The 144179-nt window shown below is 34.0% G+C and overlaps 5 protein-coding genes and 1 non-coding gene across 9 annotated transcripts; 2 read left to right on the forward strand and 4 right to left on the reverse strand.

Annotated features, from left to right (window-relative positions):
• Positions 1 to 59569: 59569 nt before the first annotated feature.
• Positions 59570 to 60247, reverse strand: LOC120073579 (uncharacterized). The gene has a single exon (XM_039026402.1). It carries the CDS (start codon positions 60245 to 60247, stop codon positions 59570 to 59572), a length of 678 nt encoding a protein of 225 aa, XP_038882330.1.
• A 20235-nt stretch (positions 60248 to 80482) lies between these two features.
• Positions 80483 to 81761, reverse strand: LOC120074144 (protein VACUOLELESS GAMETOPHYTES-like). Its single transcript, XM_039027160.2, has one exon. The coding sequence runs from the start codon at positions 81562 to 81564 to the stop codon at positions 80674 to 80676; it is 891 nt and encodes a 296-aa protein (XP_038883088.1). The 5' UTR covers positions 81565 to 81761; the 3' UTR covers positions 80483 to 80673.
• A 504-nt stretch (positions 81762 to 82265) lies between these two features.
• LOC120074131 (protein VACUOLELESS GAMETOPHYTES-like) lies at positions 82266 to 83290 on the reverse strand. The gene has a single exon (XM_039027148.2). The coding sequence runs from the start codon at positions 83151 to 83153 to the stop codon at positions 82338 to 82340; it is 816 nt and encodes a 271-aa protein (XP_038883076.1). The 5' UTR covers positions 83154 to 83290; the 3' UTR covers positions 82266 to 82337.
• A 12365-nt stretch (positions 83291 to 95655) lies between these two features.
• Positions 95656 to 99909, forward strand: LOC150037322 (uracil phosphoribosyltransferase). Of its 4 annotated transcripts, none has more exons than XM_090311563.1 (12): positions 95656 to 95960; positions 96049 to 96141; positions 96349 to 96427; positions 96878 to 96936; positions 97173 to 97250; positions 97431 to 97512; positions 97693 to 97741; positions 97984 to 98045; positions 99018 to 99085; positions 99319 to 99374; positions 99464 to 99511; positions 99613 to 99909. In XM_090311563.1, exons 1-12 carry the CDS (start codon positions 95820 to 95822, stop codon positions 99662 to 99664), a joined length of 867 nt encoding a protein of 288 aa, XP_090167689.1. In that variant the 5' UTR covers positions 95656 to 95819; the 3' UTR covers positions 99665 to 99909. The 4 variants fall into 4 exon arrangements, with proteins under 4 accessions (XP_090167689.1, XP_090167688.1, XP_090167691.1 ...); XM_090311562.1 differs by having other exon boundaries at positions 95666 to 95960; positions 96334 to 96427; XM_090311565.1 differs by having other exon boundaries at positions 95730 to 95960; positions 96063 to 96141.
• Positions 99910 to 121850: 21941 nt separating this feature from the next.
• Positions 121851 to 122513, reverse strand: LOC150037323 (uncharacterized). The gene is made up of 2 exons (XM_090311963.1): positions 122384 to 122513; positions 121851 to 122245 (listed from the first exon to the last, which is right to left on the reverse strand). The coding sequence occupies exons 1-2, from the start codon at positions 122511 to 122513 to the stop codon at positions 121851 to 121853; spliced, it is 525 nt and encodes a 174-aa protein (XP_090168089.1).
• Positions 122514 to 132671: 10158 nt separating this feature from the next.
• On the forward strand, positions 132672 to 132774 carry LOC150037324 (small nucleolar RNA R71). The gene has a single exon (XR_016528850.1). It is a non-coding gene; the product is annotated as a small nucleolar RNA R71 (small nucleolar RNA).
• Positions 132775 to 144179: the final 11405 nt, after the last annotated feature.

Here is a 144179-nt window from a genome sequence, read left to right on the forward strand (position 1 = left end):
TTGATAAGTCACAACACTTGTGACCATTCCACAAAGCAGACCGCATCCGTAGCGTTACCAGGATAGGGTTTGCATCCTTTATCTATTTATTACAGACCATTCTTTGTTATCACTCAAGACATGATCCACTTGTATGTCACCACATACATGCTTGAGTCACATCCAGATAATCAAAGATTTTATATTTATTGGTTTGTGGTAAAGCAAATAAAACAAATAATCGAGAAAAATAAAAGATGTAAAGTAAATATCATATATTAACAACACAAGAGTTCGTACATACTGTTTGCAAATTACAGGACATAAGAATTTAGGGCATCAACCCCAACATAACTACCCCCGAGGTGACATTCCGACCCTTTTGTATGTCCTTCTACGTGCCCACTTTATCCTTGACTCGGTCAAGACTTCACTTAATTGAGCCACGTAGCCCATTTTGCTGTCAATCTGACCTTGTTCCCCAAGTTTACCCAATTCAACACATGGTAACTTATGTTGGATGTTTGGTTGCTTCACCAACCACCTTCTATGCATCCAACATCACTCTCTATGGGCCCACATAGTGTTCCAACACATGGTTCCCTTGGTTTGGACCTATGGTTCCCTAACTATGCTACAATCTGTTTCACATCTCATAACATAGCTCCTACTTTGGTTCATAGCAAGAGTATGCGCCTAACCTATCTTTCGCTCCTAGGTATGCGTCCAACTAGGGAAATTGTGCTTCCTTGGTTAATTCTTTCTCAAGGGGTTTTCTTATGCTTCCATCTTACTCTACAGAGACCCAAAATGGAATCCACAAAGTCTTCTATACATCTAACTCTAGCCCTATCCGTCCAACCTTACCTTACTTCTTTCTCCTTTGAGCTCAAGGCATAGCCATGTGTTCTCTTTGTCTCACTTCACCTTCAAGCATATGTTCACATTGCCATCTATGCACCCATTTCTCCATCTATGCATCCACTCTAACGTCTTTTCTTGGTGGTGCATAGTTCAACATAAAATTCACTCAACATTTAACCAAATATTCCTCTATGCTTTCACCTTTTCCCTAACCTCAAAGCATGGCTCTTCAAGCTCACATCATAGCTTCTAATACCCACAGTATAGCTCCTCATAGCATAGCCCCTCATGTTCATAATATAGTCTCCTTTGTTCATAGCATAGCTCCTTATACGTATAGCATAGTCTCTTCTTACTCATAACATAGTTTCCAACATCCCCATGCATCTAAAATGATCCAAAATATCCTCTTGGATGCACCTACTATGCGTCCAACTTGCAATGCTATGACTTGGTCAACTATGCTATAACCTACTTTCCAAACTACACTATGAGTTGAACTTAACCAAGATTCTCCATTGTCTCCTATACTATGAATCTGACCCTTATTTTCATAGCATAGTTTGGACACTTATCCAAAAATGAGCCCTTACAACTTTAACAAATTAAAGCAAAATAGTTGAAAACATCCAATTTGCAAACCAACATTCACAAAGTGCAGTGTAATACCCTCCATTTCTCTGATTTTCGTTTCTAAAAAGAAATTCAGAGACACGATTTGGCTCTGGTACCAATTGAAGGGATGGAATCCCAGTTCGGAAGCGTATTATCACCTTTGTGTCAGTATATTATTTTTGGAAAGCAACTTAAAAAAAAGAAATAAATATAGAATGAGGACAAATATAATTCTAAGCATGCTGTCTAAAATGATTACAGAGAGGAAAGGGAAGACATAAAACTTACCCTTATAGAAAAAAAATCTTCACGTTTACCTCTCCAAATGATCACAAACTTGTCCTCACAAACACAACAAGAAAAGAACTTTTCTTAGACACCACATCAAAGTCTTCCTTGGCTATTCTTAAGGTAAGAATCAAGACGGAGTTTTGGGCTCGTCTATTTAATTTGGGTGGGGGAATTGGGAGGAATTCTTGAGAGAGTTCTTTGAGAGGAAGAAGAATTGCATAGAGAAAACCTTCACTGTGTTTCACCCATAGTCTCAAAACATCCTTTGGTTCCCGTATATGAGAGAATGAAGGGAGTTATTTTCTTAATTCCTTCATCACATATGCATTTAATTATATTAAAATAATATAATAAATTAAAATTTATATTATATATATTATATAATAACCTATAGTTTATATTGTATGATATATAATATAGCCTAACTTTATATTTTCCACATAACCTATAGTTTTAATATGAATACAATTCATATTAATTTTAACCTATAGTTTCATATGAATCTCATTCATATAATTAATATTTAACATTCAAATACTTATCTCTCTCATCGTATCTATATACATTATATTAACTGCATCTCATACAATTAATTTTTTTTAATTAATTTGAACAATTCAGCCTTGTAAGGATCAAATCCTTATCTCCATAAAGAAGAATGTAGTCACTCATTCTTCGAAGGTACTTGAGGATGGTTTTAACTGTTGTCCAGTGATCTAATCCTGGATTGGACTAATATCTACTAATAATTCCCACCGCATAGCAAATGTCAGGTCTAGTATATAACATTGTATACATGAGGTTGCCAACAACAGATGCATAGGGAATCTGTCTCATTTCCTCAATCTCTTGAGGAGTCTTAAAACACTGTTCCTTAGAGAATAAAATTCCATGCTTGAAAGGTAATAAACCACTATTGGAATTGTGCATCGAAGAGGCAAGACTAGCATTTTGTTCTTTCAATCCCTGATGATCTAGATTCCTAGAACAAACTACATCTCTCCCAAATCTTTCATTTGGAATTAGTTGGCTAACCACTATTTTACATCTGTCAGTAGACCTACATCATTCTCAATGAGTAGGATATCGTATACATACAACATTGAAAAAGCTATTGAACTGTTGATGATTTTCTTATAGACACAAAGCTCATCAACATTTTGGTCAAAGCCATAAGATTTGACCGTAGTATGAATTTTTATATTCCAAGATTGAGGTGCCTGTTTCAATCCATAAATGGACCAATTAAGCGTACAAATCATTTACTCTTGACCTTATTTAATGAACCCCTCTTGTTACTGTATATAGATGGTCTTCTCAAGATTACCGTTCAGAAAGGTAGTCTTGACGTCCATTTGTCACATCTTATAATAATAATATGTAGCAATGGACAGGAGAATCAGAAGTGACTTAAGCATGGCAACAGATGAGAAAATTTCCCCATAGTCTACTCTCTCAACCTAGGATAACCCTTTACCACTAGTCTAGCCTTAAAGATTTGTATCTTTCCATCTATATCTTTTTTTCTCTTGTAAATCCATTTGTAACCTATAGGTTTTGCTCCATCAAGTTGATTTACAAGATCTTAAACTAGATTGAAGTACATAGACTCCATTTCGAGATCCATAGCCTTAACCCATTCATCTTCGTCCACATCATCCACTGCCTGTTTATAGGACAATGGATCCTCAACTTCACCATCTGATATGATGGTCAGGGTTTTTATTAAACCCATATAATGAACAGGTGGGTTCAAAACCCTCATACTACGTTGAGGCTTCTTCAATTTTTAAGGTGGATGTGCGTGACTAGATGAATCAACTTCAACAACTCTTGTTGATGTAATGGCCTCTTCAACTCTTGTTGAAGTATCAATAGTTTCATTGGAAAATTCATTTAACACAATTTTACTGTCACTTTTATGCTCTTAGTGTGGTCAACGCCTAAAAATGTAGCATTTTTCGACACAAATACTTTATTTTCTTCAGGATAATAGAAGTAACCACCCCTCATTCCCCTAGGAAAGCCTACAAATAAACACAATTTAGAACGTGGTTCTAATTTCTTAGGATTTGCCTCAAGCACATGTGTTGGGTAACCCTAAATTCTGAAGTGGAGTAAACTACCTTTATGATCATTCTATAATTCTAAATGTGTTCTAGCACGTTTGGACGGAGCACAATTCAAAATATAAACTGCAATCATTACTCAATAACCCCAAAATGAATCAGAAGCATAACTCATCATAGATCGTACCATGTCCAACAAGGTTTTATTTTTTTCTTTTTGATACACTATTCTGTTGAGGTATACCAGGTGCCGAGAGTTGAGATGTGATTCCATGTTCTAGTCCTAGAATCTTAAATCCATATACTCTCTCGATCTTGTTTTATCTAATGAATTCTCAACTTCAGCCTTATATTCTTTAAATTTTTCAAGAGCTTTAGACTTATGTTGTATCATGTAAACATACCAATATCTAGAATAATCATCAATGAAAGAGATGAAATATTCAAACCTTTCGCTTTCCTTAACATTTGTAGGACCACAAAGTGTTGGGGTTGATGCCCTAAAGTCTTGTGTCCTGTAGTTTGTAAACACATTTTGTACAAACACTTGTGATATATAATATATAATATTTACTTCACTTCTTGACTTTGCACATTTGAATGTTTTATTTGCTTTACCACAAACCAATGAATTTAAAATCCTTGGTCATCTTTATGTAATTTTAGCATGTATGTGGTGACATACAAGTGGATCATGTCTTAAGTGATAACCAAAATGGTCTGTAGTATATGGATATAGGAGGGAAACTTTATCCTAGTAACGCTACGGATGCAGCCCCCTTTGTGGAATAGTTACAAGTGTTGTGACTTGTCACAAATGGTCTAATCCTGATCATTCATGTAAGGGACATGAAAGTGGGGGCATTCTATACATAGATTTTGTATAAGACCTAACCATAAAGTGTTAACGTCTTATGATATAACCTCATTCATGACAGAGACTTCACTTCACTAGGATGACCATAGATAACATGACCTCAATCCTGAGTGAGTTGGGAACTCTTGCCATTAAGGTCGGTTCTTTGATTTGCATGGGTGCGAGTGGCTAGAGTGTCGACTCAAACCTACCACTTTGTGGACTCATCATATTTGGGAGCTAGGAACTCAGCTACACAAGATGGAGTTCACTTCTTCACCGAAGTAGTGGTAAATAGATAGATTGCTCCCTTAAGGGCTGATCCCGGGGCTTGAACAATGTTTCACCACACACCTTCTCATGGCCCAAGAGGTATTCACACATAGTAGGACTATGTTGTATTATTCATTAGAGGGATCAGTGGTACTTAAGGAGTAAGATGTAACTACAAGGGCAAAACGGTAAATTGATTCAGTTGTACTTACGAGCATTTGTGAAGGGTCATCGTACTGATGATTGGTTATATCCGATGGACATAGAAATATATCTATGGTAAGAAGAGTTCAGCTGTCGGTCTTTAGTGGAATGCCTGACAGTTAATGGATGATGGATATCATGGCTAAAGGGTTTAATCAGTTATTCACGTACCATTAGAGCTTCAAGCCATAAGTCCATAAGGTCCCCTTGGTAGCTTGGATACAAGTTGAGAATAAGTTTTTGGGTCAGTTTGAAATGTTCAAATTAACAAGAGGGAGTTCGATTAAATATGATACAATTGAACTAGTTAATTATATATGATATAATTGACTTTATGTATGAAATACATTAATTTGGAGGAAATTGGATATAAATATTATTTATATCTAGTGGAAGAAAAATACTATGGTTAATATATGATATTAAACCACAAGTTATGAATATAATGTGATTATATTTATTATTAATTGGACAGTTATGGGATAATTGGTTGGTGCCTCTTCTGTTTTCGTAACTAATGTGTAAGATGAAGAATCATTTTGAGATGCTTAAAAAGTTCACGGTGCGTTAAGTTGATCGCACAGTGTTAGAGAAGGTCATTCCTTAATAAATCAGAGACTATACGATAGTGCTACTTACTAAATGATCGCTTACACCCGCACGCCATTTACTAAACGATCGCTTATTTTTTATTAAATGATCGTTTAGTGCCCTAGCTTACTAAATGATCGTATAGACGATCGCTTAGATTTTCCTACACGATCGTGTAGACGATCGCTTACCTTTCCCTACACGATCGAATACTTCACCTAAACGATCACTATACGATAGATGAGTCTTTCTCCCACTTGTTTGATCATTGTATCTGGTCTCTTTTCCTCTTCCCCTCTACCAAATTCAAAAAAAGCCCACCCTTTGGATTCTCACTCCGAGAATACTGAGTGCTCCGAATGGTGATGTACGTGCGAAGCTGTTCGTGTAGACGACCGGGGTGTTGCTGGATGATTACTTGCTGGTCTAGCAAAAGCGAGAGGTCGTTCATGGAGAGGGCAAGATTTCAAGTGAAGAAAAGTCTTCAACTGGTATGTTCTCTCGGTCTCTTATTTATTGATCCTTTAAGCATGCTAGTAATTTAGTGATTGTTAATGCATATCTGTATGTTTGAATGTATTTGTGAAAATTCTGTCACAATTAATTGGAATCATCCACTTCCGCTCATAGGTACTCTAATATAAGAGTTCCTTCCCTAAGGTCTTAATGTACAAGTTCCAAGAGTTTTTTGGTTCTATGACTTTTTCCAGTAAAAGGACTTTTAATCATTTTGCCTTCAAGACATGACTCACATACTTAAAGAGTATTCTTCTAACTCACTTAGAAGTCCCCTTTTAACCAACCTCTCAATCTTATTGAGATTTATGTGACCTAATCTTAGGTGCCAACGATGAGAATTTTCTTTAAGATAAATCTTTTGTCTTTTATGTTGATTTATTGCAGTTCTGAACATTTCAGTATTTAACAACGCTTGATGCTAACAATCTTAACACAAATAAATCACTCTCTAAGCCTGCAAAACAAGTATTTATACCATTCTTAAAAATAAACGCTTTATTAACAAGAAAAGAAACAGTATAATTTTGTTCAAGCAAAGTTTTTACAGAAATTAGGTTCCATTTCAAACTCGGAACACATAAACATAGTTTAATAAAATGAAGGATTTCGGAAAGAGTAGTTTCACACCTCCTACTACAACTGTTCTAGACGATATGCTTTGTTCAAACTCGCATTATCATCTCGCAAGTCCTGAGTTGTTGTCAGGAACTAGTTCCCTGAAAAGAAAAACAAACATGATTAGTGGCCCCTAAAATTATCTAGGTTGAATCATCTTTCTCCACTAATTAGGTTTCTAAAACTAACCATATTTACCTTGATTGGCCTTACTGTTTTTGGTTAAATATTAGGACAATTCTTTCCAGTATCCATTCTAGTTGCAGTGAAAACATTTTCTTTTGGCAAACTTGGCCTTTCTGCCCTTCTGGGCCACAACAGGGTTTGCTTTATTCCGCTGACCTCCCTTTTTCTTTTTATTGTTAGATGAAGAAAGAAATGACTTTGTTCCAAAGGTCGAACCTTTGAAGAACTTCTTGGAGGAAGTGACAATGTTTTCCTCTCCCTTCATTCATTTACTTTCATCAAGAATTGGTAAATCTGCATTTCATTTAGGAAGGTCGTCAGGTTGTAATCTAGTTTGTTCATCACAGCATTACTATGGAATTGAAGGAAACTCTCTCACAGGGTCTTCAAAATAAAGCTAACTTTACTGGCCACATTGATGACAGTATCGTTCATTTCAACCACATTAAAACGGACCATCACATTGAGAACGTGTTCTTGCATAGATGTCCCCTCTTGCATAGGGCATTGAAGATGAACTTTAGAGCGTCATGTTTGAGCTGTGAGGATGGTTGCCTAAACATCTCTCATAGTGAATCCATAATCTCACGTGCAATGACCATGGATTAATGCTTCTTTGCCAAAACATCAGACAAGCTGGCAAGAATGTATGCTCGCCCTTTTTATTTGTCTTTGCCCATCTCTCGTATGCATTCTAAACATTTCGAGTTGTATTTTGAGCTAAGGCCTAAGCACACTTCTCAAGCAGAACAAACCTTAGGTCACCAATGACTAACATAATATTGATTGTGTTTTTCCAACTCGTGTAGTTATCACCATTAACTTATCAGTACTTAAAAAGTTGATTGTAGCACTAGTCATAATGAAGTTTGCTAAAACCACAAATTATTTATATTAATTATATGCATTACCAATTAAAATCAATCAATATTTAACAAGTTTTTAATGTACCCTATGTGACATCTAATTTTGTAATAATGCTTCAGTGAGTTAAGATAAAAGCCACCATAGGGTGGACAATTACCCATTCACTGAATTAAGACATTCTCAACCAATCATTACACCAGAATAACTCTTATTTCTATAATTGTTAGTCACCATTGTTCGGTCAATAAATAATTAACTTGCTTAAAAATTTCTTATAAGTGTAACCCTTCATTTTATACTCTAGAGTTTCACCCCAATGAGCTAGTCGTAGATAAAAATTGATTGGGGCAAGACCTAAAGCAATCCTATCCATTGTTGAAGTTTGAGTAAAATTTCATGCAAATACCTTCCTTAAGGGGATACAAGCAAATGATGCCACGAGGCCGAGAATAAAACCTTATTGCAAACTTATGAACAAGACCGTGCGATGTATTAACACAAATCCTTTTCCCACTTACTATAAACATTTTCTCCATTCACCTTGATATTGATCTATACAAACACCTTCCTTAAGGGGACACAAGCAAACGGTGCCACGAGACTGAGGCTGAGCATAGATCTCACAGTGTGAACTTTTAGGGAGAACAGGAAAAGAAATTGACATATCATATACATCATTTTCTTCTTACTAAGTGTTTTAGACCTAGGGTTCGTTACTTAAGTAAATCCGGCCAACAATATATCTAAGTGTATTGTTAAATTGGCCTAATATAACTCTTATATTGGATAGTTTAATGATATATGATTTTGTTCGTTATACACTTTAATAAACTAAAGGGGAATTGGAGTGTGGCGGTTTTTGAGATTTCATTCGGAAAAATAGAAAAACCGCCCAGGAATAAGAATTATGGCAATTCATGTCACATGCACATGGCCACAAATTTCGAAATTCCTGATTTGCCCTTGACTTGTTTGGAGATGTTGTTGTTGACGTAAATACAAATACAGGGTAATTCCAAAAGAGAAAGCATGGTCGAGATATATATACAGGGTAATTGTTGATAGACAACTACCTTCCTAATTTTGCTCATATAGTTATATAATCTCTATATTTTATTATTATTTTAGATTCTATTTAACCACTTTCCAAATTTATCTCATATTAATAAAATATCCAGATTTTCTAACAAATTTATATTTGAAATATCCATATATTATTAAAACTTCTTTTATCCATATATTTTATTCAAATCTCTATATTGTTTTTCATAATTGTATACATACATTTTTTGAATTAGTTATATATTTCTCGCATTTTTAATAAATTAGTTGTATATGCTATTTTTATATTATTTTAACGTTTTGGGAAAAGAAATATCACTTCCTAAAAAAAATATAAGAATCAGTTAGATTGTTGCTCCATACATTGCCATAACTTTTGTTATTTACACAAAGGTTTCATCGATTTAGGTTTTCTTGTAGTTTCTTTAACAAGCTAGTATTTTTGTTATAACTTTACAATTAGGATTTGATTTTAAATAAACCAATCTTTTCCTCATTTTTCCCTCTTTGAAAATTTAAATTTATTATTAATATAAAAATTAGATTTTGATAACTACTTCACGAATTGATTTAAATAAACCAATCTCTTTCTAATTTTTCTCCCCTAATTTATTAAAAATTAGCTATTATTTTGGTTTGATTTAACCACTTTTCGGATAAATTCAGAATTAATCAATATTTATTTGTTTATCACCGCTTGGATTTTAATTTATAATACACCTTTAGATTTTATATTATTTTATTCATTTTTTGTTATTCTAAATTCAGATTATTTTTTATTTTAATTAGGATTTTCTAGAATATTTTATACATATTATCATCTAATAAACTGTATATTTCATTTAAATTTGATCATTTTTTTATTTTTAATTACCTTTTATTCATTATCATCTTATTATATTATCAAATCATTAATTTGTCTTTTTGACAAACAAATACATTATAATTGTTGAAGCTTATGAAAATGGAATTATGAATACAATGTAATTTTAAATAAACGAACTCCCTTTCTGATTTTTCTCCCCGAATTATATTTGAATTTATATTATATTATTAAATTAGATTTTATTTAACTACTTATCGATTTTTTTAATCAGAACAAACAAAAACTTATTGTTTTTCTCTCCAATTTATATTTGAATTTATTTTTTATTATCAAATTTGATTTTATCCAACTAACTTTTGATTTGCTATATGTTTGTTAAAAATTCAATTTTATCTAAATATTTTTTATTATTTTATATATATTGTTATTAAATTAATTTGATTTTTTTCTTTATATTTTCGATGTTTTCAATTTTTCATATACAAACACGTGGATGTGTACATATATATTTTTCAGTTTAATATTAATATTAATTTACATATTAATAATAATAGTATTATTTAGATTCTTATTCTTATTCTTATTTTATTATTATTATCATCATTATTATTATTTATTAAAAGAAGATAACAAAAAACCCTAAATCTCAATTCTTCATCTTCTTCACTTAGCCGCCCCCAAAATATCATTTTCTCCTTTGCAATCACATGTCTTCGATCGTTAGTCTTTTTCTTAATTCCATCATCCTGGCTAGCTTTTAACAACCACCCTCACCAGGTTGCCGACCTTTTTTCGCTTGCACGCATGTTTTCTACTTTTGTTTCTATTTTGAACATTATTTTCAATATGAAGTTGTGGGATTGATAGTGTTTAATGTTGGCTTTTAAGTTCCAATGAGCAAAATAGTCACATGGAATGGAGATGATGAGACTCCCTACAACTAGTTTGGTGTCAAATGCAATCATGCTTCCAATGGTCACATCGTCATGAAGTTGCAATTCTTTCACATATTCATTTGCCAACAACAACTTTCTGATAAAATCAACTTTACTCTTTCTCACGTTGGGGGAAGTCCATTGTTATATACATCTATAAGTTTCTAATGACAATGACCCTCATCGACTGCTCGTCATCTTCTCTTGCATAAAGGACCATATTGGGTGATTTTTAATTTTGCTTCTGAAATGTTTAGATACTATGTATTTGTGGTTCAAAAATGTCTAGGTAGAGTGTATTTGTGGTATTCAGGTTGTTTAATTTTGTCATTTACTTATTAGTATTTTCTATTATATAAATTTATTTTGCTATTTTTATAATTTTGAAACTTTTTTGCCATTTTTCCAAATAAAACTTTAAAATTTGTTGTTTCTCTTGTCAGCCCTAAACTAAATCATTTATTGCGTGCTTATAAAATACTTGTCCAATTCACCTTCGAGGTCAGTTCCTAAGTAGGAGTGTTTCGTTTTCATTGGCCTAAATACCCCAATCTTAAACAGAATCTTCTTTAGACAAAGGTCCTAGATAATTATTTTAAAAATTTAATATATTACTATTTTCAATTTAATCCTATTAAAAAGAAAATAAAAGGTTAAGCTATTTCTAATTATATTAGAAATATTTTAACATAGGTCTAGGTGAATTAATTTTAAACCATTTAAAATTAATTGAAACCTATATTTGCATGCAATTCTTGATTATAGATTTTAATTCTAATCATCAAACTTATAAAACTTACATATTACTAAAATAATTAAAACCTATAATCATGTATCTAATGACAGTAATTAAATATAAAAATTATATTTACTAACTAATGTCATGCTCAATGCAAATTCATTTTGATTATATAATATAATACTTACATTATAAACTAATGAAAATAAAACACATCCATCTTCCATATAATATAACTTTTATACTATAGTGTGATGCATGGTATTGTTAATGATACATGCAATCATATAATATAAAATTTATATTCAATATGATGCATGGACATGTTAATAACACCATGCAACTACATAATATAACAATTATATTAAATATGATGCATGATAAATGTTTATCCTATGACGGGGTTTTAAAGACAATGTAGCATACATTATGCAACATATAAAAATTAATTATACATAATATGTAAGATTAAATAAACAGCAAAATTGGACAAAAAATTGGCACTCCTAAAAATTAATTAAATTAATATAACATTTATATTAATTTAATCAATAATAAACAATGTACGTAAAATTTGAAAAAAAAAAAAAACAGGTAAAAAAGTCTGTTGCACCACTTCTGCTCGAACCCACGACCTCCAAACCGCTGAGCCCGCGCACGTGACCGTCTCGAAGCATTGCAATATTCGACTAGAGCATAGCAATGCTAGTCTAGAAATTGCTTCAATGTTGTTTTGCTTGGCTAGCGCATTACTATGCTAGTTTGGAAATTGCTCCAGCATAGCAACACTTGGCTGAAGGATTGCAACGTTGGCCCTTCTATGCTATAGCATAAAGGGTAGCATTGCAACACTCTCCTCTTATGCTCTAGCATATAATGCAATTTCTGCTTCAAATCTGAGTACATTCTTGCTCCAAATTGCACCAATTTTCTCAACAACACTTGCATCACGATCGACACATACTTATAGATTCGATAGCATGAGTTAAATGCCCTAAACAACAAGCCCTTATAACTTTAAACAATTTAAAGCAGTAAATCTAAAGATCAAAATGTTGAAAACGTCCAATTTGCAAACCAACATTCAAACAATGCAGTGCAATACCCACAATTTCTCTAATTTTCGTTTTCAAAAAGAAATTCAAAGACACGACCTGACTCTGATACTAATTGAAGGGATGGAATCCCAGTTCGGAAGTGAATTATCACCTTTGTGTCAGTGAATTCTTTTTGTAAAGCAACTTAAAATAGAGAAATAAATACAGAACAAGGATAAACATAATTATTATAGAAAGGAAAGGGAAGACAGAAAACTTATCCTTGTAGAAAAACAATATTCACGTTCTCCTCTCCAAATGATCACAAACTCATCCTCATGAAAACAAGAAGAAAAGAACTTTTTTTAGACACCACCACCAAGTCTTCCTTGGCTATTCTCAAGGTAAGGATCGCGATGGAGTTATGGGCTTGTCTATTTAATTTTGGTGAGGGAATTGAGAGGAATTCTTGAGAGAGTTCTTTGAGAGGAAGAAGAATTGTAGAGAGAAAACCTTCATTGTGTATCACCCATTATCTCAAAATAACCTTTGTTTCCTGTAAATGAGAGAATGAAAGGAGTTATTTTCATAACTCCCTTCATCACGTAGCGAGTTATTCTACATTTACTTATATTAAAATAATATAATTAATTAAATTTTATATTATATCTCATACAATATAATTTATAGTTTATATTGTATCGTATATAATATAATCTAACTTTATATTCTCTCATATAACCTATAGTTTTAGTATGAATCATATAAATATTAATTTTAACCTATAGTTTTATATGAATCTCATTCATATAATTAATATTTGAATCATATTCAAATATTTATCTCTCTCATCAAACTTTATATTATAATGTATCCATATACATTATATTAGTTGCTTCTCATACAATTAATTTCCTTTAATTAATTTCAACAACTCAAATTAATCCAAAATGAATTGAATCTTATTCAACCCTTACTGAGCTAGCAAGTGGACCTTATAGACCTATAAATTAGAAGCTCCAATAATATGATTTTAATTAATTAAACTCTTTAATTAAATTAATCAACATTCATTAACTGTCGGTCACTTTACTAAAGACCGACAATTGCACTCTTTTCACTGTAGATATATTTCTCTGTCCATGGATATAACCAATCAACAGTAAGTTGACTCTTCACAAATTGCTCATAACTACAGCTGGGTAAAATTATTATTTTACACCTATACTTACATATAACTTCGCTTAAGTACCATCAATCCTTCTAATGAAAAATTAGTTATAGTCCAACTATAAACTTGACTCCTCCCTTGCCAATGAGAGGGTGAGGCACCTCATTGTTCAAGATCCAAAATCAGCCCTTAAGAGAGCAATTCATTTACTTACCCTAACAACGGAATGAGTGAACTCTGTCTTGTATAGGTCTGTTCCTAGCTCCTTGTTAGGTTGTATGTCCTAAAACTCGTGATTTGTAAACTTTAAATATATTCTTGACAATAAGTTGTTATTGAGGTTATTCAGTAAAAAAGTTACTAAATATGTGAATTGCATCTTTTTAACCCTAAATCTAATAAAGTAAGAACACCTGACTATAGCATGAACACTTGAACTTTATTTGGAGACATAAAAGTGGATCAAGTTCGAGTAACAGACAAAACGGTCTATAGTATAGGGATAAGGTTGGGTACCTTAACCTAGGGACATTATGGATGCGACTCACTTTGTATTTTGATACAAGCGACGCGATTTTGAATCATTCATGTAGAGACATGCAAGTGAGGGCATCCTATGCAATGAGTTTGCATAAAAATGGACCATGAAATAGTCACTTTTACTTTATAACATCGTTTACTGATAAGATTGACTATTTCAATTCAATGACCTAGCTAATTTGATCTTAATCCTTAGCTAATTATAAAGTCCTGTTTATTTAAGATTATTCTTTAATCTGCATGGGTGAGAGTGGCTCAACATCGTCGACTCAATAAACTTCCCATTTTAGGGGTAAGACCGGGTAGATAGCTGGAGACGTAGTTCTGTAAGATGGAATTCACTCCTACCCGATCTAGGGATAGTAGATAGGTTTTTCTCTTAAGTGCTGACTTTAGATCTTGAAAAAGGGGCCCCACCCTTTCATTGGTCCAAGAGGGACTCGATTTGGTGGTTGGACAACAAAACCAATTGTTCATTAAAGGACAAGTGGAACTTAAGGAGCAAGATGTAATTACAGGGGTAAAATGGTAATCTAGACCCAACTGTAATTACGAACAACCTGTGACTCATCGACTTACTAATCAAGGTTAAATCAAGTGGACATAAAGATATTACAGTAAGAAGAGTGTAGCTATTGGGCTTTAGTGTAGTGCCCTGGTAGTTAACGATTATTGGTGAATTAGGTTAAAGAGTTTAGCCGGTTAATCTCGGATCGTTGGAGCTTATGATCTGTAGGTCCATTAGGTCCTTCTACTAGCTCATATTAGACTATATCTTAAGACAGTGTGATGAGAGAATTTGAAACGTTCAATAGTTTAGGGAATTATTATTAATTATATGTGATATAATTGAGGTTTAATTATCGAATTAAACAAATTGGAGAGTTGAAAATATTTAAATATGATTTAAATATTACACATTAATAGGAATTCATGTTTGGGATTGATGTTTTATAAATTTAATATTAGATATTAAATTAATTCTATTAATTAAATTGTTTAATTAATTATTAGAATTAATTTTATTTAAAATTTATTTTAAGAAATTTTATTTAAAAGTGATTAATTGAATTAATTTTATTTAAAATTAAAACTCATTTTAATTTGATTTTTTGGAAAATTCAAAAATAAAATGAAATTTTGAGTTTGTGGGAATTTCCCAAAATTTTCACTAATTAAATACCTATAATTCCACTAAATTAAAATTGATTTGGTGTCATCTTGAGATACAATTCAATTGTATGAATTCTTCTATAAGTAAAATAATAATTTTATGAGAAATCTTTTCATGCAATTTTGGTTTTTGAGGAGAGAATTGGTTCTTCCAAAAATCCTATATCAAATCATTCTCAATCTCAAAATTCTCTTCAATCTTACCACAATTCGGATCCCACAATCTGTTCTAAGACTGGAGAATAGCGAGAAAGACTCTGGGAGTGGTACACGAACCATTCATGGTCAAAATTGGAAAGAGATTGGATTAATTTTGCAAGTTCTTCAAAGATTGTTTTTTTCTAAAACCCTAATTTCAAGTTATGAACATGCATGCTTAATCCTCAAAATTAATGTAGTTAGAGTGCTTAATATCCAAATCGCTTCTCCATGCTTGTAGTTAACTCTTATAATTAGTATTAGGGCATGATTTAAGCACTCAATTTACATTAATTTTGGCTTGGTGGGTGTCAATTCATGTGATGAATGTGTGGTGGTTGAAGTGGATATATTACAGTTTTGGCATCAAAATTTACCTTCAATTTAGTTGTAATTAGCCCCTTGTTTATGGGCTATAATAGGTGAAGAAGAGTCTATAAATTTGCTAAAGTCATTAGAGTTACAATTAGGTTGTAATTGGAAGATTTTGGAACAAGGCGTAGCAGAAAAGGCAGCAGGTTGCTGCTTCTATCAAAAAACGTCGCGACACTCCTTCAACAGTGTCATGTTGTTGTTCTTCAATGTTTCGAAAAACACACGTGCGCGAGGATAGCTGGTTTAGCTAGTTTCGAGCCAATTCCTGTCAATTTAGCCTTTTTTGTCTGATTCAGCCTAGTTTCAAGCCTTGGAAGTTTGGTTCAAGGGTTTTTCAGCTTGTTCAGGCTAGTTCAAAGTGTTCCGAGCAGTTCGAAGCTGAAGTTGAGTTATTATGTAATAATTTAGTTTTTTACTTGCTTAGGATGCCAAAACTGGTCCACTTCAGTGTGTGTTTAATTAATTATGCATTATGAATGCATGTTTAATTAAATTAAATCTTGTTTGTGCATAAAGTATTTCATGTAGATTTTAAATTCCACTATAGGAAAGTATTTTACATGCATTGAAAGTATGTTATCAGTGTTATAATATATAGTATGCATGTGTAGGATTTCATGAGTTTTAATATAAGTTGTTATATTAAATGAAATGTATGATGTACGTTATGGAGAATGCCTAAGTTATAAGTGTTATAAAATGAATTAGACATTTAAAATCTATAACAAAGATAAATCCATGTTCACCTATGGTTAACAAATAACAACTTGTTTTAATAGTTAAAATAGGTTGTTATCTTGTAAAACTATGGTTACAAACTCACCTGGCAAGATCATGTCTAAGGTTGAAGATACTTAAGTTTATGGTTTACGGAACACCTGTTGAGAATTTCTTAGAACTCGCAGTTCGTGTTAAACATTCTATTTTATCAATAATAATGACTTGTTGTTTTTGCATCTTATTATGAAAATCTAATAAACTCATCCTTGGTTATAGTTTGAATGCTGTAACTTTATGTAGTGACATAAATAGGATCAAGTTGATAGTATATAGCCTAATTGGTCTAATAAGTATATGGATGAAATTGGGTATCTCATCCTAGTAACACTATTGGATGCAACCCACTCTGTAGTTGTTACAAGAAGTTGTAAGGTACTACAAACAATGTGATCCACAAATTGTTCATGTTGAGACATGAGAGTAGAGGTATCCTATGTAATGAGTTTGCATATAGACTGGACCACGAAAATAGTTATTTTTCTTTATAACAATCGTTTACTGTTAAAACTGACTATTTCATTTATTATATAACCTAGGTCAACTCAATCTTAATCCTGAGCTAGTTATGAACTTCTGTTTATTCGGGATTATCCTTTGATCTGCAAATGGTGAGAGTAATTCAACAGCACTGCTCAATAAGCTTACCATTTTGGGGATATGACTAGATGAATAGCTAGGGACAAAGCCTTGCAAGATGGAATTCACTCCTGCTCTATTTAGAGTTAGCAGATAGGTTATTCTCTTAAGTATTGACTCTAGGTCTTGAACAAATAGGGCCCTGCCTTCTCATGATAGAGAATGGATTTGATTCATAGAGATTATGAATCAGAATTGTTCATTACAGGATCAATAGGAACTTATGGAATGAAGATGTAGTCACAAGGGTAAAACAATATTTTTGACCTAGTTGTGATTAAGAACAACCTGTGAAGGATCGACTTACTGATTATGGTTATTAAGTGGACATAATATATCTACAGTGAGGAGCTCAACTATGGGTTATAGTGGAGTGTCTTATTAGTTAATGAATGGGGGTTAGATCAGACTAATGAGTTTAGCCAATTAATCTTGAATTGTTGGAGCACATGATCTGTAGGTCCGTGAGGTCTCCTACTAGCTTATAAATGGATAAGTTTTAGGGAAATCTTTGGACCGTTGGGAATGGAGTTACTTTTCTGGTTTGTACAAGTCTTTTTGAACTTTGGTTCTTTCCAAAATTTTTGATACTTTCTAATGCATATATCGTATCCATACGATTTTGCACTTCTCGACAAATATAATCTGTTTCGTTATTCTTCAGAAATTAATTTGAAATATTCAAATTAGACGGAACAAGAGAAAATATATTTAAATATGATTTAAATATATGAAGATGATTATTGTGCAAAAATTAATTTAATAATTGATATTAAATTATTTAATATTTTAAGTTAATTTATGAAATTAATTTAAGAAAATAATTTTTGTATTAAAATGGTTTTTAAATTATTTTTTGTTTTAAAAGAAAATAGAAAAACGATTTTGCATGGTTGCACAAAATGGGGATTCAATTTTCTCCATTACCTACATCTTTATGATCACACAAAGGCCATTATTCTCTCTACATTGATTCTCCAAACATGAGCTACAAGCCATGCACTCCATTTCTTTACATGTTCATCTACTATATAAAGAAGATTGGAGTCGTTGGAAAAAAGGTGAATGCAAAATTTTTTAGAGAAAAATTTCTGTGAGAAGAAACTGTCTTCTTCAATCGGGTGTTGTGGGTTCTTCTTGGTTTTTCACTTCTTCAAGTTGTTCTTAAGTCCCACAACTCTACCTAAAGCTCCAAGAGCATAGTATGGAAGGCTTTGAAGTGGTTCACGATGATATCAAGTCAAGACAGCTACTGTAAACACGGTTTCTTGGAGTGTTCATCAAAGGTATGATCTGAAAATCCACCTTTTAAAAGAGCATGCTTTAGTTTTTGCCAAAATTAGTGATTTTGAATGCTTATGGATCCTGAATACTTTTGTTGCATGTTATTTAACTCTTTCAACACCTATTATCAAGGGATCAAACCAATTCTTGAGTTTTGTTAACCTAGTTTTATGCAGCATGCATGAGCGATGCGAGGTAATAAATGATTTATCACTTAGACGTCGTAGGTTAAATCCAATATAAAAGTTATATTTGGATAAACACCTAGATTTTGGTTGCTTTAAATTAGATGGAATATGCCTAAGTGAAACTTTACCCAAACTGTCTAGAACACTTCAATGAGAGATTAATGATATATATGATATACTAATTTTAGCTATCATATCCCTAAGAGTTCACACTGTGAGATTCATGCTCGACTTTGTATGATTTTTAGGCGACTGCTCCAATGAGAAAATGTATGCATGGGTCAATAGCAAGGTGAATAGAAGAAGTTGTTCATAGTAAGTGAAGAAGGAAATGTGTCAACACATCCTACGGTCTCCTTCATTAAGTTGCACCGTGAGATTCCCATGTTCCACCTACGTGTCGTTTTTAGGTGACCACCCATTCGAAGGGTTGTGACTTGGGGATCGAAACAACACAAACTCCAGAAGTGGATAAGGTCTTTTAGGTCTATCTTCAACATTGTCTGTCCCTCAGTCGCTTGTTGATACCAATCTCTGGATCTAAAAATAGCGGGTTACACATACAATAACTACTAAATGTTAGTAAGTTCTTGACCAAATAACAATAACTAAATGTTATAGGAATAGGAGTTATCCTAGTATTAATATTTAGTCAAGAATGTCTTGATTCAGTAAAGGAGTAATTGACTGCCTCTTGGTAGCAGTTATTTTGACTCATTGAAGTATCGTTGCAAATTAATGAGATATGGGTACCTTATTACTTTTGCTAAAACTCGACTGGATTTAATAAGCATTTCACTAATAGAATTTTTTTATATCTTCACCGGGTCAAACTCAACCATTCAATTACTCGCTTCGGATAAGTTTAATAGTGAAAATTACTCAACATGGAAATTAAATATAAACACGATGCTAGTAAATGGTGATCTGAGGTTCATTTTAACAAAGGAATATCCTCCAGTTCTCGGCTCGTCAGCAAATCCAAATGTTTGGGATGCTTACTACAAATGGGTAAGCGCAAATAAAAAGGCCTGAGACTATATTTTAGCAAGCATATTCGATGTATTGACTAAAAAACACGAGAGCATGTTCACTACTAAGGCGATCATTGTAGGCGATGTTCAGACAACTGTCCAAATCTGTCAGGCACGATGTTTTCAAGTAAGTTTACAACTGCCGCATGAAGGAAGGAATCTCTGAGAGGACATGTCCTGGATATGATGGTCCACTTCAATGTGGCAGAGGCAAATGGGGTTGTCATAGATTAATAGAGTAAAGTCAGTTTCATCATGGAATCTCTTCTGAAAAGTTTCCTACAATTTCGTACAAATGCAATAATAAATATAATCTGACAACTCTTTTAAACAAGCTCCAGACATACCAGTCTCTTATGGAGAGAAAGGAATATGAAGGAGAAGCAAATGTTGTTATCTTCAAAATGTTCCAAAACGGATCGTCCTTGGGAACAAGTCTAGACCTTCCACTTCACAGAATAAGAGTATTTCAATAAAGAAGAAGAAAAAAGGGAAAAGAAAGACTCCTACAAAATGCTAAGGCAAGGGAAAGGTTGCAGACAAAGGAAAATGTTTCCACTACAACAAAGATGGATACTAGAAGAGAAACTGCTCAAAATACCTTGTCAAAAAGAAGGTTGAGAAAGCAAAACAAGGTAAATATGATTTACTCATTGTTAAAACATGTTTGGTGGAGAATAATCACTTAACCTGGATACAAGATTCAGGTACCACTAACCATATTTGTACTTCTATTAGGAAACTAGTTCCTGGAGACAACTTGCAAAGGGCGAGACGGCTTTCAAGGTTAGACCAGGAGATGTCATCTCAGCTAAAGCAATGGGAGACTTGAAGTTGTTTTTTTTTAGATAGATTCACTTTACTTGAAAATGTATTTTATGTTCCTAATAAGGGAATAAATTTGATATCTATCTTTTGTTTGTTAGAACAATTGTATAAAGTATCTTTTGATATTAATGAAATATTCATTAGCTCAAGAGATGTTCAAATTTGTTATGCAAAACTAGAAAACAACTTATATGTGTTAAAACAAACCGAGTCAAAAGTTATTTTGAATACTAAAATATTTAAAACAAATGAAACTCAGAATAAAAGGTGAAATTTTTCTTCTTATGTCTATCTCGGGCACTTGAGACTTGGATACATTAATCCCAATAGGATTGAGAGATTGGTTAAGGGTGGACTTTTAAGTCAGTTAGAAGACAAATTTTTACCTCCATGTGAGTCCTGTTTTTAGAGTAAGATGACCAAAAAAATTTCTACAGGAAAAGGTCTTAGAGTCAAAGAACCCATAGAACTCGTGCATTCAAACTTCTATGGTCTGATGAATGTCAAAGCACAAGGAGGGTATGAATATTTCATCTGCTTTATTGATGATTATTCAAGGTATGACTATGTTTACTTAATGCATCATAAGTTCGAAACCCTTGAAAAGTTCAAGGAGTATAAGGCTGAGGTTGAGAATCTATGATGTAAAACAATTAAAACACTTCAATCAAAGCGAGGTGGTGAGTATATGGACTTTAATTTTAAAGACTATTTGATAGATCATGGAATCCAGTCCCAGCTCACAACACCCAGTACACCTCAGTAGAACGGTGTATTGGAGAGGAGAAATATAACCCTATTAGATATGGTTCGTTCAATGATGAGCTATGCTCAGTTGCCTAATTTGTTTTAGGGATATGTAATACATACTGTTGTGTACATTTTGAATATGGTTCCTTCAAAAAGTGTTTCTGAAATATCTTATGAATTATAGAGAGGGCGTAAAGATAGTTTACATCACTTTAGAATTTGGGGATGTCCAGCGAATGTGTTGGTGCAAAAACCAAAGAAGTTGGAACGTCATTCAAAATTGTGCCTATTCGTAGGATACCCCAAAGAAATGAAAGGTGGTCTGTTTTATGATCCTCAATATGATAAAGTATTTATATTGACAAATGCTACATTCTTAGAGGAAGACCACATTAGATATCATCAACCTTGTAGTAAGCTAGTATTGAATGAAATTTCAAAAGAAGCTACTCTTAAACCAATAAGAGTTGTTGATCAAGTCGATCCTTTAACAAGAGTTGTTGATGGAGTAGCTAGTCAGTCACATCCTTCTTAAGAATTAAGAGTGCCTCGACATAGTGAGTGAGTTTTTCAATAGCCTGACTGGTATATGGGTTTAACAGAAACTCAGATCGCTATACCTGATGATGGCATAGAGAGTCCACTAACCTATAAATAAGCAATGAATGATGTAGACTGAGACCAATGAATCAAAGATATGGACCTTAAAATGGAGTCTATATAACTCAATTTAGTCTAGAAACTTGTAAATCAGCCGGATGGGGTAAAACCTATTGGTTGTAAATGGATTATAAGAGGAAGCGAGACCAAGCCGATAAGGTACATACCTTTAAAGCTTGACTAGTGGCAAAAGGTTATACCCAAAGAGATGGGTGGACTATGAAGAAACCTTCTCTTATGTTGCCATGATAAAGTCAATTAGAATACTCTTGTCTATAGCTGCCTTTTATAATTATAAAATTTGAAAATTGGATGTCAAGAGAACCTTTCTGAATGACAATCTTGAAGAGAGTAACTATATGACTCAACCAAAGGGGTTCATTGAACAGGGTCAAGAACAAAAGGTTTACAAGTTAAAACGATCCATTTATGGGTTGAAACAAGCATCTAGATCCTGGAATATTAGATTTGACACTACAATCAAATCTTATGGCTTTGAATAGAATGTTGACAAACCTTGTCTCTACAAGAAGGTTGTCAACAAAATCGTAGCTTTCCTAGTATTATATGTTAATGATATCCTACTCATTGGGAATGATGTAGGATACTTGATTGGCGTTAAGCAGTGGCTAGCAACGCCATTTCAAATGAACAACTTGGGAGAAGCTCAGTTTGTTTTTAGAATCTAAATCATTCAGAATCGCAAGAACAAAACATTAGTTTGTCTCAAGCATCTTATATAGATAAAATATTTTCTAGATATAAGATGTAGAATTCCAAGAGGAATTTTTACCTTCCAGGCATGGAATTCATCTGTCAAAGGAATAATGTCCTAAGACACTTCAAGAAGTTGAGGATACGAAATGTGTTTCCTATGCATCAACAGTTAGTAGTCTAATATATGTCATGTTGTGTACACGACCTAACATATGTTATGCAATAGGAATTGTCAGCAAGTTTCAGAAATTATAAAGAATCTAGAAGCCATAAGTGCATAAAGCACATTGAGCGCAAATACCATCTCATCTGAACCTCAGAAGGCGACATTATTGATCCGTTTACTAAGACCCTCACGACTAAAGTGTTTGAGGGTCACCTAGTAAATCTAAGACTATGGGTTATGTAAATCTAGGGCAAGTGGGAGAAGTCATGGGTATATGATGCCCTAGTTTATTGTATTTATGTGTTTTCTCTTTCACACTCAACATTGTACGTAACCCACTGGAATTTTAGTCCAAGTGGGAGTTTGTTAGGTTGTAGTCCTAAAACTCGTGATTTGTAAACTTCAAACATATTTTATTTGACAATAAAGTTGTTATTGAGGTTTTCAATAAAAATGCTATTGATATATGAATTGCACTATTTTAACACTAAATCCAATAAATTAATAACTCCTGACTAACGCATGAATACTTGAACTTTATATGGAAACGTAAAAGTGGATCAGTGTTTTAGGACACTGATCTACTTTAGGATACACTAACTCTAATTTTTCAGACCGATATAGATTCAAGGAAATCAACTTTGGGATCAGTGTTCACTCTAAATAGAGGAGTTATAGTTTGAATGAGTATAAAGAAAATTTGTATTGTTGACTCCACCATGAAAGTAGAGTCTGTGGCTGCATACGAAGCTACAAAGGAGGTAGTGTCGCTCAGAAAGTTCTTAACCGACTTAGAAGTCATTCCAAATATGCATCTGCTTATCATCCTCTTTTGTGAAAACAGTAGAGCAATTAAAAATTCTAAAGAACCTAAAAGCCATAAGTGTGGAAAGCACATTGAGCGCAAATATCATCTCATCCGAGCCTCAGAAGGCGACATTGCTGATGTGTTTACTAAGGTCGTCATGACTAAAGTATTTGTGGGTCACCTAGTAAATCTAGGACTATAGGTTATGTAAATCTAGGGCAAGTGGGAGAAGTCATGGGTATATGATTCCCTAGTTTGTTGTATTTATGTTTTTTTCCTCTCACACTCAACATTGTACGTAACCCACTAGAATTTTAGTCCATGTGGAAGTTTGTTAGGTTTTATGTCCTAAAACTCATGATTTGTAAACTTTAAACATATTCTATTTGACAATAAAGTTGTTATTGAGATTATTCAGTAAAAATGCTATTGATATGAGAATTGCACTATTTTAACACTAAATCCAATAAACTAAGAACCCCTGACTATAGCATGAATACTTGAACTTTATGTGGAAACGTAAAAGTAGATAAAGTTTGATACCGAAAACGGCCTATACTATAGGGATAAGGATGGGTACCTTAATATGAGGACACTATGGATGTGGCCCACATTGTATTTTGATAAAAACAATGTGATCCTAGATCGTTCATGTGGAGACATGCAAGTTGGGACATCCTATGAAATGAGTTGCATAAGACCAAACCATGAAATAGTTACTTTTACTTTATAACATCGTTTACTGATAAGACTGACTATTTCAATTCGATTACCTAGGCAACTCGATCTTAATCCTGAGTTAACTATGAATTCCTATTTATTTGGGATTATCCTTTAATAAGCATGGTAAGAGTGGTTCAACATGTTGACTCTATAAGCCTCCCATTTTAGAGGTAAGACCAGGTAGATAGCTGGGGACATAGTTATGTAAGATGGAATTCGCTCCTACCCGATTTTAGGGATAATAGTTAGGTTGTTCTTTTAAGTGCTGACTTTAGGTCTTGAACAAGGGGCCCCACCCTCTCATTTCCCCAAGAGGGACTCGGTTTGGTAGTTAGACCACAAAACCAATTGTTCATTTGAGGATCAATGAGACGTAAGAAGCAAGATGTAATTACAGGGCAAGATGTAATTGCAGGGGTAAAATGGTAATCTTAACCCAGCTATAATTATGAACAACTTGTGAATGATCGACTTACTAATCAAGGTTAAATCAAGTGGACATAAATATATTACAGTGAAGAGAGTGTAACTACTGAGTTTTAGTGGAGTGTCCTGATAGTTAACAAATGTTGGTTAATTAGGTTAAAGAGTTTAGTCGATTAATCTCGGATTGTTAGAGCTCATGATCTTTAGGTTCATTACGTCCTCCTGCTAGCTCATATCGGACTATATCTTAAGACCAATGAGAGAATTTGAAATGTTCAATAGTTTAGGGAATTATTATTAATTATATGTGATATGATTGATGTTTAATTGTAGAATTAAACAATTTAGGAGTTGAAAATATTTCAATATTATTTATATATTACACATGAATAGGAATTCATGATCCAGATTGGTGTTTTATTAATTTAATATTAGATATTAAATTAATTTTATTAATTAAATTGTTTAATTAATTTTATTAATGAAATTGTTTAATTAATTATTAGAATTAATTTAATTTAAAATTGATTTAAGAAATTTTATTTAAAATTGATTACTTGAACTAATTTTATTTGAATTTAAAAATTCATTTTAATTTGAATTTTTGGAAAATTCAAAAATTAAATTAAATTTGAATTAGTGGAAATATCCCAAAAATTCCACTAATTAAACACCTATAATTCCATTAAATTAAATTTTATTTGGTGTCATCTCGAGATGCAATTCAATTGCATGGATTCTTCTATAAGAAGAAGACTAATTTTATGGGAAAAAATTTCATGCAATTTTGGTTTTTGAAGAGAGAATTGGTTCTTCCAAAATCCTACACCAAATCACTCTCAATCTCAAAATTCCCTTCAATCTCACCACAATTCAGATCCCACAATCCATTCTAAGGTGAAAAATAGCGAGGGAGATTCTAATGGTGATCGACAAACCGTTCTTAATCAGAATTGGAGAGGGATTTTAACAATTTTAGAAGTTCTTCAAATGTTGTTTTTTCTGAAACTCTAATTTCAAGTTATGAACATGCATGCTTAATTTTCAAAATTAATGTAGTTAGAGTGCTTAAGATCTAAAGCGCTTCTGCATGCTTGTAATTAACTCTTACACTCTCCACTTAGACGAATCCCTAAAATGGTAGATATATTGAGTCGACAAATCTAGTCACTCTCATCCATACAGATCAAATGATCGCTTCATAGGTAAGAGTTCAAAACTCACTCAAGACTAATGTCAAATTACTTATGATTATCCTAGTGAAATGTAAGCCTCTTCAAGTAACAGTGTTATAAAGAGAGACTAATCATTTTGAGGTCTGGTCTTATATAAATTCTTTGTATAGGATACACCACTGACATGTCTTCACATGAATTATCAGAATTAGATCATTTGTAACACTTTATAACAATTGTAACAATTATAAAGTGGGTCATATCCATAGTGTTACTAGGATAAGGTACCTAACTTATCCATCTACTACAGACCAATCAGGTTATTATTACTTAAACATGATCTACTTGTATGTCACCATATACATGTTTAAACTACATTAAATAACCTAAGATCTTAGTTTATTGGATTTGGGTTAATGCAAACTAAATGTCAAATAAAATAACACTTTATTTAAATAAATAATTCATGTATAAATAATTTAAAGCTACGAAATGACGAGATCTAGAGCATCAATCATAACACTATAGACCTTTTAAGTTATTTCTTGTACACGATCCACTTGTATGTCCAACACATATTGTTCAAGTTACGTTAAATAATCTTGGATCTTAGTTTATTGGATTTAAGTCATGTAAAAATAAATAACACTTTATTTATTTGAAAATAAATAATACTTTATTTGTTCAATAGTTTGTTTATAATTTATAGACTACGAGATTTAGGATATAAATCCCAACAGATGGTATATACTAAATGCATTAATTTGTCAAATGATATATCAAATATAAATTATATTAGTTCATTTGTTTTATTTTAAAATTTGTATATGATTTTAATTGTCTATAAATTATATTTAATTTCGTATATCAATTATATAATAAATATTTCATATTTCATATATTAATTGATTGATATACCTAATTTAAAGAGGAAAAAAATATGTCAATAATATTGTTGATCTATCAAATATGAAGTATATCATTTAGAATGATACCTAAGTATCGCATTGAATTAAAAAGAATTGCAAGTAGATAATTAGTGTATCAATAATATAGAAATTATATTTAAGTTGGTATATCGATTGTGTAACAAATATTTCATATTTCATATATTAATTGATTGTTATATCTAATTTAGAGAGAAAAAAAAACCTATTAAATGATATTGTTGGTATTTCAAATATGAAATATATCATTTAGAATGATACTCAAAGTATAATATTGACATTTCGATATAATTGTATATTAGTAATAATTCAAAATGAATTGCAATATGTCAATAGTATATCATAATGAGCCCAAAATGTAATACTAAGCATTTGATGTATTATCAATTCAATAGTCATTTAAATTGTATTTAAACAGTAACACATTAATGTACTAATGGTATATCAATTGTCACTAAAAAATCAATTTAGGTAAATTTTTAGCGTACCAATAATATATCACCCATGAATTAAATCTATTTTAAGAATTGTATTGGCTAGTATATCAATACTCATAAAAAAACTGATGCAAAGTATAAAAGGTATAAATGCTCATGAAAGCAAACCTAATTTGAAGTATAAAACGAAAAACTAATTTGAAGTATATCATTAGTGTATCTATAGTATATCAACATTTCTTCTAAATAATATTTTAAGTACAATATTGATATACTTATATCATATCAATATTAATTAAAAATTCATTTCAAGTATAAAATGTTTGTGTATCATTAGAATATCAGTACTTCTTAAAAATAAATTTGTTCAAGTATGTCAATAACATATCAACATATATGTTCAAAATCATATTCTATTTCAAATGTAAGATTGGTGTATTAATAGTTTGTCAATATTCATTCAAAATAGTTACTAACCTATTGGATTAAACCATTATAAGTTGTTTATAATATACTAGAAAAATAATATTCTATAATAGATGAATAAGGATTGAAATTAAGCCATGAGTAATAATAATGAACAAGCACTTTTTGATCGATAAACATGGTTTATATAATCATACATTTAGTATATCTACTGTATAACTTATGTACTTTCAATTTGTTATATCAGTCAAAGTCATAAATAATAACTAATCTACAAACATTTATTGACTGATAAATGCAATATACGAATGGTAATTTTGATATATCAATTGTATAACATATTAATCTTATGTTTCATATTAATCAACTGATATACTAAATATAAAAGTACATTAGATGACTTATATACCAATTATAAAGTATATCAGTTATAATATTGATATACATATTGATACACCAAATAGAAGTAAATTTGGAATAATAAAATAGAAATATGCTTCAATATTTGTTTGTTATATTGCAAATTTCGAAAAACATAAATTTAACACTTTTTTTTTTGTTATTCTTCCAAGTGCCCTTTTCTTTTATCATTAATCTTTTAGTAGTTATTTGGTTTGAAGGTTTTCTGCATGAGAATTGACACATACATATAAAACTCATGTTTATTTCATAGTTTTCAACATTTTGTCCAGAAATAAGCTATTTTCATGTATTCTCATTCCTCATAAACATGGGTTTTCTATTATCTTCCAAATCGGTGGGTTTTCTCTTTTATCCTATCCATTTGTTTTTAATTTTATATATAATTTCGTTTTGAATATTGTTAATTAAATAATTATATTAATTTAACAAAATTAATATAAATATTTACTTAATATTTATATAATATTAATAATATTAATAAATCAATAATAATCTATTAAAATATTTACTTAACTTTTTTTAAAAAAATTAAATGAATGCAATAATTTTTTTAGATAAGTAAATAATTAATTAACTAAAAATATCTTAAATATATTTAATTGGTAAAGTGGGATTAGTTATACTTGATTAGTACAAAATTTTAATTTTCCATAATAATAATTGATTATTTATTTTTTTTATAATCAATCAATTGTTTATTGAAATTAATTTAAATTTGATCTTTCATCATAAACATAAAATTATTACTGATTATTTATAATCACTTAATTATTTATTAGGATTAATTTTTATCACTTCATTCATTATTAACATATCATATTTATAAAAAATTTAAATATTTTGTATTAATATACATTATTAACATATCATATTTTTATCTCATTTTCACTTTTAATATAATATATTGTTTATTAAAATAAATTTTCTTATATTATTTAATTAAAATGATAATTACCGTTGAACTTAAAATTATAAAAATGATTATGTATTAGATTATAATTAATATGACGCTCATTAAAGATATTAATTGATTAATTTTAATTAGGAATTACTCCATTTTCAAATATTTATAATTAAAATGATTGTTGGTCTTAATTAATTAACTTTTATCAATATATTGAATGATATTTAATTAATCTATTACAATTATATAAGATTTTCATGCTTAATTTCATAAATTAAATATAAACATAATTTTTGTTCATAGTCCATGCACAACCAATCACAATCGTCTTTTATTCCTAGATATCCTATTCTTAAACATCCTATTTCAAGATATCCTTTATTTTCAAACATATATAAAACCTTAAAACAAATGGTCCTTATGAATTTAGCTAAATCAAAATGTAAACTGTATTTTCTTTTAGAAGCAAGATAAAGTTTACATTATACTCTTGTACATGATTTACATTTTATTTCTCTTAAGACTTTATATTTAAACAAGCATGGTAAAAATGAATTAATTTTTATACTCAAAAGTTTAAAAGGTTAAGCAGATAATTTTTACATTTTGAAGAGTATGAAGGTTTGATTTTTACAGTTGAAAGTTTAACGTCGTCATTATTATCACCATCATATGTTAAGAGTGCTTCTTGTAATTGGTTAAAAAAATTACTAATTAAAGATCTCATACTCATTTATATCGATAGGTTTGTACATGTTAGAACCAAATGATGATAGTTGTGTTGTGGTTGAAGCAACTGCCTTGAAAACAAAATTGGCACAACTTCGATGCTAAATCGTCAAAGTCGATAGCTCCCAAAGTTTATACAATTCTTGATCTCTGACGTGTACTAGTGGGAGAATGGGCTCAATTTTATGAATTAATCCACTAATTAATTCTTGAAATTATTTTAATTAAAAAGGGATTAAAAATTAAAGAGAAAGATACTAAAATTTAATTTTATTTTTGCACAGGCACGATTATAGTTACATGCGTGTGGAAAAAGTTTCTACTTTCACCTTGAAAACAACAATTTGAAAGCTTTCATTTCATGTCTTGATATTTAGACCTTTTATTCCAATTTAAAATTTTCAAATGTGGGACAATAGTAACACCTTTCTTTATTTTTATTTCCTATTGATGTTGGCCCAAAGTTATTCTCAACTGCATATACTAAGTCAAAAGAATATAAAATCATTAGTACGTTATGTGGTTTTAATCAATAAATAATAAAATGCATAAAAAAAAGGTATATGTTTAAATTTGATAAATATATATTACAACTTGTTCGAAGCTATCTTTCAAAAATAGAAAAACAATAGTAAGTTGTTCCAAAGTGTAGATAACGACTGATTCGAACTCATTATAAAATTGTTATTTTTCTTAATCCTTTTTTAAAATTAATTTTAAATATCTCAATTGGGTATTGTATTAATATTTATATCATTATGTCTACAAAGTCAATAACGGTGGTGTTTGGATCAATTAAGACAGAAATACATACAAATATACAATGCGACAAAAACAACTTTCTAGCAGATTATAAGAAATAAAAATTCTAGCTCCGATTTATTTTTTCTCCTCTTTACCCTTTTAATTTTATTATTGATGTTATCCAAATAAATTATTGTCGACCATGAAAGATTAATGGACAATGACATAGCGAAAATGGGTATAAATAATATACTCAGTACCGGATTGAGAAATTTTATTGATAAAAGATTTTATATAATTTAGTAAATATAAATGTAATGAATAGAATTATAATCTAGATTTAAAGGAGGCTAAAAAAGAAATTTACTATTGAGCTAACTAATGATTTTGATATTATGCTAGTTTTTTATATATATTATATAAAGAGTATAAAGTTGAGGAGGGCTTGAACTCTCAAGCCTATACTAAATCCATTTCGGAATGTAATATCGGATTATATAATCCCCACTCTACATAGTTAAAAGTAAGAAAAAATGACAATGACAAAGGAAAACTTATGGCCCATTTCGAAATCATTTGAATTTTATGTTTCTGGAATTCTGTTTTTTTATATAATTTCTTTATAATGGTTTTCATCGATTTTTCTTAAGAAACACTCAAATTCTTAACCAAATTTAAAAAATAAAAATACATATATATTTTAATTTTAAAAAATTAGCTTGGATTTTAAAAATATTTGAAAAATTAAATATAACAAAATAAATAAATTTATTGGTGGAAGTCGTGTTTAAAAGCATATGTCCCTTTTGATAACGTTATGCTTTTAGTTTTTATTTTAATAAAATTGAGTTTATAAATACTCGTTCCACCTGAGAATTTATTTGTTGTTTTGTAACTTTGTTGTCTGTTTTTATAAACCTTTGGTAAAATTCAAGCTAAATTTTAAAAATGAAAAATAATTTGTTATATTAATTTTTGAAATTTAGATAAAAATTCAAATGTTTCTCAAGACAATGTAAAGAAATTGAGAGAAAAACACCCATTTTAAAACTAAAGAAAAAACAAAATAATTATTGAGTCTTAAAAATTAAAAAAAAAAACTAAATAGATCAAATATTTAATGAACATCTTTTACCACCCAATGATTGGATGAAATTAAAATAAAGGATATCTAACACATAATAAAATTTATTACATACAATGTTACAACAATCTGAAGGACAATTACTAAAACACAAAAATAAATATTAAAAAGACAGACAAAAATATTAAAAATATTAAAACAATTGCTAAAGGACAATTACTAAAACACAGACAACAGTCAGAAGGACAATTAATAAAACACAAACAAAAATATTAAAAAGACAAAACACAAGGTTTGGTAAATTCGCCTAAGTCTAGAGGGCAGTGTGCATAGGAAAAATAAATTCACTAATATAAAGTCAATTGATTACAACGTTGTACTTATCTGTAAATAAACGACAATTACAATGACCACATATAGCTTAACTTAGTCAAAGATTATTTAGGCTCCCCCTAAGTGTGAGACTCCTCTCAACAATAATTTTATCTTTCTACTTTCAAATGAAGACCACTTCACTTGAAATACTTAGATTCTCCCTAAGTATGAGAATTTCTTATCAATATGCAGTAGATGAATCACTAAAATTGAGAGTAACACTCAAGATCAACAACAACAATAAACTCTCACAATCTCAAAGATTGACACCGTACCATTGTGTTTTAGGCACAAACACAAAACAAAATGGTGTGACGATTCATCAAGAGTGCCAACCCTAAAACCAACATCATTGACCCATATATACACACAACATAAAAGGAAGAACAAATCAAAATTTGCATTCTCAACATTAGAAAAGAAATAATCCAGGAATAATAAAGCACGTAGAATTTTCAGATAAGGAAAAAAATATTATGGTGGAATTAGTAATTCGAGAGACATCTTAGGGAATAATTCAAAGGATAGAACAAATAGCATTTTGAAGGACAACTATCGCAATGATCAAATAGAATTTGTCACCAATTTTGGATCAAATAAATTTCGTTTCTACCTAAAAACGCAGTGTACTGATAGCACGAGTCAAACACAAAGAACCATTGAGTTCTCTATCAAATTGCTTATAGCCCAAAGTAATTGAATGGAGGTTTTGAAAAGAGTAGTTTTGGTAGCAAGAAAAATAAATTACATAAAAAGTAAATAGAGAGTGAATTCAAATGATTAAACTATCTAGCTTAGGCTTTTGAGTTACTCCCCAATTTGTATCTTGATCATAGATGTTACCCCCTTCCCTAGATTACCCCTCTTAATCCAAAAAGGGAGGTGAGACAATAATTGTCAACCCTTTTATGACAACTACTGCCCACAACTCCTGAACACCTGTATTACTAGCACCTGTTCAACTCGACTAATAGTTCATAATATTCTTGGACTCAACACATGGTTTACTATTACTAAATGATATCGATATATATAACAATTCAGAGACTAAATTTATATACACCACAAACTTTCCTCATATTCTTTTCCCTTGACATGAACATAAACTAAAAGACAAAAACATAATGAGCCACCTAAACTTCCACTCGCTGTGTGATTCTGGGATGTGACTCACTGGCAGAGCAACTAAACCTTGGGATGTTGACCGCTACCTAGAGAGGAAAACATTTTAAATGTGTGAGCTAGGAAGCCTAGTAGGGACAAACTTAAATAAAAAATCATACTTCAAATCATAAATAATATAGGCTAGAAATATTCTTAAAACTATAATCAGAGTTTTGAAAATGAAACGAAAATCATAAGATACATTTTGTTAATCCCTGAAATAAACTCATTAATATCATTAAGAAAACCCCACTACTCCACTGTTTAATCATGCGAGAGAGTTCTTTTGCTCAATTCCTAATAACCTTAGTTGAGAGAGAGCTCTTTTGCTCGATCTCATCAACGTCGATAACATAGTCATACATGCATGAAGAGTTGAAGTAGACCTTGACCACCTTGCCATACCTTCGACGTCAAGGATTCCTAACATCACTGGAATCTAGGTACCTTACTATACTTTCGGTACAAACATTGGAGTAGGATTTGTACAAGACATAGATATATAAACACATAACATATATACAAAGTATGCATTTAAAATGATTAAACTTCATGATTTCATAGTAATGCATGGTGCCTTGTAAAACATGGAGTATGCTTATAAAAATTTCTTAGAAAACTTCCATCATTCGGTACAACATAGTATAGGCTCACTGTAAATCGCATACTAAATTCATAAATAACTTTAACATTTGAAATCATTGACTATACGTTCAACATTCATTTTTCAAGCATGCGTTGGAGAAATTATGATATAAAACATATGAAATGCCTATGCGTTAAGATTTTTTTAATGAAAATCACGTTAGAACTTGCCACTCACAGTATTGGGCTACTTCCCCCCATCAGTTGATAGACTTTTCCTATAGGCGTTTGTCCTATAACATTAGGGAATACTTGGGTTAACGCCACTAGCTCCCTTTTGAGCTTAACTTAAACAATAAAGCTTAACATTAAACTTAGGGTAACCATTGCATTTTTCATCTCATTGCACCTTCTAATACATCCCATACATAGCAAAATTTACCTCGCATTTGGCTTATGGGTGCCATGCGGCCATAAGTGTTTGCTTATGCCTTAAGACGTGCTTACCATGCTAATGTGTCGTGCTTTTGCTCACGCATCTCTTTTTGACTTCAGCCAAAACTCCCCTTTACAGCCATGCATTCAACCCTTGCACACACCACAGACATGTACGCTCGTGCGCTCACCAACGCCCCAACCAGAGCTTCCAGCTGCCTGTTTATTCTTCATAAGCAACTGCGTGCTTATTCAACCACCAATTTTCATACTTCAATTTTCTCACATGAATAACTTAAATTCCAAAAGTTAATTCAAAAAAATTCCTTCTAAAAACTTATTCATAATTATCTTAACATCCTCACCTCAAATTTTAAGCTCCTGATTCCTCCTATCGAGCTCAGATTTCATCAGTCTTCTCATCTTACTCGATCAAGTCTACAAGCTCTTAAATACTTAGAAAATTCTTCGAGTTCCAACCCAAAATCAGAGAATTTCCTCTTGACACCTTCAGCCCTCTTCAACCTCAAGGACATTTCTAAGTTAGTTGAACTCTTTTCCCTTAGCATAATTGGATCAACCAAATCGAGCTCTTCTTTCAACCTCCCTTATATACTTGGGAGTGCATGGTTATCACGTATGCTTAACATGACAGCTAGCCCACTAATCATGTTTAGAGCATCTAAACATGACAGCTGTCCCACTAAGCTTGGTGATTAAGCTGAAATCTTCCGCCTCTTCCCTAACACCTAGGTTATTAAACCATCGTATTGGTTAAATTTGCAATGAATTCCCTTCTCTTGGGCAACGCATCTTAGCCTTTGTGTCACGCTTTCGTGGCTTAAACCCACGCATAAATGCATGCTTCTTATCAACACTTCTAACCTTCCATTGCACTCTTCAACATCCTCTTAAGCTTATAAGCTCCAACTGCTTGGCCATCGCCTCGTCAGCACAACACTCAGGCTTAGCCCTTAGTCAACATACACCTTATATCTCGCGGCCCATCTAGCCATTGACTTAACATCTCCCCTGCGACATCCTTTATGTGTTTACCTTCTTGAACTAACCATGGCTCTCAACACCTATCTCACAAAGTCATTTCTCTATCCTACCACTAAACATCATTGTATCCCTTTTTACTCGAGAGCTTAAGCTCCTATACTTTGCATATTTTCTTGCCCTTCCTCTGACTTGCCTTTATTATTCTCCACTTCCTACACATCGACTAGGTTCACCATCTGGACATATATACAAGCAACACTTAGAAAATCTTTCCTCCCTTAGTCTTTCAAATGCAATCTTCATTAAACATACTTGGTGTATTTTTTTCCATTATTAATAATTCATGTCTTAAACACATAATTAAGAGGACTTAAACTTAATTAACTAGTAAGATAAGTTTAGAGGTTTACAATAGATCCATTAACTAAATTGCTAAATTGTCTAGCTTAACCAATTTACCTAGAAAAGGTAGGTGAGAGTCCAAATTATCAAACTAACCTAGGTGAGAGTCCAAATTATCAAACTGACCAACATAATTAAATGTGATGTATTCTAATTAATTCGAACTAACTCCATTAAGATTTTGGATTACGGTAAGGTGAATATCTAATAGGAAAAGCCTAATTCAATACTCAACATGATTCTTCCTAGGTCGATAGAACAATACTATTCATCATAGACAATAAATCACAAGTCTAACTAACCTTTTGCTACTCTTAGATCAAATCAATTATATGTCATGTATTATAATATAATTCCTAGCTATTAATTACAAAATTTCAATAAGTTTGTCAGAAATTCATGAGAAAATATAATCATAAACATTCAACATAGTAAAGAGAATCCAAAGACAATTTATGAAATTATAATAAAGCAATCATAAATCTCACAAGTCTACAACAATAGGGGAAAATCACTCTACACCTAAACTAAAATAACCTCCTTAACCCATAATCGATATGAAGAAAAAGGAGGAATCGTTTTAGTACATAAAATGACTAAATCGGCTAGATCTGAGTTGGAAAATCCTAGGTGGCAGAATGATATTTATAAAAGTTGAGTTGATGCCACGACTCTGTGTGAAAATCAGGCATCAAGTGGGCAGTGTGGTCGCATCTATGTGCACATCAATACTTCAAAAGTTGAGATTCATCTAGACGATTGAGGTAAAGTCATGATTCGTCTAGACGATGAGGTAAGATTCGTCTAGACGATGAAGGTTCTACCGAGGATCGTCTAGACGATGGTGCTTCTGCCGAGAGAGAGTCTAAATGATAAGAGTGCCGAGGTAAACGATAGTGTTAAAGAGATAAGGGAAGAAGAAGAACACCAAGAGTTTTACGTGGTTTGGCAAAAAGTAGCCTACGTCCACGAAGAAGCTGACGATTTCTGATAGGAGAGTTACAACAAGAACTTACAAGATAAGTAGTTATCTATCTTGATCTCACAATTTTCTTTTTCACTCTCTTACTTGTACAAGAAATTACAGATTATATAAAGACAGCTTGTATAACTAATTTCTAACAACATTGAAATTGTTTTTCATCACTTATAATAACAATCTCCACCTTGAAAGAAAACTTCAAGTGTTTTTTCAGCTTCTCTATACTGAATCTCTTTTTCTTTAACCTTTGTCTCTCAGCTCAAACCCTATAATATCGAGGCATTTCTGAAGTTTGAATTGAGTGACAGTCTTTTCCAACATGTCGGAGGCATTCTTTGAGGTATGAACTTTCAACACTTCTATTTGTTTTGCTTCAATCTGATCTCGAATGAAATGATATTTAACATCTTTATGCTTTGTTCTGTTGTGATACTATGGATGCTTTGATAAATGTATGTTGCTCCACAAAAAAAATTACTGTATTCTATGTGATCCCGAAATCACTTAGGAGACCCTTCAGCCATAAACCCTCTTTTACTGCTTCTGAAAGAGCGATAAATTTTGCCTCAGTAATAGAAAGGGCTACTACCTATTGTAATGTAGCCTTCCAGCTTAGAACACACATTCCACATAGGAAGATATAGCCCGGTAAGGATCTTCTCTTGTCTAGGTCTCCAGCATAGTCAGAGTCAACATACCCAATCAGATTTGGTTCTCTGTCTAGAAGCTGTTGGTATATTAGTTTAGCACTTGTAGTACCCTTAAGGTACCTCATTATCCACTTAGTTTCCTCCCAATACCTCTTACCCAGATTAGCCATATATCTACTTACCATACTAGTAGCATAAGCAATATCCGGCCTTGTAGACACCATTAGATACATTAAGCTTCCCACAACTTGGGAATAGGGAACAGTTGACATTACCTTCTGATGTTCAATGTCAGATTCTTTAGGTGAATTCTCTGTTGAGAGTTTGAAATGATTAGTAATAGGAGTACAAACTGATTTAGTCTCTGTCACATGATATTTCTTAAGAAATTTCTAACAATATTGTGACTGATCAATATTGAGAATACTTGATTTTCTGTTTCTGATTATATCAATACCTAGAATTCTCTTTGCATTTCCCATGTCTTTCATTTCCAATTCTAATTTGAGTAGATCTTTGACTTTATTTAATTCTTGCATACTTGCTCCTGATAATAGCATGTCATCCACATAGAGTAACAAATAGATAGGGTGAGTTTAGGTATCAGTGTTTATGTAAACATAGCTATCATAGGAACTCTTATTAAAGCCATTCTTCTGCATAAAGTCACTGAATCTCCTATTCCAACACCTAGGGGATTGTTTAAGGCCATAGATATACTTTTTAAGTAGGTAAACATAGTCTTCTTTCCCTCTGGCCTCATACCCCTTAGTTGGCTCATGTAGATAACTTCTTTTAAGAAGCCATGTAGAAAAGTTGTTTTAATATCAAGTTACTCCAACTCTAGGTTATTTTGAGCCACAATAGACAATAATAATTTGATAGAAATCTGTTTGACCACTGGAGAGAATATCTCATTGAAATCAACATATGGTCTTTGAATAAAACCCTTAGCTACTAACCTAGCTTTATATCTAGGTCCTTGATCATTAAGGAATCCCTCCTTTAATTTGTACACCCATTTGGATGCAATTGGCTTACAACCTTTGGGCAAGAGTGTTAACTCCCAAGTGTTATTTCTGACTAGTGAATCAACTTCTTCATTCATTGCTTCTATCCACAACTTAGCTTTAGGACAACTCACTGCTTCTTCAAAAGTTGAGGGTTATGAATCATTACATAAATCTGAAGCATTTAAAGCTAAGTAGTCATCATATATTGAAGGTGGCACAATAGTTCTTCTTTGCCTATCTCTATCTAGGATTTACCCCTTCAAATCTGGTTCTTCTTGCTCGGGATCAAAAATAGCATTTTCTACTTCTTCTTCAAGATGAGGTAGTTGATCAAAAGGTGATTTTGAGCTTGAAGGATCAGAGCTAGGGTTGAGTACTTGTTCCACCTCAATTTTATTATTCTTCATTTGAGGTGTTGTAACATTAGATGTAGATCCATGCATAAACATCTCATCCTCCCTGAAAACAACATCTCTTCTCTGTAGGGTGTCCTGTGAAACCCAAGGACATACATTTCACTGCTCGGGCAGCTAATTTTCCTTTGTTCTGATGGACAAATCCAGTGCAACCAAACACCCTTAGATTATTTAGGCTAGGAGGTTATTTGGTCTACTTTTCTTCAGAAGTTAGAAGGTTAAGAGAGAGAAGCATGGGGGTATCTATTTAGGGTATAGACAGTATATGAAGCTGCTTTAGTCCAAAATTTTTCAGGAAGTATTGCATCTGACAGTAGGCTTCTTACCATTTCCATAATAGTTCTATTCAATATCTCTACCACCCTATTTTTCTGAGGTGTATACCTAACAGTCTTGTGTCTAGTAATACCATGCTATCTACAAAAAACATTAAACTCTTCTGCACAATACTCAAGCCCGTTATTAGTTCTTAGACACTTAATTTGACTCTTAGACAATTTTTCAACCATAATCGTCCATTCTTTGAACTTATCAAATACTAAGTCCTTAGATTTAAGGAAATATATCCAAAATTTTCTAGAATAATCAACCACGAAGGTTAAGAAGTACCGGGCTCCACTTAAGGATTGGAAAGGTGAGGGACCCTATAGGTCCAAATGCACATAGTCAAGGATGGCCTTGATTGTATGCTGAGCCTTTACAAAACTCTTCCTTGTAGCCTTCCCTATCACAGTGTTCACAAAAGGATAGGTTTTGATGAATTCCTTTAGGTAGAATTTCCTTATTAGCGAGAGCTTGTAGACCTTTGGCACTAATGTGTGAGAGTCTTTTGTGCCAAAGATCTCCTTCAGTAGGCTGCTTCTGAATCACAATCAAGGCTGAATGCATTTTCTGAACTCTTTGAACGACGTAGACACCATTAATCTTGACCCCTCTGAGAATAGGCTTATTGTTCTTCAAAACTTCACAGTAGCCTTCCTTTCCTCTGTATTCACAGCCAATAGAATCGAGCATGCCTAGTGAAATCATATTTCTCTTCAACTTAGGCACATATCTAACATTTCTCAATAGTTTGACTTATTCATCTTCAAGTTTGAGTGAAACAGAACCAATACCAACCACTGGAAATGAGTTATTATTATCCATGTAGACAGAGCCTCCATCAAACTCTCTATAAGTGTTGAACCAGTCTTTGTGGGGTGTCATGTGGAAAGAACACTCTGAGTCTTAAACCCAATCTAGGTTCTGATTAGATTCTTCATCTGCCTTCCAATTTGATGTAGCTAAAGTATCTGAATAAAAGTAAGAATCCTCACAAACTGAGGTTTCACCTGACTAATTTTGTTGGACTTTCTATTGAGGTTGTGGTTGTTTGTTCTTCTGCTAATTTTTCCACTTTAAAATTCTAAAATCCTTGATTAGATGTCCTAGCTTTTTGCAATATTTACATCTAACCTTGGATTTTTCTTTCGCCTCTTCTGTTGAGCTTTGTTTCCCATTTTCCTTATTATTCTGCCTTGACTTACCCTTGACAAATAAGCCCTCAGCACTGGGCTCACTAGAAGAAATTCGGGCTTTAATGTCGGTTTTAAATTGACATGAAAGGGATTTAATGTCGATTGGTAACTGAAATCAAAGATAGTGTTATCGGTTGCCTTTAATGTCGGTTTTAAATCGACATTAAAGGGCTTCAATAACACCAATAACACAGCCTTCAATGTCGGTTGCAACTGACATTAAAGACCTTTAATGTCGGTTGCAATCGACATTAAAGATCTTTAATGATTAGCCTGTTGATTGAAACCGACATTAAAGCCTTTTTTTTAATTCTTAATTGACATTGAAGCCCAAATCTGTCCGTTTCATCAATTATTGTCCATTTTTTAAAGTTCCCTTGCCAAATCCATTTTTTCGGTAAAAAAAGTATAACATGACACATCATCATCGAACACTATGGCTGTGGTATATTATTCATATATGGATTGTAAATCTATTACATTTAATCCGTAAATTCTGTTATAGAATTATAATTTAAAAGGCGTACAATAATTCAGCCTTGAAAACACAGATTACAAGTAATACAAAGATTATGATTTTATAAACATTATGAGTTTATTGTCCCTCTCCACTTGGTAAGTATGGATCCTTTCGTAATTCTTCTTGAACAGACCTCCCAGCTTCAGCAATTTCTGGTTATAGGCATCTTTGTTTGACCACTGTTGTTTAAAGGATCACAAACAATAAAGGTTTGGGCGTAAGCGTAACACATGTAACGAAAGATTGTATCCATTCAAATATATATAGATATAGATATAAATGGATAAAATGTTTGAGACCTTACCCTTAGAAACTCTACAACTTTTGCCAGCTAACTGTTGCTGCTCGAATGTACTTTGGTTTCCATGCCAAGAGAAAATAGAAGAGCCGGATTGCAGGACAAAACACTCAGTAAAGTTCAATGAGGTTGCAACCTAGATAATCATAAGTTGAGACATTACCATAAGACTTGTAATGGCTCAAATTAGTACAGGCTTTCAGCATAAACATGAAACATGACCCAATGATAATGTTATAACATTATTTCCAATCAGCTTGAATATGTATGCACACATATGTTTCAAACCTCAAGAGTCAAGATTGAAAGGCATTTTAAAAAGCATGAATCGCACTTAACATAGAAGGAAAATTATCAAAATCACTTCTACGTATAACTTCAACTTGCACTGTTTTATTGTTGTGAATGGATGTTTGTGATATCCTAATAAGGGCAACAGAATCTTCCGTGTAAGTTTCATTAGCCAAAGCTTTATCTGTTATGAGTTTCTTATAACTAGAGCTCAAGCCACCCTACACCAAAATTCATTAAGAAAATGATGGTTATCTGTGTCTTTCAAGGACCCTCTCAGTTCCACATCAGAACCTTGTAAAAGAAACTACAACGTGATTCTAATCAAAAGAGATGAGTTAAGAAAGAAGCTTTATAAGACTACCACCTTGAGCACCACAAAAGGTTGAAAAAGGGCAATAAATTGGGGTGGCTCTTTGCCTTGAAATATACGACCCTGCCAAAAGAAAAAAGCATATGATAAGGAAATTCTCAAAGAACTATTTATCACGTATACTTTATGTTTATGGTACCTAAACAGGCCTCCCTTTCAACGAGTTGGATATTGTATTCGTCAACTGTGTAGCCATCTTTTAATCTTCCTAAGGTTTGAAATAATAGAAAATAGTTTAACAGCAATAAACACATATGTTTATGTACAAATGCACTTAAATATGTCATGATACGAAAATGTAAGGAATGAGAAAACATCCCTACACTTGTTTACAAGCAATTATTCTTTTACAGGAATCAAGAGTACTTTCATTAGATCAAGGAAATCATCTTCTATTATTCCCTTTCTAAGCCATACCTAAAGAATGAAAACCATTAGGACCCCGATTAAACAATCAAAACTAATCTAACCATTTCAAACAACCAAAACTGGTATCATCTAAACCTCCATTTTCTCGCCTCCCTCCAGCAACGGTGGAACTTCCTCATTCACTGGTGCACTTTTTGTTAATCCCTTGAGATCGAGACCTTGTTGCTTCAATAGAGCTATTTACAAAAAGAGTGCCATTTTGAATAATAATTAAAGCAAGCAGAATAAAAAAACTCATTTTATCAATTAGATGTGGTAACTACCAGCTACTTTCCTCTTCCTTCCTCAGCACCTGTAGTCACTGATCCAACTGGCCAGGACTCGAAGTTGGACTTAAAAGAATGTGTTTTATAGCCTTGTATAACCCAAGTCACACGAGTTGCCTTTGGCCTATTCTGGTTGGCAATAAATTCCTGAATATAAAGTATTGTTTGATAAATCTTGTCCATAACTTTAATTACTTGAAATTTTGGAACAAAAGGTTACCTCAGCTACTTGAATTGTTGCTTTTCGCTCCTCTACTTACGTCACTCTTCTAACCCAAACAAATATTTCAGCACCACAGTCCAGAAGATAACACTTATTATTTTCCAGTATGCTTAAGTTAACAACTACCCACATCCAAATTGCTAGATTTCTCCCCACTACAGCAGCAAACTTCCAGTACACAGTAAAAATACATCCAAATGAGATACACCAAATCACAGTAAAAAAATTACCTTCTCAAGTGTCTCCTTAATTGCTTCATCACTCAGCTTCTTACTCCTACCTTTCTTAAGGATGTTATCACAAAAGGTAGCAAGTAATTATGCACTAGAACTTCAAGTAATTCAACAAATGTATCATATACAACAAAACCATTAATTAAATTAAATTTCAAAGGCCATAGATACATAAAAAGGCCAAAATCTAGGAGCAAAGAGACATATTGGAGTGAAACCACAGCTGGCTTTCATTGAGATATTTACACAAACAGTTGAGAGGCATAAACATAATAATAAAAATTTCATGCCAAAGCACATAAAGTATCAACATGCCTCCAACATTGAGACATTTTCTTTACAAGTTCACAAGGTTCTCAACCCCCTTCTCACAAAATCTCACCAATGCATGATTTATACCATATAATCCTAAACCATATCTCATGTCAAAACACATAAAGTAACAACATGCCTCCAACATAATCATATGCATAACCAAACATTCTCAACAAGTCAATAAAGTCATATGCACCATATCACTTAATAACTCATTCACACGTAAGCTATTACACTACTACATGACTTCACAACATGCTATTATTTAGCCAAAACACATGATTTAAGATGATCAATATGTAGCCATAAATAATATATAAATTACAATAGAAGCTCGAAACATGCTAGCACACAAAAAATAGACTCCAGAAGTGGAAAATGGTGTCTGTTTCAATGGATTGGACCTGTCTACGATCTCCTCCTCTGAAACAGTCTTATTAAAGTTGCATCAACTTTTCTTTTGGTTGTGTGTATTCTCTTTTCATAATGAAAGTGATTTTGAACCATTCAATCTAAATCTGAATGGAAATTGGTTTCCTTTATGGGGGGAAATTAATTTGAATCCAAATTTATTTTGTGGGGAATACTTTTTGACTAGAGAGAGAAATAGAGAATAAGCTGAGCCATGATAAATTCTCTGCTTAATTGATTGCAATAGATTCTTTACTTAGGGCACTCTTCACCTTTTTTTCCCCTTCTTTCTCTTTTCCTTTTCTTTATAACATTTTTTCAAAAGAGAAAAAAAATAGATATCTCGTCTCTATCAATTAGCTTTAAAAATTGGAAGGACAACATCTATATCAATATATAATGAAGTGAGACACTCTTAAAGCTAACAAAGATGATATCTATCCACGAAGTTTTAAAGAAAAATATCAAAATACTTAAATCGCGTGAACGATTGATGACGTGAAGAACGATTGACGAATGGCGAGGGAAGAAAGTTGATAATGAAGAGAATGAGCGACGACGATTTAGGGTTATATTATTTAGTGTCGGCGCGAAAGGTAAAGAAGAGAAGAAGCCGCGATTTAGGGTTATATTATTTAATACAATAAGAAAAAAAAAACATTACACCTTTAATGTCGGTTTTAAACCGACATTAAAGCCCATCTTCAATGTCGGTTTAAAACCGACATTAAAGATCCTTTTTTTTTTTAAACTGACATTATACATCTGATTTCATTTTTTTCAACCGACATTAAAGCCTGAATTTCTTCTAGTGGCTTATCTTCCTTGCTGGTTAGGAGCTCCATCTCTTTGATTTTAAAGGCTAAAATGATAATATCAGTAGCTAGAGAGCCTCTACCATATTTTAGGGCAGTCTTTACATCCTTATAGGAATCCGACAATGAGTTAAGAAACACAAGGGTTTCATTATCTACCCCAATCTCTTCTCCTTGAGTCTTGAATTCAGTAGTAATCTTTTTGAAGTCATGAATGTTCTCTGTCAAGGATTTCGAAGCACTCATTGTGAAGGTGAAAAATCTTTCCTTTAGGAAAAGCTTGTTGGGCAGATTCTTAGTCTCATAAAGCTCATTCAGCTTACTTCACATCTTGAATGTTGTTTCTTGGTCGATCACTTGTCTTAGAACACTGTCTGACAAATTAAGAACAAGTGTGCCATGAGCAATTAACTCCATGTTCTCCTTTTCTTCTTCTGTTGTAGTAATTGGCCGCTTGGCTGGATCCTCAAGGGCCTTATGATCCCTTTGTTGTCCCAAAATGGCTTTGATCTTGGCTTTCCACAAGCCAAAGTCTCCTTTTCCATCAAACTTTTCAATGTTATATCTTGCTACTGCCATTTTTGCTTCAATTCTGTCTGAAAGCTCCAAGATTTTGCTTCTTTAGAATCTTGACTAATCTTGAAGTTTTCTTGCAGGCTCTGATACCACTTATTGAGCTTGATAGGCTTGATGGGCTATAATAAAAACACTGTCTTCTTGAAGCAAAAAATAATTGGGCTTAGTTGAAAGCCTAGCCCGATGAGAAAAACCAAAACCACTGATGGAAAAGCTTGAACAAACCGTGTGCTAAAAGCACAATCCACGTGAAGAATGATCTTTACCCTACACTTTGATGGCCGAGATTAATTTCAAGCATTCAGGAAAATACAGACACTTCAATGACTAACTATTTCTTTTCCTTGTTGCAGAAGGAAATCGAGAGAGAAGAGAGGGAGAACCAGAGGGGAGATGCTGCTGGTCTTCATCTAGACGATGAAGGTGAGATTCGTCTAGACAATTGAGGTAAAGTCGTGATTCGTCTAGACAATGAGGTAAGATTCGTCTAGACGATGAAGGTTCTACCGAGGATCATCTAGACAATGGTGGTGCTGCCGAGAGAGAGTCTAAATGATAAGAGTGCCAAGGTAAACGATAGAGTTAAAGAGATAAGGGAAGAAGAAGAACACCAAGAGTTTTACGTGGTTCGGCAAAAAGTAGCCTACGTCCACAAGAAGCTGACGATTTCTGATAGGGGAGTTACAACAAAAACTTATAAGATAAGTAGTTATCTATCTTGATCTCACAATTTTCTTTTTCACTCTCTTACTTGTACAAGAAATTACAGATGTATATAAAGACAGCTTGTATAACTAATTTCTAACAACATTAAAGTTGTTTTTCATCACTTGTAATATAACACCATATGAAAATTCTAGTGAAATTTAGACTCTTCAATATTAGATAGATCTTTAATTCTCAAATACTAAATGCCTCCAAAATCAATAAACAAAGAATTATATGCAACTTAGATCGATCAGGAATTATGCAAATAGAGGGTTTCACGTGTGCCTTCCAATTTTGACAAAGTATGGCTCTCAAAGGCTCACAAAACTTATCCAAAACTGATATATCGTCCAATTTAATCTAATAAAATAATAAAGAAAAAAAACCTCAATATCAACAAAGTGCCAACTCGAATTTAATCTAATAAAATAAATACTAATTAACTAAATCCAAAATAATGTTAAAGGCCAAAACTTAACTAAAAATAAAGAAAGAAAGACATAACTTAGTCTTAAATAAGAGAAATTATTTTTAATCACAGAATTGTTGAAAATATTTATAAATAATATAAAATATCACAGTTTATCTGCAATAAACTGTGATAGACTACTATTCGTATCTATCATGAAACAAATAGATATAAATAGTAGTCTATTGCGATCTATCGCAGATAGACAGTAAAATTTTGATATATTTGTAAATATTTTTATTCATTTTTCTATATTCGAAAACAATCCAACTAAAATAGGCTTGAATATCATATGTGTGCACCGAAGGGTATAATGTTACTTAATAACCAAATCACTTGTCTCAACATTGAAATACAAGACATATTATTCAACCATCTGACCTTACGGTAAATTAAAAAACAAATATTTAATATAAAAGGTTAAAATGAGTTAAATTCATGATCAAGTTACAATTATCTCAGAATTAATGTTTTACGAGTCTTTTTTTATATTCAAATATTATAATCGTACACTCTTGATAAAAATAAAATAAAAAAAATAATCATAATTAAACCATCAACTTCATAATAATGTACAAAATCAAATAAAACACGTCTGGAGGTTTGGAATCTGTTTTTGCTCCTAAGTTTTTTTTTCCCCCTAAATCTTGAAATTTTCCATAAACTTCTCACTTACATCATTCAATCTAATAATTTAAGTTAGATCTAATTTTAAATGGAGACTTGGGAAAAGACAAAGACGAGGTCTTCCAAGATTAATATTAATTATTGCTTAAATAAAAAATAATAATTAATTTTTTAATTGATCTTGCATACCAATCAGGAAGGATGAATGGAAAAATATAGTAATATCCCTCATAATTCCTATAGGGCAACTGTTATATCGCCTGTATAGAAAAAAAAATTGTTAATATCTTTGTTTTATTATAATTTTAGATATATTTTATAGGAGCATTTACAAATATAGCGCTACTATATTAAAGAAATTCAAACTTTCCCTACACCTTTAGGTTGCAGTAACTACCTTCTCTGAATGCGGTTAATCTTACTACATTCCTTTTCAAGTCACCTATTTCTTTCAGATCTGATCAATTCTTAAAGGAAATCTTTTTTTAGTCTCGAATCCGCTAAACTTTTGGTCAAAAAAAATCTTTTTCTCATTTCAAATACTTTCATATCCTATTTTTGTTTTGTAATGTGTCCGTTTGAAAAGGAAAATAGTTTGTGTTTTACTTATTCAAATTATAGGCAAGGTGTTGAACTTGGTTATACCCTTCATTTTGGCTTGCCCCCACAGGTGTCATGCGGACATCCAACTCGGTTGTGTTCCAAGTTCAACTCAACTTTTATCTAGACTAAGTTTTAACTTGTGTCCGACAGTGGAGTTGTTTATTTTTATTTAATGTTATTTACATTGCGTTGATCTTGGTAACCTACTTTCGTTTTGGCTTACCTGCATGACTGTCATGTGAAGTATCCAATTACGAGTAAGTTCCTTTCACAACTTAAACTCTATCAAGTTGGGTTTTTTTCTTGTGCTGATAGTGGAGTTTATTATTATTCTTTTTATGGTTGTTTATGTAAAAGTTTTTTTTTTTTAATGGTTGTTTATGAAACGCAGTGTAAAAGTTGAACGCATCTGCTCAGACCTCTCCCACCCCCAAATTTTTTAGAGTGACAAGGTCCGCATTGCACTTTAAGAAAAATGAAAACAAACTTATTCAATAGTTTTGAAAAAGAGGCTTGAGTAGAGGCTTGCACACATAAAAGGTAAGACTGTCAAACAATGAAGAAGCTACTAAGGTGGAAAGATGCATGTGAGTTGTAGGGAATGAACTAAGGAAATGCATAAGGATCATCACAATTGCTAATTTGTCAATGCACAAGAAGATATAACATCAAATGAATTTCACAAGGATAAGTTATAAAAGATAATAAGACAAAGATAGACAGAGCTAGAACGATGAGCGCAAAAATTATCAAGACTCATTCAATATTATCAGAGCGCTAAAGTGCAAGGATAGAAAGGATATATCGCAAGTGAAAATACAAGAGATAGAGAAAAAAATTACAACTCTCAATACATCACATCCAAATTTATGGCTACTATGGAGGATCATCACGTTGTAGGGTCGGAGGGGCAACGCCTTGCGAATCAAGAAATTGCCAAAGGTTGGCAAAGATGAGGAGGTACAGTTGAGCCATGTAGGTAGACTGTCAAAAAGTTGAAGTACTCGTGATTCCTTTCTGCTTGCATGCGTTGATTTTGGCAAAGGGTGAGGAGGTTACGCTACACATTGACAAGAGAGTGTTGTATCATTTCTGCGTTCTGGTGTATTCTAAGAGAGATTGACAGAGGGACGCAAACTGAGCCTGAAGTTCTTGAGAAATGAAAGTTTTAAGCTCATCAAGGCTGAAAAGGAAGAGTATTTGTGGTTAGGAAGGTGGCGGCAAAAAACCCAAAGTCTCACCAGCTTCAGATTTAAGCTGGTTAGAGGGGTCAACGCCCAAGTTGTGCGGATCATGGAATTTGGGTGGAAGAGGAGCTGGTTTTTCTATGGTGGATGGGGAAAGATTCTTTATGCGATGATTGGCTTGGGGAGTTGTGAGAAGATTGAAGTGGGGACTGATGAATTCGCTCAGTCAAAAGAAGAAGGTTGGTCAGGTCCCCAGGTAAAGGAGATAAAAGTTCAAGAGGATTTCTAGTGGAAAAGGCCTGGGATGCTCTTCAAGGTCATGGCACTTTGGGCTCTCTCTAGCAACTTCTTTGCCTTTGGTGAAAGTCCTTTGACGTTTGGCTCTTGGCGGTTGAAGGGCATTAAGGTCAATTATGGGGCATTTAGGTCCAGTAAGTTGCTCTGGGCAATGCGGTGAATCCTTCCGGATTATCCTCAGGTACTTGTTGTTGATCAACCCGTGTACTTCGGTCATAGGCTATTCGTCAATGCCAAAGCTTGCTGATAGGCAAAGGTTGGTGACAGTCCATGGGAAGAAGAGTTGGCCACGAGGTTTGTCGAAGGTCCCCCTGATTTGTTTGGCAATCATGCACTTGATGTCAATGGGGATGCCTCTTGCAATATCGTAGGCAGCCCTTACGTAGTCCCTTGAGATAGTCTTGTCATGCGTGTAGGGATGATTTGCTTCTTGTCCAAATACACCCATAAACGTGCCTTTGATAGGAGACAGTTTGAAGCCAATGTTCTAATGCCCGTGATGGACACTTTCCACTGAGAGTCAGGTTGTGTCTAGACCCTTAATGCATTCTTCAAATGCTCATCATTTGGCTCTTATATCAACTGATTGCCCTGCGTATTAGGAATGTCTTTTAGCTTGAATAGCTTGTTGATGTTGCGGGCACTGAACGGCACCACCCGATCATCTATGATCACCGTATCTTCATCCTCGTATAAGAAACCTTGATAGAATCCACAGACAACATTTAGGATGACGATGGATGGGCATCGACAGAATGTCTCCCATCCATGTTTGACTATAATGCTAGTGATGAAGTCTGGCAAGAGGAATGACATAGGGAAGAAACCCATCTCCATCAACAGGTCGTCATTTTCCGTCCTTCCAGACTTGGAAGACCCCTTTGTGGGAGATGACTTAGTCTCCCCCTTCTTCTCTTTTTCTTTTTCTTGAGCAGCAATGAGACAGGCTCTTTGTCTCTTTATTCTGTTCTCTTTCTTCTTTTTCTCCTATTTCCTTTTCTCCCATTTTTCCTTCTCCAATCTCTTCAATTCTTTATTGCGCTTAATTTTCTCCTCCCTCTACACTTCTTTCTCCTATTTTCTTTTCCTTTCCTCCTCTTCTTCCTCCTTTATTTCTCTCTCAAATGATTCTGATGCGGCTGCAATGCATTTATCTTCTTCTAACTTCTTTTTCATTTCTTCTTTAGCCAATGCATTGACGTGGCAAACTTCTTCATCATGTAATTTCCTTACTAAATCGCTAGATGCGATGATCAGGCGAGTTTGTTCCCTTCTCTCTGCCTTTCTCTTCTACTCCATTTCTAGCTCTTCTTTTTCCTTCTTGATGTGCTCGACCAATTGTGCATCAGTTGGGTTCACAAAAGACCCAGTTGCAATGACCTCAGGTTCAGTCACTTGAATTTCACCCACAACACTGGCAGCCTCTTACACTGCTACTTGACTTCTTGGTTGCGTCTTCAATGTCCTCTTCATGTTCCCGAAGTTGGCTTCGGATGCAGCCAATCTCTCTCGAGGGATTGCGACAAGTCCTTACTCGCTTGGCACAGTGTTCTTCATTGCCAATGGTTCTTCCACCCTTGCAGTGATGGATTGTCCCTTAATGGTCGGGCTCTCTGAAAAGAAACCAGTGACAGTTTCACAACGGAAGTGGTGATCAATCCCATTTTTTTAGATTTCACAGAAGTTAAGAATTACAGAACATATAGAGAGATTATGCATTATCAAACCCAAAAATGTATAGCTTGCATTTTATAGGAAAAAGGAGAAGAAATATTACATACCCTTGAAGGAAATATTACATACCCTTGAAGGACATTTTCTTCAAGAATTCCATCGAACGGACCCCGATCTTTTTTCTAATTAAGACTCCACCACAACTGGAACCTTCTGTATTCTCTAGGGTTGAGAATATGGCAGGAATTGTGGGTTCTGCCCAATATTTGGAAGAAGGAAGGAGAGATTGAGAGGGAGAGGAGAAACCTTTTCTTCTATGTAAAAAAACAAAAAATTCTTCAGAGAGAATTACAAGGTGAATTTTTAGATCCACCAAAAATGGAAGAAGATGACTAGAATTGATTCTCCACCACCCATTGCATGTAAAATGCTAAAAGAATTAGGGACTACCTCCCTTTAATTATATATATATATATATATATATATATATATATATAATAACCAATTTATTATATACATATATATTATATGTTATATCAAATACAATATAACCTATAGTTTTATTTTCTCTCAACATTTCATGATATTTAATATAAATCATATTTATACTAAATTCAATTATATGAATCTCATCCATATAATTAATATTTGAATCATATTCAAAATTTAATTCCTCTCAACTAATTATGGTATTTAATATAAATAATATTTATATTAAATTTAATTATATGAATCTCATTCATATAATTAGTATTTGAGTCATATTAAAATTCCACTCAAAATACTTTATATTATAATGTATCAAATACATTATATTAATTATATCACATATATAATTAATTCGCTCAATTAAATTGAACACTTCAAATTAATCCAAAATTCTCAATTCCCTGTTGAGCTACAGAGGGCACCTTATGGACCCATAGATTTAAGCTTCAATTGTTCTTGGATAATTAATTAAACTCTTTAATTAAATTACCCAACTTCCATTAACTATCGGTCGCTCCACAGTTGCACTCTTCACGCTACAGATATATTTCTATGTCCATTAGATATAATCAATCAACAGTGCGATAACCCCTTACAACTAGCTCGTAAGTACAATTGGGCCAAAATTACCCTTTTTCCCCTATAGTTACATCTAACTTCTTAAGTATCATTGATTCCTCTAATGAACAATAAATCATAGTCTAAGTATGACTAAGTCCCTCTCGGGCCAAAAGAGGGTGTAGTCGCATTGTTCAAGCCCCAGAAACAGTCCTTAAGGGAGTAATTTATCTACTTATCCCGACATCAGGGAAGGAATGAATTTTGTTTTGTGTAGCTATGTTCCCAGCTCCTCAATCAAATGAATCCCCAAAATGGTAGGCTTATTAAGTTGGCAATCTGGCCACTCTCATCCATACAAATCAAAAGATCGCTTTCATGAGCATGAGTTCACAACTCACTTAGAATTCAGGTCATGTCACTTATGGTCATCTCGATTAAATGTAAATCTCTATTATCAATGGTGTTATATAATGAGACTAACCATTTCGTGGTCCGATATTATACAAATTCTTTGTACAGGATACCCTTGCTCACATGTCTCCACATGAATGATCAAGATAAATCATTTGTAGCACTTTATAACACTTGTAACATCTACAAAACGGGTTGTACCTGTAATGTCACTAGGATAAGATACCCAACGTTATCTATCTACTATAGACCGTTTAGGTTATTCTTTTAAATAAGATCTACCTATATGTCTTTACATACTTATTTAAATTATATAAAATAACCTAGGATTTTAGTTTATTGAATTGCGTGTATGCTCATAAAATAACAATTATTTTATCAATAACAATTTGTTTATACAATGTTTAGAAACTACGAGAATACAAGAGATTTAAGACATCAATCCCAACACTCTCAACTCTATGCCAGCGTCATTCTTCTCGCTTCACTTTCCTTTTCTTTTTTTTTTTTCCTTTGTTTCTTTTCTGCCTTTTTCCTTTCCTTCTCCTCTTGCTTCCTTTAAGCCCTTTCTAGCTTTTCATGTTCTCGTTCTTCCCTTCTTTTACAGCCTTCTCCCTCTCATCCCTCATTTTCTCCTCCACCTCCTTTAGTACATCACTCACAAATTCCTCATTGAAGTCCATGGTTTCCTCCTCCTTAGGATTCATTGTCGCAAGTGTTTCCCCTTGCAACACCACTATCATCTCAGCCTAGTTATCTCCTTGCTGCACAGGCTGATTGAAAACTTTAGCTTCAATCAGTCCCCCGTCTTATTCTATATTGTTAAGAATGCTCCCAAAAACTTCCTTGTCGTCTTTCCTTTATAACTTGCTTTCAGTGGGAAGTTGGGATGCGGCCACCTCAGGACTAGTGGCAAGGACACTCTTCTTGCTCGATCCCTCGCGACTTACTGAGGACGGTGGTGCAACTAGAGAAGGGAGTGGTTTCTGGGTGGTTTTAGGCTTGACTGGTGGCCGGAGAGGCTTGGTATGTATAGAAGCTCGTCGGCTTGCCACTAACAATGTGGCTTCTCTAGCTGAAGTTGGGACTCTGGCCAGTGGAGCTGAAGGAATAGAGCGGCCAGATTGGCTTCTAGCGCTTGCCGGAGTGGACTACTAGTTGCTTTACTTCTGAGAGGCCATGGATTCCAGTGAGAGCTTGATAAGAAAAATTGGGAAGATGTTGATCGAAAAAAGTGAAGAAAGTGAATACTCTCTGGGGTCTGAAGGATGCTTGAGTTTGATAAAGGATTAAAGGAGAGGATGCCAAGGTTACTTGCAAGCATGGGCACTGGAATTTCAATCTACGGCATAATGATTAATGACAGGGTTAGGAAGCACAAAAGCTGACCTCTCATTAAATGCAGGACAGACAAAAGGACATTCCGTCTAGCGGCATACTTAATGACCCTCGAAAACGTAACCTAAAAACCTTTTGCATTCATGCGTTAAAGCTTTACAGATCTTATAATTATTCGAAAGTAAAGAATTATCGCATAAGTTAAGTAGTCGCATCGTTTCATTAATCATCGTATTAATGATGCACATCATTAAGAACTTAATTCAAATAAGGTCAAATCAAGAAGTCATGTGGCAGATCTCAAAATAACAAGAATTAAATAACGCAAGACAAGAAGTTAAGTATGAAAGCATAAAAAGGATAGAGCAGACGTCCTTGGAAAGATTGGAATGAAGTTTTCGTAGGGATGCATCCATGCGAGAGATCAGGCATGTCCGCCTAGGTCAATGGTCTCTTTGTCTCGATCCACTGAGCCTCCATAGTAAGGCTTCACATGTTGACCATTAACTTAAAGATGTTGGTCCCATCTTCATTCATAAATTCTAGAACTCCATGCGGGAAAACTTCTCTTACAATGAACTATCCAGACCACCGTGGCAATTTACAGATATCATCGATAAAAGAAGCCTTGTATCAACTAGAATAAAAAGATGAGCTTATATTCGATTCTGCCATTTTCACAAGCCTACGGATATCTTCCTTTCCAAAACAAAACAAAAAAAAATGTAAGTTCTTATCTAGACTATTCTACATAAAAAAGGCTACCTAGAACTTATTTTGCTAAATCCAAACTGGTGTTCTCTCTGTAAATGCCATGGCAAAGATATGAAACACTTGTTTATATATTGCAGTGAAGCTAGGTTCATATGGAACAAACTTGACAATCAGCTGGGGTGGCAGAACAATGGTTCGTGCTTTGTAAAGATCTCTGCTCGTTGAAACAAATCTCCAAAAAAGAAAACATCATAATCTTCTCATCACATTTAACGAAAGAAATTTTGTAAAGAAGCTGCGTAATGGATAATATGGATCGAAAGAAACAACAACACATTCAACGACTCCTCCACTAGTAGCACAAAGCTTTGGGAAAACGTTTGCACTCTCACGGGCTACTAGACACAGACCTTTAATATTAATATTGTTGTTTTCAAAACTTATTAGAGAAATATTGTTGTTTTGAAACTTATTAGAGAAATATTGTTGTTTTGGGAGTTCAAGACTAGAAGTCGAGGGTTGAGGATTCGACTAATGTAGAGATCGAATGTTGAGAACTCGACAAATAAAGAAAAACTTGGAAACAATACGTAAATTAGGGTTGTCAAGGGTTGAAGTTTTGACTTATTTGAAACTTCAACCCTCGACAAGGAAAAGGAAATCTTGCTAGTTTTGACATACATAAGTCGAAACTTTAACCCTCGACAAGGAAGATAAGTGGGTGAAGCAGATTGTAAGAGAAAGCGAGATTATAAGAGAGAGCGAGATTATAAGAGAGAGCGAGATTGAAAGCGAGATTGTAGGAGAGAGCGAGATTGTAGGATGGGACAATCTCCAACGTTATGGAATCTATGCGTCTCGCTCTCTCCTACAATCTCGCTCTCTCTCACAATCTCGCTCTTTCCTACAATCTCACTCTCAATCTGCTCTCTCTGAACATCTCGCTCTCTCAATCTCGCTCTCTTTTATAATCTCGCTCTCTCTTACAATCTCGCTCTCAATCTCGCTCTCTCTTACAATCTTGCTCTCTTACAATTCAAAATTCTGTTATTATTGTTATTTTTTCATTAATGATTACTAGCTTTTTTTCTCATTGGTCATGTATATATATATATATATATTTCAATGGAAAGTAAATAAATTTATTGTATATTCAATTTTTTTTATTATAAAGTTGTACATTATTCTTTTAATTAAGTTATACATTATTCTTCTAATTAACTTGTACATTATTCTTTTAATTAAGTTTTACATTATTCTTCTAATTAAGTTGTACATTATTCTTCTAATTAAGTTGTACATCATTCTTTTAATTAAGTTGTACATTATTCTTCTAATTGAGAAACAAATATTTTTTTAATTGAGAAATAAATTATTTTTTTTTCATATCATGGCTTTAAACCCAAGACCTGTTGATCCGATGTTTTGTACGACCAGTCCATTCATCGATCATCTGTTGTATGGCGAGATCATACTACTGGAGAAATATCTTGCAGGCGTTGAGAGGCAGTTCTCCAGCGCACTATCCTGCTCCACCCTCAAATACTACTGCTACTGCGCACATCTGGATTCTATTGGGTTGCCAGATTAGGATTTATTTAGTTGGGTTGGCATCTGATCACAGCCTTGGTCGAGAGATGGAGGCCCAAGACGCATACATTCCATATGTTTGTTGGAGAGTGCACTCTCACTCTACAAGACATAGAACTGTTGTTGGGGTTACCTGTTGACGGTGAGCCAGTCACCGGAGTGATGTACGATGACTGGTTAGAAGTTTTTCAACTGTACCTCGATGCGGACCCACCTGCCGACAAGATTAAAGGATCAAGGTTAAGTTTAATATGGTTAGGAACACAATTTTTTGAGCTCATAGATGATGCAGACGAGGAAACCGTTATAAGATATACGCGAGCATATATATAACAAATGATGGGTGGAAGTCTGTTTTCAGATAAATCAAGTCATTTTGTTCACTTGATGTTCCTACCACTATTAGCTAACCTCCATGATGTGGGCGGTATTCGTGGGGTGGAGCATGCTTGGCATGGTTGTATAGACAACTATGTAAAGCAACAAGACCTGAGGTACAAGAGATAGTTGGGCTTCTCATACTTTTGCAACTATGGGCTTGGGAGCGATTTCCAACAATGGCTCCACAACTACAACATGTTAATGACGCTCAGTTAGTTGGACGAGCCTACGATTCTCGGTATGTTGTTTTAATTCAATTTAATTTTTATATCACTGATCTAGTTAATTTAAATTCTAAATTATCAATTTAAAAATTTAGGTGGAGAGACAAATTTTGTGTGACTAGGACAGCCACACATGTAGTCAGTCAGTATAGATACATGTTTGATCTGCTTCAACCTGAACAGGTACATTACACTAAACCTAATTGATTATTTTATACACATTTTTATTGTATTTGTCTTTAATATTCTCTAATATAATATTTTGTGTTTCAGGTTATTTGGGAGCCATACAAAATTATTATGCATACTTTGCCTAATGTTTGTACGAATGGTCAAAACATATGGCGGATGATGAGTCCTCTCATATGTTTTCCCATTGGTGAGTGGCATCTTCTTGACAGGGTGATGAGACAATTCGGTTTTCAGCAGAATATCCCATCGCCTTGTAATACTGAACCCATACTGCATGATATTGACCTAAGGACTAAAGATTGGTCCGAAAAAATTGCACATTTGGTAGTGCGATGGCACTATCGTGCAAGGTTTATTGCAGTGGGGGTTTCTCTTGAACAGTTTGACACAGATGTCACTACAGAATATATTCATTAGTATAATAATATCACAAGGCGCTACGTCACTCGTCCGGGAGCAGTTGTGGGTCATCTGGTAAATGAATATTATCTAATTATTTTTAATTTAAATTTATTTTAAATATTGTCTAATTGTTTTATAATTCATAGAGATCGAATAACCGTAGACTACGTGAGGTTGCGAATGATCCGAACCAGGTTCTTGCTATATGTAATGACAACTAAAGCTATATGGAGGAAATTCATTATATGTATGATATACTTATTGTTCCTCCACCAACTCCTAGACGTAGGGGACCTGTTCGAGAAAAGGATGAGTTTGATGAGGTTGACATAATGTGGAAGAGTTGCCTCCTATGATGCAGACGTAGAGTCAAACTGATTATGTTAGTCCGATGATGATGATGTCAGCATTTGGTTCAAGACATTATGACTCAGAGGCTGGTCCTTCGTCTTCATACATGCATGGACATGGTCGGGGTCGTGGAGAGCATAATGAATATTTATATTATGAAGCGCCTGTAAAGGTACCAGAGCAACATCAAGAAGAACCCAAGCAACCTCAAGTTCGAAGTCAACGATGACAACCAGCTCGAAATCGACGACGTCCACCTTGTGGGACACATTGATTTTTGTAATTATTTTTATATAAATGAGATATTTAATTTACATTTTTTTATTTTTATGAGATATTATTTTTTTAATTTATTCTTTTTATATATTATAAATATTAATTATTTTGATATAGAAGCTTTTAAATGTCACTGACATAAATAATAACATCAAATAGTCTAAATCTAAAAAGTTAGGTAAAAAAAAACTTCAATATTCAAATTTACACATTTTAGATAATAATTTGGGGACATAATAAATCAAGTCAACACTCAAAATCTTCACATGCAAGTCTATAAATAAGTCTGTATTATTGATATAAAGAACAGAAATTTTAATCATGGTAGTGAGGTCAATAGTTTAAAAGATTTTACAATAATGATCTTGAATTCCTTTTGTACATTTGGTACCAAGATTTTGATGGAGTTTTTTTTTTCTTTTTTTAAATTATAAATAATAATAAAATATTTTTAGAAATTTTTTTTATAAAATGGAAAATTAAAAAAAGAAAAAAGGTGGAATGTGTAATAATTGAAAAAAGAAAAAAAAAGTGAAATTTGTACGGATATCTCGCTCTCGCTCTCAAAATCTCGCTCCCTCAAACTCTTGCTCTCTCAAACTCTCGCTCTCTCTCAAAATCTCACTCTCTCAAATCTCACTCTCTCTCTTACTCTTCCCTCTTTCGTTCTCTCCCAATACAAAATTATTTTAACACATCAAATAATTATGAGTGTTATGAGGAAGGTCTCCGGTTTCCAAAATGAGGAAGGTCTTTCGTTCTCTCCACATCAAATAATTATGAGGAACGTCTCCAGAATGATAATTAAACAAACTCAATAATAATGTTAGGGCAAGGTCGAGGGTTCAAAGTTCGACAAGCAAATGTGGAAAGGTCGAGGATTCAAAATTCGACCTATTTAAAAAAAAACAGCAATATTTTTACAAATAGTTTGAAAACAACAATATTTTCCTAAATATTTTCTAAAAAGACAATATCCTTTTAATTTTTCCTACTAGACACATAGATCAAAACTTTTCAAAGATATAGCCTCTCTACAATTGCACTTAACTTAGCTTTTTTTTCTTTTTTTTAATTATTCTTTATTTGAAGGGATGTGAGATATGATGAGGGTGCTAAGAATGTTTCGGCCTAGTTGAGATATTCAGATATTTTTAAATATATATATGTGTGTGTAATTGAAAAAGATATACATTATTTAACTTTCAAATTATATCTCTTTCGCAATTGCACTTAGCTTTGATGCTCTCTTGCAAGTTGTGGAAACATACTGATTTGGTAGTTAGGTATCTTATTTAAATAAGGTACACATATAACTTGAGAGTTTTCATGGATGGGTCACTTGCTAAATTTGTTCATATAACCAATTATTCAATGAAATTCTTCTAATAACATTAATATCGAATATCTGTTTATTTGTGCTAGGCATATATTCCATTCCCATTAATCTTTTTAATTAGGTCTCATTTGCTAAGTATTCAAGCTTATAAATTCTATTCCCACCTTTAAATTGTTATTCACTTTCTTCCATTATTTTCAAAATCAAGCTAAAATGCGAAAATTAAAAAAAATAAATAAAACTTACTATTGTTAGTAGACTTTAACTAAGAATTCAATTGTATCTTCAAAAAAAAATGTGAAAACTATAATATAAAATTTAGAAGAAAACAAGCATAAACAATTTAACATAGTCAATTATGTATTACAAACAGTGGCATAGAAAATTCAATCAATCCAACTTGCACTTCAAACACAGACTTTAAAAATTACACCCTCATTTCTAATTCCAACCAACAAATCTTTTGGAGTTTCATTTCGAACAACTCCAAATAACCTAAATAGCTAGATCTATGAAACATTTATTATTGAAGAGGGGGACGATGAAGAAATAAAAAAAAAAAAAAGCATTAGAGATTAAAAAAGATAATTAAAAACCAATGGAACCGAAAATAAAATCAGTGAGAGCACCAATCGCCAAACTCTGAACCAGTGAAAACATTGTACTGCCAAACACCGATCCCAAGCTCGATGATGACGAGGAATTACCTCCATTTCCATGTCCACCATGATTCATCTGATGATGATGATTATAATTCGGATACCCCCAACCATGAAATTGAGGTTGGGGTGGCCCCGTCGCCCACGGCGGCGGAGCATGGTGGTGTATCCCACGTGAGCCAGAAGGCGAGCGGGCGATCGATCTTCGAAGGCAATTGAGATGGATATTGACTTCACAAACGCTGCAGCCATAAACCCAGAGAGAAGAACAATCTTCTTTGCAAATGGAACAGTGGCCGGAGGAGAGCTTGTAGAGGCGGAGCTTATGGTTGCGATCACTGATGTGGCGGAGTTTGTCGGGGACGCGGGTGCAAAATGAGTGGACGTGGAAATGGCAGTCTTTGCAGTGGTAGAAATTGTCGTGGATGGATTCACGGCAAACGTCGCAGATCCGGCGGGTCCGAGAGGGAACTAAGGGGTTGCGGATCATGTGAGTCAGTGGGTGGCGGTGGAGGAAAGAGGAGAGTTCATGAGGGTAGTCATCGGAGAGATTCGTCGTCGGAGTCGGAGGAGGAGGATGGTTTGTGTTTTTGGGCACCGGAGCCATTTCTCTCCGGTTAGTAGAGAGAAAAATAAAAACTTTGGGTTAATTGTGTTGGTTTGAGGGCCACTCTTCTTTTATCTTCACACGTTGATTTTGGCAAAGACTATGACTTTTGGCGTTTTTTCTTTTTTTATTTATTTGTTTATTTATTTTCACAGGTCACTATTTGATGCTTTTTTTATATTTTTTATTTACCTAACGAAAACAAATGATGAATGAATCCATGCACGATGCGTCTCTCTCATTCTTTCTCTCTCTCTCAAGTTGAATTTTGTATATAATTTGTTTCATTTCAAGCCATTTGAGTGACATTCAAACCATGGTATGAAGTGAAAGTTATGGGTTTTGTTTTAGTCACGACTTTAGTTTCGGTTGTTTTAAAACTAATATAAATTGGTCAATAGTTTTGATTATGAGTTGATAAACACGAAAAAAATGATGTGATATGATAAAAATATATATATAATGGCAATGTAATTAAATATATGTGGATAGTGATTAGATGTAAAGTAGGATACATCTAATCTATGAAGCATAGATACTTCATGTAAGACAAAGAATCCGTATCAGACACGTATCGGATACTGATACTTCCAGATACTTCTCAGATACATATCTAACATGCGATTTAACATATCTATTTCTATGCGTATTTTTTTAAAGAAAAGAGACAAGCAACTAATTTAATCTTTTCCAATCTAAAATTAGGCAACCTATTTAAAAAGTTCACTACTCGAGTCCAAAATTAAAAAGAAAAAAAAAATAAAAGACCAAACCTTAGAATCATCTAATCTTCATCTTCACATTTGATTCCCCACAAAGTTCACTAAAATATAAACCATTTGGAAATCTTCAACAATTCAATGAAGCAGTTATTCGTTTATCTTCATACTTCTCCCTCTAATCTTCTTCTTCTTCGTAATATGAGTCACTTTTCTATTGCATTTTATTAACTATTGTACTTCAACATCTTAGATGTTGCTTTTTTGTATTGTATTTCAATGTTTGTGTTCTATTTTGTGCTATTGTTATAACTTATATGTTAAATTTATCTATATCGTAGATTTTTTTGAAAAACAGAAAATGTATCTTCATTGTACCAGTATCCTCGTTTTTTAAAAATGACGTATCCTTAGACGTATCCGTATTTTAGTTTTTTAGAAATTGACGAATTGCCATATCCGATTGTATCCGTATCGTGTAACCATATCTGTGTCTGTGCTTCATAGCATCTAATCTTATGCATCATTTCTTTGATAGATAGTAAAAAATAAAAAAATATTTTTTTTAAAAAAAAGTTTCTCTCTTGATAAAATTTAATTGGACAATTATTCGGATACACAAAGATTAGTTATTGTCCACAATAATGGTTCTAAAGACTAATTGCAAAACTATTATTTATTAATTCAATGGTTATTAGAGGTATGCCTATTATTGAAAGTGAAAAGTGCTAGAGTGACTCGTCACTCAATATACAGATATTAAACAGAAAGCATTGACAACAATTGTAATAACAAAAAATACCAACAACAAATAAACCAGTAAAGGCATACAACAGTCAATGATCCAGTTTGGTGATAAACACCTAAGTCTGGAGGGCAGAAAGCCCAGGAAAAATAATTCACTAATATTAAAGAGTTAAGCAATTTACAACGTAGTACTTATTTGTAATATGAGAATCCTTTCTCTGGCAGCAATGACTTAGGCTCCCCATAAGATCTTGAAACTCTTCAACATATTGTACTCAACGGAGGAAGAACTTGCACAGTGGAACAGTAAGCAAACAAACAAGAACACTATATAAAATAATTCGGTCGAAGTACAGAAAAACGTGTTGCTCAATTACACAAATGTGGCAACCCTAAATGATTTGCGGCATTCACTAATCCAATAAAAGATATAAGTTCTCATTTGAAATAAAAAGTTGTGCTTAAAAAAGCAACATATCGTACTAAATATCACAACCGAATATTTCAAGATATGGAAAAAATTCTACAGGAAAATACTCTAATGTACAACTAAATGTTAATACTTTATTCGAGACATCTGCAGAACCGTTTCCTTAGAGAAAATTATAAAGCCTACAATCTCCCCCTTTGGCTTATAATTTTTTTTTATAGACAGAATAAAAACAAACTACCATTCAACAATAAGCATAAATGTCTAAAAGATAGTCTTGACAAAAACAATAACATCAATAAAACAACACAAAACAAGCTAAAACATCTCAATCCTTAGAGCAAAAATACATCATAATCAGGAGCAAAAAAACCAGTAAAAAACTTCCACCAAACCAAACCACAAACAACTCTCCCTTTCTGGCTGTAAAAAAAACCATCAACGTCATTGTTGAGAAGAGGAAGCACCTGCATCCCGCGATAAAATAGATCGCATGATCAATAAAACTTCATCCACTTCAACCTTTTTCTCTCAAAGCTAGCCCACCAAAGACTCCAAATCATTTGATGTAGTGGAAAACAGTTGAAGAATACGACCACCAAATGAAAAAACTATTAAATCTCGACTTGAACTATCAAGATGGTAAGTAATCATGGTAGTATCCATATCAGGAACATGATGACCCTGCAAAAGTTTAGAATTGATGAAGAAGAGACTTGGAGATGGGCTAACAACATCTAAAGCAGTCAGAAAATCAGGCTTTTGGGACAATGTAATGTTTAATTTAGTTGATTAAAAATACATCATAATTGAATTGTGATCTAGTTTCAATCTCATACATCAAAGTAGCAATAGAAATGGACAAACCAAATTTGTGTGAAGAAGGGCACCAATAATGAATTACAATCCTATGAAAAAGGGCATAATTAACACTTAAGACAGTTGTCAATAGTTGACCTTTACATGGCCAAGTGGAACATGCTCCTCCAATCAACTCAAATACCAAATCTCTTAAAGAAGGATGTTGTTCTTTCATAGTTTCAAGATAAGTACGACAAAGAAATTGGTTGATCACCGCAGTAGAGAAAATAAAAGCATGTTGCCTAATGTGTACCTTCTGAAGATCTGGACTAGCTGATTTTGCAAAATCTGAGAAAAGATTCCCAATGAATTCACGAACCAGCTGAGGGTAGTAATCCCAAATTCAAAACTATTCTTTCAAGACCAGTAATTGAATAATTCCATAAGCTCAGCATATTCTTGAGTACGATTAGATAATTCTTTCTCATCCACAATATTTCATTTTACAACATACTTCCACAGGCTTGCACTCTTTTCAGTGTGGAAAGAGACCCCATCTTTTGGTTTGAACATATTGGTCACAGATGGTTATTTTCTTTTGGTTTGAACCGTGACCTTAGTGACCCGAACAGATCCTATAGCTTCTTTGTCTAAGTTACTCTTGAAACTCTAATCGGAGGCTTCGTCAAAAACTGATTACTTAGAATCATGATCAGAGGACTCAGAAGAAATATCAACATCATCATTACCATCTCTATAAATACTAGTACTATCAACAACCTTCTTAGATCGGAGAGCAGCAATAGGGATATCGTCCTCATCATAAAAAAGAGTGGAACGGGGAGAGTTCTCTAAACTTGGGTCGTTGGAATCAGTGTCGACTCAAATTCAACAACATTTTTCACATGCTGAGGAACCGTAGAGACCAATAAATCAACATTATCAGAATTTTGGTCTGGTAAAGTGAATGACTCATATAGAGTCTTGACATTTTCTTGAACATTATGAGCCTCGTCATTAGGCTCAGTGCCAATAACAATCGGAAGCACAGGAGCGCTTTATGAGTTAATACCATCGAGAACAGAGGAGGCAAAAATAATATTCTCAACAATAGAGTTAAAAAAAAAGTTTTATTAGATGTATTTACACCTTCATTTTCTTTTCTAAATCAGCAGAAATTTCAACATTATTACGAATCGACATCACAGTTGAAGTAAGGATAGACAACTTCTTAGATTCATGATAATCTAGATTAACAACATTAGAACACAACTCAGGAGTGGGAGTTTGAACAATCGTATCAGCAAAAATAGAATCAGATTCAAGATTAACAACATTAACTAAACTACACTCGGAAATCCTAGCATCTACGTGAGCTTCTACAGATATTTCAACAATTTCATTAAGGTTTCTAGGCATGACAATATATGCATGCATGTGATCATATTCACCATTAAAAGGAGTTTTATTTGGAACAATTTCAAAACCAGCCTCAACTAAATTAACCTTGTTAAAGACAATGAACTTACCTTCTTTCTCTTTAGTATCTAATGGCTAACTTGCTCCATAACATCTTCTTTTTTGTGGAGGAAGAAGGTGAAGGAACTTTAATTCAAGAGTACCTACGAGCAAAAGTAGATCTTTCCAATTCATTGTGACAGAATTACCATATATACATTCAAACATACTAATATGCATTCATAATGCTAAAGAGATCAAGAGATTACACTAGTTGAAGATTTCTTCTTCACATCGAGTCTAAAACCCAACCGTCTACCTCGAACAATCACCACTCAAACAGAAGAAAACGAAGATGACACCACCACTCAGAGTCCTCAATATTCTTGAAGTGAGAATCCAAAGTGTGGGCTTTGTTCGGATTTGGTAGAGGGAAGGAAGAAGAGAGACCGTACACAACAATCAAGTAAGTGGGAGATGAGGTCGTCTATCGCATAGACAATATGTTTGATCATTTAGGTGAAGTATATGATCATGTAGGAAAAAGTAAGCGATTGTCTAAATGATCATGTAGGAAAGGGTAAGCGATCATCTAAATGATCGTGTAGGAAAAAGGTGAGCGATCGTTTAAACGATCGTGTAGGAAAAACTAAGCTGTCGTCTATACGATCGTTTAGTAAATATCGAGAGCTAAATGATCTCTTAGGAAAAGGTAAACGATCATATGGTAAATAGCGCGCGAAGGTATAATCGGTAAGCGATCGCTTAGCAATATCATATATGTAAGTGATCGTGCAGGCACTATCGTATAGGCACTGATTTTCTAAGCGATGACACACTCTTTAACATAATGTCTGTGCATCTCATGCTTAATACACTGCCAACTATTTATGCATCTCAAAGAGATCTTTCAATACACTCATTCGTTATTAGAATAGAAGAGACGTCGTCCCATTTCCTTTATAATCGTCCGATGAATATGATCTCATCATATTCATAACACATAAATTAATATCATATATTAATTATAATGCTTTCCTCCACTAGATATAAATCATATTTATACCCAATTTCCTCCAAATTAATGTATCTCATACATAAAGTTAATTATATCATATTTAATTAACTCGTTCAATTATATCATATATAATCGAACTCCCTCTTGTCAATTTGAACATTTCAAATTGACCCAAAAACTGACTCTCAACTTGTATCCAAGCTACCAAGGGGATCTTATGGACTTATGGCTCAAAGCTCCAATGGTATGTGAATAGCTGACTAAACTCTTTAGTCACGATATCCACCATCCGTTAACTGTCAGACATTCTACTAAAGGCTGACAATTGAACACTTTTTGCCATAGATATATTTCTATGTCCATTGGATATAACCAATCATCATTACGATGACCCTTCACGGATGCTCGTAATTACAGTAGGTCAAAATACCGTTTTGCCTCTGTAATTACATCTTTCTCCTTAAGTACTATTGATCCCTCTAATGAATAATACAACATAGTCGTACTATGTGTAAACACCTCTAGGGTCATGAGAAGTTTATTTCTATTTGGTTTTGAACTTTCAAAATCACAAATTTAGTACCTAAACCAAGACTTTATTTATTAATTAATTAATCTATTAAACACTCTAAAGAAATATATAAGATTTCAGTAGACATAAAAATTTAAATTTGTATGTATTTATCTAGAACTTATTAGATATAAAATTTAAAGTTTAGCCATAGAACATTTGAAAGTCTTACTCCTACTAATACAAATTTTCAAAGTTTAATAACATATTTAACTTTTAGTTTTTAATTTAAACCTAGAAACACTACTCTATTAATACTTTTCTTTATTTTTGTATTCACTCTTTTAAGTATATATTCAAAAATTACAGGGCTAGTTGCATAAATTGAATTCAAGCCCAAAATAATAAAATATGTAGTAGAAGGATAAAATAATTCCATGTATAGATCAAAAAACAGTAGAAGACTAAAATACTCATGCCTAGCCACAATTTTGCTCATTTCTTCCTAGGTATCTCAAATTAAAAGCTATCATTGATAGCAGCTATCAATGATAGCCACTGATGGCTGCTATCGCTGATAGCTTCTATTAATTGTTATTGATGATAGTTGCTATTAGCGATAGCTTTCAATTTGAGAAAAAATAATATAATCTTGAAATGTTAGCTTTAAATTTGCTATCAATTATTAGTAGTTATCATTGATTCACTTTCATCCATTGGAATCAACCTTGAAATATCAATACTTAAGACTATCAGTGGCTATCAATGATAGATTTATAAATAGTGATCAACTTTGAAAGAAAACCAACAACTTTGATTATCGCAGTAGCTACCACTAATAATCTTTTATCATGGGTAACACTGGTAAAAGCTATCAGCCGTTATCACTGATAGACTTTCATCAATTAGAATCAACCTTGAAATATTAACACTTAAGGCTATCAATGATAGACTTCTATAACATCACCTTTGAAAGAAACTCGATATATAGATAACATCACTGGTAATATGCTATCAATAATCTCACTGATATCATGCTACAATGATAGTTCTCTATCACCGATAACGTGTTATTAGTGGTACCTTCTATCACCGATAACGTGTTATTTGGTAGCTTCTATCACCGATAACGTGCCATCGGTTAGCTTCTATCATCAATAACATGTTATTAGTATTAGCTTGTATCACTAGTAACATGCTATCAGTAGTAGCTTCTATCAATCATAGTCATTGAACATCTTTTTGCCCCTTTCTTGTCCTTCCCAAACATTTATAAGTCTCTTTTCTTTTCGATGATAGCTTCTATCACTGATAAACGTGTTATTAGTGATAACTTCTAGGCATTCCACTTACATTTTAGTTTGAGATTCAACTTTATTAATTAAACTCACTAAGTTGGCTATCAATGATACATTTCTATAAGTGGTTATTAACTATGAAAATATAATCAAAGATTAAGCTATCAATGATAAAAAATATTAGTGGTTATCATTGATAGACTTTCATTTTCTATTTATATTTATTATGTTTTATAATAATCAAACTTGATTATTAGTTTATTGGTGTTAAGTTACTTATGAATTGAGTACTTTCAAGTCTTGAGTACGAAACTCAGCCTCATAATTCTTGTGAAAAAAAAAGAAGAAGAAAAAACTCAAATAAAGGAAAGAAAAATTTTAAAAAATAAGAGAAAGAGAAGAAGCAAAAACTGAAGAAATGAAAGAAAATTAAATAAAAAATAAAAAATAATAAGCAAAAACCGAAGAAAAAGAAAAGAAAATTAAAAAAGAAAAAAGAAAGAAAAAATGAAGAAAAAAAAGAAAGGAAAAAGAAGGAAATGAAAGAGAATAAAAAATAAAAACTGAGAAAGAAAAGAAAATGAAAAAAATGAAAAAAATGAGGGAAGAAGCAAAAACTGAGAAAGAAAATAAAAAAGACTAAAAAAGAAGGTGTACAACAAAATAAGATAAATGAGGACAAAATTGGAAATTAAAAAAATTCAAAGAAGACCAATCAACTCATCCATATTTGTAAATATTTTAAAGATTTAATATACTTTTAGATTTTTTTTCTCTTATTCTATTATGTATTATAAATATTCAAAATTAAATCAGCCTTCAAAACTAAAGAAAAATTAGTTTTTTTTTTTGTATTTTTAAAATTTAATTAAGAATTCAAATATTTGTTAAAGAAGATTGAAAAAGAAAAACAAGCGAAATAGTTAGGAAAAGGGACAAAACTTGTGATTTAATGAGTCTTCATCTTTCCTTTCTTTTGGTGGTATTTTTCTTTAGAAATCTCTCTTCCATGGTTAAAAAAAGGGAAAAGAATGAAACCATATCACACATTATCTGACTTTAAGACAAGATGGGAAAGAAGAGAAGAGGCAGTAGGTAGTAAAAATTGGAAGGACATTTCCAATTTATTTGATTTTTGAAAACCGTGTAAGCTTTGGATCAAATGAGAAAATTTTGTAGTACTACGATAATACCTATTACTCTAATTCATACTTTAACATATAATAAATGACATTAAATTTTCTCCGATGAACAATGAAAAATATGACAACAAAGAAAGAGGAAAGTGATAAACACAATCGCCAATTTAAGAGAGCTTTTTTTTTTTTTTTATAGAGTATTTATTTATATAATAGTAATACTATGGTTCATTTTGAAGTTGTTAGATTATTTTTTTTGTATTCATGATTTAAATTTTAGATTTGTAATGATGCTTGTCATCTTAGATTTTAAAAATAATTAAGTATGACTTTCTAATATCATTACCGCGTATAAAGAGTGTGTTAACTATCTATATTGTCTCTTGCACATCATAAATATGAGATTTTCACCGAAATCGTGAAAGTCTCTTTTATTCTAAACCTAATCGCAAGGTTAATCAGGGCATGACACGATCATGAAATCAGAGTTGAACACAAACTTTGGACAGATCCCGATTGCGACAATAATGAATGCAAGCTCGAGTATTAGGGTTGACACAATTTTAAGTCAAATTAGATCACGAAATAATGAATTGAATGTGCTAAGAAAATACTAAGGCCACATTTACATCCATGTATAAGTAATCATCGAACAAAAATCAAACTTTGTCGAACTTACCTCATTGCAATTACATTATGTTTACCTATTTCTAATGGGCACCACTATCTTTTAATAAGCCCAACTCCATAATCCCATATAAATAGTTATAAATGAGAGAGAAGAAATTATCGATATGGTATATTAATAAATTTTTTTAAAATTTTTACTATTCATTGATTGTGTGAGACATTTTTTTTTTCTTTTGAACCATGTGTCATTCCTCTCTCTTTCAACCTCTATCTTTCTCTTTTTTTTCTGTCATTTAATCTTCATCTTTCATTTCCTGATCTGTTTTTTCCCCTAAAAAAATTATAACATTCAATTAATATACCATACCGATAACTTCTCTTCTCCTTCCTTGTAAAAAAAAGAAAAGAAAAAAGAAAAACTTAGACCCATATGGTTTTTTATTCATTTTTGTTTTTATGTTTTCAAAAACAAAAAATACGAGGAAAACAATTATAAAGTATTTGGTATACTTATTTTAAAAACGATTTTTAAAAACAACACTTAAAATAACCCATTTTCGAAAAGGATAAATTATTGATTTTTTTATTTAAAAAAATTATGAACACAAAGTACATTTACACATTAGACTACACAAATTATAAATTAAGAAAAAAAAAGTGTATATATTTTTTAAATGAGATGAGTATAATTCAAATAATTAATATTTTATTTAAAAAATATGTACACTTCTTAAATTTTAGGCATTAACATTTTTTTCAAGTAATATTGGAGTAGGTCAATAAAAATAAAAAATGATATTTTGATTATTGTGACATATTCTTCCATTAAATAGATTAGAAAAGTAAAATGGCATTATGGTAATCATATTGGCTTCTAATTACAATTTCAGGTTGTAAATGTTGAACGAGATTTTCTAAAAAAAAATTAATTAGTTGAAGATAGATTTTGTATTTGTATTAATTTTAAGGGAAATTTTCACATATAGAAAAAATGTCAAACTATTTATAAAAATAGTAAAAAAAAAAGTATTGATAGATACTGATAGACTTCTATCAGCGTCAATCAATAATAGACTTGTATCAATTTCAGTCACTATAGTATCATTGATATATTTCTATCAGTTTCTATCACTGACAGACTCTGAGAGACTTCTATCAGTATTAATTAGTGATAGATTTGTATGAGTTTCTATCACTGATAGTATCAATGATATATTTTTATCAGTTTCTATCACTAATAAACTTCAAACAGCCTCTATCAAAAAAGATTAAATTTTGCTATTTTGTGTAAATAGTTTCCCTTATTTTTCTATTTTTGAAAATTTTTCTAATTTTAATATTTTGAGTACAATCTGTAATAAACGATCACATTCTTTCTCTAGAAAAGTAAACTTGTCTTGAGGGTTCTGCAGCTTGTTCTCAATGTTGATTTATCTTGAGGGCTTTGCAACTTGTTCTCGATGTTGATTTATCTCAAGAATTTTGTAGCTTGTTCTCGAGGTTAAACGCATAGGCCAACTTGAGGAAATGTAAAACGCGTATATTCTTGAAGTTGAAGTTTTGGAAGAATATATGTACATTCAAAGAAGTTCAATCTTCAAGTGTGATTTAGTCTTCAGGTTTAGAGAGCCTTTTGATTGTAGGGTCGAGAATTGGAGAACTCTATTTATAGATGTTGGACTTTGTGGACTTGGGTTTCATTGGTTATGGACTTAACCCTTGACTCAATTAATTAGATTTGGACCTTAATTGACATTTGGATCAAATTAAGCATATTTTTCGACTGAAGTTTAACCCATGGACCAAATTATTTATCCAATCATTTGTAATTGCGTCATAATTTAAGAAATTAAAATTTTTTTATTCAAGAGTAAATATATTTTGCGATATACATTTTTTTATTTGCAGTTCAATAAAACATAAATTATTTATATCAAATACTGAAAGAAGGTTGAGTAGGTAACATTGGATAGTGGGGGTCAAAATTTGGTCAAAATTGAACGAAATAATAAAATAGCAGTGTTTGTTAACTCTAGAGTTCAATTTAAAAATAACTTGTGGAAAAAATACTTTCTAAAAATTTCTATATGCACCTATGAAAAAAATTAGTAATTTAAAAGCGTGTTAAGTAGAGTTTTTTCTTATAATAATTTTAAGTGATAAAAGAAAATTTAACAAATATAATAAATAAAAAGCATTTAATTAATTTTGAATTGATTTTAAAACTATTCCTTAAGAAGCACTTGAGAATTAGAAATATGAATTTTATAAATGAGAGTAATGGCAACTGATAACACTTTTAAGATTAATAATGAAGTGTATAACAATATTTTTTAAAAAAAATTACAAATATAGCAAAATCTATCTATGATAGACTCTATCAATAATAAGAGTTTATCATTAATGGAAATTTATTAACAATAGAGTCTATCATTCATAGACTCCAAGAGCTTAATCAAAATTTTGTTATATCTGCAAATATTTTACATTTGTGCTATATTTGTTAATACTTTAGACCTAATTGCTATATTTGTAACTATCCCTTTAAATCAATCCAATTTTTTTTAAGTACTTTTTTTTTTTATTAAGATCAATTTTTGAAAAAAAATAATTTTGATTAAGGTTGTTCTTAAATATAGAAAAATAAATCAAAATATTTATAAAATATAACAAAATTTTAGAACTATCAATGATAGACATTGATAAACACTGATAGACTTCTATTAGTGATATTGATAGACATTGATAGACATGATAGAACGTCTATCATTGATAGTTCTAAAATTTTATTATATCTTGTAAATATTTTCAACAGTTTCACAATTTGAAATAATTTCCTTTTGATTATATAGAATAGAAAGTTAAAACTACAATAAACACTTTTTAAATATTTAATTTTTCCAACGGTATTTATAGTAAATTAATTTTGTTTTTAAAAAAACTCTTTCACAAGTCATTCCAATTCAAACACACTAAAAAATAAATGTTTTAAGGTGGAAGAAAAAAAAAACCTTGTGAATTTGAGGTTAATTGATTTTTTTTTTCCTTAAAAAGAGGGGAATTTCATCTACATTTCTTTTTGTTAAAATGAATGCACCTCCCTTTTCTCTAATTTGAAGGGGTAAAGTGTGTGAAATAATTCAACGTTTGAGGCGGATTTTCTTTTTCTTTCTTCCATGTTAAGAAAAAAAAGGTTTGAACATAATGATGATAACTCCTTTTAAAATGACGAAAAATAGGACTTCAATAATTGGGACACAATGGAAGAGTGTGATTGAATCAGTAATTTTAGAAAGAAAGAAAGAAAAAAAAAAGATTTTCATACCGTAAATATAGACTCAATTGATTCCGAACTTTTTTTAAATTGATTTTGAATTATTATGTTTGGTTTCAAAAATGATTCTAGAATTATTAAATTAGTGAGGATCTATTTGATAACCATTTGATTTTGTTTTTTTAATTAAGTTTATTCATCTACGTTTCTTACCATGATTTGCATCTTTCTTAAATACAATGGTTGAATTCTTAGCCAAATTTCAGTTCTCAAAATTTGGTTTAGTTTTTTAAACTATTGGTGAAAAATAGATAATAAAGAAAGAAATTCGGAGGTGGAAGTAGTGTTCATAGACTTAATTAAAAAATAAAATGGTTATCAAACTAAACCTAAAATTTAGGTTTTCTAGTTGAAAAGTCATTTAACTAAAAATGAAAAAATAATTTTGTTAAATATAAGGAAAATTCAGTATTTCAACAAATGATCAATTAAATGAGAGAGATTTTTTGTATGATTCTAGTTCAATCATATCTAAACCAATTATTGAGAAATTTAATTTTTGTTGTAAAATTGGGGAGCGGAACGAGGTACCACTAGAATATAAAAAACTAAGAAAACATAATAAATAAATAAAATAAAATAACAGAAGAACTAAAACTGAAATGTAATTAAGATTATGAAATGGATTTTTTTTTTTTATTTTTCTCACAAAATTCTCATCAATCCACACATATCTACAAATTCCACAAATGATTCTAGTTTTGGCAACTAGGATGCAAACCCTAAGTTTGTTTTACTAAATAATTATGTTTAAATCCTCTTAATTAAGTGTTTAATGCCTTTACAAGTAAGTGATTAGGATGATAGCATCGTATGTAAAGTGAAAATATGATGAGAATGTAAGTGTTGTTAAAGAAGAAAATTTCAAAGTGTTAAATGTAAGGTTCTCGAGTGAGTGAAGAAGAATTAACACTTAGAGGGAAAACAAGATGTTCATGCAATGAAATCATGTCAATGTATGCGACAAGTCATGCCAGTTCATGCGACCAACTCTTCCAGGTGACATGTGACCAAGTGTTTAAGGAAAAAGGAATTATATCTAAGTGTGACTGTGTGGTTTCGGGAAGGTCGTGAAGGAAGTTAAGGGTCGAGTATGACGTCGGTTGAAGCTAGACATAGTGGTATGCGATCAACTCATAATTACCATGTGGCCAAAATAATAGCCAAGTACGAAGTAGGTTATGGAAATGGATGAGGGTTGATTATTTATGCAAGGCTTGCCAAGAATGTTCCAGGACAGACAGTGCGATGATGGCCCGGTTATGCAATAAACAACGAAAGGGATCAAGTGATCGCAAGCCCTATGTGATGAAAATAAGTTGAGGATTTCAATTTTAATAATTTGTTAGTGATCTAAGTGGTAGCCTTAGGAAAGGTTAACTAATGATTAATGGGTCAACAAGCCTACGTATAAATAGGCTTAGCAAATAAGGAGACTGTTTTACCAAATCTTTCTATGACTGTGCTTGTTGAGGCTCTAAAGGTCCTGAAGGATTTCTCAGCAAGTTTGAGGAGATCTGAGAAGTTTCCAGTTGAATCAAAAAGGAATTAATACTCAAATTCTAAGGTATATGAGTTAGGAAGTTTTGAGTACGTTTATCAAAAGGAAATTTAGTTAATTAATAGCTGGAAATAGAATAATGAGGTTTAAAAGGTTGAATCTGAATTAATGTTGTGGATGAATAAGGAGGCAACTACATATGAAGAGTAAGCAAGTAACTGGTTTGTCTAGGAGTGCGAAGACGCACAAAGGCATGAAATAAGGCACACGAAGGTTGGTTGACGTATAGGCATAGAAAGGTGTCCTCGCGACCATAGAACACCCAATAGAGAGGGAAGCCAGTCTTTAGACAGGACAAAGGTAAAGTAGCTAAATATAAAGGATGTGATGAACTCAATTATGTTGTGATGATGATATGCCCTAATGTTAAGTTAAGTATTATGTGAAGCTCAAAGGGGAACTAATGATACTAACCAATGGACCGCTTCTTATTATAGGGAAGACGTGAAGGAAATCGGATTCGAGATTTCCATGAGCAGCAGAAGTAAGATAATTCCAAATCACAATCATGAATGAACAAAACATTTACAGTCAACTTCAAACAAGCGGTTATACAATTTATACAGAAATTACAGCATGAAAAACTCAAATGAATAGAGAGCAAACTCTACGCACATTTGAAGATGCGTCTCCACGCTCTGTTGCGCGACAGCTCGAACAATAGCAACCTCGAACGCTCGATCTACACGACCGCAACATAGCACGAACTCTTCGCACTCGTCCTCAACGACCGCCTCGGCCACGAACTCTTCAGCCACACGAACGGCCTCCACAGAACCTCGACAGTGTCGAATAGAGTATGACACCACCAACAAGGCTACCTTAGTATTCTCGGTGTGAGAATCTAGAGAGTGGACTCTGTTTGGACTTGGTATGAGACAGACGAAGAAGGAAACATCGATCGTGTACACAACTGGGAAAGTGGGAGATGGCGAGACCTATCGTATAGGTCGATGCCCAATCATTTAGATAAAGCTAAGCGATCGTCTAGCAAAAGTTATGCGATCGTTTAGCTCATCATTTAGCTCGGTCTTTCACCTACAGAAACTACACGATCGTTTACTTTGGGCAAGTAATCGTCTAGCAAAACTATGCGATCATTTAGTAAATACTGCACGATCGTTTAGCTCGCCATTGTACGATCATTTAGCTCGTCTAGCCGTCGTTTAGTAAATCCGTATTTACTTGACGACTTCGTGAGTTTCTTTTCTGTGAGAGAGAAAACTCAAAACTTTTTATGAAAAACTTTTCACCAGTTTGTAAATCATCTTTTCAAAAATAGGAAAACCACTTTCCTTTTAAACTCACGGTTACCATGAATTCAATAACCACACACTCACTTGGTTATTAAAGAAAAAGAATTAATTATCCAATAATTAATATTATTATAAATATAAATGATAACCAACTTATCATACTATATTTATAACCTATAATTTTAATATTTCATCTCATGAAACATATAAATCATAGTTCTTTTTCTATTCCATGGTACTTAATGTAAATCTCATTTACATCAATCCTCCATTAGATGTATCTTATACATCATACCGATTATATCATATATAATCAAAATACCTCTTGTCAATTTGAACATTTCAAATCAATACCAAGAACTGATCCTCAACTGAATCCATTGAGCTACCAAGGGGACCTCGTGGACCTGCAGCTCGAAGCTCCAACGGTATGTGAATAACTGATTAAACTCTTTAGTCACGGAATCCACCATCTGTTAACTATTAGGCACTCCACTAAAGACCAACAACTGAATTCTCCTTACCACATATATATTATGTGTCCATCTTAACCAATCAGCGGTGCGACAACCCTTCACAGATCGCTTGTAAGTACAGCTGGGCCAATAACCGTTATGCCCCTATAGTTACATCTGTCTCCTTAAGTACCACCGATCCCTCTAATGAACATAAGTCATAGTTCTACTATGACTGAGTCTTCTCTTCCAAAAAGAAGTTGTGGTCACTATGTTCAAGCCCCGGAATTAGTCCTTAAGGGAGCAATCTTTGTACTTATCCCTACTTCGGGAAAGAAGTGCATTCCATCTTGTGGATTGAGTTCCTAGCTCCCAGATCAGACAAGTCCCCAAAAAGATAGGCATGTTGAGTTGACAATTTGGCCGGGCCGCCTTCAAAGGCAGGAGTTCCCAAAATTCTCAGGATTGAGGTCGTGTCACCTATGGTCATTTAGTTGAGATGTAAGTCTCTAGTATCAACGGCGCTATATACAGAGTCTAGTCATCTCGTAGTCCAGGTCTTATACAAACTCTTTGAATAGAACACCCCCACTCGCACGTCTCCACATGAACGGTCAGGATCAACCATCTGTAGTAGTTTACAACACTTGCAAACTTCTACAAAGCGGACCGTATTCGTAGTGTCACCAGGATCAGGTATCCTACCTTAATCTTTATAATACAGACCTATTTAGGTTATCACTTAAGGCATGATTCACTTGTATATCACATATACATACTTAAGTTCACATAAGATAATCAAGGAGGTTTGTTTATTGGATATGAGTAAATGCTAGAATTAAATAACACTTATTTTATTCATTGAACAATGTGTATCTTTACAAAACAACGAGACTCCGGGAGAATTAGAACACCAATCCAAATGAATTGATAACTCAACCCAAACCATACGGGTATTTTAAGCTATATCTCGATGATGTTGGGTGTCGGGAAACTACTATATTCTTGTAGTGACATATTCTAAGACACATCACCAAAATAGCCTAAGGAGCAAATTCCAAAACCTTAAATAAATATATAACTAATTACGCATCTCTGACAATGACCAAAGGTTGTAGTTGGAGTTTGTCAGTAATGTTGGTAGAATTTTCGTATAAAACTTTTTAAACACTCAAAGTTCACTTTTCTAAAAGTTGGTTTCATTTTTTATCCTAAATCAACTGATTTTATAAGCTCATGTTTTCAAAATTCATTTTGTGTGGTTACCAAACACTTGAATTTTTTTCAAAATGATTTATTTTTTAATTAATCACTTGAAAGGTATTTCAAATACAACCTTAACCCCTATATTATATTCAAATTAGTAATTAATTTTTTTAAAACAAAATTATAACAAATATCCTTGAACTTTTCTCTTTGTTTCAAAAATACCCCTATATTTTCAAAAGGTTCAATATAACCCCTCAACTTTCATAAATGCTTCAAGACTACTATCTCAGTACAACCCAACTATGAAATATTTGGGTTGGGTTGGTTCGGGTTAATCGGGTCATTTATTTAATATGTTGTTCTAAAAAGAAACAAAACGTAAATATGTGAAGATCTAATTTAATTATTTTAATATATTGAATTAAGATTAACAACTTAATTTCAATTTATAGAGTTAAAATTTTCTTCCTAAAGTGCAAAAAAAACTACTTTTAAGAATTGTTGAAGAATAAATTATTCAAAAAATATTTGAATTAAATAAAAAAAATCAATATATATAAAAATAATTGTATTATAAGTAACAAAAAAAATATTTTAAAGTTAATAATATATTCGGGTTGGTTCAGGTTGGTTTGGGTTATATCAGGTGAATCCATGAACCAATCCAATCTATAAAAAATTCATTTATATAAACCCAATCCAACCCAAATGAATAGATAACATAACCCAAACCGCACGGATTGGATTGGATTGATCGATTTTTTCAGATCATCGAATTTTTTTGAGACAAAAGATGAGACAAAAGATGTGACCAACTTGATTTTGTAACTTCTATTTCATATCCATCCCACGGCCACGGGTTTCAATTCCACGCCCGATAACAGACCACAAATTAATAACTTTTGAGTAGTCGAGTTATGATAAATTTAAGAACAAAAAATCAATTTATACTTATAATAATTAGTTTAGGTGTCATTTGATTCGAAGGGGTTTTTTTTTTTTTTTTTATGAAAATTGATATATGTATCCAAAACCTATATTTGTTTTACAGTTTTCAACACTTTGTCTAGTAATAAATCGTTCCCGACATCCTTATTTGCCACGAACAAGAGTTTTCAGTGGTTTTCTCTTTTCCTTCTCTTCTCCACCCTACTTTTCATTTTATATATAATCTCCTTTTGAATATAGTTAATTATTAATTAATATTAATTTAACAAAATTAATATAAATATTTGTTTTAATAAATAAATAATAATATAGTAGAATACTTACTGAACTTATTTTTAACAGTAAAAATTTATTAAATGAATGCAATTATTTATTTATACAAATTATTAATTAATTAGCTTATAATATCTCAAATACATTGAAATAGTAAATTAGAATGTTAAATTTAGTCCATACAAAAATTCATTTTTCAATAATAGTAATGAATTACTTATTGTTTTTTATAATAAAAAAACTATTTATTGAGATAATTTTAATTTTATTCTTTATTATGAATATATAATAATTATGGATTATTTATAATCAGTTAGTTATTTGTGATTAGTTTTTGTTATTTCATTCCTTATTAACAATATATTTATCTTTTTTTACCTTTTTATATTATATGTTGTTTAATAAAATATACTTTCTTATATTATTTAATTATAATTATATTTATAATTATTAATGTTGAACTTAATTAATTACAAAAATGATATTAGATTATAATTAATAAGACATTATTTAAATATAACAATTATTTAATTTCAATTAAAAATTACTACATCATTAAGGATTCTCAATTAATTAATTTTATAGATATATTGAATGATATTTATTATTTCATTAATTAATCTATTAAAATTATATAGGATTATCATACAATTAAATTAAATACGTACATATTTTTTTCATAAAATTCTTATAGAATTTCTCATGCATAATCAAATACAGCCATATTTGTTTTTCAGATATCTTCTACACACTAATGCATTGATGATTTTAAAAAGTAATTATAATAAGATATCTAAATTGATTGACTAATGAAAATTTAGGAGTTTAATTGACTCAAAATCATAAATTTTCATTGGTCAAACGAAGTTTAGAAGAGGACGTAGATTGATACATTTATAAAAATTTAGAATTTAAATAGATTCAATTATTAATTAAAGATTTTAATTGTTATAATTTGCTATTTGTAATAAATTAAATTATATAACACTTTAACAACAAGAAATAATTAAAATAGAACAAAACTTTACTTAACACAAATTGAGAGGATTTTCTACTCTAGACATCAGAGTTTCAATTCTTATCCAACAAAAGAAAAATGAAGGAAAAAATATCTCTTTGATCCCTAGGTTTTGAGCCTACTTCCTATTTAGTCTTTAGATTTCAAAATGTAACACATTTAGTCCTTAACTTTTGAGTTTGGTTTCAATTTAGTCCATAAATTTCAAAATGTTACAATTTTATCCTTGACATTTGAGTTTTACTTCAATTTGGTCCCTATATTTAAAATTTACACTTTTAACCTTGATTGTTCACTAAATATTCATTTTTCATTTTTAGAATTAATTTATGTTAATAAATTAAGAGTCATAAAAGAATTATAATTAATTAAGTTTCACTATTTTTATCACTTTTAAAATTAAATTCAAAATTTTACTTCATAATTAATTTTAATTAATTGATAGAAATTGATGTCAATGATTGAAAGTGAATATTTAATGAAATTTTGATTTTAAAAATGTAAGAGGTTGAAATATAGGGACCAAATTGAAACAAAACTAAAATCTCAAAGATAAAATTATAACACTTTGAAACTTAGATATTAAATTAAAACAAATTAAAGATCAAAGGTGTAACATTTAAAAGCCAAAGAACAAACAGAAATTACACTCAAGATCTACATGCTATGGGCCGTTTGGTTGGAGGAAAAAGAGGGTGAGAATGGGAATGAGTTTACAAAGTCATGTTTGGTTTGTGAGATTTCTTTATTTATCTTGGAAAAGACATTTTTCAGACATCTTTTATCAACAAAAGTGAAGGAATTACATACCTGCCAAGAAGTGTGGGTTTTTACTTCTTTTCCTTACTCTCCATTCCATTTTCCTCACTTTCCTCCCTTTTCTTTTCTAGTCGTCAAATCACCACATATATATATATATATAGTTCTTCTTTCTTTTTTAAATTAGACACAAAATTACAATTTCAAGGAAAATTAAGAAGTAGTGTTGTATATAATAGTTTTTAGAGTTGAATTATCTATATTTGAGGTATACAATATTTTAATTTTAGTTTATGAAGTATGTGTTTAGAGTATTGATTTGTTTAACATAGAGTTATGAAGTATGAGTTTGTATTGATTGCATTTTCCCCTACCTTTTCTTTTCTTGTATTGGATGAGTAGTGATCTGTTAAATATTATGTTTTATAAATAAAGATAAGAATAATATTTGTTTAACACGTACATTTGATCTTCTGTTAATATATACAAAAATTAAATCATGGCATTTTGGATTGACTGATAAACAAAATTATTTTCTAAATGGTTATTTTGTGTATGTTAGTATTTATACTTTGATATTGGTTATATTTGATTTTTGGAATAAAATATAGTGTAACTGCTTAAGGTTGTTGTTAATAATTACATAATAAAAATAAAACTGCACAAATTAATTATTTAAAATTAATTAAGACAAGTTTTTTTATTAGTTTTATGCTTTATAATTGCACAAAATTTTAAAAGTGATCACACAATTTAAATAAAAATAACATTCAACTAAACATAGTTATAATTTCCAGACATACTATTCCGTACACAAATATAACCATCTTTGATTCCTATTAATTTTGAAAATGAGATCCGATTAGAGGCCGATGGGAAACCCAAAAATAACACTAGACATCACACCAACGGTCAGTCTACCGACGAGCGCAAACATTGACTTCCCAAGCTTTCCCCCACTTTCGGACGATGCCGGCGGCGCTCCATAATTGTGATACACAGAAGGGTAATCGGGAACGACGTAAGGGGCGGCGTAGCCATAATTCCCATAATACCCTCCCATACCAAAATTACCGTAATTATTACCAAATTGCCCACCAGAATTATACCCACCATTCCACTGAAACCCACCGCTGGGAAACGGAGGTGGCCAACTTCCCCACGGCGGCGGCACTCCACGAAAAGTAGTCGTCCCTCTCCCTCCCCCACTCGGCCGTTGACTCGGCGGCGACTCACACGGCTCCAACAGACACTCGAGATGAATATTAACTCTACAAATCTCACATCCGTACACCCAAAGAGAAGAACAATCCTTTTTACAAACGGCGCAGCCACCGGATGGCAGCTTTTGGAGGTTCAGAAAATGTTGGCTGTCAATTACATGGCGGAGGCTTTTAGGGAGCTGGGTGCAAAATGGGTGGGCGTTGAAATCGCAGTCTTTGCACCAGTAGAACAGCCCGTCGACGGAGTCCTGGCAAATGTCGCAAATTCGGTCGTTGAGGCGAGTGCCATCGGGCTTACGGAGGAGGAGAGTGAGGGGATGGTGGTGGATGGAGGAGGAGATGAGTTTCTCCGGGCAATTGGCGCAGTATTCATGGAGATCGAAATTGCAGGAATGGCATCGGAACCGGGTACCGGAACCGGAGGTTTTACAACCGTCGCAAATGTAACCATGGTGGTCGTCGGAGTGCAATTGCAAAGGGTGGTTTGGATGAGTGAAATGGAATTTGGTGGTCTTCGGTACCGGAGCCATGGTGGTTGTTGGGGTTTCAGAGATGAGTTTAAAGAGATATTATAGCCGGAGAATTACGCGTTTTTTATTTAATATTTTTTTTTCTTTTATGTTATTTCTTGGAAATTAAAAGACTTTGCTAGTTGACTTGCAAGTTGCAAGAAGATGCATACAAATTTGACGTGGTTTTAATTAGTATTGTTATTATTATTATTATGGTTAAGTTATTTTTGTTGAACTTAAATTAATTAGTCTTGTCATGTGGGAGTAACAAATTAAATGTCAGTTATATTTGAGATATTTAATGAACATTTTGATAGTACTCACCCAATCTAAAAAGGTTGTTTTTATTTAAATTGAAGGTAAGAACTCAATTACTGTTTAATCCCATATTAAGTTTTCTAAATTTGTAAGTATTTAATATAATGAACTATTTTCGGCCATAATCAAATATTTTTTGGAAAATCTTCTTACTGTGTGTCAAATCAAGACATTAATACTAATGTAGGGTTCAAAGACATATTTATAGTGTTGTTTCTCACAAGTTTGCAACATATGGTGGTTCCTTTTCAGTACAACCATGGCAGACTTATTTCTGGGCATTTTCAGTACAATAATAAATGCAATTATTGCTTACATTTTTTCTCTTTTTTTTTTTTTTAAAATTTAAAATTATCAGTACCAAACCAGCAATTTAGCAATAAGCCAATGACACAGCTAAATAGAACATAATGGAAAGGAAAAATTCTCAATTTAAGAAGATGATGAACAATAAAACACCATTGCAAGAAGAACTAAGCACCAACAGAACCGAAAATAAACTCAATAATAGCACCTGCGGTCAAATTTTGAACCAGAGCAAACATTCCACCCCCAAATATTGATCCCCAAGTTGACGGCGACGGTGGACGTCCACCATAATTAGCTCCAGGAGGATAATTAAAATGATGATTCGGAAATCCCCAAGGAGCCGGAACTCCGCCGTGAGAAAAATGGCCACCACCATAACCATTTGGATTCACATAATAACCATTGGGTTGATGCGCCGCCGCCCACGGCGGCGCGTGCGCGTAAGGTATACTGCGAGATTTCGTCGGCGAACCGTATGGCTTAAGCAGGCATTTGGGGTGAATATTGACTCCACAAACATTGCAGCCGTAGACCCAGAGAGAAGAACAATCAATTTCGCAAACAGAACATCGCCCAGAGGAGAGCTTGCGGAGGGTCAGCTTATGATGGTCGTCGATGACGTGGCGGACCTGCTCAGGGAATTGAGTACAAAGTGGGTGGACGTCGAAGTCGCAGCGGTTGCAGCGGTAAAGCATGCCGTCGATAGATTCACGGCAGATATCGCAGCACCGATGGTCCATACGGGGAACCAGAGTGAGGCGATGGTGGTGGAGGAAGGAGGATAATTCCTGGGGGGAATCGGAGCAGTATGTATGGACGTCGACGTTGCAGGCGTGGCATCGGTATCGGGGGCCGGTGCCGGAGGTCTTGCAGCCGTGGCAGGTGTAATCACGGTCGTCGGAATGATGCATTAGAGAATGGTTTGGATGGACTTGGGATAACTGATATTGCTTTGTGGAGTTTCCGGGTACCAGCGCCATTTTTATCCGATCAATGGGTTCCTCCCCCAGCAGGCTTATAAGGAGAGAGTAAGAGTCGTGTAGACTTTGGAGAAGCCAAGACTTCTAGTCTCTCTTTTGTTTAAAAGAACAAAAAAGGAAAATCCCTTTGTTTTATGTTTTTAAAAATTTCATCGCATCTTTGTTAATTATAATAACAGAATTTTTAGCTAAATTTCAAAAATAGAAACAAAATTTTAAAATTTATTTCTTTTATTTTCAAAATTTAGCTTGTTTTTTTAAATCATTACTAAAAAATAAATAATAAAGAAAGAAATTTGGAGGTAAGAATAGTGAGACTTAATTTTCAAAAACAAAAAACCATAAATCAAATCGTCTAAACTTTGTATTTGTTTCAAAAATATCCTGGTACATTAAAAAATTTCTTTCCAACTTTAAAAAAATACCTAATTTTGGAAAATTATTAATATTTGTTTAAAAAATATCTTTAAACTTTCAAAAGTTTCAATAATAGTCATATAAACTCTAAAAAAAAAATTCTTGTTGTCAGTACATGAACTAGAACGTTAATACCTCATTTCAAAAATAGTTTTTTTTTTTTAAAAAAAACAAACATTTTAATAGTATCATTGAATTTTTAAAAGTTGCATTAATATCTTTAACCTTAAAAAAAATTAAAATTGCTCCTTGTGTTAGTACAGTGTTCAATCTTTTGAAATTATCCTGAGTTCGAAAATCGATTTTAAAATAAATTATATAGATACTCGCATATTTTTTTTTCATATCGATACTCTCTTTCTCATTTATCCGTGTAGTCGTCAGGATACTTAACAAAATAATAATAATAATAATAAAATTCAAGTTAAAGCATATCTGGTGAGTTTTGAAAATTAAGCTTCCCTTAAAACTCCCTCTCTTCAAATTTTTTTTTTTTGCTTGTTGACTGTTTAACCTTCTTTCTTTTTTTTGAAAAAACAAAAACAGAAATAGAAACAAAAATAAAGCAAAATTTGCTCCTCCAATTAAGGTGTATAGACCATGACAAGAAGAAAGAAGCTAATAAAATTACCCAAGGATGCTAAGACTTTTTATATACATTTTAACAAGGTTATACGTTAGCAGTTGAATGTGTGTTAATAGCTAAATACTTTTTGTATTTGACTATTTATCATTTCGACGAATTTTTAAGGAAGCTCAGGCCATGTTTGGTAGAGAATCTTGATCATGTTTTATGTTTTTAGATTCACTAAATTCAACAAACATGTGTTCTGCACAACTTGGATTATATTTTTAGAAACTGTTTTCGAATTCTATAATTCATTCAGTGCAAATTCTAAAAACAATATTTTTTGTATGTTTTCATTTGTATCCAATTTTTGAATTTTAAATTTTAAAATGCATAATTTTATTAAATAAAGATAAAAAAAAAATAGAAATACAATATGTCATATTATCAACTCAATTCATTAAAAAAAATAGTTGGAACTACGTGTGATGCACGTGTTTCATAATATTGAAAAAAAAAATGTAAATATATAAGTTTAAATAAGAGTCCTATATTTGATAATAATTTGATTATAAATGGATAACCTAATTTACTAAATCTAAATAATTTTTTATTACTTTTCTTTCCAAACCAAATTTGAAACCAATAAAATCTATTTAAATGATAAATCTTTTTTTAATCTACATGAAAGATAAATTTTCTTTTATCTTTTAATGATAAAATTTGGATTTTAAATCAAATATTTGAATAATAAAATTTTGAACCAAATTAAATTTACATGAATTATAAAATAAAATAACAAATTTTAAACCAATTAAAATTCATGTGAATTATAAATTAATTAGAATCTAATATTAGAGATAACCAAATTTTATACCAATTAAAATGGCGTGAATTATAAACTAATTAAAATTAAATATTAGAGAACCAAAATAAACAAACTATTTAATATGGATTTTTAATGATTTAAATATAAAATTACATCATATAAATCGAGTAAAATTTTATCGATTATGTATTTAAACCTATGAGCGGCAAGAAAAGAATTTTTGGTTAACACATCTGACAGATTCTATTATGTATAAACTTTGACCCGTTCAACATCTTTCTGAACAATAACTTCTCGAAAAAGAATGAAATTTAACATCAATATGCTTAGACTATTCACGATGAGATGGATTCTTGGCAAGATGAATAACATTCTGGCTATCACCTCGGATGAATAAGAATAAATTCCTGCGACAACAACTCACCAACAACACACTTCAACCACACAACACAACAACTGCTTGTAGAGTAATTTTTCAACTTACCATATTACCATACAAACTAAAAATGTAACCTGATAGAGACCTTTTGTTAAGGTATGACATTTGTCACTACAAGAATTTTGGTTTTTTTCGACGAAAGAAAAAACGTCAGGAGAGCTCATTTTCCCTAACGGTAATTAGTGGTGTCGGAAGAAAAAAATATCCCGACGAAAAATTCACTAGCATTGGATAAATCGCCTATCTCGACGCCTTTTTCTTTCACCATCGACATAAACTACATGAATAAAAAAGTGATAAAAAAATTTAAACTTATCCTGACGGCATGTAAACAACCGCCTGGATAATGTTGAGTTATCCCGCTGGTTATTTGATCGTGGGGAGTGACTTAATTTAAAAAAAAAAATTGCAAACACAATCCTAAAAGATGCATAGCTTCTCCACATCCCAAATCCTAAAAGATGCATAGCTTCTCCAGATCCCCCTTAGAAGAAATTAAATTTCAAAATAATAATGATCAAGAAGTAATAGCTTCACCTTTCATGATGATAAATGATAAATGTACCTAAAATTGGAACAAAAGCACCAACATTAAAAGATATTCAGGACCGTCGAGAGGTGGTGAAATATAAATATAAAAAGTGATAAAAAAAAAATTTAACTTATCCTGACGGTTTTTTTACATACTATCGGGATAATGTTGAGTTATCTTGACTGTTATTGGAACGTCGGGAGTGACTTAATTTTTTTAAAAAAATCACAAATTACATTTTATCTTATCCGGATAATTGGAGGAATGTCGTCGGAACAACCTTATTTAGCCTGACGTTTACAAAATCGTCGGAGATGGTGAAATATAAATATGAAAAGTGATGAAATATAAATATGGTGAAATATAAATCGTCGGGAAATGTTCATTTAAAACCTACCCGCTGCCCACAGTTTCTTCCTTTTTCTTTCTTCCATTTTTTCTTCTCTTCATACTTTCTTCTTCCAGTCGTCGTCCGAATATCGCCCACATTTTCTTCGTTCGTTTAAAACCCACATGTCGTCCGGTGTGAGGATTCTCACCATTCGTCCGTCTAGCACCAGGTACGAAGCGTTTTTTTCCTGTTTTCTCCATTTTTTTTGTTTCTTTTTCATTTTTCGCTAAACATTTAGTTTTTCCCCCTTCTTCTTCCAGTCGCCGTCCGAACATTGCCCACAGTTTCTTCATTCGTTTAAAACCCACCCGTCGTCCAGTTGCCATCAAGTACAAAGCATTTTTTTTTTTTTTTTCATTTTCTCCATTATTGTTTTCATCAGATCTGTCCTGGAAATGGGTTTTTTTTTTTAATTTTAAATATATAAAACTTTATTTTATTAATAAGAAAAAGGGAAACTTGTTCAAGTCATCCACCTAACCCTTTGTCTTTGTCTTTGCATTTATGACTTTTTCTTTTTCAATAATTTTATTTTGTGCTATGTAATGTTTGAGTTCTACCACAAACCTTTGAGATTTGAAATTGAGAGTATAATGTCTTAACCATTTAAGAATTGGGTTAATGTTAAATAATTGTGTTGAACCCTATACTTTTGTTTTTGAGTTATAATTTTGTGATTGAATTAATGGTAAAATTGAATTAAGTTAAAGTGGGAATCATTAAAATTAATGAGTTGGTTGTGTTGGAATGAAAATATAAAAAGATTGAAAGTGAAAAAAAGGAAGGAGAAGGAAGAGAAGGAAGCCATTCATGACAGAGAGTGAAGTTGATCATCTAGAAGATGGGTATCAATGGAGAAAGTACGGCAAAAAAGGCTTTCTAATCATTGCAAAAGAATATCCAAGAAAAATACTCTAATTTACCGTTTGATTGCCTTAGAAAAAACTTAACTTGTCCATCCAAACTATTTATAACACTTTCACCATGACAATGACAAGAACTCTTAGACACTTTCATGAACTAAATAATTGATATAATTTCATATTCATGTATATTTTGTTTATTTTTTCAGATACATAACTTAATTACCTAAATATAACCTAAATATAACTCAAGTATATGTTGAATTACGTTTTCTCTGTTTTCAAGTTTTGTTTGTTTGATGTTATTACTATTGTCGATTTGATAATCTAAAATTAAGGCGTTCGGAGATAGTGTCTTTCGATAGAGTGCTTGATTGGATTACAAGAGATTGTCAATCCAAAGGAAAACTTTATTTTGAAGGATGAATGGAGAAATTCACCTGAAAAAGAAACATGAACAAGAAAGAAATTAAATTAAATTAAAAGTTAGAAATTGAAACAATGTGTTCTAATATAACTAATTGTCTAAATCATACAGGTTCAACTTATCACATATATTATTAAGAATGGATAAAGAGTGGATTAAGATTAGGAACAAGTTATCAATTGAGTATGTAGGAGTATAATGATTTCTTGAAGTTGCAAAACGTCATGTTGATATCCCTTTGAGAAAATAAATGGAAGAAAAAACTTTATGTTGATATCCCTTTGGAAAAATAAATGGAAGAATTATCAAGAAAAGAAGCAACATACTTGAAATTAAGGGGTTGTTTGGGGTGTAGAGTTGATATAGGATGCCTAAAGTTCATATGTCTGTGATTGGGGTGCATAGTTGTTTTGTCTGAGTTCATATGTCTGTGTTTGAGGTGTAGAGTCGTTTTGTCTGATTTCATATACATGTACTTGAGGTGCAGAGTTGATATAGGATGTTAGGGGTATCTGGCATAGTTTTTCTAACTCTAAAAGTTGATATAAAAGAATCCGTTCAAATCATCTACTTATTTGTTTTGGAACTTTTTTATACTATAATTCTACAAATGGTTTGTTTGAATAAAATTTTGATTGAATTTTTATTAAATAGACATATTTTTTATAATCATGAATTATGGTCTAGGTTTTAGTTTTAGATCTTTCCTTCCAAAATTCCTTTTAAACAAAAGCAACTATTTTATAAGTTCAGTTTCTATTAGTAGTTTTGGAAAGTTTAGATAGCTATTTGGAATCATTTGATGAAGAAAAAAATTCTTTTTAAACAAAAACAGTTATTTTACAAGTTTGAAATCTATTAATTGACTTGAGAAGTTTAGAGAACTATTTGGAATCATTTAATAAAGAACAAAATCCTTTTAAACAAAAGCAATTATACTTGTTCACAAAAGGTAGATACTAGCTTATACATGGGCCATATTTCTGACCTGTTCACAAGATAAGTAGTGAAGTAAATATCATATATTATACATCACAAGAGTTCGTATAAAACTGTATTTACAAACTACAAGACATGAGACTTTAGGGCTTCGGGGAAGGATGAATTCCATTTTTGGACTGTGCAAAACGGTTTGGACCAGTTCAGTTTTTTCAGTCGATTTAGCTCGATTTTCAAGCTTTGAAGGTCTAGTTCAAGATTTTTTTTAAGCTGGTTCAGGCCGGTTCGAAGTGTTCGAGAGTGGTTCGTAGCTGTTTCTGAATTATTATTGTAATAATTTAGTTGTTTGTTTGTCAAAGATGCCAAAATTGGACAACTTTAGTGTGTTTTATTAATTAAGCATTATGCATTATAAATGTATGTATTAATTATATTAATCTTGATTGTACATAATGTATGTCATGTAGATTTAAAACCCCATCATAGGATAACATATTGCATGCATTAAAAAGTATGTTATAAGTGTTATAATATGGTTTGCATGCTTAGAATTTCATGAGTATTAATATAAGTTGTTATATTAATATATGAAATGTATGTTGCATGTTATAAATGTTATAATATAATTTGGTTTTAATATAATTTGTTATATTAAAATATGAAATGCATGATGTATGTTGTCAATGAATGTCTAAGTTATACAAGTTATAAAATCAATTAGACTTTTAAAAATTTATAACAAAGATAACATGCATGCTCACCTAGGGTTAACAGATGACAACTTGTTTTAAATAGTTAAAATAGGTCGTTATCTTGTAAAACTTTGGTTACAAACTCACCCGGGCTAAATCTTGTTTAAAGTTGGAAGTACTTAAGTTGACGGTTTACGAAACACACCTGTTACCTGGAGATTTTAGCCGGTTCTTGAGTGTTGTTAACCTGATTTTATGAGCATGCGTGAACGATGTGAGGTAATAAATTGGTTTATCACTTAGACATCGTTGGTTAAATCTAAATATAAATGTTATACTTAGATAAACACTTAGACTTAGGTTGTATTTATTAGTCAGAATATACCTAAGTAAATATTTACCCAAAACAAATAGAACACTTGAAAACTTTTATACTTGCTATGAATTTTAACATTGTATATGTTTGTGAGTATGATTTGTCAAAATTGCAATTGAATAATGAGTTGCTTACTTTTAATGTCAAAGCTATAAATATCATATATTGTACATTAGATAGAAAAATATGTGATACACTTTTACATTTTGATTATGCATATGACATTTGAAATTTTCTTGATAATATGTATAGTGTAGAAAATTCTCCTTGTACTACTATGATTTATTTGATGTGAAGCAGAATTATAATTCTTAAAATCAAGAAAGATTTCATAAAGAGAAAAAGGGAAAAGGTGTTCAATTCTCTTCATGTTTGATGGCTCATTCGGATAATGATTCTAGAGATAAGAGCGATGAAAATGAGGTAATTCATAAATCCATTTCTGGATGAGTTCTATGATGCTTTTGAATACATTCAACTTGATTTAGAAAAAATTAGCGCTAAACATTTGGAATTCTCAAAGAAGTTCAAGGCATTATCTATTGAGAATAAATCTTTGATAAATGAAAATTCTTGTTTAAAGACTAGAGCTAGTAACACATTGTTGCATAATTCTTGTTGTGATGAGAAAATTGACTTGAATGATAAAATTACTTTTCTTGAAAAAAAGAATGATGAGCTCAAATCTTTGTCATGTGAATTGAAAATTGAATTGAATGATTTGAGAAATAAAAATGAGAAATTGGAATCTTTCTCTTTGGAATTAAATGATGAAATTGCTAGTTTGAAAAATAAAATTATTGATTTGGAAACTAGCAATACTTCTTTAGAAGAAAGACAAATTTTCTCTTGTTCACAAGATTAAATTTCTTGAATGTGATATTGATACGAAAAATAATTTTTTGCATATGCTTAAAGAGAAAGAGTTGTTTGCTAATAAAGAGCTTGAAGTTGCAAAAGAGTTTATAAAGAAATTGTCTATAGGTACATAAAAATTGGATAAAATTATTGATTTAGGTATACCTTTTAACGACTAAAAGGGATAAGAGTATATGAATGAAAATTCATCATCTACTTCCAAGACTACTTTAGTTAAAGCCATCCCTATTATGTCTAAAGATGTTTTATCTAATGTACTTAATTTTGTTGAGTCTAATTTGTGCCAAAGCATTAAAATATTAGACAAATCAATGGAAATTCAAATTTTGTGCATAAACAAAATCATGCTAAACCAAAATGTGCTCGTAATGTGAAATTTGTACCTAAATATATTCATGAAAAATCTAAATGTATGCGTAGTTCTAAATTTGTGTCTCGACTTGTAAATACTAGAAATGTTCATGAAAAACCAAAATTTGTGCCTACATATCATTATTGTGGAGTTAAAGGTCATATTAGACTAAATTGTTTCAAATTGAAAAATACTCCTAAAAAGAATATTTTTGAGAAAAAGATTGTGAAAAATCAATTAGTTAAAAAGAAATTTTTACTTAATTTTACTTACTATTCATGTAGTAAAATTGGTCATAAATTCAATATTTGTTATTTGTCAAAAGTAAATGCTAGTAATTTTGGAAATAATTTAAAATGGGTTCCGAAATCCTTGCTTACTAACAATGAAGGACCCAAGAAATGAGTATCAAAATCCTTTGATTGAGCTTTGTTTGTAGGTGTGATTCAAAAAGAAATTGTTGCTTAGATTTCAAATGAGAAATTAATTCAAACTGAAGCAACTAAAAAATTTGCTTGAATCCAACAAAGAAAATTGCATATTTGGTAGCATTTATTTGAGATAAATATTCTCTTATTATCTCTATGAAAATTAATTTTGAGTATGTTGTTTGGAAGGGTTGTTGAATTCCTTTTCAAAAGGGGAGTATTTGAATTGATTTATTTTCTTGATCCCCGTTAGCATTTTGTTCAAAATTAATATAAATATATTTGTTATGCTACCATACTTACACTTGTTTGATAATATTGATTTGCTAATGTGACTTTGCTTTTATTTGGTATCATTATTTGATTTTCAACAATTGGTATTTATTTTATATTTTTTGGTATTTTGATAAATCACTTGCATGAATTACTTGAATGATTTTATCTCCTTAGAATTTATTAATTTCTTTTAGAAGGAGAATGGATATTTTTAGGGGAGCTTTTCTCTTAATTTATATGTAAATTTGATATATTTGGTTATATTGATTCTCTATACTATTTTATTGTTGTGTGTCCCTTTTATGCATATTGTTTATCCTTTTAGGGAAAGTAATTATTTAGAGAATTAAAAATATGTTATGATATCTTATTTGATACTTCTGTCCTCAATTTGAATGTTGTGCTAAATTTCTTTTTGTCCTTTATTAAGAGGGGGTGTTCAATTGATTTCAAAACGGGGAGAAATTTGTGAAATTGGATTTAAATAGAATTAGCTTGAGCTTTGTTATTTTTTTAAGTCTCTTGAATTTAAAATGTCGTTTGTGATATTTTTTTTAGAAGACATATCAATAGGGAAAAAAAATACAATGAATGTGTTTGTGTTTTTTGAGGAAGCTTTCATATGTCTTTGTTTATTTTTCTTAATTGTCCTTTTTTTGATTGATTTAAAAAAAGAGAGATAATAAGAAAAATGAAAATATGTTATTATTGAAATAATTATTGTTTTCAAGTGAATTGAATTTGTTTGTGTGTTGATTGTGTTTCAAGTTCATATTTTATATCACACATCACTTTAAATTTCATTTTTCTTAAGTAGTTTATCACCATAAAAAATGGAAGATTGTTGGCTTTTAGGCCCTTAATCTTAAATTAATTAATTTTAATTAATTAATATTTTGATGATAACAAACTTGTTTTTATTCATTAACAATTTTGAGTGTTTTGAAGTATCTATTACATAGCGGTTCCAACACAATTTGAATCGCTCAAATTGGAGTTCAAATGAAGAAGATATGACGTGACAAATTTTTTCATCAAAGTGGACCAATTGGAAGGAGCCACTTAAAGCTAGAGAAGTGACTCATGGTGAACTTTTGATTATTGAATTGGTTTTAAAAAGAAGATGAATTTAATATTATTTTATGTTTGTGTCTAAAGACTAGTTTTGGAGTGGGTTTTGTTGATATTTTTAAGAAAGAAAAAGAATTTAAAGAGAAAAAAGAATTTAATATTATTCTTTGCTTGTATCTAATAGCTAGTTGAGTTTAAATCTCCATCATTCAATTTTCTTTTACCGGCTTAAATTGAATTTGATTTCACCTACCCCATCTCTTTTTAAACTCTCCATCTTCTCCAAAATTAAAGCAAGGATTTCACATCTTTTTACAATGCTCCATAAGTCATTAAGCCACCGTTGTTGCTTGCTCTCTAAGCTTCAATTTTCTTTTTTTCATCTTCTTCTTGAGAGAGATATTTTATGTGGTGAGGATTGATCATTGAATGCTAAATTTATAAATACTCTCTTTTAGAGAGTTTGTCATGTGTGCTATTTATTTTTTTTAAATTTTTGTAAGGGTTGATTCTTGATCCCGAAAAAAGAGTTGTCGTAACAATTTGATCATCAATTGTGGAAAGGATTGGATTTGTTTTTGCGCCTAGAAAAGAACATTGTAGTGATTCGACTCTAAGCCATGGAAAGAGTTAAAAGACTTCCAATAGAGTATCCATGAGGAGTTTGGGAAGTGGATGTAGACCGGTTGTGCCAAACCACTGTAAAATTACCCGTGTCAATTTCTCTATCTCTCTTCTATTTTATTTTCTAATTAATTTGCTAATACATTTTATTTGCATGAAATTAATTTCTATAGTTCTTTAAATTAATTCCTAGTAAAAGTTTACTAATTTGTTTAATTGTTTATTAATTGATTTAATTAGGCCCACACTTAGAGAAAAAGTTTTCACTAGTTTTAATTCGTTTAATCTTTGATGAAGTTCTTCTAAATGAAGTTTTTGATCTTTGATTGTGAAAATGATTCATTGCGGGTTCATCCTCTATAATCTATAAGGAAGACATTTATGAACTACGTTGTTTAGTCTTTTCTTTTAAGATTGGTTTGCTCGGCTCCTTTTCGTATACTTTTTTTTTTCTCTCATTGTTTTGGAAAAAGAGCAACTCATTCACTGGTCCAATTGGATTTCAGCCGTTCATGTGGATCACATTTGGTTAGAAAATTGACCTCTTGAAATCTCTGGTTTTGTTTTAACGATATTTTTTTTTTATCTGTTAGTTGTTTCCAATTTTCATTTGTTATAAAAAAGATAAGGGTGATCATTTAGGGATATATAGTTACGGTTGACAGTGGAATGGGGTCGAGGATGCATTCCCCATCCCCATCTTCATAGGGATTTGTAATCTCCGTCCCCACCTCATTCCCCCTTTTTGGAGAGTCAGGGTTGTGGTCGGGGAATCTCGGTTCGGAGATCAATCCTCCCAGGAAAAAATTCTCCGCCTTTTATTTTATATTTTTAATTATTTTTATTTAAAATCAATTAAACGTTGGTATTTATATTGAAGTTGTAAATATTTTAAGTAGCAAATTAGTATTATTATTGTTTTATTTATTTAAATTAATAATAAAAATATTTTATTATTTCTATATTTTAAATTTAATAAAAAGTTAAAGTTAATTATACTAGGAAATTAAATTTTAAAAAAGTAAAAAAGAATAATAAAAACAATATATAACGCTAAATCAAACCATGACGAAAATGTGAATATGAGTTATGATAATACAGGTGTAGACAGACAATACGACACCACATAGATATAAATAAATATATATATTAAAAAATAATAACAAAAATATTCATGGTGGTGTTGGGATTGGGGTCGATAAACTCATATGATCCTCTTCTCGATTAAACTCATATGATTCCTGGTATTGTCTATCTACACCTGTATTATCATAACTCATATTCACATTTTCGTCATGGTTTGATTTTAGCGTTATAAATAGTTGAACTCTAGAAAGATCTTCTTAGAAAATAAGGAAGCAAACATCACAATCGTCCCGTATGTAAAGGGTTTCATGTCAATATTAACTCTTATGATAACATCAAACTTTGAAGAACTTACATTTGTAACCTTGTAAATGTGAGCTTTAAGTTTTTCATACTTCAATGTAATAATAGACACAATGATTCTTATTAGCTCGCATCCAATATACAAACTTTGGTTCTCATCTCAATCACCTACGTATCGAATGAGTTGACATTTCTCTATCATCCTACAAAACAAGAGAATATTTTTCATTAAGACGAATATCAGTTTAATACACACAATTTCAATTCTGTTGTCGCTCTTTCGCTGTCACACTATCTCACTCTCGCTCTCGCTCTCGCTCTCTCTTGCTTTCTTTTGCTCTCGCTCTTTCTCTCAATATCTTAAACCCTTGGTAATGATCTCTCGCTCTCACTCTCCCATTTCACTCTCTACCTTTGATTTCGCTCTCACACAACTCCAATCCCCTTTCATTATGCTATTTACATACCTTTTTTGAGAAATCACACAGCTCCGCACAAACATCTAAACAATGAAACTACGTTCTGAAAAAAAATTGTTCCATTGCTGAAAAAACCCTGTTCTGGAAAAACTCGTTCAATAAAACTCCGTTCAACAAAACAGTGTTGAAATGAATCCCGTTGAAGAAAGTAATCACAGTTGAAATGAAGTTTAGATTTTAAAGAATTCACCATTGTATGTTTAAGGTATTAACAATTTGAGGCTTTAGACAGATGAATTCGTAAAAATTGTCAAATCATTCGTACACTGACAAACAATTACATCACGAAAGAAGAGCAAGAGCGAGAGTGAGTAAAACGCGAGACGAATATCTTGGGAGGGCAATTCCCATAATTTCATATGGTGAGAGGGTCATTTGATTTTTTTTTTTAAAAGAGGTCATTTTGCATTTTGGACCCATTATTTTGATCATCCGTACAAGTATTTTAGAAATTTATTTATTGGGGTCAAATTTAGAAATTTGTTAAATTGTTGGTGGTGAATAATTGGGTCTTAGATTCAATTACGGGCCAACGGAAACGAGGAGGGTGAAGCCCATGAGTCATTGCTATTAGAACAGAAATAAAATTCTCTATTATATTTTTTATTTGAAATGTAGCGCAGAATCTCAGTATGCATCTCCCCTAAGATCGCGCGGAATCGAATAATCATTATTCATTATCATTACTTCCACCAATGGCTTCGTGCCGCATAAATCTTCCTCACCGGTGTTCTCCCGGAACGCCGCGCCTTGGTCCTACTTCTTCCCTCCAAAACCCTAATCCTCTTCCTCAGTTACTTCCTCCATTTCCATTTTCTCGTCTCAATTCCAGTAAGGTAACCTCTCTTTCCTCTCTCTTTCTCTTCCCTTTTTTGGTCTTCCCGAAACTTTCTCATTTCTCTCCAATGTTTGTTTTACCATTAGTTATCCTCTTCCAGAATCCGCCACCGAAGTATTGTTGCCATGAACCCTCCCATGGCGAAGGAGGCGAAGCCTGTTTCAGAGGATAGAATGCTCGTTAGTACTTCCTTTCTGTTACCTTATTTTGTATTTTTGTGTTTCGCTCAATATGGGATTGATTATTATAAATTGTAAGAAAATTCGCAACTTCTGATTAGAATTTGGTGAACCTATAGTTCTCGACTGCTGATTTGGATCTTTTGGAACGATTTACATTTTTTTTTTTTTTTTCTAATTAATTTAGTGTAGTCGATGGATTTACAGGTGTATGTTCCGCCTCATCCATTGATCAAGCACTGGGTTTCCGTTTTGAGGAATGAACAAACTCCTTGCCCCATTTTTAGTGAGTAATGATGCAGTTCTTGTAGATGTCTTCATATCGTACTGTTTTGTGTATTTTTATAGCCAATATGCCACGCAGGTTGGATCATTCTTCTTACTGTTTGTGTTTAAGGAATTCAACTAAGAAGATATTAAATAAGTTCTGCTGTTGTTATATGCAGCCTCATGGTATGCTTGGGATTGATTCTGAAATGACCAAAATTAAAAATGTTTTTAATAATTTAAATCAACTTTAATAGTATGAAAAATATGTTTAGAATTGAATTGATTTGAGTGATTAAAAGTGTATTTCGGATTGATTTCAAATGTGACAAACTGATTTTAACCATTTGAAAAACACCTCCTAAACATGCACTTAGTAGTAGGGCAGGGCAGTTTTCTCCATAGAACTTTCTCCTTTTGCCTACGGCATCAAGAATTATGGAGGAGATTTATGCTTTCTTGATTGCAGAAAATGCAATGGCAGAGCTTGGGAGGCTACTTATTTATGAAGCTTCAAGGGATTGGTTGGTTAGTTCTTATACCACTTTTAGTACTAAATTCAAGCTTTCCTAAGTAAAGTGAAACGGTTAATTGCTTAGATAAATACAAATAACTGACTTATAATTGTTTATTAGTTTTGTTTTTTGTATAAGAAATCTATTCTGATGGAAGAGGCACAAATCTTCAACTCTTATTGAATAAATATGTCAGTTTTAGTTTATATTTGTAATTCACTTACATAGTTGTGGTTCTATTCATATCAGCCTACTGTAACGGGAGAGATACAGTCACCCATGGGTGTTGCTTCAGTTGAGTTTGTCGATCCGAGAGAGCCTGTGGCTGTAAGAATTTTCTTTTTCCTACTCTCCTTCTGGCCTATTTTAATGTACTTCCACTTTTTTACGACCACCCACCGACACTGAGAGGAAAGAAAAGGGTAGCAATACGGTTTTGCTATTTTATTTCGGTTGAATTTCTTGCATAATATCCTAGAATTGTTCATATTACTATTGCCTTTTCAGATAATTCCTATCCTCAGAGCTGGTCTAGCTCTTGCAGAATACGCATCATCTGTGCTGCCTGCAACAAAATTGTACCATCTTGGTAAGGGAAGTAAGATAATGCAGAGTAATGTTCTGAACAGAAAAGATATTCATGTAAAGACTTACGGGTTGTAATTGTGTTTAGTTATCTTATATATTTTTTGTATCAATTTATTTAGTGACCTTGGTATGAACCCAATATTCATACCTTTCTAATTTCATGTTTTCTTTCAAATTAAAGGAATAAGCAGGGACGAGGAGACTCTTCAACCAACTGTATATCTTAACAAGTAAGATTTCCAAGTCCTTGAAAATACTACTTTGTTCCTTGTTCTATAGCCCTAAGGTAAACCAGTGTCAACTTTTCCTTGTTTCACTAATAAAGCTCTAGATGAATACCATACTGGACACTTTTTTTGAATTTAACATGTGGGATTGAAATTCAAACCGTTGACTTTTTGATCGAGAATATAATGTCTTGCACAAGAGTCCATATTTAACTATTCATAATTCATGTATATTGTTTTGACAGGTTACCAGAAAATTTTCCTGAAGGTTGTAGAATCTTTGTGGTCGATCCCATGCTTGCAACCGGTCAGTATTCTACTAATTAATGTAACTCCTTTTTTCTATTTGATTCTTTGAATTATCTTGGTTGCTTAGTTTAGTTGATGTCTACCCCACTTATTCCACGAGATAACTACTCGAGCAACCAAAAATTGGTATTGCTCATAGGACCATATGGGTCATTGCACTGCAGTCTAATTTTATAGCTCTGAAAGCATTGCGGATTTACAGCTCATCTTTTTACCATTGGGCCACGTCATGGTTATTTCTTCTTTGTATTGGTTGGTAATGCAAGTGCTTCTATTGATTAGAAAGTAAGTCTGATCTCTGTATAATTGAACATTTGAACATTTTATCTTTTTCCTGTTGACCCTGTATTCCTTGCTCCAGTCTTTACTCTGTTCATACCTGTCAATAACCTCATCTAGAAACTATGTTGTAGCCAATATTTTTAAATGCCCAAGGCGCACTAAGACACAATGGTCCTCTGGAGCCTACTTGCAAGGCGCACAGAAAAGCGCTTTTTTTTTTTTTTTTTTTTTTTTTTTGAGGTACACTATATATAAGAATATTACATTAAAAAGAGAAAGCATAGTTGAAGTGGAAATATAGGGAAAAAAGACCCCAAACACATGAAATTTTGCATTTAGGCTTAGTAAACTTGATTCTTTTAGTTAACAAAGGAAGACCTTAATTATTACTATTTTTTAAAAGTAATAAAAAAGCCCCAAGGCCACGCCTTTGAACCTTGGGGCTTCACAAAAGGCGCGCACCTGAGGGCTGCCTTATTTTGTGAGCCTCGCCTTAAAGGCGAGGGGCCAGACTTGCACTTTGGGCCTAGGCGCGTGCCTGAGAGGGCTTTTTAAAACACTGGTTATAGCTTCATGTAAGTTGTACACTTGTACTTGTGTAGAGTTAAAGTTTATGCAATATACTGGTGAATTAACAGGTTCTTTTATTTACCTTAATATGTTTTTCTGGGCATCGTTATAATTTCAGGTGGCACAATAGTGGCAGCTCTTGATCTCTTGAAGGAACGTGGAATTGGCAACAAGCAAATTAAAGTGGTACTGGAATTACCGCATCTATTGCTTTTGTCATGTTTTTGAGAAGAAGTAACTGTGTAAATGTGACTGGTGAGCACAAAAATCAATACGTCATGGTTTTGCACTGCAGCAGCAGTCATTAAGGAATATTGTCACGAAATCATATTCAGCTTTTAATCCGCTCATTTTGACTATCTGAAGTTCTGAAATCTATTGTATACTAAATTATACTAATAGGGATTGTCATATCGCAGATATCTGCTGTTGCTGCCCCTCCTGCCCTTCAAAAGCTCAGCGAGAAGTTTCCAGGGTAATCAATCACCTATTCTAATTGATCCAGTCTTAGCACTATGTCAAAAGTCTTCTACTAATCCTTTGATGTGTTTTTTGATCTTTTAGGCTACATGTATACACCGGAATTATTGACCAGACTGTTAATGAAAAAGGGTTTGTCATTATTACCGCTTGACTGAATCTGTTGCTCGGGAGGTAATGTAGGTAGAAATCTTTGCGCTTGGTATTGAGGTTGACTAATTGGATTCTTGCAGGTTTATAATTCCTGGACTTGGAGATGCTGGCGATCGGAGCTTCGGCACATAAAATTTGTTTCATCGAGCTTCAGTAATTTGCATCTCTAATTTTTACTTGGTAATGATCAAGTTGATTATTTGGCGATTGTAAGATTGCGTCCAAGGATTGATAATTTTTGAAAGTTACGTCAATGGAAGGCAGTATAGTAGAATTAGGCAAAAGCTGTGTTCTCTGGATTGTATATGTACTTCAATTCTTCGCCTTTATCTTAACCTACAATAAAAGATGAGTTAAATTAACAAGTTTAAACTGCATTTCTGGACCTAATCGATTTTAGTTTTAGTCGTCTTTTTTTCCCCTAAAGCAACAATATGATTGTTTATTTATAATATTCTTGATTTTGTTATAGTTTTTAAAATGATTTTGTCGTAGTTCGTTCTTTATAGGCATCTGTTAATAGGGTGTTTTGTAATTATTAGCTTAGCATCGGATTTTTTTAGATTGGAACCCCTTGTATGTGGGTGGGGGTTGGTTCTTATTTGAGTTTCTTATACCTTTTTATTCTTACTCGATGAAAGCTTGGTTTCGTATTCAAAGTACTTATAATTAATTACAGAGTGAAGCTTAATTTTCTGCAAGTAAAAAGAATTAGGATCTAATTTCTCTAAAAATGATCTTTACAAATCATATGCTTCCTTGGTGTGGTCAATAGCTAGTTGAACCTCCGCCGCCACCACCACCTCCAGTATCACATCCCCCTCCCCCTCCCCCATTAGAGCCACCACTGCCTCCGCCGTCGTATCCGCCTCCGCCTCCGCCACCAAAGCCATTACCACCACCTCCGGTATCATAGCCCCATCCACTGTTGCTGTTAAAACCCCAATCACCACCGGCATCAACAGCTCTATCTCCGGTGAAGGTGCTTGTATTCACATTGTTCCTATCATTAATGACTACGTCAATTTGGCCCCCATTGTAAGCGCGTCCGCCAGTTTTAATTTTGCCATTATGAACTCTGCAAAGGCAAATAATATTCAACACACATATGGTAATAAAGATGGAAATTGAGACGATGGGTAAGATGATGAATGCTGGTTGAACCATATTGTCTCTGAATTTTGGAATATCTATTGCGTAATGTGAATCGTGGGTTGTAACTGCAATTTATAGGGACGAAAAATATAGGAAATATTTGACTTGTTAAACTGGAAACCATAGCCAAATGGTTTGACCTTTCAAAACTTGTACCTTTTGGCCACAACCTTTGACTGTCTTAACATTTGGCAGTATGGGTGTTTTCCTTGGTTTTTACATAATGAGATGAGATTAGACCCATTCCAAGTTTTTGCTTTGGAGAGAAACCTGATTTGGCATATAGGCGCTTATAATAATTATTATAGCTTAAGAAAATGAATAATTTTGTTGGTTTTGATCTTCAAGAAGTCTGATTTCTTCGGTCGTTTTGGCCACAAACTAATTGAAACTGAACCATTTACATCCCCACTAACTAATCAGAGATGAAGTGAGTTCGTTGATTTTTTAAAATTTTACTTGAAATAAAATAATTATGGGATGAAGGTTCGAACTTTTAACCTTTAGGAAAGAAGTTTATCAATTATCGTTGAGCTAAATTTATTATGGCGAGTTTGTTTAAAATTTATAAATCTAGTAATGTATCTCACTTTAAAAAGAATTAATTTATTTTTGAATAACTAACATGTTTGATTAAAATAACTCCCAACTAACAATAATCATTGGATCATTACATTTATGCTTAAACAAATTAAGAATGATTAGAATTGAAGGTCACCAAAAAGATGATCCTCCACCTCCTCCAAAATCAAAACCCCCTCCACCACCTCCATAATCAGAAAACCCTCCACCACCACCACCGCCTCCACCGTGATCATAATGTGCTCCGACATCGTGAGAACTCGCTCCTCCACCTCCAAAACTAGAACATCCTTCATCCACATGATAACTCACACCACCTCCATGATCAGAAACCCCTCCACCTCCACCTCCACCACCACCTCCATGATCAGAAACCCCTCCACCTCCACCTTCACCGCCACCTCCATGATCAGAAACCCCTCCACCTCCACCTTCACCACCACCTCCGTCGCAAGCATTCACTCCACCGCCTGCCTCATGAAAACTCGCTCCATTGCCATCTCTGCCACCACCTTCTGTATCACTTATTCCACCAGTAAGGCCACCATTTCCATCTCCAACCTCACTATTCTCACCACAACACCCAACTCCACCACCGCCACCACCTTCGACATCACAGCCGCCTCCACCGTTGCCTGTATCTCCTACACTACTAAAAGTCCAATCCCAGCCCCAACCACCATAACTGCCGGAAAACATATTGCTATCTGGTGTACTCGTATTTCTCCCATCATCCACAACTATGCTAATAATTCTATTTCCACCTTCAACATAACTTCCCCTTTCTCTCCCACTTTTACCTTTTTCCTTAGAAACTTTCCCCCGCCAAAACAAACAAAGCAAAGACAAAACAACAGAAATAATAAAAACCCCAAGAATGGGCGATACGATGTATGCTGTTTTAACCATTATCTCTACCAATTGAAGTTCTCTTGCTTTAGCTTGCAGCTCCGTTTGTGTTATATAAGGCAAAAGAGAAGACGTGGGGAATGGCTGAGTTGTTGAATGAAGCTCAAATAGTTCAGTTTCAGTGTTTGAAAATCTTGGTTTTCTTTGTACACAATCTTTGACCTTCTGTTTCATTCTTGACCTTTGTTTTTTTAAGCAGAAATTTGGTGCATTCTGGCCTTTCCATCTTTTCAAACATTAAAAAAAAAAAAGAGTTCGTCACATTGCAAAACAATTAAGTAGGTGCAAAAAGATGAATAGAATTCATAGTATATCTAACAAGTTTTTATTTATTTATTAAATTACAGAGTTTAGTTCATTAATTTTATTTATATCTATTTTATCTATGAACTTTTTTAAAATTACAAAATTGAAAGTTTGAAAGTTCGATTAGACATAAAATTAAAATTTATATTTAATAGATCAATTAATTTTTAAAAATTTAAAATTTTTCAAAGACCTATTAGATAGAAAATTCGATGTTTGTGCATTAAATTATATTTTATTATTATTATTATTTTTTTCAAAATAGTGTTTTTTGTGGTATGGTTTTAGACAGAGATATGATTGTCTTATTTGATTGATTTAATTAACTTTGTTTCACTGGAATTGAAAGGAATTACAAGGTTTAGTTTTTTGTATATTTGCAGTGAGAGAGTTTAAAATGCCAAATGGCAGTCCATACATGTACCTCAAAATTCTTAAGTTTCAACCTATTATTTCATTATAACGAAACTGTGTAATAATTCTTCTTTAGAACATTTTAACTTGGAAAAGATATAAAATAATTTACTGGATGAATTTTTAAATGCAGTGTGTGGATTCCACTATCAAAATTAACAATTATATGTTTAAAATATAGTATACCCAAGGTTGAAAAGACTGAAGTCCCGATTTTATGGAAATATTGATGGAAATATCGGGAACTTTATGAAAATTGATGGAAATTGTTATAATTAATTAACGAAACTTTACTTGTGATTAAATTAGACTATAGTTGACCATTTTTAATCATCATCTCTATAATGTAAGACAATTTTTTGATGTATATTGTAAACTATTTGTGTAAATGTCGATGTAAGAGCAAAAATAAAAATAATTACAAAATAATATCAAATATTGTAAATTAATTACAAAAGTAAAGAACATGAAATATTTATATATAAAATAATTGTAAATTGTTTATTATAAAATAGAGTGAATACAAAAATGAAAAAAATATAATATTAAACTAACGTATCATAATAAGAATAGAAATCATAAAATTAAACCTAATACAATAAAATAGAAAAAGAAAGAAAAAAGAATTAGTAGAAAGAAAATTTGAGAGAAAATGAGAAAAATATTAGAGAACTCACATTAATTCAAGTTTGAGGTTAAATGATGTGAGAATTCAATTAAATATATTTGAATGAAAATATGTGGTTTTCTTGAAATACAGATTTTGTATGAAAAAGAGAGAAATTTTCTTGCACTTCCTTTGAGTTAGAATAGCTGATTACTTAAAAAAAGAAATGAAATATCGATGGAAATTTTAAAATCTCGAAAAATTAAGAGGAAAACCGAAAATTTTTCCTATCGAAATTTCGAACCTATTGAAATCTCGAAATTTTGAGTATACCTATAATATTTTAAATCTTATCCAATTAATATAATCTGGTTAGGTTTTGTATAATGGGAACATATATGGCTTTCCATATTGTGAGAGAATGGATATCCCAATCATTAGTTGACAAAACTAAGGTTGACTGATTTGAGAAAGAATAATTCAAAAACAATCTAATTCATGGGTCAACTTCTGATCCATAGTTTTGGTAATCTACAAGTTTTTCTTTCCTTTTTCCCGTCTTTTTTTAAACTTCAATTTATATAATCTAAGATAAAAATAGATCTTCACCATGACTAGCGTCACCTCCCTTGAGATTGATGGTTCAATTCTTTTACCTGCATTTTGAATTTAATACCTTTGCCAAAGAAAAACAACAATAATTATAAGATAAATTAATTATTCCTTTATTTTAATGCAAAACTATCTTTTGAGACATTTTCCCATTAATTCTAAATCAATTTCCTAAATTGAAAAGATTTGGTTTGAATCTTGAGATGTCATCAAATATTTTTTTTCTTTTTTCCCCCAAATCTCACTTTATCTCAAATTTCTGTTTTTTTTTTAAATTTTTTTTTCTCAAATTTCATATTATTCTTATTGTTTCAATTTTTTTATTTTTATTTATTTTAAAATCTTATCATCCTGTTATTCTGTTCACATGAGATTTTTTGTGAAATTTATTTCGTGGAGCTGAACTTGGATTTGATGCGGATGTGGTTTGATACGCATTGATTTGAGGAAACGAAGCATGTGATGTTCTTGAAATTGGAGTCCTAAAGAATATTTGTATCTTCCAGAGACTTTATCTTTAAGTTGGAATCCTTTGTATCTTTAAGAGACTTGTATTATTGGGAGAATTCTCTCTGAGTGTAGAATTGCTCACCTATGCAATATGAGAAGAACTCTTCTATTTATAGAGCTCTTAGATGGGCTTTGTGGGTTTGAGTTTGATTGGTCCATGGACCTAGCTCTAGGACTCAACTAATTGAATTTGGGCCATATTTTACATTTGGGTCAAATTAAGCCTATTCTTAAGCTTAATTGAAGTTTAGCCCAAAAACTAATATTAAATTGGATCCAATTATTTGATTCAATTCAACGGTCATACACGTTGCATCGCCAAAATTCGCCAATTTATGTCTTCAATTTAGATTTGGGACATACCAACTTTTAATTAGTCTCACATTCAATTATTTATAATTTCACCATTAATTTGAAAAATGACGTGGTAATTTGTAATTGGTTTGAAATTTCTCATTCAATAGATGCCTTTTTCAAGATTTGTGCACGTATATGGGTGGGCGAATCTTGAAAAAGATAAAATTTGAATCGAAGTGCAAGTTATACATTCTTAACTTTGATTCTACTTGATGTGCCAACCCAATCAAACCATGAATTTGGTACATAGGCTTGACTTCAAATTTTGTGTATATTTGACATACATTTTTTTATGCGAACTTATCCAAACGTGAATTTAAGTCAAAGTTTTGACTTTCTTACTTGAGATAAATCTCCATTTGAATTTTAGTAGAATTTATCCTCCACTTAATTCAAAATTGAATCTGGAGTAAGATTGAACTTTTACACAAGATGCTTGACTTGAACTTGGAATAGGGCTTGAAGATTCGCTTTGAACTCCATATAATTTTACTTTGGGGTCAAACTATGAATTAGGCCCCCTATTTAAATTTGAGGTAAATTAGAGGTAATAACCACAATTTGATTTAACTTGATATAAAAGCCTTAGTTTGGATTGTTTGAATTTGGGATGAAATTTAGAATATCACCAAATTTTTAATTTGATAAAACTTGAGGTTCTATCTACAATTTAATTTGACTCGAGGATAAAAGCTTCACCAAGGATTATTTGAATTTAGAATAAAATCTTTTTTTTTAATAAAAAAAAATTGAGATAGATTTTATTCCCAATGTATTTTGTCTTGAAAATAAAGAAACTCAAGATAATTTGAATTGTAAAAATAAAATTTGAAACATATCCAAATTTAAATGGATAGTTGTAAAAGATAGTAAAATAAGGGAAAAATCTAAAATTATATCACCTCTTTAAAATCTTTACAAATATAGTGACTAATTAACTTTTGAATTTTTCTAATTTCCAATTTTGCCCTCATCTGTCTTGTCTTGTTGCACACTTTCTTCTTCATTTTTTTAAAAAATTATTATTTATTTTCTTCAGTTTTTGCTTCTTTCGTTTTTTTTTAAATTTTTTTTAGCTTCTTTCATTTCTCCCGTATTTGCTTCTTCCCTATCTTTTTTTCTTTTTTCTTTTTTCCCTTTCCGTCTTCTTTCATTTTTTTTTTATTTTCTTTTCATCCTCTAGTTTTTGCTTCTTTTTTTCCTTTCATTTCTCCGATTTTTGCTTATTCCTTCTTTTTTAATATTTTTTATTTTATTTTCTGTTCTTTCTCTAGTTTTTGTTTCTTCTCTTTCTTTCTTTTCTTTTCTTTTCTTTTCTTAAATTTTCTTTCCTTTATCTAATTTTTGCTTTTTTTTTTTTTTTTTTCATAAGAATTATGAGGTTGAGGTTTGTACCCAAGACTTGAAAATATCCAATTCATAAGTAACTTAACCCTAACAAGCCAAACATCAAATTTGATTATTATAACAAAACATTAAATATAAATAGAAAATGAAACAGATCTGAAAGAAACTACATTTTTTAGTCCACAAATTTGCACCATTTTTAGAAAAATTTCTTAAAAGTTTGAAATAAGAAACAAGAATAATTTTTAAACAAGTTTATTTCTAAAAAATGAGAAATGTAAACAATATCAAATAGATCAATAATTTTTTTCACTTTTTATAGGACTTTAAGAGTATGATGTCTATCCAAAATAAACTTGAAAAAATGGCATAGATGACCCAAAATGAAGGGCACAAATTGAAATATTTGTGTATTTGTATACCGTAATATTTGTGTACTAATAATAACAATTATTAGTGATATTAGTGATAGAACTTAAATAGATATCAGTCATATTCATGTATTAATGATATCAAATTTAGGTAGATATAAGTGGTAGAAGTCTATTAGTGACAAAAGTCTATTATTGATAATCATGATAAAACTTTCTCAATAATAGCCACTGATAGTTTTGAGTATTAGTCTTTCAAAATTGATAGTCACTAATGAAAATCTATCAATGATAACCACAAATATTTTCTATCATTGATAGCTTAATCTTTGATGATTTTTTCAACAATTAATATCCACTTATAAAAGTCTATCATTGATAGTCAACTTAGTGAATTTAATTAATAAAGTTGAATCTCGAACTAAAGTGTAAGTAGAATGCCTAAAAGTTATCACTAATAGCATGTTATCAGTGATAGATGCTATCACTGATAACTACGATATAAGTGATATCGGTAATAGAACTTAGGTGATATCTATATATCGATGATATTAATAATATAAAGTCAATTCCATTTGATGAAAGTCTATTATTGATAGCTACTGGTAAAAGTTATCGGTAATAGCCACTGATTGAAGCTATCAATGATAACGATAGTTATCAGTGATAGCTATCAATTATAGCCATAGCTATCAGTGATATTTGTAGAACAATGATATGACTTAAGTATATATCAATAAAATAAACGATATTAATGATATTGGTGATATAAGTTAGGTAAATATCAGAGATAGTCACTTATAGACCTCTTATTGATAGACTTCTATCACTTATAGCTTTAAATGTTATCTTTAAAAGATGATAGTTTCCTTTCAAAAGTTGATAACTACTTATAAAAGTCTATCATTGATATCCACTGATAGCCTTAGGTGTTAATATTTAAAGTTTGATTACAATTGATTAAAGTGTATCAATGATAGCCATTGAAAATTGATAGAAAATTGAAAGGTGATATTTCAAGTATTACTATTTTAAGGTTGTATTAATATTTCTCAAATTGAAAGCTATCACTGATAGCAACTGATAGTAGCTACCAGTCACTGATAGCTACTATCAGTTGCTATCATTAATAGCTGCTATTAGTGATAGTTTTCAATTTGAAAAAACCAGAAGAAGTAACGCGAAATGCTGGGCTGCGTGTGGGCTTTTTAGTCATTTACCTATATAGCTATCACTGATAGCTGCTATCAGTGATATCTGATGCTAATTTTGTATCATATCCCTAATATGTTTATCCTTGTTTTACATTTTTTTATTATTTTAGGTCTGATTATTATTTGTACAACCAGTTCAATTTAAATTTGAATGGCCATAACGTTTGATTCCATGAAAATTCACATCCCATTTATTATTATTATCATCATCATCATTATCATTATTATTTTGTTTTTTTTATTAAAGCCCAAAATAATTAAATTTAAATCTAAATCAATTTCCTAAATTGAAAAGATTTTGTTTGATGATAATCACTTAGGTTTTTAAAAAAATCTTTCTATAAATTGGTTTAACCTATTCTACTTTTTTCTAACTTTAGAGCTGCCAAAGGAGGTAATTTTCTTTTTCAATTAAAAACTTTATGTTTTTTTAGGTGTTGCCATTTCCCAGGCTACGAGGGAGACACTAGCTTTGAGCTGCAGCTTCTAGTCAATCCGATGTGGTGGTGAACATGGCGAACGATAACACGATGATCGTGGTGCGGCGGATGCGATCATTGTGAACGGCGACGACTTCTCGTCGAGCATCCTTCCTGGCCGTGTCGTTGAATCGAGGTTGTCGTCGCTGCCGATCGTTGTCATTGCCCGCGAGGTTCGCCGCTCGCTGCAGTTTGTTGTCGCTAGTTGGGGCTCACCACTGGTGGGAGTGAAGAGTGAGGAGAATAGAGTTTTGTTTGGGTGATAACAGAGAGAGAAAATAGAGGTGAGAGATGGAATGAGAGAGAGAATTGGAGCGTTGGCGGCCACAAAAAAACATAATGTGTTGGGTTATATGTCCTAAAACTCGTAGTTTATAAACTTTAAACATATTCTTATTTACAATAATGATGTTATTGAGATTATTTCAATAAAGTTGTTATTGAATATATAAATTGCATTTATAGATTGCTAGATCCAATAAGCTAACGAACCCATGGCTATAACATGAATACTTCAACTTTATGTAGAGACATAAAGAAGGATCAAGTTTGAGTATATAGCTAAAATGGTCTATAGGTATATGGATATGGTTGGGTACCTTATCCTAGGGACACTATGGATGAGGTCCGCTTTGTACATTGATACAAACGATGTGATCCCAAAGTTGTTCATGTGGAGACATGTAAGTGGAGACATCCTACGAAAAAGATGTTTGCATAAGACCAAACCACGAAATAGTAACTTTTCTTTATAGCGACCATTTACTGTTAGAACTGATTATTCAATTCGATAACCTAAGATAACTTGATCTCAATCCTAAGTTAACTACGAACTCTTGTTTATTCAGGATTATCCTTTAATCTATATGGGTGATAGTGGCTTAACATTGCCGCTCAATAAGCCTCCTATTTTAGGGGTAAAACCAGACAGATAGTTGGGGACATAGTCTTGCAAGATGGAATTCACTCATACCTATTTTAGGGTTAGCAGATAGGTTACTCCCTTAAGTACTGACTCCTGGTCTTGAACAAAGGGGTCCCGCCCTCTTGATGGTTGAGGGGTACTTGGTTTATTGGTAGGACCATAAACCAATTATTTAAATGGTCAGTGGAGACTTAAGAAGCAAGATATATTACAGGGGTAAAACAGTAATTTTGGCCTAGCTGTAAATAAGAACAACCTGTGAAGAATCAATTTACTGATTATGGTTAAATCATGTGGACAAAAATATATCTACAATGAGAAGAGTGCAACTACTGAGCTATAGTGGAGCGTTTTTGAGTTAACGAATATTGATTAATTCGATGTAAAGAGTTTAACCAATTAATCTCAAATCGTTGGAGCTCATGATCTGTAGTTTAATGGGTCCTTCTACTAGCTCGTAAAAGGATTAAACCTTAGAATAGTGTATTGAGAGAATTTGAAATGTTCAAATTCAATTTAGGGTTTGGATTATTATATTCGATATAATTAAACATTTAATTAATGAATTAAACGGTTTTGGATTAGAGTTTTAATTAATTAAATATTTTATATTTAATTATTAATTATTTAAAATAAAGTATTTAAAAAAAATTGAGTTTGATTTTTCAAATTCAAAATTAAGTTTTGTTTCTTAATTTAATCTAGTTTTATTTGAAAATAAAAATTAAATTAGAAGAAAATCAATTTAAAATGGAAAGTGGATTTTCCCATTTTTTCCATTTGACTTCCACCTATTCCAATTAATTAATGGAAGATTGAGTGTCAATCTCCTACTTTAATCAGTTTGCATGTTCAAATTACATAAATATGTGTTGATATGATTTTTTTTTTTTAATACAATTTGATTCTCAAAAGTGAAAAATTATGAAATTTTTTTCCTTCACTCAAACTCTCAAAACCACACCAAAATCTCTCTCAATTTGGGTTCTATCACCCAATCTAAGGCCTGAGATTAGTAGAGACTACTCCTGTGGTGGTCTACTTCAAAAATTGAAGAAGAAACTCAAAGAGATTTGAAGCAATTTGGAGGATTCATCAAAGGTTGTATGTTTAAAACCCTATTTTTGTTATTTTATAAACTTGCATGCTAATCCACTAAAATTAATGTAATTATATGTTTAAGATCCAAGTCTCTTTTGCATGTTGAATGTCAACTCTATCAATTGGTATCAGAGCATGATTTAAGCACTCAATTCATGTTAATTTTAGCTTGGTGGGTGTTTTTCATGAGTTGTATGAAATGGGTGCTGAAATGAATATATTATGGGCTTGGCATTAGTTTTCTCTTCAATATGGTGTAATTGTTGTAATTGGCCCTCTGTTTATGGGCCTTAATGTGTGATTAAGAATCTATAGATTTGTTAGAGTTAATAGAGTTGTAATTAGGTTGTAATTGAAGAAGAATCGAAGCATCCTCAGCAGTAGATGAAACTTCTGTCTTATAGTGTTGCAATGTTGCCCTTGGAGCATTGCAACACTGTTTTTCAGCCAACCTAGAAAAGGAGGCATTTTCCCATGGTGTTGCAGCGCTGGATGAAGCATTGCAACACTAGGATAAAGCATTGCAACACTATTCATCTCAGTCCAGAACACACGCATGTGACCAAACCGGTGGTTCAACTAGACTGGTCTAGCCGTTTTGTTTCTTGGAGGTTCGGTTCAACCCGTTTCAAACTGGTTCAACTCAAATTTCTTCCTTAGAGGTCCGGTTCGAGTCGGTTCGGGGTCGTTCAAGACCTATATTAAATTATTTTGTAATAATTTTAAGTTTTTGCTTGCTTAGGAAGCCAAAACTAATCCATTTCAATGTATGTTTAGTTATTTATGCATTTTGAATGTATGTTTAATTAATGTAGTATAACAAAAACAAAAATAAAAGAATGCAAGAGACAACTCCTCTGATTATCATGAGTTAAAATTGAAATTGTCATACAACCGTAGTTGGATGTTCGCATGATATCTGTGGGGATAAGCCAAAACAAAGAGTGTAACCATGACCAACAGTCTCTAAATAAAGAAATGACACAAATTTTTGCTCACTGCATATAGACACATCAAGTTGTTTTGACAAAAAAGAGATAAACATTCTATTTTGAAAACTAGAAAAGCATCTTTGAGTAGAAGTTTTTCATATAGAAGAATAAAGTAGGGCTTGCTAAGAATTAGCAAGGATAGAAGGAAATTGCGATGTCAAGTAATGTGCCTAAGTGTAGCATTCGGAGCAACCAATCGTCGCAAAAATAGATAAAAGGAATTGAGCATGATTGCCTTAGTAGAAAATATGCTTAAGGACAAGCATATATCTAAATTTGGGGTGTGATAACTTGTAGAAATACAAGTTATTTATGCCACCTTATATACATATTGTGGCCAAAAGTTAGTGAATATGCGCTGATTGTATGAAAATTAGTCTAGTATTAGAATAATTATAAATGTTTGCAATTACACCCACTGACACCATAAAGATGGAAGACAAGTCGAATTTTACTCTATTTTGCAGGAGACCAAGTCACCGCTTGCTCCTAAGGCTCACGAGAAATTGATCAATGCATCTCTGTCGCACTGCGCCCGTCAATCAACAATGAAGAGACGATTATCGCAATGACGACACAATGCGACAGTCGGTCCAGAGCTGTGTTTCAACCGCATGCGGTAATAAAAGCAACACTGCATGCGAACCTAAGATCGAATGATGCAGCTGAGCAACACAAAAGTGGAGGATTGAGACACGTGTACAACTAACGGTTGTGTAGAATTGACGGTCTGATTGCATAACAGAAGGAATAATCTCCCTCCATCTTCGGAATTACCATAACCATCAGTGGGGACCACAAGGCCGGAGTCAAAGATCTGCACCTATAAATACCCCATTGATTTCAGAAAAAAGTATGCTACTTGATACGGGGCTAAGTGCTGCTAGATTATAGAGAAAAAGGCTGAGCTGAGTGCTTAAGTGAAGAAATCCGGGAAGAAGACGAGATAAGGCCGAGAGGTAATCTCAAATCTGCCAAACACCCGATTGAAAGCTTTGTGCAAAAATCCCTGCTCTCGGTGAAGCAAGCTTGAGAGGGAAGCTCTTCCTACAATCAAATCCATCCTATGATCAGTCGCCACCCCCACACCCGCCACCGTTGCCACCACCCCCACATCCGCCGTCGCCACCACTTTCATCGCAGCCCCCACACCCGCCTACTCTACCATCACCCTCACATCTGCCTCCTCCATTGCCCTCGCCGCTGCCACCACCGCCGCCACCTCCACCCCCATATCTGCCTCCAAAATTGGCTTCTAAATTGAGGCTGGCACCTTCGCCACTGGCGCTCTCCGAGCAGAGACAATTCAAGACAACGAAAACAATAAAAATGGAAACATAAACCACGATGAATATGATAAATGGCGTAGCAATCATAATTGGTATGATTTTGAATCTTGCGTTGTGATATGGATTTTCATCTTTTTATAATGGACCAAAGCGACCCACAAAGAGAGGGATTGTATAATATGGAGTTGAAATTTCCAATTGGTTGCATTTCACACGTTGGATTGATTTTTTAAAAAGATATATTCAATATAATTTAATAATCGACCTATAGAAGTCATAATTTTATATATTTTTTGAAATTTCAACCTTTATTGATCCAAGTTTTCTCATTAAAAACTAAGCTAACCAGATGATTACTCATTTACCAAAAATATTTATATATATATAAGTCTCTACTTTTGTCCTATGCGTTGATGCAAAGTGCAAGAAAGCAAGGTGACCGCATACAATCATATCTTATTGCTAAGATGCATGCGATGCGTTGATAACAAATAGTGCTCATCCCTAAGCGCCTATCTCCCATTTATGCGTTCTAATCTGGTTCTTCCAAACCTAGATTCCTACTTGACCTTCCTAAGTCTAGATCCTGTTCTTAGACTACCCTCCCGAGTATCTCTAATAGACGAATGAAGCATACATAAACAAGATAATCACATAGAATGAAGATTCCCTCGTTTTGCTAGCTAAATGTTTCTCAACCCATTCAACTAATTTAGCTACTCATGCGTGAATCGCAGAGAGTGAACAGATATAGAGAAAGAAATTCCATTCTTATATATAAGTTAAGTACAAAATGCTAATGGAAGTTAAGGTAGAGAGTCTGGTAATAATTCCTTGCTGACCGAGGCTTTTTACACTAGAGTCTCTATTCTGAACTAAAGATATTCCCGCTTCTGCAAGAGTCGGCCCTCTCTCTGTCTTTGTAGCTTCCGGTGCTCTCTTAAGCTTGTCGGAACGATCTACCGACACAACTTCTCTCTCGCATCTGCCTTAAAAAGGTGAAAGAAAACTATGGACAGAGGAGTGAACTAAAAATGGTGAACTAATCAATTGCTTAACCCTTTCTCTGAAGAATGCACTTGGCATTTATAGGGCATCAAAGGTGAAAGGCGGCTTCTCTCTCCTGGCTGTACAGATGGGGCAGCTTTAACTCCTGACTGATGCACCGGATAATTGTCACCAATAAAGCTGGATGTACTTTGTTACCGTTATCGACTGTCAACTTAATTTGGATCCGACTGCTGTATGTTTTCTGTCCCATCGATTTTAATTGTCCTTTCGTCCGGATGCGTCCACCATGTTGCGGTGATCCTTCTTGGGTGGATATTTGCGAGCACGATCAACGAAAAGTCTTGCGGTGAAGTTGCGCTCGACCGATGAATTCCTATGATCGCAATCTCTACAATGCGTTAACACATATTCTGCACAAAAAATACAAAAATCAATAGTTCCAATGTGTTGACGCACGTGACTGCAATATTCTAGATTTTATGCTTAATGAATGCAATTTATCATTTTTCATCAATGCAATCCAACATTATTTAATAACTTAGCGCTATGATAACTAGCATTTCTGCCCGTTATCACACCCCCAAATTTAAACAATGCCTGTTCTCAAGCATAAGCTAAAGATTCCTTTAGCAAGTTAGCCGCAAAGTTCTTTTCCTAGATTTCTCAAGGATTCTTCATTCAATCCTATATACTAGAATTTTCTTAAGTCTTATTCAAGTCTACTCTTAAAATATTTCTAAGACCTAGGGACTGCAAGTTTAACTTTCAAAAGAACTTGATTAAATTCTACGAACATCACTTGATTTATTTCAAAAAGAAAAGTTTCTACAGGGGTGACAAAAGATTTATCCTTGCACAAAAATTTTCTTTATTGCTATCTATATTTTTTTCTGACCTTGCGCTAATCCGAGTGCCTTGCCATCGTTTTGGCTTCCCCCACAGGTGTCATGCGGATATCCAACTACGAGCAATGCATTCTTTCTCAGACTAAACTCATACCGATTGGGCATTGAGTTGCGGTCATTGATTTATGCGTTGATCCTGGTAACTTACTTTCGTTTTGGCTTGCCCCCACGTGTGTCATGCGGACATCTAACTACGAGTAAATGCCTTTCACAACATAACTCTTATCAACATGGGTTGTTATTCTCAAAAAGTGTTTTTTTTGTTTTTTTTTTGTAGAACTAAAAATAGCAAGGTCGAAAAATAAATACCATACCCCGAAATTTAAAGTGCGGCAATATCCCCATTGCCAAAAGATTAAAATAAATTATGCGATGTTCTAGAATGCTTGGTGAAGAGAGTTTGAAAGAAAGCAAGCAAACCCTAACTTCTAGAAATATTTTAAGATTAAGTTAACTCTAATATATACAAAAGAAATAGAAGCATATTTGTCATCATTGAAATCTTACTTAGTAAAGAAACAGAATGCGGTAAACTACTAAATTTATCTACTTGTTAAATGATTGCGGTAATCAAGAAGAATGCGGTGATAAAATTTCAAAAAGCAAAATGCAATGTGATAGCGCAAAATTTGCAATAAAGATAAGGAAGAGTACACCCCCAAATTCTGCATTGTCGTCTGCATCGTGTTGACGCATCTATCCTTGTGGCGATCTTTCTTTTGTGGGTTGCAGCGATGGAATGAGATGAATACTTCTTCGTGTGACATCGCCGCAATCCAGCACCTCGATCGTTGTAAGAAAAACAAAAAGAGGGTCAAATTATTTTAAACAAAAGAAGAATCGTTAACGCAAATTAAATATTTTTTTTTTTAAATGAAAAACGAAAAGATAGCTGAAATATAATTAAGGTTCTGAGTTAGTGGAGAAAAGAGTTGAAGACTGGAAGTTTTCCCAAGCTTGCGTCCTTGAGAAATTGCGATCATGTGACAACGTAGGGACCACCTACTTCCTTCTTTATTCAAAGTTTCTTAGTTCAATGGAGTCGACTTGGCGATGCCAGTCTTCTCCATGGTATACCTTTACTCTCTGCCCATTGACTTTGAATATTTGGTACCATCGTCATTTGATAATTCCACCACGCCATGCAGAAGTACTTGTCAAATTATGAATGGTCATTTGATAGTTCCATGGGTTGCAAAATTGTTTTCTTCTTTTGCGCTAATGCAACTCCCATCGCATACCCGCTTACGTCGCACATGATTTCGAACGGCAGTGTCCAATCCGGCGCAATTAAGATGGGTGCGGTAATCAGCGCGTCCTTTAAAATTCGAAATACGTTGAGGCAATTTTTGTCAAATTTAAACTTTCCGTTTGCCTCTAGTAACACACTCAATGGTCTTGCTATCTTAGAAAAGTCTTTAACGAATATTCTTTAGAATCCGGCATACTCCAAGAAGCTTCGTACTACCTTCACATTGGTTGGAGGTGGAAGCTTTTCAGTTGCGTCAATATTTTCTTTGTCCACCTTCAACCCTTCTCTAGAGACCTTGTGCCCCAACACTATGCCCTCTGTCACCATGAAGTGACATTTTTCCCAATTAAGCATTAGGTTCGTCTCTTCACATCTTTTCAGAATTTTCTCCAAATTGGCCAAGCATACTCCATAAGTGTTCCCATAAATGGAGAAGTCATTCATAAATATTTCTACTAAGTCCTCGAGAAAATCTGAAAAGATGGCCATCATGCACCTCTGGAACGTGCTCGGCGCATTGCAGAGGCCGAACGGCATACGGCGGAAAGCGAATGTCCCATATGGATAGGTGAATGTGGTCTTTTCTTGGTCTTCAAGAGCTATCATGATCTGATTATACCCGGCGTATCCATCTAAGAAATAGTAAAAATCATTCCCTGCCAATCTATTCAGCATTTGATCGATGAATGGCAGAGGGAAGTGATCCTTCTTTGTGGCTGCATTCAATTTGCAGAAGTCCATATAGATGCGCCATCCAGTGATGGTCCTCTGCGGTATTAATTCATTGTTCTCATTGGGGACTATCGTCATTCCGTCCTTCTTCGGCACACATTATATGAGGCTGACCCACGTGCTATCTGCAATGGGATAGATAATGCCCCGCATCCAGCCATTTGATAATCTTCTTTTTGACGACTTCTTTCATCGCAGGATTAAGTCTGCATTGATTTTCAATGGTTTCTTTATGGTCGTCCTCAAGACAAATGTGGTGCATGAACTACGCGGGGCTAATTCCTCTGATATCAGCAAGCGTCCAGCCGATTGCTCGCACATGTTTTTTGAGAATTCTCATCAATGCATTTTTTTTATATGCATTGAGCGCAGAAGAAATTATCACTGGCAGCTTTTCATTTTGCCCTAGAAATGCGTACTTCAAATGTGTTGGTAGGGTTTTTAGTTCAAGGGTTGGTGGTTCCACGAAAGAAGGTTGCATTATTTTTCTTTCTTCCTTCAGCTCTTCTTCTTGCATTACGATCGATTCTTCTTCTCTGTTTGTCTTTGCTACGATCGCATTGCAGGCCGCTACGGATGCATTGGCATTCTCTTCTTCATAGTCTTCATCAGACTTTTCTTCTTCAATCAAATTGATTTCATCTTCTAAATCTGGTAGGTCTTTCTCATCAGAAAATTTCATGACACGAATTAGGTTAAATTTGAGCTTCTGTCCGTTGATACACAAAGTGATCTCTCCCTTGTGCACATCAATTTTAGCACTACCCGTTGATAGGAAAAGTCGCCCCAAAATGATGCGCACATCTTTATCGGCTTCATAATCTAAGATGATGAAGTCAGCTGGCAAAATAAATTTATCAATGGTGATCAGCACGTCATTCACCTTACCTTCTGGATGAACCAGAGACCTGTCAGCCAGTTGGAGAGTCACGGATGAGGGCACAAGTTATCCCACATTTAGTTGTCGAAAGATTGATAGCGGTATCAAATTTATGCTGGCCCCCAAGTCACACAAGGCTTGCCCAATATAGAGTCCTCCTATGGAGCAAGGAACAGTGAAGCTCCCAGTATCGCTCATCTTCAGTAGGATAATAGATTTAGAACTTTGCGTTAATGCCACCATGGAAAATTTTTCAGCGCCTCTTTTCTTGGTTACCATGTCCTTCAGAAACTTGGCACAGGCAGGCATTTCCTCAATCGCTTCACTGAAAGGAATGTTAACATGTAATTGCTTAAGCAGAGACATGAAGCATTGGTACTGTACCTCTTCATTTTTCTTCTTTTTTAGCTTATGAGGATAAATGTGGTAACTTGTCAAACCCCGCCCTAAACCACCCTCTTAGCCTAGGAAAGGGCGTGACTGCAGCAGTTATTAACCCCTTTTGTTGACACTTACTGCCTAATAACTCTTGCAGAATAACTCTAATACCAAGATATAACTCATATACAGCGGAAAGCCTTTTAGGCCATAAATTTATTAATTCAGAAGCATAACATGTTTAGAGTCATTACAACACTAGATTCACAAGTCCCAAAGCCCAAAATGCTAGTCCTTATATGAACAACTATAATATGTGTACAATATTTATAGAAACCACCTAAACAGACGGGTTACAACATCTTTATCTTTTAGTGGCAGAGCAGATGTAGAGCTATATTCTGAGGATTTGACCGCTACCTGGGGGAAAGAAAAACATTTGAAAACGGGGTGAGCTTGCTAGCCCAATGACTGACTTAATAAAGATAACTGATTCTCATGCAAAAGTCTCAATAAAGAGATTAAACGGAAATATAAACTTCTACAGTAACCTTGTGCTACAATATAAACATTTTCAAAGCATAAAACATATAAAGTTGTTTTTATCAGAAAAACATTAAAACTATTTCTCAATTGAGAATAACCCTGCTATGGTTAAAAAAAATCCCAACACCAACTAATAGTCAAGAGAGAACCTTTTTGCTCAATCTCTGACTCCAACTACCTACGTGCACGTGGCCATACTAAGTACCATCATACCTTAGGTACTTCTTCTCAGATACCTTCTCAAAACTTGTTCTTCAGTATCGAGCTGCTAAGATACCTTCTCAAATGTCCTTCGGTATCAAGTTGGTCAAGTACCTTATCGAATGTCCTTCGATACCAAGTTGGTCAGATACCTTCTCAAATGTTCTTCAGTATCAAGTTGGGCGGATACCTTCTCAAATGTCCTTCGGTATCGCGTTTTAAGTAAAAATAGTCATAAATGACTTTCTCTTTAAAGCATGTAAAGTATAACACATATAAAAACATGGCTTTAAAGATATTAACACATGCTGGGTGTATTTAACACATAAATAGCTTTTCAACAAACTTTCCACACATGCATGCGTTTAAAACATAACTCATGGTTTGTTTGAAATTACTTTGTAAAACTAGCTGGCAAGAGAATAATCTTCTTCAAAATATTATTTCTTTAAAGCATGGTAAATATTTTAGTCAAATATTTTAGTCACTCACCTCGATCGTTTAGGAACTTTTCACTCTAGAAGTTCCTTGTTTACCTCAGGCTCCCTATACACCCCCTAAAATCCATATTCAATTTACAACTCAGATTACTCATAGTTCTAAACCTTATTTTGAGCTACTTCCTTCTACAAACATATTCGAAAATGTCTTAGGAACCTTACCTAAACTTTGAGCTAAGAACTCCCCGTGGTTTGGCCGGAATCTGAAAATCTCCAAGACTGGCCTAAGCTTACCTGACAGCCTGCCCCTTTGTCTTTTTCTCAGTTTCCAGCCCGATCCCTTGGAGCCTTTTTTCTGGAAGCCCTACCCTGAAAACTAGACTTTCAAATTTTTCAGGTGGATTTAGATTCACTCTAACCGCACGAGTATTCTGGGAGAACACTTCGTCCCAAGTTGATGTTGTTTTCTAGACTTCAATGTCCACTGCATCCCCCTTGAAGCTCTATGATCAACGCATGGATTTTGCTCTCAACACAATGTTTACTCAGCTTCCCAATCTTTTTAATGTTTTTTTGAATTGTGATCTAAAAAAGAAGTCATTTGCTTTATTTATAGGTGTCCAAACACTCTCGAAGGTCGACACCTTCTACTTGGCTGCATGTCCAAGTGTTTCTTCCTCACACTATCAATGCAATGTTTAATCAACACAATCTAAGGTATCCTACTCCTACATAGCCAATGCATGGGGCTTAATTTTACATGTCCTCTTATGCAACCACCTCATTTGTTTAAGTTCTAAGGTTTCCTCCCAAGAAGACACATGTTTGATGACATCCTCCATATGAGCTCATCCTTTATATGCGTCCACAAGTCCTTGGATGTTCAACGCATAGTGCCATCAATGCATCGTAACCCTTTGTTCCACTTGGGTTTCCAACTCACCACCGTCGCAACCCAACTTAGTCACCGCAAGTCTTAACCATCGCAAGAGCCAGCCACCACCAATGCATAGGATGGACTCGTCCTCGACGTATAGCTTGCTAGGCATCACTGCAAGACTTGTTTGGCATCGACGCATGGTGCTTGGCATAGGTGCTGGTCACTGACGCATGGGTGTTGGGTATGAGTGCTCGACGTATGGACGCTCAATAGGGGCACTTGGCATGGACGCATCACCGCATGGTCGCTCGACGTATGGGCACTTGGCAAGGTGCTGTGCATTGACACATGCCACCCTCCAGCGCATGCCTTGCCCGCGTCCTCGCCTACCCTTGTGCCATCCAACTTTCCAACGTATCACTTCAACTTTCATTCCTTCAGCCTTATACCACCACCAACACATCCATCACAACCCTTCCAACGCATCCATCACATAATTTTATACTTAGCCAAATTTTCCATGTTTTTCCCCAAAAGTCAAGCTTATAAATTTCTTCCTTTCTTCTAATTTTCCACCCTTTTCTCTATATTACACACTAGTTTCCACCTCAACCTACTCACCAAACTGGTCTCAGTAGGGAACATACTTAAGTAGAGAAATTAGGATTCAGGGTTCACATTTACCTCCCCTTTATGAAAATTTCGTCCTCGAAATTTTGCTATAAGTCTGTCAATTAAACAACTGCGGATACTTGTTTCTGATTTTCTCTTTGGCTTCCCACGTTGCTTCTTCCATGCTATGGTTTTGCTATAGTACCTTTACCAATGGGATTTTCTTATTCCTTAAGACCTATTCCTTTCGGTCAAGAATCTTCATTGGTTCTTCTTCGTAAGACAAATTTTCTCTCAACTGTACTGGTTGCTCAAGCAACACATGGGTAGGATCTGACACATATTTTCTAAGCATTGCCACATGAAACACGTCATGAATACGAGATAATTCTGGAGGTAAATCCAATCTATACGTCATTAGGTTAACTCTTTCTATTATCACGTAAGGTCCAATATACCTCGGGCCTAATTTTCCTTTCCTACGAAACCTGAGTATTCCTTTCCACGGAGATAACTTAAGAAATACTTTATCACCAACTTCAAATTTCAATTCTCTTCTCCGCTTATCGGCATAACTCTTTTTCCTATCTCGGGCCGTCTTAAGATTATCTCTTATAATCTTAACACTGTCTGATGTTTGTTGCACAAGTTATGGACCTAGTAATTTTCTTTCACCAACTTCATTCCAACATATCGGAGTTTTACATGGCCTTCCGTATAGTGCCTCATACGGTGCCATTCCGATACTCGAATGGTAACTATTGTTATACGTAAATTCGATTAACGATAGATGCGTATCCCAACTGCCTTTGAATTGCAATATACACGCTCTCAGCATGTCCTCTAATGTCTGGATTGTCCGCTCAAACTGACCATCCATCTGTGGATGAAAAGCGGTACTGAAATATAACTTGGTTCCCATAGCTTGCTGTAAACTAGGCCAAAACTTCGATGTAAATCTAGAGTCTCGATCTGAAACAATTGAAACTGGAGCTCCAAACTGACTCACAACTCGATCAACATACAACTTAGCTAATTGGTCTAGGGTAAAAGTAACTTTAACATGTAAAAACTTAGCTGTTTTTGTCAATCTATCCACAATTACCCATATACAATCATAGCTCGCTGGTGTCCTAGGTAATCCAAACAGGAAATCCATTGTAACATGCTCCTATTTCCACTCTGGTACTGGGAGTGGATTAAGTAATCCTGCTGGCCTCTGTCTGTCCGATTTAACTTGTTGACATATTAGACAGTTGTCGACATACTCTGCCATTTCTCTTTTTATACCAGGCCACCAGTACGATCTCTTTAATGTTCTGTACATCCTCGTACTGCCCGATGAATAGCATGGGTCGAACTGTGTGCCTCTTCTAGAATAGCTTGTTTAAGTGCTAAGTTCTTAGGTACGCATACCCTACCCTCTTTTAATATCACTTTGTTCGCTCGTAATTGGTAGTCCATCCTCACTCCTTTACCTACTTCTTCAGCTAACTTCTGAAGATCGGAATCCTTTAACTGTTCACGTAGAATATCTTCTACGAGAGTAGGACATACCTGAAATGAAGCTAGTAAACCTCCTGTCTGACTAACTGATAATGCCACCCCAACATTATAGAACTCATGAATCAGTGTACCCTTCACTGAATTGATATTAGCTTTAGTTGATCTGGTTTTTCGACTTAGAGCATCAACTACCACATTTTCTTTAATTGGGTGATAATCAATTGTACAGTCATAATCTTTGATCAACTCGAGCCATCTTCTCTGTCTCAAGTTCAGCTTCTTCTAATCAAATATATACTTCAGACTTTTATGATCGGTGAATATATGACAACATTCACCAAACAGGTAATGTCTCCACAACTTTAGAGCCAACACAACTGCTGCTAACTCTAAGTCGTATGTAGGGTAGTTACTTTCATGCTTCTTTAATTGTCGAGAAGCATAAGCTGCTACCTTTCCCTTCTGCATCAGCACACATCCTAACCCTTGTAGGGATGCATCACAATAGACCTCAAACTCTTTACCTGGTGTAGATAAAGTTAATACTGGTGCTGACACTAACTTCTTTTTCAACACCTAAAAACAGTGTTGCATTCTGGCGACCACTCGAACTTCGCATCTTTTCTGGTCAGGTTTGTCAATGGCAGAGCTATCTTAGAAAAGCCCTCGACGAATCTCCTATAATAACCTGCTAAACCCAGAAAGCTGCGTACTTCTGTTACATTCAGGGGTCGTTCCCAGTTGACTATTGCTTCTATCTTTTGGGAATCTATGCTAACTCTGTCAGCTGAAACTATATGCCCAAGGAATACGACTTGGTTTAACCAAAAATCACACTTACTAAATTTGGCAAATAATTTCTTTTCCTTTAGCATCTGCAACACCATCCTCAGATGTTCTTTGTGCTTCTCTGCACTAATAGAATATACTAGTATATCGTCTATGAAAACTATCAAGATAAAATATCCTATTCATCAAGTCCATAAATACTGCAGGAGCAATTGTCAATCCAAACGACATTACTAGGAACTCATGATGTCCATATCTAGTTCTGAATGCAGTCTTTGGAACATCTGTGTCTTTCACCTTCAACTGGTGATAACCTGATCTTAAATCTATCTTAGAGAACACCGTGGCTCTCTTTAACTGATCGAAGAGATCATCTATACAAGGCAATGGATACTTATTCTTAATGGTCACCTTATTCAACTGTCTATAATCTATGCATAATTTAAGAGTACTATCTTTCTTCTTAACAAAAAAGACTGGCACTCCCCAAGGCGACACACTGGGTCTAATGTACCCCTTATCCACAAGTTCTTGTAACTGAACTTTTAACTCCTTCAGTTCCATTGGTGCCATCCTATATGGTGCCTGGGATATAGGTGTTGTACCTGGAACTAACTTAATAGTAAACTTTATTTCCCTGTCAGGTGATAAGCCTGGTAACTCTTCAGGGAACATATCTAAGAATTCTTATACCACAGGTACATCCTCAGGTCTCAGCTTTTTATCCTGTGAAACTGCTATATAGGCCAAATAAGCTTCACATCCCTTACTCAACAGCTTCCTAACCTTCACTACTGATATTAAACTTCCTGGAAGTATTCTTTTACTTCCTACTAGGGTTATCTCTTTTTCACCTGGTTTTCTAAACACTATTTCTCTCCTAAAACAATCCATAGTGGCATAGTGTTTACTTAGGAAATCCATACCTAGGATAACATCAAACTCTAGTAATTCTAATGGAATCAAGTCAACCCATAAACTCTGATTTCCAAGAATTACTTCACAATTCCTGTAATACTCATGTACCACTAAAGTATCTCATATAGGCGTAGAGATAAAAAATCCCCATTCATACACTCAGGCACTTTATCTATATGCAATGCACACATGCTAGATATGAATGACTGCGTAGCACCAGGATAAAATAATGCATAAGCGGATTGATTACATAAAGTTATTGTACTAGTTACGACATTTGGAGCCTCTTCCACTTCCTGGTGTGTCATAGCGTATACTCTACCCTGCTGTTGCTGCTGTTGTTGTTGCTGTTGGGGTCATTCAACTACCCCTTTCTACTTAGCTGCATCGGATCCTTCCCCTCTAGCTCTGGTCGCTCTAGGTATCCCACTTTCGTTTCAGCTTGACCCCACGGGTGTCATGCTAGCATCCAACTACGGGTGAGAACCATTTACAACTAAACTCATATCTAATATTCATTCCTTTTTCAAAGTATAGTTTTTTTTTCTTCAGACTAGATAGAGGAATTTTATGGGATGCGTTGGTCAAGGATACTTAAATTCGTTTTGGCTTAACCCCACGGGTGTCATGGCTAAATTCTCCTTATTTTGTTTCCCTTTTATCTAACTATGGCTAAGTGCCTGTTCCAATTAAGCTCATGTCATTTGAAATTTCTTTCTTTTGAAGTAATGACAGAGGAGGTACGTTCAAAATTCTTCTTATTTTGTTTCCCTTTTTCTTTATGATGTATACATTGATGTGTCTACGCTCGAATTTCCTTCATCCCCAAATTTGGAGATGAGCTATATCCTCATTGCTAAAAGGGAAACAAAGTTTTAAAAGGCTTTGATAAATTGAAAGGAGTGTAAGACTTCAAGCTTCCATGCGTTAGAAATTAAACTTAATCTTTTTAAGAGAAGTTCAAGCCTTGTCTATTTTCCTAACGCCTATCTTATGCTTATGAGTTCATATAGTTGATATCATTGAGGTGAGGTTAAGCACAAGACTTAGAAAACAATCAAAGAACAAAAATAAAGTATGCTAAGGACAAATGCAAGGATCAAAGTGATAATAACTTCTCATTCATTTTTCATATTTTAACATAGATTGCATAAATACAGCAAACAGATGCAAAAGGACAATTAAACCAAAATTACAAAATAATTTTAACCCAACACCCAAGGATCTACTGTGCTGGCGCATCATCTCAGCGTTCTTCTTCGGGGTTCTCGTCCATGAAGCGCAAGGGATTTCTGAGATGGGCTGGTAACGGAGGCAAGGCAAACATACCCACCAAGACCTGATTGATATACTGCATTGTGTAGACAAATTGGTCTTGCATGCGTCTTGTCTGTTGTCTCAAGTAATCCCTTAATACCTGGTTTTGTTGTTGAAGATCTTTAATTGATGCGGCCAACGGTCGGAGTTGATCACTGATGAATGTTTTCAACTCCTCCAAGTTTATGCTGCATTGGGGTACTGGTTCTTTTCGTCCAACTGAGTCTTCAAATGCTACTGTGTTACTGGACCCTAACCCAGTTGGCTCAAAGATCACTGGAGGCAGTACAACATTTTGGATTGGACTTTGTTGGGGCGAAGGAATGGAGTGAGGGAGGTCATGATCTATGAATACGGGTTCTTGATGCGTCTGCTCAGAACTCCCTTCTGGCTGGGCTATTGGTGAGTCATGGAAAAGTTCAAGTGCAGGCGGCACTTCTTCAACCAAAGCTTCTAGCTTAGCTTCACATTCTTCATTCTCTGAAGCTTCATCGCTATGTTAAACTACCATGACGCGTCTTTTCTTGGGGGTGCATTTTGTAGGTCGAGGTCTACGTGCCACTTCTTTGGCAGGTAAGGCTGGTTGATGCTGTGATCCTCGAAGGAGATGCCTTACTGCCTTTATGTCTATCAGACCATCGACTTCTTCATATTCATCCCAGAGGAATGCCCCCGGGTTCGTATAACACGCAGATCAGCCACGGAAAATATAGTTGCCCTCGAGGCTTGTTCTTGATGGCTTTGATCTGGTATCGTATAATCCTCCCAATATCAAACGGGATGCATTGCATTATGCAGTAAGTGGCCAGGACGCGTTCTCTGGATAACGTTTCATCATGCGTTGTAGGCATGATGTTGCGTTTGATTAAATAATACCACATGTTAGTGTTTGGGTTCAGATTCCTGGAAGCAAGCATCTTTGATCCATTCCTTGATGTCTGCCACTTACTTCCAGGTTTGGCCACTGTCTTCAACGCATCTTCCAATTGACCAATCGTTGGTTTCTCTAATATGCGGTTTCCTTCTGCGTCAGGATTACTATTCAAGTTGAACATTTCATTTATCTTGTCTACTGAGAATCAGAGTAACACCCTTTCCACGAAGGCGGTGTTCTTTTCCATGTCGAATTCGCTGTTGTAGAACGCGCGGACAAGGTTTGGCCAGATGCGATCATGCCTAACGCAGAATTGATTCCACCCTAGTGTGTTGATAGTTTCCGTGATATAGTCTGACAATGGGTGGCGTTTAGGGAAGAAGCCTTTCTCTACTAATATGTCACTAAACTGACACTTCCTTCCTGTGGTTCTTTTAGGTAACGCCTCCGTTACCTCGTGTTTCCTTGTCGCGTGTTCTCTTGCCTCTTTAGCTAACTCTCTTAACTCATTCTCCAACTTCTTTTGGAGATTGGTTTTCCTTCGCCCTTGTCTCACGGGTGCATATTCTTCCAATTCATTTTCCAATGCGTTGTGCTTTTTTTCACACATTGCACCCTCAGGTCTGGGTGTAACTTCTTCTTCTTCTTCTTCTTCCTCCAGTATCAACCTTCTCTTCCTTGATACTCTCTTTGATTTTATAGGCCCTTCATCTACATTAGATGGGCTTGGCTGTGACGCGTCGGGGCCAACTCTCCTTTCTTTACTTTCTTCTTCTCTTCCCTTTCTTCATTTTCCATCTCTTTTACATTTTCCATCTCTTCTTCTAGCATCGCTGCATATCTTTCTGTTTCATCCAACTCAAGTGACGCGTTTGGTGGATCTGAACGCATCATTTGAGTTTCTTCTTGCTATTGGTTGAGCAATGCTAGAATAGCTCTAAATACTTCCTCTTCATCACGTCTTGCTGACTCTGCCAAGTCTTCAAGGTTATGCTCTGACATAGGACTGTCAGAGGCTGGGATAGGTGGAGTGAATGGCGGGGTGCCCACAGGGGTATGAGGCGTCCCCGGAAAGGATATTAGGATGGTTGAAGATGATGGCTAGTTAGACGTGTCTGATTCCACCGGGTAAATTGTGGCTAAGGGTTTAATGGATAGAGGGGGAGGTGGACGCACCGCTGGAAATGGTGCGGTATGGGCATAGAAAGGAAAGGGTTGATGCGTTGCACCCATCAAGGTTATGTTCGGGATAAATGGTGGTGGGGCTGGCTTGGTATAAGGTTTGGACGCGGCCATAGATGACGGACGCATCCTAGTCTTGGCTGGTGTCTTTACCCTTGGTTTAGGGGCAGACTTGGGTTTTAGCCCTAGGCAGAAAAGTTTTGGCCGGAGGGTTTACAGGTTTCTTGGAGCTCTTGGCCAAAGCTTTCATGGAGATGGAAGGAGGTGTAGAGGCGGCCAGACGTTGAGCAGAGGTAGCGCCGCCATAAGAGGCTTTCGATTGGGTAGGGATGAAGGTTGATTTCCTAGGGCTAGGTGGTGGTGAACTCGAAAATGAATAGGAGGAGAAGGAACTTACCGGCGAATCGTTGCCTAGGCTGTAGCTTTGGTTCTGAGAATCTGAGTCGGACAACATTGTTCACTGGAGATGTTGAGCGAGAGAGGAAAATAGAGGTTTGGTGGATTAGAGGTTCTAGGGTTTCTGAAGAAATGGAGGTTCGTAATCGCAGTGAAGGAGAAGAAGAAATAGTTTGGTTCAAGTGAGGTTTTGGTAGGGGGAGAGGATGATCGTGGCTGACGTCAAGTGACACCTAACATCTGCAATTAATGCAAAGTGGAAGGGTCGCCTCGTTTAGCCAAAACACTCGAGTGTTTTGTGTTTTCGAGACGCGTCCCTTCAACTGCCCCTACGTTAGTCTTGTGTCTAATGCATCCAATGTTTTAGTTTTTAATTATACACAACTTTTCTAAAGGAAAAACAATCAAATTTCCAAATTTTGTAAAGGCAAAACAATCAACTTAAAACCTTCAAATAACTAAACTAACAAATTAAAACAAAACTTAAAATATAGAATGCAAAAGAATAAGGTTGAAAGAGGTGTCCCTGGAAGATGTGGCGTTACAACCGTAGAGATGCCTCGACGTGAGCTTCAACTTGTCTCGCGTAGCGCAAGAGATGACTTTTGGCGTTCCACTTCATCTTCAAAGTATAGCTTAACCATTTGGCCATTTACTTTGAATGCATCAGTGCCATTTTCTCGCATTAATTCCACAGTATCGTAGGGAAAGATCGTTTTAATTATGAAGGGCTCAGACCATCTAGATTTCAATTTTCCTGGAAACAGACGCAAGCATGAGTTGAACAATAAAACTTTCTAACAAACAACAAGTACCTTCTTGCCGATGCGTTGGTCGTGCCAACGCTTTGTCTTTTCCTTGAAGATCTTGTTGTTTTCATATGCGTTCATTCGCCATTCTTCGAGCTCGTTGAGCTGAAGCTTGCGTTGAACGCCCGCCGTATCCGGATTCATGTTCAACTTCTTTACTGCCCAAGATGCCTTACACTCCAACTCTATAGGAAGATGACATGCTTTACCAAATACAAGTGAGTAAGGAGACATAACTATAGGCGTTTTGTATGCACTCCTGTAGGCCCAAAGTGCTTCATCTAGCTTCTGCGCCCAATCTTTCCGCATTGAGCTGACGACTTTTTCCACAATTGATTTGATTTCTCGATTTGAAATTTCTGCCTGACCGTTTGTCTGAAGGTGGTAGGCGGTAGCAATCTTATGCCTGACATTATATTTTGCAAGTAATTTTGAAACAATGCGATGGATAAAATTCGTACCTTCATCGCTTATCAGAGCTCTCGGCGTTCCATAGCATGTGAAAATATTCCTGATAAGAAATTTAGATACAGTAGACGCGTCATTTGTGGCACAGGCTACTGCCTCTACCCACTTAGATACATAGTCTATAGCCAACAGGATATATTGCTAACCACAAGACAGAGGGAACGGGCCCATAAAATCTATGCCCCAGACATTAAACAACTCCACTTCAAGAATATTATTCAAGGGCATTACGTTCCTTGAAGGAATATTCCCTGTGCGTTGGCAAGGGTTACAATGTTGAACAAACTCTCGTGCGTCCTTAAAAAGGGTGGGCCAAAAGTAACCGCATTGAAGGACTTTCGCCATGGTCCTTTGCCACCAAAATGACCACCATAAGGAGAATTATGACACTCAGCCAGGATGCGTTGTGTCTCCTCCTCTGGGACACATCGACGCAGTATAGAGTCTGGGCCTTGTTTGTATAGAAACGGTTCATCCTAGAAATAAAACTTACTGTCATGGATTAGCCGTTTCTGCTGCTGAGAATTTAAGTTTTCAGGGAACTGCTTGGTGGTCAAGTAATTAACTGTATCATACCAAGGTTCTCTGCCTTTAATTCTAAACAGGCTCTCATCAGGGAATACATCCTTGATGTCGTTTTCCTAGACTTGCATTTCTTGATTTTCAAGCTTAGACAGGTGGTCAGCCACCTGATTTTCTGTTCCCTTTTTGTCTTGGATGTCAATGTCAAATTCTTGTTGTAGTAGAACTCATCTTATCAGTCTCTACTTTGAGTCCTTCTTGCTCATCAGGAACATGATGGCTGAGTGATCGGTGTATATGGTGGCGATGCACCAACTAAATAACAACGAAATTTTTCAATACTGAATACTACAGCCAACATCTCTTTTTCAGTAGTTGTATAGTGTTCTTGATAGTCGTTTAATGTTTTGGACTCGTAGGAGATGAGATGTATCAAGTTTCCCCTCTTCTGGGCTAACATAGTTCCTACTGTGACATTACTCGCGTCACACATAAGAATGAAATGTTGCGTCCAGTCTGGTGCTATTAACACTGGGGCTATTGTCAACGCATACTTCAAGGTTTCGAACGCGTCAGTGCAGTCTTCGTTAAAAAAATGGGGCCGGTTTGCCTCTAATAATGTGCTCAGAGGTCGCGCAATCTGAGAAAAGCTTCTGACGAACCGTCTATAGAAGCCGGCATGTCCTAGAAAACTTTTTAGCATTTTGACATTCGCTGGTGGTGGAAGTTTTTCTATTACTTCAATCTTGGCTCCATCCACTTCCAAGCCAGCCTTGGATACTTTATGCCCCAAAAAAATTCCTTCTGTCACCAGGAAGTGACATTTTTTCAAATTCAGTACTAAGTTTGTTTCCTCGCACCGAGCGAGGATGGCTTCTAAGTTATCCAGGCATGATTGGAATGAGTCTCCAAAGACTGAAATGTCATCCATGAAGACTTCCACGGTCTTCTCCAGGAAGTTAGAGAAAATGGCCATCATACAATGTTGAAATGTTCCTGGTGCGTTGCATAGCCCAAAGGGCATGCATCTGAATGTGAAAGTGCCAAAGGGACAAGTGAACGTGGTCTTCTCTTGATCTTCCGGATCTATTAAAATCTAGTTGTAACCAGAATAACCATCGAGAAAACAATAAAACTCTTTACCTGCAAGTCTATCAAGAATCTGATCGATGAAAGGAAGAGAAAAGTGGTCCTTTTTAGTTGTTGTGTTGAGTTTCTGATAATCCATACAAATTCGCCAGCCTGTGACTATTCTTGAAGGAATGAGTTCATTGTTGCTGATTACTACCACGGTCGTTCCCCCTTTCTTAGGAACACATTGAACTGAACTAACCCAACTGCTGTCGGATATCGGATAAATAACTCCCACGTCCAGCCATTTTAGAATCTCCTTTTTGACCACTTCTTTCATAATGGGGTTAAGCCTTCTTTGAGGCTCGATTGACCCCATCTTCCCTTCCTCCAGCCTAATTTTGTGTATACAATAGGATGGACTTAGTCCACGAATATCTGCAAGCGTCCACCTTATTGTGCGTTTATGTTTCTTCAACATCTGCAAGAGTGAATCTTCATTAGGCTTTGTGAGATTAGCGAAAATGATAACAGGCAATGTATTATTAGTTCCAAGAAAAGTGTATTTCAAACGTCCGGGTAACTGTTTTAATTCGAGTTCAGGTGGTTGTTCGAGTGAAGGACGCATTGGTTTTGTCTACCGCTCACTCAGACTTGGCGGCTCGGATTCCTTCAGAGTTCCCTCCAACGCGAGAACTTCATATACTCGAGTCTCTTCTTCAGTCAATTCAATATTGTTTAGTTGAAAATCATCACAGTTTGGGAATTTTAATGCGTTGAGCACATTAAATTTCACCTGTTTATTATCCACGCACATGGTTAGCTCACCTTTATGCACTTCAATCAAAACTTTTCCAGTAGCCAAGAAAAGGCGTCCAAGGATGATTGGAACCTCCCTATTTGCTTTATAATCCAGAATAATGAAGTTTGCTGGGAATATGAGATTGTCAACCTTCACCAAAACATCTTCAATCTTCCCTTTCGGGTACTTAATTATCCTATCAGCGAGTTAAAGTGTGACAGAAGTAGGTTGTGCCTCGCCAATCCTCAATTTCTTAAAAACTGAAAGGGGTATGAGATTGATGCTCGCTCCTAGGTCGTACAACGCATGACCCACATCTAATCCTCCAATTGAACAAGGAACTGTGAAGCTCCCTAAGTCCTTCTACTTCTGTGGTAGCTTGTTGCTTACTAATGCATTGCATTCCTGCTTAGTGCTATTACTTCTTTCTCATTGGCTTTTCTCTTTTTCGTGAAAATTTCCTTAAAAAACTTCACGTATGTTGGCATCTGCTCAAAAGCTTCTATGAATGGAATGTTGATGTGCAGATACTTTAGGAGCTCGAGAAAGCGCTTGAACTAATGATCATCATTCTTCTTCATCAGACGCCTGGGGAATGGTGCGTTCAGAGGCACCTCCTGCTTTCCCACGTTAGACGTGCTAGTTTCCGAATGGCTTGTATTTTTTGGCATTCTCTCTTCCTGATTCCTTAAACATGTAATGCGTTCTTTCGAAGGACGATTGTTTCTTGGATTCATCTTTCTTTCTGCAAGGGCTCTTTCACTCCGTAACGTCACTGTGTGACATTGCTTTTTCCCGTTATTATTCCCAAGTGTCTTTATATTGCTAGGTAGAATGCCTGGGTGCCTGCTTTTCAACTCGCTTGCAATTTGCCCCACCTAGATTTCCAGGTTTCTGATTGATGACGCCTGGCTTTTTAACTCGCTTGTAAGCAGCAGTCCATTCCTTTGCTGATGGCTCGCGCCTAGGTTATGCTCTTACTGATTTCCTCCTATCCAAGAAAAATTCGGATGGTTTCTACATCCAGGGTTATAAGTATTAGAAAATGGGTTATTCTTGATGAAACATAATGACTGAGGGTTTTGAGGACACTCAGCATATGAGTGAAAATCTCCGCATCCCAAAAGGGTTACCATGGGTTGCCCAAACGCCTCCACTTGATTCACCTTCTGCTGGGTTGGTGCGTTACCTAGCGTTATGTTCTGTAGAAGTCTGGTCATGGTAGCCACTTGAGCGGAGAGCATGGCTATCGCGTTGGCATCAACAGAGTTAATGTTCTGAGATCTTCTTCTCCTGTCATTTCTTCCATCATACGTGTCAACTACCCACTCCATGTTATATTTGCAATGCGGTCTAATATTTCTTTAGCTTCAGTATAGGATTTGTCTATCAGTCCTCCGGCTGCTGCTGCGTCTGCTGCCATCTATGACACCCTGTTTAGTCCGCCATAAAATGTCTCCATCTGAATAATCGAAGGTAGTCCGTGGTTTAGGAAGTTCTTGGCCAAGCCCTTGAAACGCTCCCATGCAGCACTTAAGGTCTCAGTGTCTTCCTGTTCAAAGTTTATGATTTCTCGATGCCTCCTTGCATTGGTGGTAGGTGGGAAGTATTTCTACATAAACTTTTCCTCCAACTTTTCCCATGTGGTGATTTCCCCAGGCTCTAATGAACTCACCCATTGCTTTGTGTCGTCTCACAAAGAATAGGGAAACAAGGAGAGCCTGATTGCCTCTAGTGTGATTCCAAGAATCACAAAGGAATTGCACGTTTCAAGGAAACGCTTCATATGGGCATGAGGATCTTCACCACGGCTACCCCCAAATTGCCCAGCAGTCTGGAGCATTTGGAGCATAATAGATTTCATTTCAAACCTGGTTCCATCAGGCGTCGGATATATGATTCCTGGAGAGAAATCATATAGCACAGGGGATGCATATTCCCCTGATTGCTGATTTTGTTGTTCTTCCGCCATTGCTCTTTCCCTTTCTTGCCGTCTAAGCAATTGTTGCCTCAACCTTCGACGACGGTTGGATCGATTCCTACGTCGGAAGGTCCATTCAATCTCGGGGTCGTATCTGAACTCAGAAGTGTTCTCCCTGTTCATACACGTTCACAAACCTAGACATAGCTTGTAATACTTCCCTTAATTGAAGTGTCCCTACAACAAATACAACCAGAATTTCTGGTTAGTTCTTGTTGCTGAATCCCTGGCAACGGCGCCAAAAACTTGTTCGCTTGCTATCGTGAGATACTTTAGAAGTATATAAAGTAAAACAGATTGGAAGAATAAAGTCTAGGTGTTGCGTTCTGCCTTGATGTGTTTAAATGAATGCAACACGTTGAGGCATTAGTATTATGCACAGAAGGCACACAACCCCTTATAATAACGTTCAATTTTTCCTAGATTAAACCCAAGTATAAATCTAATCTAGGTTCCTGGCAAGTCCAGGGTCGATCACAGGGATTTAGTTTCACTAACACAGATTATGTGTTGTACTTGCAGTAGGAGGTTTTTCCTAAATAAATGTGAAAGATTTATTATTTACACTAACATGCTATGCCTGTGCAAGACAATACAAAAGAGTTGAGTGGAAAATGAAGGATCATGTGAAAATGGAATTTAAGTAGGTGGACGCGTCGATTAAAGATAATTGCACACAACTGATGTAATGTGGATGAAATGGGATGGGTTGCTTATCTTTCTGTTCATGCATTAGACATCATTCAACATTTCTCAATGCGAATAACATACAAGCCTATCGCTAAGGTGCATGCATCTAACTTAGAATGCAAGAAACACCAGTAAGTCTATCTCTAGCTGTACTAGGCGTTCTACTTAATGCGGCTTAGCTATTCTTTCGAACAACTAAGTAAGGAAGCTTTCACCAAGTTTTCAAGTTGGTTTAGGCGTTGGAACAGAATTATGCATGAAGTACTAATGCTTTTAACATAAATTGAAGATAAACAATAGCAAAAGTGATGATCAAATATATGAATTTTAAAAAGGATCAATGAGTCTTTACAAAGAACTATATTCAATCAAAATGAAATGGAAATGATATTAAGAGAGAAACTGAGTGAAGCTAAAGAATACAATCTCTTAAAGTTCTTTGGCTCAATCTTGTTGTGTACAATCACTTTAAAGAGCCGAGGACAGAGTATCTTTCTCAAGAATAACTTTCTCCACTCCCTGGTTGGCGGTGGTGGTGGTTCTCAGCTCCTTCGATCGTCTTACACCTCGGCACAACTTGTACAAACTAAAACTAAGTCTACAAATTTACAGAGAGTATGGAGCTTCTCATTCTCTGAACTCTTAATTTTGGAGGGTCTTCAAGTATTTATAGGCGTTGGTCTTGTTCACTTGGAGGATGGGTTGCATTTAAGTCCATGCCCTGGTCAGCATTAAACTCCATGTCCTGGTTGGCCGCTTGACCTCTGGAAGCTTTTCAGATGCCGTCTGCTGCTGGAAGCTTTTTAGACGCTGCCTACTACAGGTGCCCATGCTTGCAAGTGGTGATGTGACACAATCAGTCCGAAGCAGTGAATCTTCTATGTGTTGAATTCCCTCTGAAGCATGGCTCATGTGTTAGCGCGTTTCCTGTGGCACTTGTCTAATGCGTTATTGTCAGTTCTTGCATTGAAATCCTGCAAAGTAGTGCGTTAGCACCACGATTTTTAGTGATAAACTTCTTTTACATGAAATTGATATTGTTTAAGTAAATCCATGCATTTCTTTTAAAAATGAGGAGAGTTTATCATTAAAAACCCTAATTGTTCTAACTTAAGAGCAAAGATAACTTGTATTTTTACAAGTTATTAACCACCCCCAAATTTGAACACTGCTTGTCCTCAAGCATTCTAAAATAATTCTTTGCTATCTCCTCTACGTTAGATGTGAATATTTCACCTCTCATCATATTAGTCTCAAAGCTGAAATAAGAGTTGAGAAAATATAACTTAGATTGACGCTTTTCTTAAAAGGACTAATATCTAGTTTTCGATGCGGTAGGCTTCTCAGCGCAACTCCTTTCATTTCTCAAACCATTTCAATCTTTTCTAAACCAGCAATGCATTAGATGTTATTTCTTTTGAAAAAAAAAATGCTGGATAAAAAGAAAACGATTGTGTACTTGTTTACCCATGCGTTGCTCAAGGTATCCCACCTTCGTTTCGGATTGACCCCACGGGTGTTATGCGAGCATCCAACTACGGGTGAGAACCATTTACAACTAAACTCATATCTAATATTCATTCCTTTTTCAAAGTATAGTTCTTTTTTCTTCAGACTAGATAAAGGAGTTTTATGGGATGCGTTGGTCTAGGATACTTAACTTCGTTTTGGCTTAACCCCACGGGTGTCATGCGGGCATCCAACTACGACTAAGTGCCAGTTCCAATTAAGCTCATGTCATTTGAAATTTCTTTCTTTTGAAGTAATGACAGAAGAGCTATGTTCAAAATTCTTCTTATTTTGTTTCCCTTTTTCTTTATGATGTATACATTGACGTGTCTACGCTCGGATTTCCTTCATCCCAAAATTTGGAGATGAGCTATATCCTCATTGCTAAAAGAGAAACGAAGTTTTAAAAGGCTTTGATAAATTGAAAGGAGTGTAAGACTTCAAGCTTGCATGCATTAGAAAGTAAACTTAATCTTTTTAAGAGAAGTTCAAGCCTTGTCTATTTTCCTAACGCCTATCTTATGCTTATGAGTTCATATAGTTGATATCATTGAGGTGAGGTTAAGCACAAGACTTAATAAATTAAAAAACAAAAATAAAGTATGCTATGGAAAAATGCAAGGATCAAAGTGATAATAACTTCTCATTCATTTTTCATATTTTAACATAGATTGCATAAACACAGCAAAAAGATGCAAAATGACAATTAAACCAAAATTACAAAATAATTTTAACCCAACACCGTAAGATTCTACTGTGCTGGTGCATCATCTCTACGTTCTTCTTTGGGGTTCTCGTCCATGAAGCACAAGGAATTTTTGAGATGGGCTGGTAACGGAGGCAAGACAAACATACCCACCAAGACCTGATTGATATACTACGTTGTGTAGAAAAATTGGTCTTCCATGCTTCTTGTCTGTTGCCTCAAGTAATCCCTTAATACCTGGTTTTGTTGTTGAAGATCTTCAATTGATGTGGCCAACGGTCGGAGTTGATCACTGATGAATGTTTTCAACTCCTCCAAGTCTATGCTGCGTTAGGGTACTGGTTCTTCTCGTCCAACTGGGTCTTCAAATGCTACTGCGTTTCTGGACCCTAACCCAGTTGGCTCAAAGATCACTAGAGGCAGCACAAAATTTTGGATTGGACTTTGTTGGGGTGAAGAAATGGAGTGAGGGAGGTCCTAATCTATGAATATGGGTTCTTGATGCGTCTGCTCAGGACTCCCTTCTTGCTGGGTTATTGGTGAGTCATGGAAAAGTTCAAGTGCAGGCTGCTCTTCTTCAGCCAAAGCTTCTAGCTCATCTTCACATTCTTCATTCTCTGAAACTTCATCGATGTGTTCAACTACCATGACGCGTCTTTTCTTGGGGGTGCGTTTTGTTGGTCGAGGTCTACGTGTCACTTCTTTGGCGGGTAAGGCTAGTTGATGCTGTGATCCTCGAAGGGCCTTACTGCCTTTATGTCTATTAGATCATGGACTTCTTCATATTCATCCCCCAAAGGGATGCCCCCGCGTTCGCATAACGTGCAAATCAGCCACAGAAAATATAGTTTCCCTCGAGGCTTGTTCTTGATGGCCTTGATTTGGTCTCGTATAATCCTCCCAATATCCAATGGGATGCATTGCATTATACAATAAATGGCCAGGATGCGTTCTTTGGATAATGTTTCATCATGCGTTGTAGGCATGATGCTGCGTTTGATTAAATAATACCACATGTTAACATCTGGGTTCAGATTCCTGGAAGCAAGCATCTTTGATCCATTCCTTGATGTCTGCCACTTACTTCCAGGTTTAGTCACTGTCTTCAACACATCTTCCAATTGACCAGGCGTTGGTTGCTCTAAGATGCAGTTTCCTTCTACGTCAGGATTACTATTCAAGTTGAAAACTTTATTTATCTTGTCTGCGGAGAAGCGCACTAACACCCTTTCCACGAAGGCGGTGTTCTTTTCCATGTCGAATTCATTGTTGTAGAACGCGCGGACAAGGTTGGGCCAGATGTAATCATGCCCAATGCAGAATTGATTCCACCCTAGTGAATTGATGGTTTCCGTGATATAGACTCGCAATGGGTGGTGTTCAGGGAAGAAGCCTTTCTCTACTAATATGTCACTAAACTGACGCTTCCTTCCCGTGGTTCTCTTAGGTAACGCCTCCGTTACCTCGCGTTTCCCTGCCGTGTGTTCTCTTGCCTCTTTAGCCAACTTTCTTAACTTATTCTCCAACTCTTTTTAGAGATTGGTTTTCCTTCACCCTTGTCTCGCAGGCGCATATTCTTCCAATTCATTTTCCAATGTGTTGTGCCTTTTTTCATGCATTGCACCCTCAGGTCCGGGTGTAACTTCTTATTCTTTTTCCTCCTCCTCTAGTATCAACCTTCTCTTCCTTGATACTCTCTTTAATTTTATAGGCCCTTCATCCACGTCAGATGGGCGTGGCTGCGACGCGTCAGGTCCAACTCTCCTTTCTTTACTTTCTTCTTCTCTTCCTTCATTATCTTCCCTTTCTTCATTTTCCATATCTTTTTCATTTTCCATCCCTTTTTCTAGCATTGCTGCATATCTTTCTATTTCATCCAACTTGAGTGATGCGTTTGGCATCGACGCATGGTGCTTGGCATGGGCGCTAGTCACCAACGCATGGGCCTGTGGCATGGGCGCTGGGCAGGGGAGCTCGACGCATGGTGCTCGGCATGGGTGCTCGACGTATGGACGCATCACCACATGGTCGCTCGACATGGGCGCTCGACGCATGGGCACTTGGCAAGGCACTATGCATCGACGCATGCCACTCTCCAATGCATGCCTTGCCCGCATCCTCGCCTACCCTTGTGCCATCTAGCCTTCCAATGCATCACTTCAACTTTCCTTCCTTCAGCCGCACACCACCACGAACGCATCCATCACAACCCTTCCAACGCATCCATCACATAATTTTATACTTAGCCAAATTTTCCAAGTTTTTTCCCAAAAGTCAAGCTTCCAAATTTCTTCTTTTCTTCTAATTTTGCACCCTTTTCTCTACCATTGCACACTAGTTTCCACATCAACCTACTCACCACACTGGTCTCAGTAGGGAACATACTCAAGTAGAGAAATTAGGATTCAGGGTTCACATAACTAGACACTTAAAGTTCCCGTTTCATTTGACTTTAAGGTTGACGCAACCTCAGGTTCTACTGCTTCATTTTCTTTTTCTTCTTCTTGCATTGCCGCAATCATAGGTTCAGCTGCGATGGAGGTTGCTTTGTTCTACCCCTTCTTTTCTCCTTTCATAGTTTTTCTACTGCGCAATGTCACAACCTGACATTGCTCCTTACCTGAACCCCCTGGGTTGCATGGAATCTCGGTTGAACTTGGCAACGCCCCTTGCGGTGTATTTTTTTAGCTTATTTGCAATCTAGCCCATTTGCAATTCAAGGTTGCGGATGGACGTAGCCCGACTTTGAAGCACCGTCTCATTTTTCTCTATATATTTCTTCAATAGGCCTTCTAGGGATGAAGATTGCGGTGGTTGTTGTGAGCTACTTGCTTGGTTGCTCTGTTGATCGTTGCTGCGTTGAAAGAACCCTTGTGGCCCTTCTTTTTGTGCCACAGATTGAAAGTTTTGTTGTGGATTCTTCCAAGTAAAGTTTGAGTGGTTTTTCCATCCAGGGTTGTAGGTGTTAGAAAAGGGGTTGTTCTTTACAAAATATACAGACTGTGGGTTTTGTGGACAATCCTCCTTCACATACCCATCACTGCAAGTCGCATACCTTGTGGTGTTTTGACTAATTGCGTTGATTTGCCCACCTTGCGATGTTGGGCTGCTGATCGCCATTCCTTGAATCAAATTCATCATTGCGGTCATTTGGTCCTGCAATGAAACAATAACACCGTTATTTGCATCAGGATCTTTGAGTCTTAATCTCTGGTCGCTCTCCCTTCAGTCTTCATGATTCTTGGAGATGCGATCCAGGATATTCTTTGCCTCATCATAAATCTTGTGAAGCAGATCACCAGCTGCCGCCGCATTGGCAGCTGTCTGCGAAACAGTATTCAAACCGTGGTAGAAAATTTCCATTTGCAAGCAATCTGGTAGCCCGTTATGCGAAAAATCTCGGACCAATCTCTTAAACCTCGCCCAGGCATCACTGAGCGATTCGTCCATGTCTTATTCAAAATTAGTAATAAGCTTTCTTCGTCTGACATTTTCTGTAGGTGGGAAATACTTCTTAATAAACTTCTCCACCACCTGCTCCCAAGAAGTGATCTCTCCTAGTTCGAGTGAGTAAGACAATTTCCTAGCCTGACCATAGAGAGAAAATGGAAACAATGTTAGTCGAACCTCCTCAGTAGAGATATTTGGGAACACAAAAGTATTGCAGATTTCAATAAAACTTCAGAGATAGGCGTGCGGATCCTTGCCACGCCTTCCTCCGAATTGACTTGCAGCCTGGATCATCTGCAGCATCACCGGTTTCATTTCAAATCTACTTCCGTCTAAGGCAGGCCTCATGATTCCCGAAGAGAAATCATAGAGGTTTGGCGATGCATAGTCCCTAATGGGCCTATTGCGATTGTTGGCCAATGTAATTGGATTTGCAATGACATTGTTGTTATTTGGTGTTTCATTCTTAGGCTGCTCCGCCATTTCTTCTTGATCGGATTGTGTTGTAGTTGGCGGTTCCTCAGTCTCCTCCTAAAAGTCCTCTCAATATCTGGGTCGTAATTCGCCAAAGATTAAGAGTTCTGCAAAGAAATAAAAAAAACTACCGTTAACAAACTATTTTGCCGAAGTCCTCGGCAGCAGCGCCAAAAACTTGATATATTATTTTATTGGATGGAAATATGGATGAAATGAATTAGTGGAATTACATTGTGCATTTAAGTTTCCCCAGCGAAATTCAAGTGTAAATTCCCCTGAGTTTCCTCGTAAGTCCAGGGTCGATAAAAGGGACTTGTGAAAATTGTTTGCGTTGATAATCCTCTTATGAAAACTTTGCGATAACCGGGTAAATAAATGAAGTGGTTGGTTTGTTGTTGTGTTGATAAAAAGAAATAAATAAATGCGGCGGATTTGAGAAACAAAGTTGTGTTGATAGATGCAACGAGTATGTGATGAACGGGTTGAGAAAATCTTTAGCTAACGTTACTTGGGAATACGTCAGACTATGCGATCATGTTACTACCATGCTCAACAAGTCATTTTCCAATATAAATGCAATGCTCCTAAATCTAAGACACAAGTGTTGCATGCAAAATATCCATAGAGCTTATTCCTAAGTCTCTACTATTGTCCTATATGTTGATGCAAAGTGCAAGAAAGCAAGGTGACCGCATACAATCATATCTTATTGCTAAGATGAATGTGATGCGTTGATAACAAATAGTGCTCATCCTTAAGTGCCTATCTCCCATTTATGCGTTATAATCTGATTCTTCCAAACCTAGATTCTGACCTGACCTTCCCAAGTCTAGATCCTGTCCTTAGACTACCCTCCCGAGTATCTCTAATAGACGAATGAAGCATACATAAACAAGATAATCACACAGAATGAAGATTCTCTCGTTACGCTAGCTAAATGCTTTTCAACCCATTCAACTAATTTAGCTGCTCATGTGTGAATCGTAGAGAGTGAATAGATATGGAGAAAGAAATTCCATTCTTATATATAAGTTAAGTACAAAATGCTAACGAAAGTTAAGTTAGAGAACCTGGTTAGCAATTCCTTGCTGACCGAGGCTTTTTACACTGGAATCTCTATTCTCAACTAAAGATATTCCCGCTTCCGCAGGAGTCGGCCCTCTCTCCGTCTTAATAGCTTCTGGTGCTCTCCCAAGCTTGCCAGATCGATCTACCGGCACAACTTCTCCCTCGCGTCTGCCTTAAAAAGGTGAAAGAAAACTATGGATAGAGGCATGAACTAAAAATGGTGAACTAATCAACTGCTTAACCCCTTCTCTGAAGAATGCACTTGGCATTTATAGGGCATCAAAGGTGAAAGGTGGCTTCTCTCTCCTGGCTGTACAGATGGGACAGCTTTAATTCCTGACTGATGCGCCGGATAATTGTCATCAATAAAGCTGAATGTACTTTGTGACCGTTAACGACTGTCAACTTAATTTGGATCCGACTGCTGTCAGCTTTCCGTCCCATCGATCTTAATTGTCCTTTCGTTCGGATGCATCCACTATGTTGCGGTGATCCTTCTTGGGTGGATATTTGCGAGCACGATCAACGCAAAGTCTGGCGGTGAAGTTGCGCTCGACCGATGAATTCCTATGATCGCAATCTCTGCAATGCATTAACGCATATTCTGCACAAAAAATACAAAAATCAATAGTTCCAATGTGCTGACGCACGCGACCGCAATATTCTAGATTTTATGCTTAATGGACGCAATTTATCATTTTTCATCAACGCAATCCAACATTGTTTAATAACTTAGCGCTATGATAACGTGCATTTTTGCCTGTTATCAACTAGAAAATGAACCAGCTCTCTCTCCATCGCATAAAGAATTGAGAGAGAGGACACCCCTCCTCCCTCCTTCTAAAATTAGAGAAAAGTCTTTGGCCCCTAAGGAGTCAACATGTCAAAAACCTCCACCATGTGCTTGCCTTGTGCTTGGACGTAGGGTATCTCATACTCTTAAGCTAGACCTCATTGATGTTGATATGACTGGCATGGAGAAATTTTGGAGGGAACACGTTTTAAAGCCTTTTATTCAACCATCAGTCAATTGGCTAGGCAAGAAGAAATCCTTAGCCAACAAAATGGCCAGTGATCTTTCAAGTACCTATTCGCTACCTGGTGATGATGCGTGTTGGTGCAACCTTCCTCCAGAACTTGGCGATGAATATGATGACATGGATGAGCTCTACAAATACCTAGATAATGGAATCCTCAAACCTTTATTGAAGTCGATGGATAGGTTGTCCAGCCAACAAAATGTGCTTACGTGCCAGCATAACGAATTGATGGAGTTTGTTTTGCAACGCGACCTTCAGATGAGGAAGTTCACTTAATGCCAAGCACAAAGGTACGACAAATAGTTCAATGTGCTAATGAATTATATTCATGAAGTTTTTGTTCAGCACATTCCAGCTCCCATTATTCCTCATTCTCTTTAGCTGCCCTTGCGTTTTCCAGATGAAGAAAATCCTCCCCTTACAAGAAACAATGAAAACAACCCTAGGAGAAGATAAATTTTGGGATGTTCAATTTTTTGTTTCTTTTCCTTAATATTTTGCAAATATTGTTTGACCGCATTGTATTTATATATTTACAATGAATTAATTCTTACAGCTCCATACATTTTCTTCTTCCATTGTTCTTGTGCTTATATCTTGCATTTATTTATTGTCTTCTTCATCTTCCTCCTTATCTTTATGTGTTTGAGTTATAACCTCAATGATAACCCTTGTGTTGACTAACTTTTAGATTCGTTAAGATAGATGTTAGTTCAAAGTTAGGACCATTTCTTTAGGAAACATTTCTGGAATTTAATATGCGTGCAAGCTTTACCTCAAACCTTTTTTCCATAATTTTTCTAAGATAATTTCATAAACTCGATTTCAACAATGAGAACCTTGCGCCCTTCAAATTTGGAGGGTGAGAGAGGTTTGAGCTAATGCATTCAAAATCATAAAATCTCTTTATGACTAATAATTAAAAAAAAATGTTGATGAAAATAATAACTCCGTTGTCAACGCAAGAAAAAACCCGTCTGTTAAAAGTTTTACTTGTAAATGACACATGTTCATAGTTGGATACTCGCATGACACCCATGGGGGCAAGCCAAAATAAAGGTGGGTAACCATGATCAACGTAAAATCAAACAAATAAAGTATGCAACTCCGATGTCTAAGCCAAAAGAAAAATTTAGCGAAAATAAGAGTTAAGTTGAAAAGGGCACTTGTTCGTAGTTAGATGTCTGCATGATATCCGTGGGAGCAAGTCAAAATGAAGGTAGGTTACCCAAATCAACGCGTATATAATAATGTGTACTTAATAAAAATAAAAAGTAACAAAGAGACCTTTTATGTTTTTAAACCATGAGCGCATGCCTAGAAATGAGCAAGGGATTTTAAGACTAAGCTTGCCGTATTTGAAATATAGTAAATATTTCTACTGGAAGTCAGTGAAACTTTGAGACTAACTGTTGGTTCGTGAATCTCAAGCTAGGAAGTACAATCAAGCGGTTAAGTTAATGCATAAATTTGAATTTGAGATCTATGCTAGGGTTTTAAGTAATGTTTGAGGACAAACATTATTCTAAATTTGGGGGTGTGATAACTTGTAGAAATACAAGTTATTGTAGCTCTTTATTTAGAATAATTAGAGAAATTCAGTAAAAAATGCATGAACTTATGATGGAATCATGTAAAAAGGCAAAGCTTTGCGTTTAAGTATTTACAAAACATGAACTCTTGAAAATTATCAATGTAACATCTTTGAACACAGGACTTAAGTGAGAAGAAGCTAAAAAAGTTGCAAAGTTAAAGCTACAGTCGTTGGATACATAAAGAAGCTTAAATTAACCCCTACTTGAACACACAAGGAACCATGCATCGAAAGAATCATGAAGAAAGGAAAATGACACACGCATAGGTGGTGGCAATCAAATCAAAATGTAAGTTGGTAGCTGATTTGAGATAGTCGCAGCAAAGCCAATGAATCAATGACGCGATGCAATCGATGTAGAAATGCATGGAATTAAATGCAAAGGTGTCAGAAAATCATTAGAAAGAAGTAACGAACCTTCCTTTTGATACCTAAAAATAGCCCAACAATTTTAATACAAAGGAGTGGACC

Source organism: Benincasa hispida, chromosome 3 (genome assembly GCF_027475165.1).
Source record: "Benincasa hispida cultivar pf3 chromosome 3, pf3_genome.v1.1, whole genome shotgun sequence".
NCBI classification, from domain to species: Eukaryota; Viridiplantae; Streptophyta; class Magnoliopsida; order Cucurbitales; family Cucurbitaceae; genus Benincasa; species Benincasa hispida.

Bases quoted from the DNA above. Each gene is read 5' to 3' on its own strand.
- LOC120074131 (XM_039027148.2), bottom strand. From the start codon at position 83,153: ATGGCGCTGGTACCCGGAAACTCCACAAAGCAATATCAGTTATCCCAA.
- LOC120073579 (XM_039026402.1), bottom strand. From the start codon at position 60,247: ATGGCTCCGGTGCCCAAAAACACAAACCATCCTCCTCCTCCGACTCCG.
- LOC120074144 (XM_039027160.2), bottom strand. From the start codon at position 81,564: ATGGCTCCGGTACCGAAGACCACCAAATTCCATTTCACTCATCCAAAC.
- LOC150037322 (XM_090311562.1), top strand. From the start codon at position 95,820: ATGGCTTCGTGCCGCATAAATCTTCCTCACCGGTGTTCTCCCGGAACG. The intron at 95,961-96,048 runs GTAACCTCTCTT...TTTTACCATTAG, and splicing joins CTCGTCTCAATTCCAGTAAG to TTATCCTCTTCCAGAATCCG. The intron at 97,251-97,430 runs GTAAGAATTTTC...TTGCCTTTTCAG, and splicing joins ATCCGAGAGAGCCTGTGGCT to ATAATTCCTATCCTCAGAGC.
- LOC150037323 (XM_090311963.1), bottom strand. From the start codon at position 122,513: ATGCAGAAGGGAAAGGTAGCAGCTTATGCTTCTCGACAATTAAAGAAG. The intron at 122,246-122,383 runs GTGAATGTTGTC...ACCCAATTAAAG, and splicing joins GTGGAGACATTACCTGTTTG to AAAATGTGGTAGTTGATGCT.